A 115651-nucleotide genomic window follows, 5' to 3' on the forward strand; every position below is an offset into this window, starting at 1 on the left:
CATGTACCCCATATCCACTACAGCACTACTTATAACAGTCAAGGTATGGAAACAACATAAATGCCCTGACAAATGATTGCATGAAGAAGATGTTACATATATACATAATGGAATGCTACTCAGAGATTAAGATGAAATCTTGCCACTTGTGACATGAAGAGACCTAGAAGGTATTATAAGGGTAATATGTAAGATGAAGAAAGACAAATACCATATGACTTCCTTTTCCCTTCTCCGATGTTAATATTTTAAAAAATCAATGAAGAAACAAAACAAAAACAAACTGTTAGATACAGAAAATAAATTGGTGTTCACCATAAGCGAGAGGTGTTAGGATGTATGTGAAACAGATAAAAGGCATCATCAAGTGTATCACAATGGATGGAAACTAGTATTTTGGTGGTGATCATGATATAGTGTTTTTAGATATAGAATATAAAGCTGTATACATGAAACTTACACAAAGTTATAAACCAATGTCACCTCAATAAAATACCCAAGAACAATTTTTACTTAAACTATAACATTTGAAAGGTAATTTAATTTAACCTTTCTACTAAATGGATCCACTAGGATTTAAGTGAGTGTTCAAGTAAATAAAACAAGAAAAAATCACCAAGAAAAGCTGCCTTATTACGTTCCTCTAATGAAATGATTACACACTATCCATACATTCATGAGTTGATCGATCACACTTAAATGAACTTTTAAAGTGCATATCTTGGTTGTTACCATGCAGGAGATTAGCTGGGAATATTATTTCCCTGTCTCTAGAACAGTTTATATAGGTTATGTACTGAGAGAAGATAGTCACAGAAAGATTAAACTCATTGATGTGAAAGATGGAAAAGCTTAATGCTGAACCAACTTAATTTTCATTATAGTCTGGATATGCAGGGCCAAATATTCATGTTTTAGCCATTAATACTTTCAGCAAAATTACCCACTTGAGAAATTGCACATGCCTCAAGTTCATGTAACTTATCACACGAAAGTGTGAAAGCTAAATATTCTAATAGGACTCCCTATTCACATGTTTTAGGATTTCCCTTTTAAGATTCAAGAAACTTCGCTTTTTTAAATCCTAGGGAAAATGAAAAACGATGATTATGATGTGTTTGCTGGGTCTTCTCACATGCTATCTCATGTGATCAGGAGGGAGACAGTTCAAAATTTTCAAAAGGAAGTGGGGACTTGTTCGTCATGTGAGGCTGGAGGTAGGGTAGGGACTGGTTGGAAATTTGTGTGTTAGTGGGATAAAAAGTGTGATTTTAGCAACACACCCTAGGAGCTATGAGCTCCACTGTTTCCTTGTTCTCAGAAGAAAATGAAGCTCTGAACAGCAGACCAACCCATTTTTAAGTATTCTGACAGGACTAAACAATAAGCAGCATTGATCAACTGTCTCATGGGAGACCAAGACCATTATCCCAGATGTCTGTCCTGATTAAACTTCTAACTATTCGTTCGAGTCTAGGACAGAATTGAGAAGGAAGGCCTTCTCAGACATAACTGACACTGGACATCTTGCCAACCCTAGAGAGCAGGGGCTCAGATTTAACATGATTTAGAAAAATTAAGCAGAATTGCATTATCTTGCACTTAATGTAATTTTAATAAAATATAATTAATTTTAAAATCTTGACATGAGTGTCACAGAAGAAATATATCTGTCTCATTTGTTTGACTTTCTCAGTCCTATAAAGTCAGCACAAGCTTTCTCCTCAACAAAAATGTATTGTGTTCAAATAAGATCATTGCATTAAATTCAGCTGTTACCCAGGAGCTTTACTCCTATTAATATATTACCTACAACATAGCTGTTAAACAAATTTATATGAATTTGAGAAATACTGTGATCTAATATTAGTTAACAGATGTGGTCTATGTGAGAATTCTAAATTTAAGGCTAAGCACTAAGACTTGCCATGGGCTTACTAAACTTGAATATCAACATGGCACCTAGCAGTAGCTCGACAGCTCTGGTAGGCACCTCCCTTTATGAATCAGTCCGATCGATCTACAATGACCAAAACATGTGATAGGGGCAATTAAAACTTGTCAGGGACAAAACACTGTAGCACTGTAACATCTGATCTTTATCTTGTGGTAGGTTGAATAATTCTCCCTACTCCCAACCCCCAAAAATGTCCACATTCTAATCTCCAGAACCTATAAATGGTATCTTGTGTGACTGAAGGGAGCTTGCAGAAGTCAAGTTCAAAGATCTTGCTATATTATTATCCTGGATTTCCAGATGAGCTTGATGTAATAATAACTATCCCTAAAAAAGGGAGTTTTTTAGAATCAGAGAGAAGATTGGAGAGACTGCAACCATGAACCAAGGAACGTGAGCAGGCTCAGAAGCTGAGACAAGGAAAGAATGGCATTTCCACTAAAGCCTCCAGTCCTGCCAAACACCCTGATTTTATCCCAGTGAAGCAGATACCAGACTCCAGCCTCCAGAAATGTAAGGCTGCGGTAAATTTGGGTCATTTTAAGCCATAAGATTTATAGTAATTTATTATAACTGCAATAGGAAAGTAATTCATATCTTTTCTTTCCCATATTCATCCACAGTAATAAGTCAAGAGTTTATGGTGCTTAATGATTTACATTATGCTTTTACATAACTGGCCTAAGAGTTAAACTGCTCTAATATTGAGTTTAATTTCCCTATTCAGATAGTGGAATTCATGCATTTCAGGATTAGAGAGAGAGCAGAAATCCATCACAGTAATCATAATGAAAACACAGGCTATGACACATGTCCCCTAATGTAATTCTTACTACGGCACTGAAAGATCAGTGGTGGCTCCTCTATATTTTACAGAAGAGGAAAAAGGCAGCCTTCTGCACTGTCCCCAAGCTTTGCCTCTTCCAAGAAGCTTTACCTGAATTCCTCTCCTTCCTTGCTCTGGTTGGACTGGACAGTGTCAAAGAGGTTGTCACACTCCCAGCTTGTGACAGTAGCTAGTGCACCTGCTTGTTCACCATACCCAACCCCTCTCAAGTCTTGACATCAGAAACTATTCATCATTTCTCTCTACTCTAGAAAAGTGGATGGTACGTAAATGGAGTTCATAGATGTCTGATAAATATAAGGATTAAGTAAGTACAAAATTCCCCAAAGGATAAGGACTACCTTTGAAGGCTCATCCACCAGTCCAGGTATGATATTAAGGGTCATTAGCTGCTCCTACAAATTGGTAAAGACCCAGCCAATCTTCTCACTGAGGAACAAATCTGGGTGATTTACTTCAATTCAGGTATCAGACTGGAGATTTTAAAACATCAAGCTTCTCCAGTGGTTCTTACTTAATACTATGACTAAGTTCACAATTACGTAAATATATCTTCCTAAACTATCCCACAAAATCCTGTTTTTCCATCCTAAGAATACATACCATTATGAGATGAAGTGCCTACCCTGTTTTTTGTTGGGTTGTGGTTTTTTTTTGTTTGTTTGTTTGTTTTTTTGATAATTTACTTTGTTGATAATTTTTCTGGTCATTTAATTTTAGATTCAGGAAGAGGAAATTCGGCTGTTTTTCACAGTTCCACACGTTTCTGCTGAATCAAGCACAAGATAATGCTCCCAGTTCCACTCAGCTGAAACACATCACCTCAGTTACCATACGTTACTATTACAACAAAATGGGATCAGGGCCTCCCCTGGTGGCGCAGCGGTTGAGCGCTGGGCTGCAAGGCTGCCCATAGCCTCTGCAGTGCAGGTTCGTTCCCCGGCCACTGGCTAGGGTCCCACAAAAAAAAAAAAAAAATGGGAATCAGTCTTTCACCCAACAGTTTACCTAAAAGTCTCTCTTAGGCAAGTTTGACCTTTACATTATGAATTTCATTTTGCTGTAAGCTCTTACATTTATATTACTGCTTAACATGCACTCTTCACAGAAATCTGCCCTTACAATTTCCAACTGTATTTATTCATGCTGAGCATTCTGCTTAACTACTTGCCTAAAATGCAGTACAGTTGCCAGAAAAGTAATATTTCCTGTTATTTCAGAACTGTGAAGGTCAGACCAGTTTCATGTAAAGGAAAATGAAATGTTTTGTGTCTGTAGGGTGTGTAGAACAAATTCAAGGTTTGTTTTTTCTTTCTGTTGTTTATGGTAGAGTCTTCACCTGTACTCATTTTACTGTTTCCACCATTGCTCTCCCTTGTTCTCACCCCCATGCCTTTTCCACAGAGCAAGGTTATTTCTAAAGCTGCAGGAATTATGCAACATGCACAGCATTGGAAATTTAAGTTAAAAGCAACCTTTGTTACCAGAAAGCAAGAATTAAATTCATTAAATATCTTGGCAAAGTTCTTTTAATCAAGTAATGAATCCCTTGGATAAAGTAATTCATTTCATTCTCTGTGCTATTTTGAGGAGTCAGACCCCAAGGCTGCCTACTTTGAGGTTGGGTTCCTTTTATTTTTTATTTTTGTACATAATTTTATATTTATTGATTTCTGTTTTCTTTATATTTTATTTTTTATTTTTATTTATTTTTTTATAATAAATTTTATTTTTATATTCCCCATACAATTGCAACCCCCCCATTCTGACCCCAATCCCTCCCCTCCCGCCCCCACCCCCCAAAAATTGTCTCTGGTTCATAGTTTTTTGTTGATTTTGATTTTCACTTTCTTATATTCATTTTCCTGGTCCCTTATTTAAGTTTTCTAGATTCCTGCTATGAGTGGTTCCTTTTAGACTTACACACAATGGTGAGCAGCCTCGTCAAAGTGGCTGCTTTGCAATGGAGGATGACATAGCGCATATACACGTCATCTTACAATGGGCAGTGGCTACATGCTTGGGCTCTGGAGTCATGAAGACCTGAATTTGAAACTTAGTTCTACCAGTTATTTGCCATGTAAACGTAGGAATGTTGCCTAACCTCCTTTGTTCAGCATTCAACAAATTTAGTGCCCAGTGTTCTATTACTATTACTCCTTGCCTATGTAACTGCAACAAAAAACTTAACTGCAAACCCTGAAAATATTTTCTTCATTGAAAATGCAGTAGGTACTGAAATTAGGCCAAGAACACAATATGGCTGACAGTGGGAGAGGAAAATTCCTGTAGAGTTCCATAAAACCAGTCAGTGTGTCAAAGTTTGGGTTTGTATAGGATCATCAAAGCATAACTCAAGAACAGAGCAACCTTAAATGGGGTTGGGAAAAATGCCAATGTCAGGTGTGTTCATGCCTATGGTGAGACAAAGCAACAGGTAAAATCTTAGCAATATTTAAAGATGGGCATTTAGGTGGCTGTACAACAGCCCACTGGTCTACAGCAACACTGCAACAATTCAGTTATGATAGAGAAAAATAGGCAAAAGGAGGTGGAACTTTATCTAAATCCATGGGAATTTAACATAAATCACAGCTTATTACTTTCTAGTGTATCACCTTATTACTGATATATATATATATATATTATATATATATCTCATAGGTGAGAATGTTCTTTGAAACCTGATTCTAGTCCTAGAAGTGAATCAAAGCATTCATCCATTCAGCAGATACTTATCAAGGTCCCAGAATTTGATGGGTCTGGTCCAATCACACAATATAAACTGAAGTAGTAGGAAGGTGATTTAGTGGCAACCTGGACATCTTGGGCTTACCTTTGGTCTGTGGACAGTACAGCTAACTCCAGGTCTTATAACCGATGGATCTAGGACCACTAACGTCTTACCTTAGTCAGTATTGTCTCAGGAACCGAGACAGTGCAGTCACTCAGAGAACACAGTGGCTATTCCTGTGAGAATCAGAGCCGGAAATGACAAGGCACTACTTCTTTCAACTTCTTCACCCTTCAGGGAACTGCCAGTCATGCTCCCCTGGCACTTTTCCATGGCCTTCACAATGTGGTAATAAATTTTGACTCCACTGTTTCTGAGTTAGTGTCACGATGTCATTAACTGAGCATTTCCATTCTGGAGGTGACTGCTTCAGGTCAAAGGAATGACTTTCTCATGGTCATTGTGAAGGTGCCTACTTAGTATGGCAGAGCTTCGGCTCTCTTCTTTGAAGCAAACACTAAACTACGAGTAAATAAAAATCAGAAATATATGTGTCTATAGCCACAATGGTGAACCATAGTTTAAGAAATTTGCCAAGGACAGTGAATGAGCATTAGAAATGACAGAAAAAGCTAACTGGAGTCATAGGACTATGCAGATCCCTAGCATTAGTAAGAGGTCACCAAATGAGAAGTGAGAGCAACAACTCCTTCCTTGCACCTAAGATCTGGGTACTTGGCAAAGTGCACAGCTAGATGGTACTGACAGCCAGCTGGGGCAAAGGAGATGGAGCTGAGTAAGGGAAAACACACATTGAAAGCCCTACCTCACCTAGCAAGATAAACTCCATCAAAAGTTTTTAAAACCTGTAAATATACAATCTTTTGACTACCAACTCCAATTCTAGGAATCTGTCAAATTTATACACTTGTACTAATGCTAGCATTGATATGGAACTATTTCTAGGGTCTATTTTTAAAATTAAAAAAGCAAGGTATAAAACAATGTCTAGTATGGACATATATACATTATATATGCATGGCTATATAAACATATGCTTCCATGATAGACACACATATATAAAGCTTTATGTTATATAGTTCAAATGAAGGAAACATTATAGCTTCTACCACCACATTCTTGTGGTGTGTAGTGAGTGGACTATTTCCAACAGTGCAGCAGGGTTTAGGGACATCGCAGAAGGCTAACAATATACCTAGGTGTGGTCACTGCTGGGACCAGCTGACTTTCAGGAATGTGGTCATTGGAGGGAGGCATCTGCTGATCAGTTGTTATATGCAAGGGTGGGGCTGTCATTGATTTGCTCTCAGAAGGCTGGAGGGAGGCTGCTGGTGACTAGCTGCTCACTTTCAGTAGCACATCGGCTGGACAGATGCCATTGACTCATTTTCAATGCTAGTGAATTAGTTTGAAGTAATCTGAAATGAACAGTGGTTTGCTTGTTACAACTTTGGATCATGGCTTAAAAAGTCGCCTCTACCTTCTTGAATATGAAAAACAAGTTCTTTCAATTCTCAGAGTCCTGTTTTGGACTTCCCTCCATCTTTAGGGATTATTCAGATGTTTTGGGGGTAGGGGAAGAAATACATGGTTTTCAGCTGGTGTTGCCACTGAAGTGACTTAGACACCAATTATTATGGAAGAAAAATAGCTTAATAGCTAATTTTTTATAATCTATTATATATAAACTTAAAGACTAAATAAAATTAAAAATTTTTATAATTTGAAAAAAAGCTGAGCACAAAATAATCACGGTGAAATCTGTCTCTACTGATAAACCCAGATTTTAAAAGGATACATACAACAAGAACTGAAATAATTTTGCTTAGCAAATGAGTATGAGAAATGGTAAAATCTTTAACTCTTCCCCCCCCCACCACCACAACCATTAGCTGTGGATTTCTGAAACAAAAAAATGCTAAAGCCACAAAAAACGCTGGTTTATAAACCATGTATAGAACAAGACATAAGGAAAGGATTGAAGGACGACAAAGGATTGAGGGATGGCTTAGCTTCTTTCAAAATTTTCTTTTACTGTTTGTTTAATCAAGAATACTCTTCAACCTGGAAACTTAAGGAAAGAAAATGTCAAGACTGAAATAAAGCCACCACAGGAACATAAATTGAAAAAGAACAACTAATTCTCCAGACCTGAACAAATTTCATTCTCTCTAGAGACCTGTAAGCAGTGGATGAAAGAAGGCAAAAGCAGACATAAAACAAAATTTCTATTTTTAAGAAAAGAAACATGGATTATACAGCTGCAGATTGGTAGTGTGCATTCTAAGTAAGATAGATTGAATTAGTTAAAAGGTAATTTGAAATACTAGAAATAGAAATGGTGATCTTTGGGAGGGACAGGAATTCATTGTAAGTCATAAATTAAATCTAGTTCCTCTTTTTGGATGGGCTAATGAACACGGCTGGGCAAAGAAATGGACTAAATATTTCATCTGGATTTAAGCAAAGCATCTAGTTTATAGTTAATGATAGTCAAGCAGTGAAGGATTATAACATATTAGAGAGAACACCTAGTGTTATTGGTTCAATGGGTTGATTCTAATTTTAAGATTATAGTGGCTTAACAGAGGGTTTTGTGCTGACCCTCTGCTGTTTGTCATTTTTACCAGTAAAGGTATGAAATCAATGATTGGAATGTTACTATCACTGAGGCAAGATAACCATTCTATATTGTGGTAGAATTAGGATGCAAATATGTTTAGACATAGAAATGAGGGTAATGGTAAAAGCTACCACATATTGAGAATCATTGTAAATGTGATGGCTAACCCGCACAGCCATGTAGAAAAGAAGGCATTATGTCCAAGATGAGTGGAAGAAACTTATGTTAAGAAGTCAAATGACTTGTAACTGTTCTTACAAGTTAAGAATTTGAGAGTCAAATAAGATTTGTCTGATTATGGGCCTCTCTGGTGGCAAAAGGAGTTAGGCACAGCACTCTAAAGCCATCTGCAGCCTCTGCAGCAAGAGTTCGATTCCCCGGCTAGCCAGGGAGCTACCCACATGGTGCAGCAGACCTCTCCTGTCTCACTCACTGCTCCCCTCAGCAATGTAGTTCAATCTGCCTATTCTGTTTCCCACTGTGTCACTGGAGAATCCTCTCACCCTGCACTTGTGGCCTGTACCCCAGTTCTTGTATGCATAAATAAATAAATCTTTAAAAAAAAATTTATGATTCCAAAGTTCATGCTCTTTCTAAGACCACACACTGCTTAAATATCCAAATTCACAAAGGAGCCAGACTTCCCTCATTTGCTTTATTTCTAATTCCATTTTTTAACATTATCATAATTCTGTACATTACTTCAAAATGCCTCTTCCTTTTATAAAGGGATGAAAGTTTGTATTTTGGCAAGTTGTGTCATTCAATTAGGTTAAAAAAAAAAATCTACCTCAAACATTCAAATCCTTCCACCAAGGTCTAGAACAGAGGTCGGCAAACTATGGTACACAAATCAATGCAGGCCTCCTCCTGTTTGAAATATGTCCAGAAGCTGAGGATAGTATTTACAATTTAAAAGGTTGACCCTCCCATCCCCAAAAATCGAATATTCCATGACACATAAAAGTATAGGAAATTCAAATTTCAGTGTCCATAAATAAGATGTTACTAGAACTCAGCCACGTTTGTTCATTTACTTATTGTCTATGGCTGCTTTCATGCCACAAAGGCAGAGCTGAACAGCTGTGACAGAGACCATATGTGGTGCTCTCACTGCTTTGCACTGCTGCTCAACATACTACAAATCTCGGTGCAGTTTTAATCTGACAATATTTGAAGTGCCACACATATTGTCAGACAGACATTTTATTACTTTTTATTACTAATGCATATTAATACTGTAAAAAAAAAAGGTTTTAAGTGACCTTTTCGTGTTGCACTTTTAAGGCCCAGTGGAATGTGAATAATTTTGTTACACAATTACATGGCTAAGCATAGTGCCTATTATGCAATGATACTTTAGCTGTGCTAATAGAATAAAATTTACTTTGACATTAATAGGCTAAGCATTAATCATAATATCCCCAATTTACAGGAAAGCAAGTCAGAATCATAGGATAACTGAAAACAGGGTATCTCATCACCACAGAAATTATTCACACACAAAAAAATGAGAACAAGGGTGCAACCAAGTTAACTTTCCAAGTGGATTGTTAGCCAAGCAAAAAAAACTATTCACAAAGGCTGAGTTAAATTGTATTTGATTGCAACAACCAGGGTATCCAGAGAAACTTGTCTAAAACTACCAATTTTTTAGCAAGGATAGTTCCTTGATGACTTGAGAACACCAACACTCAACAAAAAAAAACAATGCAAAAGATATTAGAGTTTTCCTTAGATTTTGTTGAGTTTATATTACCAATACTGCCCAGTTGTTGTTTACTCGAGAAGTCCATGTGAGTAAAAAGTGACTCAAGAATTACCCTTTTTTGAATAGTCTCCATGGAATAACAAGAATGATTTTTTGAAAGAATCTGAGAAAAAAATAGTTTAGTAGAAACTGATACGGAATCTGCCAAGATGTGGTGTGACTGGTATAAATATGTGTAGAACAGGAAACGGTTTACAAATTGACGTCTGTGAAAATACATGATGTTTAAAGTTAATGACTATGCATATATCAGCAGGAATTCTGTATAAAATATTTGAATCTCTCAGTTATTGACTAGTAAAGTCAATAATGAATTTCATTCACTCTTGTGGTCCTAAACACAATTACTTACATCAAATGTTGTCAGAAATAGAAAGTGAATATCCTCACTTGCCCAACTATACTGGAGTTTAATATAGCAGTGAAGTTTCATTGCAATTTTTTAAGCTCAGGATCCAGTATAACATTTTCCTGAATGACAATCACACTTACCTACTATCAACAAACACTAAAGGACTTTGGAGATTAGCTTTTCCTCAGACTTGATGATGCTTCTTAATAAATTCAATTTAGAATTACAAGACGAAACACAATTGTATGTGAAACTTATACTGTATGTGAAACTTATACGGCAAGTCATTATGACAACTAATGTCATTTAAATCACAAATAATGTCAAGCTGCTTTACACACTTGCCATATTGTTAAGTTAAAACAAGAACTAAGATCACTATTTCCATACAAATTTGCAGTAGAAAACATTTTGCAAAAGTCTGCCAGCATACTTTTGGTTATCAATGCAAGTGCAAAGGAATTTTAGTATTTCACAATCTACTTACTTGTATAATTGAGAAGCACCCACCTAACCTTTAATAGGAAGTGATTAACCTCCAATATAATGATATGCCAAAAGGCAAATATTGAGAACATGACAGAATTCTATAAATACCTTCCAAATGATAAATATGCTCAATTAAAATCATACACTGGAGGATTGACAAAGTACATAGTAGAAGCTAGTTGTGTGAAGGCATTTGAAAGACAAAATATGTAAAATCACATTACAGAAAAGCACAATAGAAACATTTGCAAGAGATTTGCAAGATTTGCAAAAGATTTCAGTGCTTACCATATTAGCACTCAAGTGCTAACATGTATTTTGAATAAAAAACTAATGGAGGGCCTCCCTGATGGCACAAGGGGTTAAGCACTGCACTATGAAGCAATCCGCAGCCTCTGCAGCATGAGTTCGATCTCCGGCTGTCCAGGGAGAAACCCACATGGCACAGCAGACCTCTCCTGACCCGCCCACTGCCCCCCTCAGCAGTGTACTTTGGTCCGTCTGCCTATTGTTCTCCATTCTGTCTCTGGTGAATCCTCTCATCCCCTGCATCTCTGGCCTGTACCCCAGCTCTTGTATGTATAAATAAATAAATCTTAAAAAAAAAAAATGGAAATTTGTTTCCTTCTCGTTACATAAATGTACAAAAGCCCCAATTTTGCCTCTGGCCCATAAACCATAACCTTTACCAAAACATTTGCCAACCTCTACTCTAGAGTAGTGCAGGAGTTTCTTTTTCACATCTAAATAAAATCACAGTATATTAAACATCACCATGAACAGTACTTCTAACAAAATCGGTTTATATCCTGGCAATATTACCTGATAATACTTCTACATGTAGTCCTTTCTATGGTTATGATCCATGTACTCTTATGAAGTAAATTTCCTAAGAAAATAACAGGCAGGTCTGCATTACAACTGGACAGAGAAGAAAGTAGTAATCCTGAACGTCAGCAAAGCTTTATAATTTCATTTACTTCTACTCCAACAGAAAATTCAACTTTTTATTCATTAATCCAATTCTATCACCAAAACCTTGAATGCTAAACAAAAAACAAAAGCACTTCAAAAAGGTTACTTAGAAACTCCATTTTACTTGAGTTCAAAGCTTTTTCAAATGTACTCATACAAATACATGATTTCTTATAGTACCTTTAGATTTATAAAGTCTCAATATTAATAAGTTAGTAATATTTTCTGAGTACTGGATTTGCCTTTATGCTTTATTTTATCTGCTGCCCTTTGCTTTTGTTGAGGCTACTCATATAATAGAGTAGAAGTCTGAAGCTGTTGGGCATACACTTTATCATCATAAATGAAAAATCTCCCTAACAAAGAAAACAGGGTAGAAAGTGAAATAGATACACACAGATAGATTCCTAACTTTGCCCCAGGATCAAGGGTGTCCGAAGCCAGTCATATCAGCTAAATGTGTTAATGTTCACCCCTTTGGCTTCAGTTAGATTCCTATCACCTAAAATTCAAAGGGTGCTAAATACTGCAATTATGCAATCATTCAGATTAAACCTGTAGATTTTTCTAGAAAGGGCCTTCTAACCATTTTCTGTTTAGATTTTTCTATTGTTTCTAGATGCTGGTGTTAAAAGGACTCTTTGTTCTGGGCTTAGTCTACATTGCTCCACCTTATCTTGCTGTAGCATCTCTCAGAGAGAACCATTCAAACCACTGGGAAACCCCTTCAAGCATTTAGCACAAAAGTAAACCATAAGATACTATCACAGATCTCCATCTGTACTGATTTTGAAGTTGTTCTTTACAAATGGATTAAGAATGTCTCACTTCTGTGAAAATAACAATACAACTTCATTTTTAAAAAGTAATAAAATGATTGTTCATTTCTCTTAGTTTATTAGTGGTATTAGTTCTAATTAACTGATCTATTAGTTGCTCAGAGAACTATAAAAGATTTTTTTTTTTACCTTTGTTAAGACAGCTTAGCGTTTTCCAATAAAACTAACAACAAAAACAGAAAACAAAAGCATATTCCTTTAGCTCTGCTTCTCACATATACTAAACTAAGTGAATGAATTTGAAAAATTCCTACCTTAGCGAGTGACATAATTTTACCCATCATTAGAGGAAAGGGGAAAGAGCAAGTTTAAAAAAACTACCTTTATTTTTTATTTCTTTTTCAGTTACATACTTTTAAACAGGGATGTGTTTCAATATCCAGACATTCAGGCAACGTTGACTTCATTAGTGTCGACAGAACAGAAGCATAGAAATGCAAAACATTGTTGGCTTAACCTGAACATACCTGCATTACCTATTATTGACCAGTTTGTGTTGCCAAAAGACTTATTCCTTGGCATTAAAATGGAGCACTTAAAAATATTGCTAAAAAGCAAATGTCTACACACTGGTCTTTGCAGCAAATAAGGGTATTTATACTTTTAAAATATTTTAAGTCCATAATTGGATTAATATACACACCTTCTTATGTATAAGGAGTTCAGATCATATAAACACTGTACAGTGCAAAAAACCCTACTGAGAATAAAACTAAATAGGCTTATGATAAGAAATACAGATATCGCATGTATTTACAAACATCATAGACACACAAATTTGGTCAAATACTGTAAAGAAAGAAGTGGTTTCACATTATAATGGCCAAAACATCCATCTACCTTGCTCAAAGCAAACAAAAATAAAAACTCAGCTTGTAACTCCTGTAGTTTAAGACATGATGACAGTATACCAATAGATAGAATGGAAACTGTTGACCAAATTATACAGCAAATGAGCGCAAGTTTTTAAAATCAAGAACTGAAAAAGACCATTCAGGATCCAAAGTAACCGTGAAAAACAATGTCCTGATTTGCGGTATTCATATGGGTGCCGAATTAAAAAAAAAATGCAGTGAACTTTTGGCTAATAACAAAATAAATTACAAAGTACAATTAAATCCCTGTAAGTGGAATAATGAAGTCAAAATGTAAATTTATTTACTTTAATTACACATTTTAAATGTTACCTTGAGACAATAAAAATAAATAAGCATGTCCAGGGCACCCACTTAAAAGACAAAGAAGGGTCTGCATGGAAGGCATAAGTAACGAGTTTATACATGAAAGGTGTATATGAGATCTCAACAACAAAATTATCTTTCTAGCCAGTCTTTCTTTTAACACTTCTGGGAAATTCTGGCTAGCAGAATGTGACAGAAGTACGCCTGTGTTTGCACAGCTTAAAACAAAGCATACTGGAAAATTGGAATGGGTTTCCTTTTTGACAGAACCGTTACTTTGTTCATATGCAGGCACTTCGAAAGACTATGGAGGCAAAGCACCTAACCCATCCTCTCCAAAACAGTTTCCAATCATCAATCATCAAAATAATGCTAAAAAGTAGGAAGATTCTAAGAGAACCAGCCAAGTTGAATACAAGAAACTAATGGGCACAGAGGGCAATAGTGAACCCAGGTTTTATTGCTGGGGAGCAGGGAAGGGGTCCTTTTTTTCTTTTTTTTATCAAAGAGCAAATAATAAACAGACTTCATTGCATGGCACATCCAAAGTCTTCTGCTTCCAGGAGAATGTAATCATTCTGTGGTAGGTTTCAGTGGGATCTGCTAAGACTTCAACTTACACATTGCAATGAGATTCACATTTATGTCCTCTCCTTAGTGTATTTAAAAAAGAGAAAAGAAAAATTCCAACATATCTCATTCCTCAAAGTATTCATTTCTTGCTGTCTAACATACATTATTATCTGGAAGCATAAAGTTACATTATACAAATATTTTGCATTTTTAAAAATAAACACTTTTGCCACTGCGGCAACACTATACTTCACATGGGGTGTAACAAAAGCGGAGCTCTTATTTCCTCACCACTTGTGATTTGTTTTATCACGATCAACCATCTGCCAAACCCATAGCGCTTTTTCCTCAGTACCTCTGGGCAGCGATTGTACCATGATTTCACAGAGAGAATGTTAATATGATTCGTGAATAGCAGTACCATCATTAACACTAAAATCAATGCTGATGTCATACAAAAAATGAACTTATAACTTCGTTTAAATACCTGGGCAATTCTGCATTCTTTTTTGTAATCCATCAGGGAGAAAATTCCTATTTGAGTATGCTCTTACGGAAGTTATAAAAAACCAAATTGGCATATAACTGGCTGGCATTTGAGATACTGTACTGCTTTCTACAACAGGAGGAGAGCTTCTGAAAAATGTTCTATAGAACGTATTCATCAATACCACCTCATTGGTCCATTCCATTCACTGATGGGCAAAGTACTCATGTTTTGTCAAACTTTTAAAGCTTCCATCAAAGGTAAATTAGAAAAAAAAAATATGAATGTAAGACAACCACAAAATGAAGTATGAAAGTATGACATGTTTGTTTCTAATAGTGAGTCCTTGAAAATCTTTGTGGTCACTACAGAGATGATTTTAATCACAAGACAGCAGATGGACACATAAGTAACTCCACGTGATCTGTCCGCTTCCAGAGTCATTTGTGGCGCTGTATGGTTTTCCTTTTCCTTCGTTTGAAAAAACAGCAGCACCTGCAAGTGGAGAAAACACTCCTTTTATTATAAAAGCACTAAAATGTCGCAAAGTAAGGCTGAATTTATGATATTAAGAAGGAACAGGCTAGTGCAAGATAAACAGTGAACATGCCAGTGAAGCATTCATATTAGTGAAACTATGACAGAGTTATTACTATTTTGTCATCAACATGCCTTTTAGGAAGAGCAAAACATTCTATGCAATGTTAAAAGAAGCTACTTTTGCACCAAGTCTCTTTGAGAAGCTATGGAGCTCTGCATCCTAACTGACCCATCATATTTTATTTTAGATACTTAATCTCTGGTTGTGCCATGCTTTTTATAGTTGATCTCAGGCATTCTCTCCTTTCCTCCTGATAGTTAGGTATGATTGCTGGAGTAGCTGTTAAAAAAGTAATAGTGGTCCTAATAATGAGGATTTAATTTTCATCAAGAATTAGGTTGATTTGCAAAAAACAAAAAGAGAAATTCAAAATCTACTTCCCAACAAACAATTCCCATCATATCTACAAAATGGAAAAGAAAAAAATATTTGAGATAGGATAAGAATGTCAATTAACACTTTTTAATTCTTTGGGGGTTCAAGATCAATAAGCTTGTTATTTTTTACTCTAATTTTACCTTAATTAAAATAACATAAGCTTGACCACCTTTAACCCTTAAAGAATTAAAAAGTGTTAACTGATTATGCTCACCATTTCAAATAGCACAGTCAAGGTGATTCAGTTTTACAATTAAAACCTGATTCAGGATTGCCTGACTATGAAGTATATATAGATTTTATTCCCAGGGTGGAAAAAAAAGACTAGATATAGTCCAGTCCCTAAGAGAACTAGTTTTTCTTGCAGTGAATTTGCCCAGTAATGAGCAGATGCAATTTAGAGCAATGCTGAGGCTGGTATGAACTGAAAGTCAAATAAAAATTGCTGATGAGCAACACAACACACACATTCTAAAAGTTTGGCATCCCACCAAATAAAGGTTCAGCTTTTTCCCTTACACACTTAAAACAAAGTCAAGAATATCAAGATTATAAGCACCACGTGTAGAGAGGCACTGTTGGGTATTTTTTCCACTGAAGTCCAGTGTGTATGTATGCATGTAAATGTGGAAATCATATTATGTAACAGAAGTAAGACAAACTTATATACATGGTGATTCCATCAACAAAAAGCTATCGATTCAGAGCTTAGACATGTGACCTTATAGAGATGTCCCTGTAACTCTTATCAGTTCATCTTTATAAAAGGATATTAATTCAACATCTTCAAGCAAAGCATAATAGAAACCACATAGTTTTAACTATCTTACCTGGCAAAAAAAAAAATGGAAAATAAAGTCATTATTAGATATGTTTTATATCTTTTTTGAAATAAAAAGATTTATTTATTTATGCCTATAAGAAATGGGGTATAGGCTAGAGGTGCAGAGGGTGAGAGGATTCACTGCAAAGTGGGGAGCAGAACAGGTGTATCTACTGAAATACACTGCTGACGGGAGCAGCAGGAGAGACAGGAGAGGTCTGTTGTGCCTAGACCTAGGAAGAAAGTTATGAAATGTCCATATTGTAAAAAACGAAACACTTAAAAATTGTACTTAGGGAAAAAAGAAGACCAAGTATTTAGAAGATCAGATTTAGAAATAGACATATTCACTGTAAACTTAGTCATTGTTTAATATAAAGTTCTATTAATAATGATCACCATTCCTATTTTTTAATTAAAAAGTACAATTTCATAAAATTTTCTACTGAAAAGTTTTTTTTTAAGGTATATATATATATATATGTCTTCTGGAATGGAGATTTTAATGCAATTTGTTTTTGTGAACAAATTCCAGTCCCAGATTTCCACACTTGCATTAGCATTTCACTTTGTTCAATTTAGTATTCCAGTATCATTTTGCTGCTTTCAGTTCTGAGAGCTGAGTTCCCATTTCTTAGGTAATCTTTCCTTGATTTTTTATTTTGAATATAGAAAGCCACTCTAAATGTTAATGAGACTAAATAAGATTTTTAATGAATTATAATTATAGAGGCCTTTTAAATTCAAAGACAATCTAAAAAATCAAGTTTTTCAAAAATAAATCCCACTGACTAGAGTACATACTTTTAATAAATTTACCAAAGCTGTCATCATCTTAAACCTACTACCACCAGAGGGCAGCATTGGTTTATGTAATGTGAGCACATCCTGTTAGCGCAGAAACAAAAGTGCTCTCAATGATATACTTACAGCAAAAGGAAATATGTAACCTTGTAGATGATTTCTTAAAATAAGCGATTACCAAAACAATTAATTAGGTTTCTAACCAACTGTCTCCTGTCCCTGAACATAAAACACTGTTGTTCCCATACCATTACTGTCAAGTCACCTTTTCCGCCCCCTCTGACTACTTAGCACTATCTGAATGTATTTTATTTTTTTACTTATAATCTACATTTTAGTTTATGAATATAAACTTCATAAGGGGTGACCCACATACCACATGCACACGAGGCTGGAATTCATCTAATAGTTTAATAAATGAGGGCCACCCTGGTGTCTCAGACGGTTGAGCGCAGTACTGTGAAGCTGTCCGCAGCCTCTGCAGAGCCGGTTCGATCCCCACAGACCTCTCAGCAACCCACATGGTGCGGCAGACCTCTCCTGTCTCGCCCGCTGCTCCCCTCAGCAGTGTATTTCGGTCACTCTGCCTGTTCTGTTCCCTGCTCTATCTCTGGTGAATCCTCTCACCCTTCTGCACATCTGGCCTGTACCCCGGTTCTTGTATAAATAAAAAAAAAAAAAAAAAAAAGGAAAAAAAAAAATGATAGGCCTTATATATGCCACTAACTCCTAGCAAGAACGCAGCAAAAATTCTAAAGCTCGAGTTCTAGCCCACAGGCCACAATCCTTAGTAAACTAATAAAATGCAGATTTTAGTACCTGTGAAAGTTTTGTTGGAAAAAAAGGAGCATGTATCAGAATCTTTAAAAAATCTGACTCCCAAGAAGCACTGCTCTCTAGATGGTCATGTTCTCTCTCTAGGTCACATTCCTGCTTCTTCATGCCCAGTAAACCCTTGTCCTGGATGTGACAAGCTGAGCACTGGAGACACTGAGAACACACCATGAGTGCAGGTGATACATAAAGAGAGACAGTGCAATTTTAAAATAGTATAGTTGAAAGGGGAGTAAACATTCTCACAGACGATGTAAATATTTTTTTCCAACAGATTATCTAGTTTTAGAAAATTATCCATACCTTCAAAATTTTAAAATGTATTTTCTCTCCCTGCTGCTCAGCGGCTACATTTACATTACTTCACACCTCATTTGGGGTCTCTTCAAGTCTAGGCTACAGACAACCACTTTGGGGAAACTGATTAAGCTCACCAGGCATTTACATCGACATTAAATCAATCACCTGACATTAAATCAATATTTTACTTTTTCTTGGCTCTTTCTTGATCATCCCTTACGTAGTTCCTGAAAGCCAATATCCTCTCACACATCAGTGCTTCTGATGTGACCATTTGCTGGTGAGCCTAAAAGCTTTGAAACCACATCTCTCCTCTTAAAGTCTTTGGGAACAAATGCCAAGTCCTATTTTTGGTTAACTCTATGGTCATACAGGTAGTTACCATGACATGAATCAAAATCCAGAACCATGCAGAAAATGTACCTGGTAAGGGCCAAGCCTTTGCTAGTGAACGGCAGCACCATTTCCCCTGTACCTTTCTCTTTCATCTAGAATTTAGCTCGTCTTTCTGGGTCTTTGTCCTATGCTTCCTTCTCACAAAAAACCCATAGAAACAGAAGCAAGTTTCTTTGTCTGGACCTAAAGTTCTTATCTATTCCTTCCACTGGTTCATCTTTGGCACCTGTCTGACTCTATCCACTAGAAGACTCTAGAACCTAACCATTTCTATTTGACTTGGTGACTATAGAGAAAAAAATCTTTCATGACATATAACCTGTAAATCTGAGACAAATGATTTCCCCCTGAAAACTACTGCCTGAAATATAATTTCAAATCTCTAGATCTCCTGGTTTCTAGATGAACACGTGTGTAATTAAGCAAGCAGAATTCAAATGAGAAAAAAAGACCATCATAACTATTCCAATGAGGAATCTGCAGACCCAGCCTCCTCTCCAATGTCCTCCCATTCATCCACATACGCTGAGAGCCTTAGTTCTCAAATGACTTTCGAAATTTCCATGTTCTTTCATGCTGACTTCAGAACTTTCAACCTGTCTCCACCATTCCTGAGCCTTATAATTGACTTCCCAGCTCAATCACTCACCTCTCCAATCTGCCATTCAAACTACCATCATACAGACGGCCAAACCCTTTTCCTCTTAAGTCTCAGCAATGTTTCTCCATCGTCTAAATTCAACCAACAGGTTGGTTCCAACCTATTTCCATTATACGCTTGTCCTCTGTTAGGCTTCCACCCCAGGCAATCCATAGCATGGGAAGGAGGAAGAGAGGGAAAGGAAAGGAGGAAAACAGGCGAAAATCTATGTGCTGTTCCTATATCACACCACATGGTCTTTCACATCTATGTCTCTTCGGTCATGCGATTCCTTAAACCTAAAATCTGTTTAACCTCTCTCAGAAGACAGTTATACAGTCTTTATCACTATACAATAATGTTTATGCCTCTACCTGCCTCACTGACTGACCTCTTGAAGAAATATGCTTTACTTATCTTTATAGTTCCAGAGACTATCAAAGTCCTGAACATGTAGTAGAAATTAAATGAATGGCCCAAGATTGTCCTCTTAAAATATTTTCTAAGCAAGGGTTTAATTTCTAGACTACTTACCCCAAATATAAATTCTCTATCTAGCTTCAGAGAGAGAAACAATTTGTATTTTGTTAATGATTTTCTGCAATCTAATAAACCCCAGGAAATGATTTAAGCTGTCAATTAATTTTCCCCAGGCTCATGATTACACTGATTTTTGGCATAAAACACAAACTCACTACCCTGTACTGAAAAAGATAGGAGCATTCAGTCAGCTCTCTCAGTGCCCACTCATATTCACATACTCTATTCCCACATGGGGTACTCTTCAAACCTTCCCCATCCTTTCTTTGCATTGTCATCTAACCTCTCGTCTGACTCGCTCTGGCCAACTTTCTTGACTAGTCTTACTAACCTTTCAGAACTAGGGCAATGGTATCCTTATTGTGGATCACCCCTGCTGAAAGTTCAGAGTCCAGTCTCTGAACTCCAGTAATGCTATATTCCATCCCAATGTGCAAATTCTATCCCCTGTATTAGACCACTGAGTGCCCACCTTAGTTACTCCTTAGAAATTACCCTAGACACTTACTAAAAATACTGATAACCAGAACCCATGACAGATCAACTAAGTGTCGGTATATTTTTTTTAGATTCCTTGGGTGATTGTAATGTGAAGTCAAGGCAGAGAACTGCTGTGTAAATGGCACTGGTATACTTAAAATCTTCTCTAACAGAACATAAGGGTCTTGGCTTTTCCTCATAACAATCATATTACTGAACAATAAGTGTTCAATAAAAGTTGGAAAGGGAAAAGAGATGATTTCATACTACTTGAAAACTAAATAACTAAACAAAATTTTGTTCTCCTAAATTTCTGGAATGAAAAAAGTGCTAGCATTCATATCACTCGTGTTAAAATTTTTTTTTTCCTCAATGTAGTAAAAAGTAAGCAAATTCTCATGACTAATAAAGGAGACACTTTATACCCAGGGGAACAGAACATTTTCCACCATACAGGAATCAAAGAATTATCCTCGTGAGTTATTACTTCAGTAACGTGAAGACTCTACACTGTCCTCTGGACAATTCATTCTAACAGGGCAAGGTAAGAGGGAGCTCCACCAATGTCAGGTAAGAAGATAGAGAGGAAACTGGAAAGGCAATTCTGAAAGAGAATTCTAGCTACCCTTAATGCAGCAGAAGAGCAGCTAAGACGCAATGGAGAGAATGAAGTCATGTTCACACTTCCAATCACAGACCAACAAAGATGTGAAGAATGTAACAATGAACTAATAGGAATGTTAGAATAAATGTCAGAATAAAAGGAAAGACAAAATTTTATGTGTTAAAAAAAGAGTATCAGTTTTTTTAACTGGTGAAGTACTTAGGAAAGTTGTGGGGATTTTTGTATCCCAAATGGAGTAAAGCTTTTCTGCAGTCAGAACTGCTATCTGTTCATTTTTTTAATAACTGTTTTATTAAGATATATATTATTCATGAGTCATAAAATACACCCTTTTAAAGTAAAACTTTACTAGATTTACATATTTAAAGAGCTTTGTAAGTCAGCACCAGTATCTAGTCTCAAAACATTTTTGTCACCCCGTGAAGAAACCGCATCACCTACTATATCCATGCTCCTCCTCTGTCCTGCCCAAGACAATTACTAATCTATTTTTTTTTTTTTTTTTTTTTAAAAGATTTATTTATTTATTTATTTTTTTAATTTATTTATTTTTTTTTAAGATTTATTTATTTATTTATACAAGCACTGGGCACAGTCAGAAGCGCGGGAGGGTGAGAGAATTCACCAGAGCCAGAGCGGGGAGCAGAGCAGGCAGAAGGACAGAAATACACTGCTGAGGGGAGCAGCGGGCGGCAGGAGAGGTCTGCGCGCCATGTGGGACCCTCCTCCGGTGGCCGGGGAGCAGCCGGGGATCGAACCGGCACTGCAGAGTCTGCGGACAGCTTCGCAACCCAGCGCTCAACCGCTGCGCCACCGGGGAGGCCCTACTAATCTATTTTCTGTCTATATATTTGCTTAATCTGGACATTTCATTTAAATGGAATCATACAGTAGGTGGCTTTTACCTGGCTTCTTTCACTTACCATAATACATTCAATTTCATTTGTTAATATTGTCAACTAGTAGCCCATATTATGGCTGTAATTGATTATTTAGGCAATTCTTCAGTAATAATTTATTGAGATGCACTGTTTCAGGCACGAGGGTGATCTGAAGATGAAAAATCTCTTTTCAAGAAATTCAAGAGGTTTCAAAAAGTAGAAGACAAAGAAAATAACATATCAAAGGCAAACTTAAAGAACTAATGATATACAGGATTCAGAATGGAAAATGAGGTGAGAGACAGGCAGGGACAAGACTTAGAGAGGTATGACGGACACGGTGCTGCACCAGGAGACGGGGCGTGACACCCTAGGACACGGAGAATCTTTCATTCAGGAATAACCTTCCCACCACTTTCTTTTTTCTCCTCTTTCATCACCTACATCTCCTCTTTCATCATTTCAACTAAATTACTATGCCATTCTCCAAAGCTACCTCTATAAAGCATTCTTTGATCATCCTATCAATGAATAATCTGGTTTTTTCTTTACAAATTTTAACAGGGCTTCTTAAATACCTTTTTCATAGTATTTGTCATATCCTACTACAACTGAAATTTTTCCTGCTGGTGCTTAATCTTTTTAATGGTTCAAACAATATCAGGTATTTTTGAGATCCAAACAAGGTAACTGTTGAATGAATAACTAGGAAGATGTAACAGATTTAGTTGAAAGTAGGTCTACAAGCCATGTAATTAAAACAGCACGGTAGTGGAATAAAAACAGACACAAAGGCAAATGGAATTGAGAACCCAGAAATAAAACCATACATATATGGTCAACTAATCCATGACAAAGGAGCAAAGAATATGTACGGGAACAATGATAGTCTCTTCAATAAATAGTGCTGGGAAAACTGGACCACTACATGCTAAAGAATGAAACTAGACTACTACCTTAGACCATACACAAAAACCAACTCAAAATGAATAAAACTTGAATATAAGACCTGAAACCACAAAATATATAAAAGAAAATATAGGCAAAACATTCTATGACATACACCTCAGAAACATCTTTGAGGACTCATCTCCAGAAACAAGGAAAATGAAGGAAAAGATAAACAGCTGGGACTACATAAAACTAAATAGCTCTGTACAGCAAAAGAAAGTAACTAAAGCAAAGAGACACCCTACTGAATGGAAGAATATGTCTGTACTCCATATAATTGATAAGGAACTGATATCAAAGATCTACAGTGTTTATACAACTCAACAAAAACAAAGAAAGCAACTAAGTTAAAAAACAGGCAGATCTAAAAAGATACTTTTCCAAATAGGAAATGCAAATAGCCAACAGATATCTGAAAAAAAAAAAAAAAAGGTTCAACATCACTTATAATCAGGAAAATGCAAATCAAAACCGCAAGTAGATACCAACTCACACTGGTGAAAATGGTCTATATTAAAAAAAAACTGGAAACAACAAATGCAGGTGCGGATGTCAAGAAAAAAGAACCCTCTTACACTGCTGGTGGGAATGCAAACTGGTCCAATCACTATGGACATATAACCTAGTGATTCCACTTCTAGGAATCTAACCAAAGGACACAAAACATTAATTCAAAAGGAAACTTGCACTCCATATTTACTGCAGCACTATTTATAATAGCTAAGATATGGACACAACCTAAACAACCCAAAAACAGATACAGGGATCAAGAAGATGTGGTATGATATACACAATAGACTACTACTCAAGTGATCAAAAAAGATAACATTTGCAGCAACATGGATGGAGGTGGAAGGCATTATGCTACTGAAATAAATGAGAAAGAAAAAAAATACCCGATGGTTTCACTTAGAGATGGAACAGAGGAAAATCGAACGAAGGGTCAGGAAAAAGAAAAAAACTTGCAGGCACTACAGACCTGAGGGAAACAGCAGGAGAGGGATGAGATGGGGTGGCAAGAGGGGAGGGGAGAGCAAGGGACTATGGTGACAGTTCACAGGTGATATGGTGGTATGAAGGGAACTACACCTGAGGCGGAAATCAAATACTGTACAAACGTTAACAATGATGTCAGAAAATAAAAAATTAAAAAAAGTTTCTTCATCTTGCAACCATTTTGGAAATTATGTAGGGAAGCTTTTGATTATGAATAAATGTTCCAAAATTTACTATCTAATCCAAGTTTCTTTATTCACTCAAAGGATGACTCAAAATTTGTACTGAAACTGAGAGAATTTAAAATGCAGCATTTCCACAAAAGGCAAATGTTGAGAATAAATTTGTTCTTCTAAACAGGGACACAATGTTTTGTAAAATCTATATTAACAGAAGTTGCTTGAAAAAGAAAAATACCGGATGGTCTCACTCATAGCAGGAATTTAGAAAACCTAAATAAGGGACCAGGAAAAAAACCCAATTATAATACAGTAAAAATCAAAATCGACAGGCAACTATAAACCAGAGACACGCTACAGGGTGGGGGAGGAGGGAGTAGGATCAAAACAAGGGGGGGTGGGGGGTGGGAGCTGTATGGGGACTATAACCAAAATGAAAATGCATACATTGTGCAAAAACAAAAAATGATGTAAAAAATATATAAAATAAAAATATAAAAGAATTTTCCGTACTACACTACAGTTTATCATGAAACTTAGCAATGGATGACACATATTCACAGACAATGAATCAGTCAATGAAGCACTGTTTTAGTTATACCACTGGGGTGGGGCTGGGGGTCTGCTGTGTGTTTTTAATAACTACAAACAGGAAATAAGAAAGATTAAATTAAAAACTGTCTTTCTATGTAAAAGAGCAAATAAAGCATCTGCATTACAAAAGAAATGCACAAGCACAAGCAGGGTTGGTGTCTCATCTACGTGATTAACAAGTGTGCCCAAATCTAAGTCACTTAAAGCAAAAAAGTTGCAGCAGGCAAAAGAGCTCCTCCAAAAATTAATTGTCACTTTTCAGGGCTAATGTAAATGATATCAAGTACTTTTGAACAACTTTTACCAATTATAATTTCTATATTGAAGAGCTTGTTTTTTTAAAAATGCAGAATCTTTGAAATTACAGTCAATGGAGCTATTTCTGCCTGTCTACACTTAAAAACTCACCACATGTTCAACACTTTCTGGCAGCTATATACACACACAAAAAAAAATGAGATAGAGATAAGTAAAGAGAGAGACACACACACACAGAGAAAGAGAGAGAAAGAGATCATCAGCAACAGCACAAAATGAAATTATCACATTGTTTTTCATGCTTAATTTCTTCCAAGCATCATTATTATAATTTACACTCACAAAACACAAATTTGAAAAGGATATTAATGCATGCAGTATATATAAAACTTATAAATATTTATCCTTATTCTTACAGAAAAAATGAACATGTATGGTAATAATAACTTTCACGCATCAACTCTCTAAAAACAAAAAGCTAAAAATATAGAAATCTAAATAAGAATTTGGGCATAGTTCTTAAATGACTGTATTTATATTATTACCATAAATTTAGTGATTAAAATAATTAAACATATCATTTTCCATGCACCTATTTCTTGATTTAAAAATTCTTGAAGTAATTATACAAGACTATAAATCTCAATCATGCATAGTTTAAGAACAATAAGTTACTAAAAGAAGAAAATGAATGCGTACTTGGTTTCATCCATCACTTCTACTTCAGTAGGGGCTGTGATGGGTGCATTAGAACGTCCTGCAGTAGGGTCATCTGTGTTTAACTCTCCATTTGTAGAACTTACAACCTGCCAAAGAAAATAAAAATTACACATACACAAAGTAACAGGTGATAAGCATCATTAATGTTAAGTATTTAAATTAGAACATTATTATGCAGAACACAAAACAATTAGTATGTAGTTGTTCATAACTGAATACAGTAAGAAATCTAGCTTTCTGTTAAAGATAAGATCATCCAATATTTGTTTTAACTTCTTTTTCATTTTGAAATTTTTGTACTCTCTCACCTTCCCTCTGATTTTTAAAGCTAACTCCAAAACTTCTCTCTCCATGAGCTCCCTCTGGTGTGCCCATCGCCTTTGGCACCTTGCTACATCATGAATTACTTCACTTGCAAACCTCAATACTGCTCCTTCCAAAGGATTTTCATTTCAATCTGAAATTTCATTTCGATTCACTGAAGTGTCCAAGTGTTCACCCAATTGTTCAAGCCTCAAATTCAGGAGTCATTCTGACATTTCACATTTACTGAAACATCTAATTCATCACCCAATTTATATCACAAATCTCATCAGCATTCCCATGACTAGGACAGGACTTCAGTTCTGTAATAAGAGCAGAAACCTATAAGTGGTCTTTTGCTTGTACTTGTTCCCCACTCCCCATTAATGAATTGTCCACACAACAAGCATGTTATTCTTTTTAAGATGTAAATTAACTCAAGTGTTGACATCCTATTGCATTTACAATAAAGATCAATACTCTTTACCCTAATTTACAAAGCCCCAAAAGATCTGAACCTTGCCTTCTTCTCTGATTGCATACCACTTTTCCCTTTACTCACCAGCTTCCATCTGTTTGTCAAGCTCATTCCCACCTTAAGGCCTTTGCATTTATCTATTCTCATTGCCTAGAATTCTCTTTCTACTGGTAGGCTACTTCTTATCTTTCAGATTCTCAAGGAACATTTCTAAAACAGGCCCTTTCTTTCCCACAATCTAACACTTCCAGACATGCTTTCACAATATACTCTACTTTTAACTTGTTATTAGAAGAGTTACTTGCATTTATCTATGTTGATGTTTTTCCGTTTATTTCTTGATCCTCCATTATTGCAAGAACCCTGTGTTGTCCCCTTACTATACCTCTCCACTCTACCTAGCACAGAACAGGCACTCAATAAATACTTGAAGTAAATAAATGCATGCATGAATGAATGAAATCCTAAAATAATACAAAAAGAAAAACTGTTACAAAACTCCCAAACCACCTAAATTCTCTTGGTCCTAGAAAATGACCTTACTGTCTTATTACTCACATTCCCTAAACTTTATTCTTTAAAACAAATCTTAACTTACCACTTTTTTAACTAGATCACTGTTTTATTCTAAAGGGAACTCAGGGACAGCCAGATGGAAAAGCGGCACAGGGCAATGTATGGGGAAAGGGACAGAACTCCCTATGTCCCTAAAGGGACCACTCTTTGCCATCTCTGTACGTTCTCCCGAAATCTCCACGTGCTAGTCAAACTGCTAGCTTTCCAAACTCAGTCCTTTATGAGTTTTATGGAGGGTTGATGACACATTTTTTAACAGTTTTCCATTCACTTATTTTTTTAACATGTTCTTTTAGTTTTTATCATGGAAAATATCACACACAAACAAAGTAGATAGAATAGTATAATGAAACACCTCTGCCCCGTGATGATCAACCCTCTGTCATCCTGGTTTCATCAATACCTCATAATCTGTTCTCTGTTCCTAGATCAGAACTCTAAAAAAGAGTTCTTTTAAGGGCCTCCCCTGGTGGCACAGCGGTTGAGCGCTGGGCTGCGAAGCTGCCCGCAGCCTCTGCAGTGCCGGTTCAATCCCAGGCTCTCGGCGAGGGTCCCACGTCGCGACAGACCTCTCCTGCAGGCCGCTGCTCCCCTCAGCAGTGTATTTCAGTCAGTCTGCCTGTTCTGTTCCCCACTCTGGCTCTGATGAATTCTCTCACCCTCCCGCGCTTCTGGCTGTACCCAGTACTTGTATGTATGTATGTATGTATGTATGTATGTATGCATGCATGCATGTATGTATAAATAAATAAATAAATAGGGGACTCAGTATTAAAAAAAAAGAGTTCTTTTAAAAGTTACCAAAAATTTAAAAATTTCCAGAAAATATATTTGATGGTCTTTGCTCAGTCCTAATCTTCCTATAATTTTGTATCACTTGCCACAAACTAATGACTTTGGAGTAAGTGGGTCTAGATTGAAAACCTAATTCTATACTTAGCAGCTCTGTGACCCTAGCAGACCCTATGTGACCTTTTCTTGCTAAAGCTCAGTGTTCCCAACTACAGAATGAGAAACAGTAGTATCTATTTAACAAGGCAACATGAGGATGAAAAGAAATCGATATGTGAAGCACCATGACAGGCATATAGTAAGAGCGCAATACATGGTGGCCATCATTAGTACTCAGTCCTACCCACGATGGTGGTGTATACTACCAGCTACAAGGACAGACTCTGAGATTAACCACTCAATTAGTTAGACAATAACTAGCACACCTCACAGTGTTTCCAAAGGAAAGTAACTGGAAATCAATCAATATATCTGGCTTAATTCAAGCATTATTCAAGTTCAGCTTCCTCTAGCCTCCTGGAACAAGTACTAGAAATGGAAAGTGCATCTGTGCCTTTAGCTGAAAACAAACCTACTTTGATCATCTTGAGAAACCACCCAGGCAGACAGTTACCCCACTTAAGTGTGCCTCTGTGCTTCAGGGGCATGGGGCTTCCTGCTTTCTGCTAGTCTGTTAAGTTCTGTTATTTTCCCCCCTCTTATTTCTCCCTCTTTCTGAAAACATTTCAAAATAATTATTTAACATATATGGTTCTTTATTCTTAATTTTTAAATGTCCGTGCCCCTATGTGAATTGGAAAGGAGCTAGCGAACAGATCTCTTATCTTATACTACTGTATTCTCTACCACCTTTACCTAGCTGAGTGCCTCACACACAGCGGATAATCAAAAGAGCTCACTGAACAAATTCCATTGCTCTTCCCTCGACAAAATATTCAACTTTTTTTTTCCTTTGTTTTCTTCGATGGTCCTAGATAGTTGGAGGGACCCCCTCAAATTATAGACAGCTTTCTGAGTATGTCCTCCCTTACTTTAAGCAACAACTAAAAATTTAAAACCCACATACTCCAAATTTTCAGCAACAGAAACTGCGTGTGTATGCTTATTAAATAATTTGATTTATTTCAGTTCACACGCATACTAACATTAATGAACTTTATTTTTACTAAAATGTTTCAAATCCCATTCTACCTGGTTGACCAAAAACAATCTAGAAGGAAATAACATCTCCCTTTATGCAATTTGTTAATATAAACTTCTTGGGCTTTCCTTGTTTCCTAACCTTCTGAGTAAAAGCCAAAATCCCAGGGTTGTAATAGAATCAATGTAGTAAAGAGTTCTCCCATAAACATGGCCTACTTAACACCAGTGACTAGACAGTCTATCATCGCATTAAAACCAGTGGTCTTTTTGCAAGGGGTTTTACAAAGAAGAAACAAAGACATAATGTTGTAAGTAATGGGTTATTATATTCCTAGAAACCTAAATCAATAATCAATCACGTAAATGTATACAAACTATTTTGATAAGCCATAGTCTAAAGATGATTTATTTAGGTGACATTATTAGAATTAAATGAGCCAGAACATAAGAGTCTCTGAAATATGTATTCACCACTTTACTTCCTTAATACAAATGTATTTTAAAATGACAGATGCTTTGAGGTTTGACATTTCCAAAAGTCAGTTAGGTGTTTGAAAGGGGGTTTTACTGTTGTTTTCAAAGAAATTTTCTCCTATGGTCTCACTTTGATAAGGAACTTGGTGCAATTCTTATTTTAAATGGTTAAAAAAAAAAAATGGCAACCAGACTACAGTTTACTCTTAGTATTACCAGAGTTTAAGAAGAGAGTGTGGGAAAAGCCTGCAGCTAAGTGTGAGAGATATATCAGTGTCTGTCCAAACAAATGCCCAAAGAAATCATTCTCACAGACTTTTGAATATTAACAAAAGTAACACATGGTAATTTTGTAGTCAATAATTCGAAGGCCAATTAATATATATATTCAAATAGAATGAATTCACACAGATGAGTCATACTATTATCATCCTAATTTCTGTGTGAGTTTTTATAAGCATGTTTCCAAGGCCTCAATAGAGGCTAGATATATAAGCTAACCATAGCTCTATCAATATTAGAAATACTAAAACATTTTATTTATGCACTCAGCTTTTCCTGAAGGTCATCTATATGAGAGCACACCAATAAATGAGATACAGTTAAGTTTCCAGAGTTCACTGGATCTGTGCTAGGGTTCACATGTACAGTATGAAATCAACTTTCTTAAATAGTATAAAAACTGTAAGCTAGAGTTATCATTGCTATTCTTGATATCCCAGCTCCTGACCTGAAGATATTCCGACGGTCTCATTCACTTTCAACAAAGATAAACCAAAGTGGATTTTTAATCTGATTTTCACTTACAGACGCATTAAAAAGAGTGTTCTTTGAGTACCCCAGCTTTCTGAGGTATTATTGTAAATGTTACTGTAAAATAGATCAAAATAAACTTGTAATGCTGATTACCCGAATGACAAATGGAAAAAGGATGCACTAAAGGAGATGAGCAGGAAATTACTAGGTAAGACAGGAATGAAACTACTCTCTTTCCAAAGCTGCTCTTTTGCAGATTTCTGTGCCCCAGAAAACTATGACCAGAAAGATATGACTATGACAATTACTTAATTTTTTTCATATTAGTTCCTCTGTATTTTCAAAGATTTGATAGGGAAAACTGAAATTAATTACTTGAAATATTTTTAAAAAGTTAGCATTACCAATTAACATAGTAGGGAACTAAGATACGGCATCTATTATTTCTCTGACTTTTTTTTAAGGTAACATTGGTTTATGGCACTGTATATGACTCAGAAGTACAGACTCACACCTCTATAGATGTTCCCACACCACACCCACATCATCAAGGCACCCAGCGTTCTCCATCACAGTCCCCTGGACCCCTCCACACTCCTCTGACTTTTAACTTACCTTTGTTTTCTTACCATTTTAAGGCACATGTCTGATTTTAAGGCACATGTCTGATTATTCTTCTGTTATCATTAATTGTATTAATATTCTTAAATTGTAATGACTAAAAAAAACCTCAGGCTGCTTATTACAAAAATGAAAGCTGTTCTTTCCCTTTCATTAACTATGCCTCGCTGTGTAACACACCGCCCCATTTGTGATTCTGCCCTTTTCCCTCACACTGTGTCACATCATTCCTTAGACAAAGCCAAAGGATGCACAGTTACAGGAGATTTCAAAGCCATCAGGAGTTATCCCATAACAAGTAACAATAGTTTTTCAGTAGTGTCCTTAACACTTGTCTTCCTTCCTCTGTGTGCAATCACCTCTCAGCTTCATAGGATCAAGCTTTCAGTTAAAGCTCAGCTCAATGGAGTTGTGCCAGAGAATAAGGCACTGCGACAATGGAAAAGAGGTTACCACTATCTGCTGCTAGTGGTATGTTTTAAAAACTAAGTTAGGTTTTAAAGATGCTGTGAGAATCTATGTGGGAGCAAGCACCTTACCTGGGTTTAGCGGGTTAAAATCTCCTGAACGAGAGGTCTGTTTTTTCACATTTGAAAGTGAAGAATCAATAGGTTAGCAGTTGAAGAAGGGAGAAGGGGTCGAGAGAGGAATGTACCAGGAAGAGAGAACACGCTTAAGGTTGTGGAGCAGAGAGACATGAGGAACGTATAAAAATAAATATATTTCAATATAATTATTGAACTTATAAATAAAAATATAAAAATAATCCTGACTTGCAAGGCAGAAACAAATTAAGAGGAAAGTGTCTTTCCTCTCAGCCATCATACCCAACTAAAATCTACCTGTTAATTACCTTTTAAGTCCTTTCATTTCCTTCATCTCACTGCCTATCATTCGTCCTCAGGTATACTTTTGATAGCTGTGCTTCCACCTCAGACTTGTTTCCCTTCAATCTAATTTCTAGCAAAAACAATTTTCAGACAACACTAATCAAGTGAGTTTCCTACCAATTAAATTCTCTCCACCCAAAGGCTTCTCTCTACCCAATGTAATAACAAGACATGTCAGGACCTTTGTGATGTGCCTCCTCCTCCCTCTCAGTCACAGTTCTCAACACACACCTCCTTGCCTGAATTGTACTCAGTTCCTCGTGTCTCTCTGCTCCACAACCTTAAGCATGTTCTCTCTGCCTGGTACATTCCTCTCTCGACCCCTTCTACCTTCTTCAACTGCTAACTCCTATTGATTCTTCACTTTCAAATGTGAAAAAATAGACAACTCGTTCAGGAGATTTTAACCCACTAAACCCAGGTTAGGTGCTTCTTCCCACATAGAGTCTCAGAACATCTTGTATTTTTCTCCACTTATTACACACCGTTTATTAGCCTCCCCCAAAGACATAAAGTTCGATGGGGAAAGACACCATATCACTGTTATTTTTGCATTCATTCAAAAACCCCACACAATGCCTAGCGTCTGGTAGGTAGCACTATATATTTGTCAAAGAGTAAATGGTTAAGAAGTTGAAAGTCACTGGGCTGTTTCTCAGCCATGTTTAATACCAACAATTCTAGGGGGGATTTCCACTCAGGCCATGCCAAAACACACACAAGACAAGATAGATTCAAAATAAAATGTTTAGATACATGAATATTATTCTTAGTCTCATGAGTGGGAAAAGTTTATGAAACGTCTAAGGTATCCTTTTAGGTAGTGTATTAACATGATTTCACTAAAGGGAGAATAAAAGTAGGACACTTCCATTTGACAATGCTTTCTTTCAGCTGTGCCTCCACACTTCACTTCCCAGAGACAGGTGTAAATAAGTCAGTTTTCTTAATGTGCAAATGCAATAAATCATTATTCATTACTTTCTAAGACCTAACCTCTATTTTGAATATTAAAAAAAAATAAATTATATTATCACATAAAGCTCTGAGATTGAAATTATCATTAGTATCTCCACTTTACTGATGAAAAATTTAGGACACAGAATTTGAATCCAGATCTGACTCCAGAACTTATACTTTCAATCACAATGAAATCAACTTGTAACCTATATATCTGACTTGTAACAAACATAGTAATTCTGGAAAAATGAGAAATTTAGACTCTGCTATACATTTTCTATTAAAACCACATCTGAAATAACAATTATCTGCGAAACTTTCCGTAGGTGTAAATGCTAAGAGATTTCACCTTGTATATCAACTGGAAACAGCCTGGACTTCTTTGAATGCCAAATGAAAAGCAATTATCAATTCCATGAAAGAGTGTGAAGACAGATGAGGGTGAATGCCATGGCCCCAAAGTGGCCCCCTGTAAAGCTGATCCTGCTTGTGAATATCATAAATTTGTACCGTATTTAATTACCAGATTACCTATGTACTTATTATGGCAATGTATTTCCTGAGGAATTATTTAATGGTATTTCCTTAATATTTATTGAGGATCAATTTTTATTTGCCATATAAAATCTTCACATCTCCTGCAAAGTCAAGGATTCAAACTTGGTCCAACAGATACCTTAATGACCATTGCATAAAGTATCTCAAAGCAAATTCTTTTCCTAGTCAATATTAGTAAAAGGCTTTTTTCTCTCAATCTCTCCATTTCATCAGACAATGAGAATGATACACAATGGTTCCCTTCAGTCAAAATCAAATATGGTATTCAATTAGTGCCACAGTCATATTAGCTTAGACTTTACGCACATTTCTTTCCTCATAATTATTATTTTAAACTACAATTTCATTAGTTCAATTATATCAGTGTTATAACTTTTCAAATTTTGAAATTGGGTAGAATATAGATTATAAATGACTCAATATTTCAGGATGGGACAAGATTCAAGCATGATCATACTTAGGCTGTTAATAAATTTTCATGACTGTCAAAATAGCTTAACCTCCATCACACCAGGTCAGTTAATGTTAGAAAACTTATTCAGGAAGTCAAGGAAAATTGCATTTTACCTCTGTGTTACTAGAATTCTAGTAAGTAAAACCAATCATGTATCATTAGGAATGAAGATATATGTAGTCTTTATAGTCAACAGGCAGAAAAGTTTTAAGAGAAAACAACATACAAGCAAAGTTAAAACAGCTCTTAGAAAGTCTGTGAAAAAAATAAAAGAACAAAGAATTGAAGTAATGAGCCAATAAGCAAACTCATCCACCCTTTGATAGTCCAAAGAGATCCCATGAGCCACCTCTGAAAATCCCAGAGAGTAAGAGGTAACTAAGAAAATACATTTGTGGTAATGAAATAGAAATAGTAGAAAAGCTTTCTAATAGTGCCTTAGATGTTGTACATTTCCCTGAGAGATAAGCAAGGTACTTGCTATAAAAATACAAAATACTTAAAAAGATGTAAAGTATACAGATACATGTGTTGTGCAATTAAATACAATCTATTCAATTAAGTTTTCCAATAATATGGATTAGATTCATTAAGCAGTTTACAATGCAAACACTCTTGCTTTTGAGTCCCTCATCCTAGAATTTTATAGAACTATCTGAATACTTCTGTAAGACATTACAGAAATTTCCATAAACTACAGTGTTCTATAAAAATAATTAGCTATAAAATTTAAATTACCTCTAAAATGTAATGGTGAATAAAAATACAAGAATCTAAGATTTAGAACAAAATCTAGAGTACAGATTCAGTAAATTAAACACCACACACACACACACACACACACACACACACACACACACAGAGAAAAATGCTAATTTGGCCAAAAAAAAAAAAAAGGAAAATTGTTCATGAGAAACATGTGGTGGAAAAATTAAAAAACAGTGTAAGATATAAACTTGTAAGATTTTAAATTGAGATAACACTCATCATCTCAGCAACTTTAAACCAGCATTTAAATTACCTTACACTAACATTATAAAACAAAGACTCAGTAATCTTGTCCTATTTCTATAATACACATAAAAGATTAAATGTGGGAGGCGTAGGAGGGCAGAATACAGTAGCTATCTCTAAGTAGAAAAGGGGGAAAGGAAACAAAAAAAGGGACAGCATTAAATCTTTGTAAATACCCATAAAATTGAGGGAAATACGTTAAAAATTTTTTTCTTGAAATTAGTTTCTTTCTATACTTAATATATTCTGCATATAAAACAAAATATACCATTATAAAAATTAAGGCCATACTTATTGGACCTATTACTCAGAAATGCATTCTGAGTAGTAAAGATGAAAATTTAAATATCTACTTAGTTGACGTAAGTTTGAAGGAGGCAAAAAAACCACCAAAAGGCAAAGATATAAAAATGTTCTATTACTTAAAGCATTAAAAAATATGAGCCTATTACTGGAAAATCAAATTTAACACATATTTCAGGTAATACACTTTGCTTTTCTAACTTGTTGTATGACTTGCTTAATTAATTATTGTTGCAAACACTCGCAAAAATGAACATAGGCAAAATCTTAGTATCCCTGTTGGTCTTTCTAGACCATGTTAATTTTGGTTTTTTTGTTAAATACAAAGGAATAGAATTATGGAGAATTCAGCAGTAAGTTTTTCATTAAGATATGAATCATGCCATGAGTTCCAAAAAAGGGTTAGTTGTATAAATTTGGGAAATAATCACTCATGCAAAAATCAGAAAATACCTGTACCGAGCCACCATGTCTGTCTGCTGCAAGGTGAGCTCTCAAATGGTGGGGATTTGCCTGCTGGGAGTCCCAAGCTGCCCTGTGGTCTGCCGACTGCCATTTATTTAATGCATGTGGCATGCATGGAAGAAGAAAAACCCAATATGTTAAACATCTCATCCTCATAATATAGAAAACAAACGTATAAAAGGAATTTTAAATACCCTTACTATTCTGAATCACAGATGCAGTTATCTTTGTATATTGAAAGTGGAGATTTTAGTTAAACTGCTACAATTATGTAGTGACAAAATTTAAAAATAAAACTGTATCATAGAATTTTTAAAGTGAAAGGACTTTAGATATATCACAGATTTGCCCTGTAACTTTATTAATGACAAGTTAACAAAGAACTAGGAAGGTGAAAACAGAGTGCCCAAGAAAGCACTACAAATAATTGATGAAACTAATTTCTAATCAATGAAAAACAGTAGAGGTCCCGGACCACTGGTTTTCTTATGAGCAACTACCTGCAGCAAGAGGATAGTCCTCAAATAGCTGTACTTGGGATCCTAGAAAACTTTTCTCTTTCGCTAGTGCCCTGTTTCTGACTATGAGGATAACAGGAGAAACAGAAAAGTCATCAGAAGCGTGAGAAGGGCTATACAGAATACTATGAGGAAATGACAAACAAGACTTCGTTTGAGTGATAACCCTACACCCGTGAATCTCTGCTTCCTTGAGTTCTTCTTACCTACTTTAAATTAAAGAACCCACCTCCAAGAAATACGCTAGTAAGTCTTCATGTTTTTAGATGCCTTGATTATCTACACAGCAACAACCACAAATTAATGAGACCCTCCAAACAGAAATAGGAATAGTTGCTTAACAGGAGTCACTTTCCTAGGATTCAGAAAAATGTACATATCACGAGTAAAAAGAAAGGGGAGGAATACATTACTTCAATTTCTATTACATTTGGCTTTGCATTAGCTATTTTATATGTGTTTTCTTATTTGAGATAGGTAATATTCTCATTTCACCGTTGAAGACAGAGATGTTAAATACTTCCCTAAAAATCACAGAAGTAGCAAGTGATCTAACAGGGATTCCAACTCCAAGTGATAGCTCTTTACCACAATTCCATTTGTTCTAAACTCTTCAGTGCTCCTTTCTTTCTTACCATGAAGACAATCTGATAATGAAGCGCTAAGTATACTCATCTACAGGGAACCCAAGCATATCAATCAATGGCCAGAGCAGTAATTTGGGAGAAGGGATATTAAATTCAAATAGACATAATGATAGACATTCCATTGCGAATCCTCCTAAATTAAATAGGACAACATAAAACTACATATCCTGGAGCATTAAGTATGTCAACAAAATATTTATCTGAATTCTTATCTATTCATTAAACCCTCCAAATTCAGAACCAGAATTTAGCAGATTGGTAGCTTAAACAGAAATAAAACAGATAAAATCAAATCTAAACAGGCTAAAATTATGGCAATGATACTAAAATTAAGACAACTATCTAGGGCAACCGGCAATATTTGGGGGTCATTAACCTCTTCAAGAACACAGTAAAAGCTGCATACCCTCTTCTCAGAATAAACATTCACATGCACCCAAAACTTTTTATAAAATTTCAGGATCCACTATACTTCAGCCACTGACTTTAGATTACAAATTGTTTATCTGGGAACATTACAAAAGTTTCAGTCATTTAAAGAATTATCTTTTGCAATTGTGAACTATGAGTTTCTTATACAACTTAAAAGTGTTATTTCATAGATGTTCAAGAAATTTTTTCCAAATAGAAATTTTCTTTTTTGATGAAAGCCTACATATCCAGGTTTCAAATTCAACATATAAACTATCCTAAAAGATTTCCTTTAAAAAACTTTTAACTGCCTACATTTAGTGCAATCAGATTATCAAATAAAATATGGTTCATACTCTCATTGTAATATGGTTCATATTACAATATAGCTAGCAGGACAGGTCTGAAACATGTAGAAATTTTAAAAATATAAAATCAAAATCAACAAAAAACTATGAACCAGAGACACTTTTTGGGGGGGGGGGGGCGGGAGGGGAAGGATTGGGGTCAGAATGGGGCGTTTGCAATTGTATGGGGGAATATAAAAATAAAATTTAATATTAAAAAAAAAAAAAAAAAAGTAAAGAGCGTCAACACATAAAAAAAAAAAAATAAAGTATAATTTGATTCGACAGTATCAGGAGAGTTTCACTTATTACAATACTTAACAGCTCAAGAGAAGATTTTCAGAGAACATGAGTCACTCATCTTCCAATTATATTTGAGAAATTAACTCAACTCTGAGTGTGAACTTCTTTCAATATACAGCATCTTATCAGAGTACTAAAGCTATCAACCAGCTGTAATTTATATTTGAGGGAATTTATATATAAGACTCTTTATTGTCCTGATTTTTCTAGGTAAAATTCTGAAACTAATCTTTTCAAATTAGATGAACCTAAAAGCAAGATGTAGCTAAACAGCTCCAAAATGTAGCATTGTTCTATAATGATTTTTAGTAAGTGTGTTCTTTCCTTCAATTTTCATCTTTGATATAACCCTCACTTGAACTGACGGTATAAAAATTGTAAAAGTAAAAAAGATAAGACACTATCATTCTCCAAAAAGGGTTTTAACTAAAAATTTAAAGTACTGCTTAACTCAGGATGAAAGGAAAAAATTTTTATGTCAAAGGTAGTCTTAATAAAGCTTCTTTTTACAAGAAAGTAAAAAAAAAAAAAAAAAATTGTCAAAATGTCAACATTTTTCCAATACTTTACCCAGGAACCACAAATTCTTCACTGTCCCCAAGGGCATATGTGTCCTGAACCTGCTCTGCTCCAACTCTACCTACTGTCTGTTCTAAGCAAACTGAACTGCTAGGCCGCAAACAAATCTTACATTTTAAAACTTGTTCCACATTTTATACTGTTCACTCTCCCCCAAAGTGCCCTTAGTCCTTCATCTGCCTTTAAAAATTCCATCCATTCTTCTGCACATCTCAAAGGCCATATTCTCCATAAAATCTTTATAGATCTCCACATATTCCAAGATCCTCCATCCCACTTTATTATTATGTTCCATGAGACACAGCTTACTTTGCTTTATAAAGTAGTGTTTGTGTGTTCACTGTAATAATCATGACAATAGTTATACTAGCCATGAGACTTAACGTTTACAGAAACCTTATTATATGCTTTAGATTTTAGCATGCATTATTTCTATATTAAACATGAGAGAGATGTTTCAAGAGATTTTTCCAGGGTCAAGCCACATCCAGGTATGTCTGATTCCAGACACTAAGTGGGCTTTTAGTCACTTGGTACGAAAACATTTCTTATAGGTTATACAGTTTTCCTTACCTCTGCATTTCTGCAATGTTAAGAGTAGCTCTCAACTCACAGAAATTCAGTAAATAATTTACTGAACTAAACTACAGTTAGAAAGATCAACTGTCCCAACAGTTATTCCAACAGGGTACACAAATACTTCCATTCTAACAATATCAAATACTGCTCAAAGTTTATACTAATTATATCACTAATTAGGAATTTACAATTAAACATTTTTAATATTATCATAAGCTAACAGTAAACATGAGGGAAATAGTCTATCTATTAAAATATATGTGTTTTTCAATCCTTATTCTGTCTATGTATATCTGATCTTTTTTAATCTATCGAAGAAAATATATGTATTTCAATCCTTCAATATGTTTATACATATGTATGTGTATACTCACACACATTCATATACACCCACACAAAGGGTGTCATCTGTGCAAGGTAAAACACCAAACATATTTATAAACTCTAAGAAGGTAATAGAGAAGCAAATTAAGACATTTCATATCCTAGAGGGCAGCAAACCTGGTTTTTGGATTGTTGCATTTTATCTCTGTGTTGATGTGCTTCTCTGTTCGATGACAAAGCAGGATCTTGCTGAACTGCACCCACTGGAGTAGGCTACAATAAAATTAACAATTAACATTAGTATATAATATTTCAGAAATCTTATTTAAAATTACTGAGCTGCTTAGAAGAACAAAGGCAATAAAAAACAATGTTAAAGAGCTTAGGAAAAGATATTCTCAAAGGTTGCTAAAGCTAACAAACTTAAAGCAGAGAACAACTACTTTTTACTGTGTTTTCAAAATATTTGTCCACTTTGTCAACTATTGGTTTGTAGCAAAAAAAGACCTACTTGTCATTACTTTCACGTTACTATTTCAAATGAAAAAAAGAAAAGAAAGCATATCTGTTTATGTTGCTCATTAACAAAACTAATACATAATTGTAAAAAAATTATTAGTGAAGAGCAACCACCTCACAATTATAATCAAGACCTTCTTTGTAAGACATAACTTCAGTGGTTCTAAAAGCTAAATAAACATGCTCCAAGCAATAAATGCCAATTCCAAAAGATAACCTAAAACTACCAAAATAATTAAGACAATTTTAAAATTATGTTTTGAAAGATGGCAGAACTAATTTTTTAAATTTTTTTTTAATATTTTATTTTATATAATTCTTACATCATATTTCATTTTTACACAATGTATGCATTATCATTTTGGTTATATTCCCCATACAACTGCACCCCCCCTTATTTTGACCCTAGTCCTTCCTCTCCCCTTCCCTCCCCATCCCCCTGTGGTTTGTCTCTGGTTTATAGTTGCTTGTTGATTTTGATTTTTACTTTGTATTCATTAGTCTTTTTCCTGGTCCCTTATTTAGGTTTTCTAAATTCCTGCTTTGCGTGAGACCATCCAGTATTTTTCTTTTTCTTTCTGGCTTATTTCGCTGAGCATGATCCCTTCTAGCACCATCCATGTTGCTGCAAACTGCATGTGTTTATCTTTTTTTGATAGCTGAGTAACATTCCATCGTGTATATGTACATCTTCTTGATCCAGTCATCTATTTTTGGGCATTTGGGTTGTTTCCAAAGCTTAGCTATTGTAAATAGTGCTGCTATAAACATAGGGGTGCAGGTGCCCTTTGGAATTAATGTTTCTGTGTCCTTTGGGTAAATACCTAGGAGTGGAATTGCTGGATCCTATGGAAGCTCTATCTTTAGTAAGTCAAGAAATCTCCACACAGCTCTCCATAGTGGTTGGACCAGTTTGCACTCCCACCAGCAATGCAGGAGAGTTCCTTTTTCTCCACAACCTCGCCAATATTTGTTGCTGCTAGTTTTTTTAATAGGTGATGGTGGAACTAATTATAAAAACAAGCTAGCTGCTCTTTTTAATCACTAAAATATTATACAAAAAAGGTGTATCTCATATTAAAAAGTAGGAATGAAAGTTCAAACACTCAACATTCTAAAATAAGCAGAGTCCAAATACAAGGCTTTTGCAAAATTCACAGAAAAATTTTAGTGTTCTGCTACATGAAATATTTATAAAACAGAATAAAATGAACACCTTAAAAAGAATGTTTTGTTTTCAACTCTTTTCAGTTGAAGACTCTATACTGTGAAAAGAAGTACCACAACTAATCTTTTATTATATAACATAGAGTACTCACCAACTGTTTACCAATCCAGTCATATTCATAATCAAACATATATCCTTTTCGATCAAACAAATCAGTAAAAAGCTTTCTTAGGTAGTCATAGTCTGGTTTTTCAAAAAAATCCAGCCTTCTTACATAACGAAGGTATGTTGCCATTTCTTCTAGAAAAGAAATAAAAATATTCTATTTTCCTATATACACAATAATAGAGCTATTTAAATGTCTAAAAAGCACATATTGTAAGAACAAACAGAAATAGCATTTTATTACAATTTTAAAACTTTATTCATTTTATTACAATGAAATACAAGGGAGAAAGAAGGGAAGACAGGAGAAAAGGACAAAGATATTAAATAAAATGTTTAATATTAATAATTATAATTAATTGCATACTGTATATTAATATTTTGTTAATAAAATATTTAACAAATATTAAATAAAAGATTTTTGTTCCTTTTCATTAGGGAAGCCAAAAATTTTCATTTTTCAATAGAAATCTTGGGTAGTATGAGAGGTGAAATTAGCAATTCCACTGAATCAGCAAGTACCATATTCAACTCACAAATTTGAAAATTAATCAAAATATTGGTGGGAACTGATTAACATGAATGCATTTGCACTACCTTGCTGCAATTCCTTTAGAATAATTGAACTAAACTGATTGATACACAATTCACATCCCCAATCTTTGCTCTGACAATTATTCTAACCAACAGACCTAGCAAAATAAAGCTAACAGATCTATGAAATATAACACAGAAGTAAAGTTTAATTCTTCTCTTAATTTACAATTAACAATTATTTGACAATATACATCTCTACAATTTCCAACTGCATTAGAAAAACAGACATTTTTAAAAGGTCATACTTTCCAGAGGAAGAAGTCATAAAAATCAACTAGCAAAATGGTGAGCAATTAGAAAAACAGTTTTTCACTATCAGGGCAGAGAAAAGCTCTATAATAAAAGATGGTAGGTTACAGTCTAGCTGCTTTTCTGAGCCAATTCACTCATGACAACCAGTAAGAAAAGGATCATACACAGCCCACTGGGCAATGAAAATGATACCTGGTAACCTTCCTCATATGGTGACTCGCCCATTATTCCACTTCTCACAAATCACCAGGTTAATTTACTTTGGTACCCCAAGTTTCCTTGCAGAAATGTCTACAGGATTCTTAATAACATGTGTAAAGCCAGTACCCCCAGCTCTGAGAGCCTGGCCATCAAGGAGCATTCCCTGACTGGCAAACACAAAAAGTGGAACATCAGGTGTAAAAGCTGCGGTATCAGACACATTGAAGAGCTCCCTTCCTGCTGGGAGATGCTGGTACTCTGGAGAAGGCAGAGAAAGAGCAAGAAGGTAGCGCCCTCCAGAGGTCAGTGGAAAGGTTTACAGTCAGTCTGTAGACAAGTTTTTATTTAGATGTATTTCCCACAGGCTGCAGGTGTTGAAAATGAGCTAACAGAAAGACTGACTCCTGAGTCTATTACCTGAAGTTACGACCTAAAGGTGGTAGCTATTTAAGACCTCTTTCTCTTTCAGTTATAGTCCTGTGGGACTACAGGCATAAATCCCACTGGCCACCAGAGCCAGACAACACAGAGGCTCACATTAGCCAAAACTGTAGCCCCAGACAAGATTATAAGCTCTTTCAGGAAGATGCTGGCAAACAGAGAAAAAGTGCAAAGACTGCATTCATCAGCCTCTGCTCCTGAGAGCACCTCCACAGGCTTCCTGAAGTGTGCCAAAACAGAAGGCTGACCCTTCTGGAGAAGCAAACAGGCCTCTTTCTCAGAAAGTAGTATGTTTCAGTCTGCTATATCTATGCAGTGAACTGCAAGTAGTATTCTCTCAAAAACTGTATCTCTGTTAGTCCTGTGGGATCTGGGAATGCAAGCCCATGTGACCTCCAGAATAGGTGGTCATGGGGCTTTTCCTATGCATATACTGCTGATATTATTATAATAATGAGGCCACAATGTACAAGAGAACCTGTGAACACAAAAGTGAGATACCAACTCAGTCTTCTAGAATCTAGTTCAGTTCTCTTTTCACTTAACATTATTATACAATTCACAGCAAGGATTTTAATAATCAGCAACACATTCTATTTTTTATTTGATTTAGAATCTTAAGTAAATTTTTGTTGGCTTAATTTCAAAAAATATAAATAAAAGCAAAACTATTTTCATAAATTTTCTCAATATAAAAGTAGCCTAAAAGCAGAAAGGCCAGTAAGATTTTTACTGTATTTTGAAAACCACACTAAATCTGGTATCATCTCTCTCCTTTAACTTTGACAGAGACTCAAATAATTAACAATGTACATCAAAACCTTATAGTTAGTATTTCTTAGCAAATATTTTAACTTACTAAAAGTTGGGTCATATAAGAAAATACTACTTTAGCTGGTACTGATCAACACTACTAAATATGAAATTTTGTTCTGGTAACATCTTACCAAAAAATATACAAATTGCTGTGATATCTGTACATCAAATGCTGACATCTTTTAAACAGTATATTGAGATCATCCCTTAGAAGCATGAAAAAATGTATTTATAAACCAAAGCAATGGATATTAAAAGTTCTGATTTTCTGTGTACAGGCACACATACCAAGGTAGCATTATACATTACCTGGAAAATTTTCACATAACACTTCTATTGGTGTGGCTCGTTTTGTATCTCCAATTTTCTGATACCTCTCTTTTAATGTATCGGCCTAAAAGAAAGAAAATAATCTTGAGAGGAGAAAAAAATTTTAGAGTTAAATACTTGGAAGAAAGGTTCTTAAAAGATTAAGAGTTTACAAAAGTTGATAAAGAAAAGCAAAAACTATTACCTTTAAACCTTGCCAAGGAAGACTGCCTCTCAGAAAATACATGAACATATGACCTAAAGCTTCTAGGTCATCTCTTCTACTCTGTTCTGAAACAGAAGAGAAACATGAATATCACTTTCCTCTCCTTGTTAAAGATATAAGAATGGAGAACTGATTCATTATATATATAGTAATTCTTGACAGTTCAACAGAACTATGGCCTATGTGACAAAATCACATCCAGTTAAACTGCAATATTTTTACATTAACATTATCAAGCATCTTTAAAATATCACATTGTTTTTAAAAATACTTCTAGGGATTTAGTCCCCTCCTTAGATATCTACACATAGAAACAAGGCAAGGGGTGAGGGGTTTCATGGTGAAATAGTCACTGACCATCCTCCTTCTCTTCCTTTGGGAGAGTACAAGGGAAAGAACATGGTCTGGCAATCTAAATGACTTCCTTTTTAAAAAAAACAAACAGCAGCAGCCAGTCACTATGTTCTATATCTGTTTTAAAGACTAGGTATGTAACATTAAAGCTACAGAGTTTACAGTATCTAACTTCATTTAACCCTGTAGCTCCTAAACATATGAGCATAAAACTCCCATCCCATATCCTCTTGTTAAACACAATTAGTGTTTTGCATAATATACATTTTTATACACTTGTATTTGACACATCCCAACATTATAACTCCTCTACCACCACCAAAATATGCTACTAGAACAAATTGCCACTTTCAAGTTGTTATTTTAGTAACAAAATGTTATAGAGCACAGGAGTGAGTGACACAGACTAAGAGAGTAGGGTGGTACTTAAATAAATGTTTGTTGCTAAGTGAAATTTTTTTCAATTTTTTTTAATGAAATTAAACAAAAAATGCTGACTAATAGGAAAAAAAACTTATAATAAGAGGGCATTATTGTATAAGATCTTTTATCTAAAAAAATGGTAATAGCTCAAATAGCTCAATAGTGCTAAACACTTTTAAAAAACAAACTTTTCAAAGCATGCTCCAAAATAAGGAGAAAGTCAGAAGTGGTTTTAATTTTCACTATGCATGCTCATGCCTTTCTAAAATTGTTTTCTGTGACACTTGCTAGAGTTTAAATATATACATTTCTGCTATTATTTAACCAATAGCTATCCTCCCACCAGACAGCAAGTCACAAAAGGGCAGATGTCTTTTGGCTCCCTATCCCCAGAATCTCATGTAATGGCTACCACAGAGCAGGCATTCAACATATACTATTTGCATATATAAATGAATAGTTGAAAATATGTAATAACAGATATGTGTCCTTTTTTTAACAAGCTGAGGAAATTATCTAGAATAGAAATCAAATCATTAGTTAATCGGGATGTGAAGCTGGAGGACTGGAGAGGTCATTTCAATTTCTCATTTCATATACTCAAAAATGAAATATAATGGGAAATTTTTCCTTTTTTCTTGTATTTTATAACAACATAAACATATCTATTAAAATATGCTTTTAAAATAAAGTTCTTTTTAAAACTATTAATGAAAGTAGAAATGTGAATGGCAAAAATATCTATAATGCCTTTTACAACTTGATTAAAATTATAGTATTTCATTACATATTATATTATGGGAGTCTTAAGAATGAAATGCCATGCAAAGAAAAAATATTATTTCTGAAGTTGGCTGATAACCAGAATCAACTCTAAAATGTTTCAAAACCTAAGATGACTAGGCCTAATATTAGAGATTGACTATTTCTTCCTCCATTAAATTACTTTTGCACCACATTCAAACGTCAATTGAATATCTATATTCCTACCCATTTATCTATGTCTATAGGTAAATTTCAGAATCCTATATTCTTATCCATTTATCTATGTCTAAGACAACACCATCCAAAATAAGTAGAAAAAAAGATAAATGTGGAAAACATTGACAAGATTATCCTAAAATAGAAATGAAAGTCCAGATGGAGTTGCTAGTGAACGCTATTGAATGATAAAGAAGCAGTAACAATTCCACACACATGCAGGAAATAAGGGACCCCTCCCCAACTCTCATCAAACAAATAATCAAAGGATACATCTTCATTTTGACAAAAGATATATATAAAAAACCTACAATAAAAATGATTCTTAGGTGCCTAAAAGCACTCCTAAAATCAGGAACAAAATAAGAGTGCTCATCCTTACATTTTCTATTCAATGTTGACCATAAGTTCTCAGGGAAAAAAGGGAGGCAATAAAAAAATTAAAAGATTAAAAGAGATGAGATGATTCAAGTAAGTAAAGGGGGGGAAAGTTTTCAGAGAAAACTCAGTACATGTATTCTATTCCTAAAGAAGTTCTCTTGAGGGCCTCCTGGTGGCCTAGGGGTTAAGTCTCAGTGCTATCACCACTACTGCCTGAGTTCCATGCCCAGCCAGGGAGCTGACCCACATAAGGCGCAGCAGGCCTCTCTCCTGCCTCGCCCGCTGCTCCCTTCAGCAGTGTATTTAAGTAGATCCACCTGTCCTGCTCCCCACTCTGTCTCTGGTGAATCCTCACTCATTCACCCCTGCCCCACACACCTCTGGCCTACACCCTAGTTCTTCTACACAAAAATAAATAAAAATTCTTAAAAAAAGAAGTTCTCTTGAAATCTAGTTCAAATTTAGCTATAATCCCAGTAACTCTGATGATCAGGTTAAAATGTAGTGAAAGAAAAGTACAATGCTACCAAAAGCAGTGTTCTACACACAGTAACATAAAGTCAAAATTAGTTGAAAACAGAAAAATCGAATAAAAATACACTACTTCAAGACTTTCTATAAGCTACAGTAATCCAGACAATGTGGTATTACTGAAAGACTAGATAACAGATCAACAGACAGAATAGAGTTCAGAAATAGACTCATAAGCATCATTAACAGACCTTTGCCAAAGGAGTAAAGGCAATGCAATGCAACAAGATAAATCTTCAGAAAAGTGATACAGGAAGAACTAGACATCCAAGAAATAGACCTTATACCTTGCATACAAATTAACTAAAAATGTATCCCAGATGGTCTTCAGGAAATACACCTTAAATGAGACACAACTACAGTACTTTTCAGAATGGCTGAAAGTTCTAATAGTGACAGTATCAGAAGCTGGTGAGAACGTAGAACAACAGACACACTCATTATTGGTGGGAATGCAAAATGGTACTGACACTTTGGAGGACAAATGGGTGGTTACTTACAAAACTAAATATATTCAATATATGATCCAGCAGTCATACTCCTTGGTATTAACCTAAAGGAGCTGAAAACTTATGTCCACAAAAAGCCCTACACATGTGTATAGCAGCTTTATTCATAATGATCAAAACCTGAAAGCAACCAAAATGTTCTTCAGCAGGTAAATGGATAGAATGTGATACAATCTGACAATAGAATAAATGCAGCATTAAAAATAATGAATTATCAAGCCATGACAAAACATTAAAGAAACTTAAATGCACATTTCTCAGTGAAAGAAACCAATCCAAAAAAAGCTACATAGTATATGATTCCAATGATGTAACATCAGTAAAAGACAAAACTGTCTACGGAAGAATAAAAAGATCAATGGCCGCCAGGGCTTACACGAAGAGGGGGATAATTAGGTAATACACAGAGGATGCTTAGGCAAGGGAAACTACTCTGTATGATTCTATAATGGAGGCTACATGGCATTATGTGATAATGATGTGTCACTGTAGATTCATAGTTATAACAAATGTGCTCCTTTGGTAAGGGATATTGATGGGATGGACAATGCATGTGAGGGGTATAAAGGAAATGTCTATCTTATTTCTACTTTTCCTGTGAATTTGAAACTGCTCTAAAAATATCATCTATTTTAAAAAATACACTGCTAGTTAAACAGCATTACCTCTAAATTTACTCAGGTAAATATTTTAAAAGTTTCCAACTTACTTTGAAAGCCTGAAACATCAAGAAAATACCAGTTATGTTCACCATACTTTAAGGAAGCAATGAACTGTGCAATACATTTTTAAACTGTTAAAAAGCTGTTCGGGAAGCTCAAAGAGCACGCTTCAAGAACATGGTCAATCGGGGCCTCCCTGGTGGCACAAGGGGTTAAGCACTGCACTATGAAGCAATCCGCAGCCTCTGCAGCATGAGTTTCATCCCCAGCCGGCTGGCCAGAGAGCAACCCACATGGCGCAGCAGACCTCTCCTGACTCGCCCGCTGCTCCCCTCAGCAGTGTACTTTGGCCAATCTGCCTGTTCTGTTCCCCGCTCTGTTTCTGGTGAATCCTCTCACCCCACCCCCTGCATCTCTGGCCTGTACCCCAGCTCTTGTATGCATTAATAAATAAATCTTTAAAAAAAAAAGAACATGGTCAATTAGCCTAGAAATTATATGAATCAAAAAAAAAAAAAAAGAAATTATATGAATCACATCACAGTATAACACTGAAAGAAGGCACTTTGGTAACACTAAATTTTTGTAATTCTTTTTTCTCCTATTCAGAAAACTTACTGTTAAAGGTTTAAAATATCATACTCCTATGGAACACAAGTTTTGTTGTTTTTTTTTTAACACTTAGAAGCAACTGGCAACTAATTCCTTGACTCCTAGTCTTTATTCAGTCAATAAAGTTATTGAATAATAACTTTAAAATAAAAAAAACAACTATTTCCAGAGCACTTGTCAGAGAAAAATAGTATTTAATTATAAAAGACTTCAATAACTTATAAGAGGTGTTTCAAAGGAAGAGTACAAAATGAAGCTCAAAGGAGTTGACAAAAAGTCTTCAAAAATTAAAGACACTTGAACAATTAAAAATAATTCAATATGACTAAGGAAAAGAAATTTCCCAATAAAGTAGAACAAGGAAATTCACATCTGTCACACACAGTTTTAAGATTTCAACTAGACCAGTGAAACTTAAGCAGGTATAAGAAAGGTATACAAATGACTTACCACATCTACTTTCTAAACAGAAATCACCTAGTTGTAAGATCAATAAATGCATGCCACAGGAATACAGATGCTAAATTGTACAATGTGATTTTATACTACTTTATATATTGCTTACATTAGAAACACCTTTTTCCTTTTTAAATCTGATATGGTGTAGTTCCCACAAAGGAAAAGTACTCATGAATCTGTACAATATTCCTCTTACCCAATTCTCTATTTTGAAAAGTTCCAGTGAGGAAAAAGTCCTTGAATATGACAGAGAGAGAGGGAGAGAAAGAGGGAGAGACAGGTAGACAGACAGACAGACACACAAAGAGCAAGCAAGCAAAGAGGCTTTAAAAGAGTTCACTAAGGTCTAGGCAAAGCAGGGAAGGAAGACATTACAAAATTATATATACACAAATTAAAATCACCGCTAAAAGGTCACATTTTCACTGTTCTTTTTCTTTTTTATCTCTTCCTGACTCACAAAACCAAATGCTCTAAATTCAAAATATCACTAAATACTCCATGTTCACAGCTATCTTAAACTCATCAAATAACTTAACTCAAACTCACATTACTTTAGCTTACTCTTTTTTTTTTTTTAAATAGGAACACATGAAGTCTGGCAAACAAACTTTCTCTCTGCTAATATCACCCAATAATCCCAAGTTCTATATTAAAATGGAAGCAGGGCTTTTATGAATTGGAAAAAGTAGGAACTAATACTCTTTTGTTGTCTGCAATACTTGCCAAAGAAATAATTTGGTTTCTCCCCAAAAGAAGAGTGAAAAGAGATTATTGCAACAGTTAAACACCATTTCCCAAAGTCTTGAGATTTTTCCTGAAAGCTCTGAATATTTTCCTAAAAAGGACAAACACAGAAGACTCATTCTGCCACTTCTACAAATAGGAAGTTGTTACGTTTACCATTGTTCAAAGACAGAACAGTAGGTCATAAGGAAGTTGTGACTTCATTTCTTGTAATAAAATGGTGGTGAACTTTTGTTAGTTGTTATAAAATAGTCTATTAACTGCCGTGAAATGAAAATTTGTCAGACATGATCATATAAATACAGATATGCCTGGTTTCAATGAAAGACACAATCCTGAAAGATGTATTTCTTTTTCTTTTTTTTGAAAGATGTATTTCTACCAAATCATATTTTAGATGAGAAAGTTTGCTACTGAAATATTACCTGAATACAAGTTGTGTTTTATAATTTTGGATGTTTGAAACTTACTTTTCTTAAAGAAAGGAAAATGTACATTTTTCAGGGACTTAAGACAAATGAAAAGACAAAAACACCACAAGCCTGCATGAAGGAGGCTGTTGGAAGAGATGTCAAGTGCTATTTAATTCTAAGTGAGAGGAGGAAGAACACAACAGCATGTAACTTTGGAAAGAATGGTAAGAGAAGAAGCTTAAGACCTGGTTTGAAGGTTGGGTTAGAAGACTTCTAATATTCTGTACAAATTTGTGATTGCATATTATAAGATACTTTTGAGCAGGTTTACATTCTTCTCCTACTCTCCCTTTAGCGTGAGATGTTATAAAATAGAATCTACAAGCAGAAAATTAAATTTGATTTCCTTTCATATGGAAACTACCCATGACTTAAGAATAAACTAGCAAATGTAACTTAGAACTGATTTTAGAAAGACACAAAGTAATTCAATGGAAGAGAATAAGATATAACAAAAGAACCTCAAGCTCTATCTCACAGCACAAAAAAAAATTAATTCTAGAAAGTAGAAAACATAAAACATCTTATTACATGGAGATAAAGATCTCTTAGTATACAAAAAGTAGAAACCCTAAAGGAAAAAGTAGATAATTAGATTATATAAACTTTTACAACTTTTCCTTATCAACTGATGCCATTAAGAAAATGACAAGGCAAGAAACAAACTAGAGAAAATTTTCAGAGCATATATATGACACTACCCAAATATACAACTATCTCCAGACTATACGGAATTCCTAAAAATCAACAAATGCACACTACACAAAACAAGGTAACTAAAACAAGGTAAATAAATACATTAAACCGTGCTTAAAATCTTTAATCACACCAAAAAAAGTCTCACTACAGTGCCACTAACTGACTGATCAAAGTTTGGTTTCTATATACTGTTGTCCATTTAAAGGACCCAAGAGTTCTTGGAAAAAGGTCAGTGGCCAAATCAGACAAACTACAAGAAGAACCTGGAAAAACTTGCTGCACAGGTTCTCTAAGAATCATGAGAAGATACCAAAAGGGCAGTCAGCATGGAGGTAAATCCAAGACCACTTTAGCATCAAAATAAATAATGACAACAATATATTATAATACCTTCAATAAGAATCTATGAGTTCACACTGATATAAGAAAATAAACAGGGAAGAAGGGAAAGTTCTGGCTTACGTAAGACTATCAACTATTAAATACATGCAGGATGATGGAGACAAACAAATCATCAATGGATACTAAATCTAGTGGGCAAAAATGTGATAAAGAGCAGCATATTCAATTTCAAAAATCTACTTATAAAATACTTTTTTAAATACAAATGTAAAATAAGAAACTTTCAAGTGGAGAAACTTTTAGTAGACACTATCTAAAGGAAGTGATAAAAGCTATTCCAGACACAATGCACTAGAAATCTATCATGCCTATATTTATGGAAAAAATGCATACAAATATAATCATTAAGAGCTATCACACAGGGGCCTTCCAGATGGCCTGGGTTAAGTCTCAGCACACCACTACTGCCTGAGTTTGAACCCCGGCCAGGGACCTGACCCACATATGCCACAGCAGACCTCTCCTGTCTCACCCGCTGCTCCCCTCAGCAGTGTATTTCAATAAGTCCTCCTGTTCTGCTCCCCGCTCTATTTCTGGTGATTCCTCTCACCCCCTGTACCTCTGGCCTACACCCCAATTCTTCTAGAAAAAAAAAAAGATACCCAAATTGAGGACACTCTACAAAATAGCCTGTAGCCCAAAAAAAAAAAAAAAAAAAAGTTAAGAAACTATATAAAAATGAAGACAAGTAGCTGTTACAGAAGAAAAGAAACTGAAGAGATAAGACAAGTAATTGTGTGACCCAAGGGGAAAGGGGACAGAGAGATAACAAAAGAACCTCAAGCTCTATCTCACAGCACACAAAAAAATTAATAGGGGGAGTAGGAGTCCTCTGAAGTTAATATTTTACTCTTCTTTCAAATAAGGATCCCCTTAAAAAGGTTAAATAATTTGCCCAAAGTCATATCAGTAATACACAGTAAACAGTACCTCTAAGCATTAAACTGACTAGTCAATTGCTATCTCCCTGGCTAGCTATATAAGAAAGACAAAGGCGGCTTCAAACATCTGAAAACACAGTAATTAGATAAACTTAAGTGTACTCGCACACTCCTTTTTTTTTTGGGGGGTGGGATTTTGAAGGTAATTTTATTCAATTATATTAGATCTTTTTTCAATTTTGGAACTAATCAGGAATTAGGTACAAAGTAATCATTTACATAATTATTTTTATTTCTTTTTCTGACATTTTTCAGTTAAGGTTTACAACACTGTATGTTATTCAGAAATACATGATCCACCTTTTCAGGTATATGTTACCATACCACACCCACCACCAATATACTCATATAAATTAAATGATGACCCCAGCCCTATCAAAGTTGGACATATCAAGTTATCACGTAAAAAAATACATATATAGTAAATGTAAGAATATCTGTTATTCATTTACTGTAAAACAAGTTACTTTGAGTTTGATTAAATATAAACCATAGTAAGTTCAAGTCTGTTATGACCAAAGAAAATTACAAAAGTAACTGTAACCTGCAGAAACAATAAATAAAAACTCACAAAGCTAGCCTAGTTTCTGAATTCAAATTCCCGTACTTATATAAAGTACACACATACCTTTTCCTAAATGTGTGTTTATGCTCATGTATCTTGCTGTTCCTGTAAGGCTCTTGTGTTCTCTGTATGGTATGTGTTTCTTTGTCTCTGGATCAATATATTCCTTTGCCAAACCAAAATCTATAATATGAATAACTTGCTGGGTTTTGTTTCCTGGTCTTCCTATTAAAAAGTTCTCAGGTTTTACATCTCTGTATATCAAGTTCTTTGAATGGACATATTCCATACGGGAGATCTTGATTAAAAAAAAAAAAAAAATGACAAATTCATTGTTAGGCTTTGACTAGCATAAAAAAGCATGATAGCAACAAGATAGAATTTTCACAATGAAAACACAAAAATTTAGGAATTGTTTCAATTCTTTAAAAGTAGTATGATAAATGCTAAGTCTATAGCTTCTCTACTGTATATTCAATTATTATTTTAAAATCTTCATTTTTATTATTATGGCCTCTTATAAATGAAAGTGTTTGAATTTCATGAACTCCTTTCATTTAATCAGTAACCCTGGCTCATTCAACACTTTCAGATGACTCTAACTTATAAAATTAACAAGGCTTATTATATTAAATGTTAATCTTGCTTGAATTAGCAAGATTCAAAATTTTGAACCCAAGTGTCAACACACATACTGATAAAGTTGCAGTTTATTCTTTCTTATCAGTTCAATAATCAAGGAGCTTTTACAATTATATCAAAGAAACAGAATCTAAAGTGTAAAATAGAAAACATTCCATAAAACTTGTCTAGCTTTTTCTTTTTTATAACTTCTTTGTTTACTTTTTCTGTATGTGTCCAAAAAATTGAAAAAGCACTTGAAACTAAACAACCTTTAAATCCAACTCTATAATAAAATAGTACATTTTCATTAACTGTTTTATACATTCTTAAATAATGTCCATTGTACAAATCACAACAGAACACTACAAAATAATAAAATTGCTTCATTTCATGGCTGTCAGCTAATGTAACATAGAGTCATTCAGGCCAATATAGTTTGTGAAAAATTTTTGGATCATATATAATTTATAATATATAACAATTTGCATGACTTTTAATTAGTGATACAAGCATTTTCCAGATCATAAAACACTCTCATACACATTTTTTAATGGCTATAAATTATTTTCTGGCTATTAATAATTTAACCAACTAACCCTGCTATTTCTACACATTTGGATTTTTTCCCACTTGTTAAATTATAAACATCCTTGCACAAAAAGCTTTACGTACATCTGAATATTTCCACAGAATTTGCAGAATTAATGAGTCAGTATATAAAAACATTAAGACTTCTGCCACCCACATTCCTATTGGTATTTACTTCAACACTGTCCTAAAAATCATCCTCTAGTTTCCCTTTAGTTTCCTGTAGTTTAAATAATTTATAACACTCTCTCATTAGTTTATTTCTTCTTTTTCTAGGCTATTAAAATTTATTACCAAGATTAAGAACTGTGTTTCTGAGGGTTTTCTTTCTAAGTATTCATCTTCTACATGACAAGGATGTGGAAACAACTTAATTCTCAAACTAAACATTCTGATCTTAGAGTTAGAAAGATACCAATTCTTTCAGACAAATAAAACAAACTTGATTCAGTTTTTAAGTTACATGAATATGAAAAAGACAATGATACTAAAAGTAGGAACATTTTTATTAGGCTGAATGCTCTGTAAGATCATGTAAAACTTGAAACCTTTGATATAAATTTGTGTCCAAACAAACCATGAAATTTTTCAATTTCAAAGCATCCTGGTTTTACTTACCAACTGGATAGCTATCATGAGAACTGTTTTAAGGGAAAATGTTCTGTCACATAAGTCAAACAAGTCTTCCAAACTAGGTCCCAGCAGTTCCAGCACCATAGCGTTGTATTTACCACAAGGGCCAAAATAGTAAACTTGAGGTATACCATCTGGGGGTAAGGAAAAAGAATTTTAATAATATCATCATGTTACATACCAAACTTTTCATCTGAGAAAAATCAATGTTTTTTTTTAATTTTGCAGTTTCAGTAATTTTTTCCCTTTTTGCCATATATACAATAAATTTTTCCTGATCCAACCCTCCCGCCCTATACCTTCTCGCTAATGTCCACAGGACAGTCTGGTTACCCCTGTACTGCATTCTATACACTGCTTCACTGGTGGTCTCCATCACGCCAGCACAGAGAAGAATTGGGCATGTGAACCTTACCTTTCTGTGGCCTAGAGATACACCTGGCGCACAGGAAAGATTACACTTCTATTGAACAAAGGAGCCACTGCTCTCTTTAATAAACCGGTGGTATGCATATTGCCAAGATCACTGTACAACCTTCATATGCAAAGGTGCACAAACCCTATACCATCTCTCCTTTAAATGTAATCAAGATATCCAGATATTACTTGCAGAATTATTTTATGTTACGGGCCAATGGTGATATCATTGAGGTCCCATCAGTGGCCTTACATTAATCCAAAGGAAAACTGTTCAAGTGGATGGGCCTAACCTAAACAGGGATCCCTTTATAATAAGTCTAGAGGGACTCCCTGGTGCCACAGGGGGTTAAGTCTCAGCACTATCAAGCTATCAGCAGCCACTGCAGCACAAGTCCGATGCCCAGTCAGGAAGGAGACGCACAAGGCACAGCAAACCTCTCCTGTTTCACCCACTGCTCCCCTCAGCAGTGTATTTTAGTCAATCATCCTGTTCTGCTCCCCACTCTGTCTCTGGTGAATCCTCTCCCCCCCTGCACCTCTGGCCTGTACCCCAGCTCTTGTATGCATAAATAAATAAATCTTTAAAAAAAAAAAACATTAAAAAGTCTAGAAATCAGGGATATTTGAAGTCTTTAAAAATGCAAACTATGTTGTGGAGAGAAACACATGCCAGAGAATGGTGCTCAGGCCTACTGCCATGAGGAAGTGAACTGTGGAGATAACCAGTACGCCTGGAAGTGAAGAAGAGCACTCTAAGCCTCAGATAAGACTACACGCCAGGGAGACTCCTTGATTTCAGCTTGTCAAGACCTTCAGCAAAGAACCCAGATAAGTCATGCCTGGACTCCTGACCCACAGAAATTGGGAGATATAAATTCTCTTTTCTATGCCACTTATTACTAAAAAATGCATTATTCAATAATACCAAATAATATAAACTCCCAATATAAAGTCTAAATGCAAAGACGTCATCACTGTACTATTAGAACCGACTCCTAACAGACATATAATAGGTGATCAATTTACCTTAATATTACATTTACCTATTTATTTATCATGAGGAAATGAATTTTTTCTCTCTTTAAAGTCTTAGTTTTACTTCCAGGTGATTTTTTTTAACATAATTTTAGAAGGGAAAATAATCTTTCTAAAATAAATAAAGTCTTTATATTCCTTTTATAGGAGTTTGAAGACCATAATTTCCTTTTTGTTGTTTATTCTCTAAGTTCTCAGTCTGGCTTAGTATTAACCATTCGACTTTCAAGTAGACTTCAGTTTGCTTATCTACAGTATCAGGAGTTTGGACAAGACCAGTTATTCTCAAAAATAAGTATGATTCAGACAGTAGAATATCTGGAGACAGGCAGGGAAGATAATATAATTATGCCAGGGGTAGGGAAAAGGAGACAAATTCAAACTGCATACATGGTTCCCTCCCCAGAAACAGTTTTTCATATACCCACAAGAATGTATGTCAGCACACCCACCCCAACACAGACACGCATATATCACCTTGCCACTGGGATTCACTAATTTAGTGTGAACCACTCTTAGCAAAATATGTCATTCCAACTCCCACATGTTGAAAGCAGGGAAAAAATGTTTCAGTGACAGTGGATGAGACACTCACTAAAGTTTATTTCAACATTGAAGTACTGCTTTTACTTTGGAGTATGTATCAAAAGCCTGAAGCTACAGTGAAGATTTATCAACAACTCTCAATTAGTATACTTCTAGAATTATCACTACAACTTTCTTCCACTCTATATCACTGTTAATTTTTATACTTTTAATTCACTAATCTCTAACAACTCATTTCCACTCTTTTTAGCTTGTTACTTCTGACCTGCAGGGTTCAAGGAAACCAGAGCATCAAACTTGTTAGAACTATATAAAAAATATAAAACAGGATCTGAGACCCTCAGTGAAAGGACGGCCAAAGGGCGTTTTTACTTCTTTCTTAGTCATCTATTTTCAAATAGTTGAAGTTGTTATGAAATGATATATGAATAAGGTGGCAATATATTTTGGCTTATTAAACAACTTATTTTTTGAATGTTTTGAAAGGTTTCCAAAAAATGGAAAAACATTAAAAAACTGTCACTGTGTTAACTAATTTGACAAGCGCTTAAGAGTGAATAGGACACTATGATGAAGGATGATCTAATCCAAGAAAGCAAGTTGGGTTAACATTAAACAAACCACCAGTGTAATTTCACCATAATAACAAAATAAATGCAAAAAGAACTTTTAAGTTACTAAATAATAGTTACTAAAAACACATTTGACACAGTTTTGAGCAAATATGGAACAAAAGGTAACTTCCTCCATCTGGTAAAAACCATCTAAGAAAATCTTGTAGCTCACATCATTCTAAAGTGGAAAATTGAATGTTTTCCACTTAGGACTGAGAACAAGACAAAGATGTCCGCTTTCACCTTTTCTAGTCACAGAAGTGGAATCAAGGGAAAAAAAGAAAAAAGCATTCTCAAAAATGTACAGTCTGTTACTTTAAGAGAAACTAACTACTTGTTTCTATTGTAACAAATAATAAAACTCAATTTTCAAGTAAATTTGAGAATTTTTAAAAAATGTCTATCTACCAGGTGACCTTGGTAACTGTAACTATGAATGACTTAAACATCCATCAAACCTAAACTAATTAGCCAAATTATGTCATACCCATTCTTTGAAGTATAACACAGGCTTTAACTACTTTTGGAGATAAATTTTCAAATACAAATTATTAATGTTAACTTCTCATAATTCTGAACATTAACTTTAAATTATTTAACTTTGCTATTTATAAAACCAGAGACTATTTTTAAAATAATACACTCTTTAAAAATATTTTATTTTTTACATCATTGTTTTTTTTTGGGGGGGTAAAGATTTATTTATTTATGCATACAAGAGCTGGGGTACAGGTCAGAGATGCGTGGGGTGAGAGAACTCACCAGAGACAGAGTGGGGGACAGAACAAGCAGACTAGCTGAAATACACTGCTGAGGGGAGCAGCAGGCGAGACAGGAGAGGTCTGCTGTGCCATGTGGGTTGCTCCCTGGCCAGGTGGGGACCCAACTTGTATTGCAGAGGCTGTGGGTTGCTTCATAGTGCTGTGCTTAACCCCTTGTGCCACCAGGGAGGCCCTCATTGTTCATTATTAAACAATATTTGCTTCCCCCCCGCCCATCCCCGGGGTCAGGTGTAGTCCCCATAGAATTTCCTTCCCCAAGGCACCCGTGCAACCATCACCACTGTCCCCTGTGCTCCTCCTCTCCCTTGCAGGATGTCTCTGATTTATCATTGTCTGTTTTTGCATTGTTGAGTTTTGTACTGTTATTATTTTTCACACTGATGTCTTATTTTGTTCCCCTACATTCCTGCTATAAGTGAAACCATTGATATAAAATAATACACTTTTAATAAGTCATTAAACATGGGCCTCCCCTGGTGGCGCAGTGGTTGAGCGCTGGGCTGCGAAGCTGCCCGCAGCCTCCGCAGCACCAGTTCAATCCCCGGCCGCCGGCGAGGGTCCTACATGGTACGCAGACCTCTCCTGTCTCGCCCACTGCTCCCCTCAGCAGTGTATTTCAGTCAGTCTGCCTGCTCTGTTCCCCGCTCTGGCTCTGGTGAATTCTCTTACCCTCCCGCACTTCTGACTGTACCCAGTGCTTGTATAAATAAATAAATCTAAAAAAAAGGTCATTAAACATACATGTGAAGAAAAAAGATACTGGGAGAAAAAAAACAGAAAGAACAGAAAATAATGGAAGCAATGGTGATTTCTACTTCCACTTTCACATATTTTCCCAATTATTATGAAGAACACATGCTATTTTCACAATCAGAAATAAAATAGATTATTTTATAAAATTCTTCTGGAACCATAAAGAAAAACTTAAATTGAAAAAAGATTAAGGCCACATTTATTTAATTCACCTATTAACTGTACTTGAGCCAGTATTTCTCAAACACTCTGCCTAATATTTAAAGTTATATAACCTTACCTCTACTCGTAACTATTAACTTCCATGATAGGAATAAAGCAAAGTATACTATCAGATTCTGTCTACACTTTTTATACAAGTTTGGCTTCCTCTCCGTTCTGAACATATCTTCCAAACATTCTCAACTTATCTCCCTAAGGAAAGGAAGGTCCACTTTAAAGCCCAGATTTATTATGATTCACTTAGCTTGAACTCTGCTAAGGCAGCATTCAAAATTTTCTACCCTACTTCTGCAATCCAAGTTGACAACTTCCAGGTCTCTTCTTCTCAAACTATCCCCATTAAGCATGATCAAAATTTGTAATTATTCACACAAAAATTCTCAGTTAAGGAAAGATATGTGTAAGTAAATCTGCTCTGCTACATTTCATATAAGCAAGCCGACTCGCTGTTGGGAGAATCACTGTGTACCTAATATGCAGAGTCAATCAAACTCTGTACAGGGTATCTTTAGGTTTCTAAAATAACACCATGAAAAAATCAGTAAAGGAACAAAGGGAACAGCTTTAATTTTCCTTTTATTTCCTTACTTTAACAGCTGCAGTGTATCTCAAAATTATGTAGCTCTACTTATACAAAATGGCAAAATTCCATAAACAGCATCATATTTCAATGAGTAAATTAAACATTTAGTCAAATTATTTGAATGAAAATACCTCAGTTTTATCATTCATCATAATTTTACCCTAAAGTATGACTCATCACAGATCTTTGGCAGTAAAAAAGATCTAACTCTGACTCTTTGAGATAAATATCGTTTTATGACAGACAATTATAAATCAGAGACATCCTGCAGAGGAGGAGGGAGAGGGATCAGAGGGAGGGAGGGAGGAGCACAGGGGACTGAGGTGATGGTGCACAGGTACACTGGTGAAGGAAACTCTATCGGGACTACTGAGGTGGGGGGAACAAACATTGTTTGAAAATGAACAATGATGTAAAAAATATATTAAAAAATAAATAAATTTTTAAAATATTGTTTCATGAGTCAATGCATATAGAAACTTCTTAAATTACTATCAATAATTTTAATGCAAATTTTATGTCACTAGTATACAGAATCAACAGCTATAAATTTAAAGAGAAATCAAGAATATAAAGCAAGTACTGTGAAAGCTAAGAGTTTCATTTTCCAGGACAAGTCTGGACAGTTTTCTAAGACTAAGCAAACAAATTAAAGTGTTAAGAGTTAGGTAAAGCTACGGGGGGCAAACAGGGACGGTGGAGTAGCCTAAACCAAAACTAAACAGAACCACAGTAGCATACATCTGGTAGTTTAAACCACAGAAGATTTTTGCAAGTGGGAAAGGTGGCAGAAAACAGGAAAGAGTGTTAAGTTACTAGCTGTGTCTCTTGATCAAAGTATTTGGCTACTGAATTGCATGAATGCCATCCAAACATGAGCAAAAGCAAGCCTTTGTATTTGTTCTTATACCCAGTGCATTTTCAACTATAAACTTATACTCCACCCAATTCTAATTGTTTTAAAATTATTTTTAAGGTTACTATAAAAAGCCAGCTATTGTGAATTCATGAAAGTTAGCTCTGATAATTTGCAGCAACAATAATTTTCAGAGATGCTTATTAACATTCTAAATTTTCAAATCAAGTATATTTTTACCCAAGAAAATCTTAAGAGCACCAAGAATACAGAATTCACGTATTATTTGAAAACACAATTTCACTCTTACTCTTCCAAAATTAATTTTATGAAACATTTCATTTTATATTTCAGTCTTCCCCCTTTATGTGACAAAAAATTAATTTAAGTCATGAAACAACTATTGGAAGTCTGGCATTTTGTACCAGGTCAGGTTCCTTATAGACGGATAATAGTTAACCATATCATTAAAAGAATAATATCATGTCTTTCCCTTTTCAAGTTCAGACTTGTTTACTTAAATTTAAACAGAAGGAATCAGAACAAAAGTACTACACACTTTTTGGGAATTTAAACTCTACATATCTAGTTAAGAAAACTTGCAATCTTGCTTAGAAATACTCAGTACAGAGTTATCACCTACACTATGTTCTTTTCCAACGAAGTTTTGCTTTAAGGCATTCTTAACTTTTAGCACAAATACTTAAACTCCTAGCTCAGCAGTTCTCAACATGTGATCTGGAGACACTTAGGGCCAGAGGTGAGTGGTCCATGACACACAGAGGTCATTGACATCAAAATTATTTTTATAGTAACACTCAGGTGTTATTTTCGTTTTCACTCTCCTTCTCTCACAAGTGAGTAAGTCAAGTTTTCCAGAGGCCATCTAATACATGATGTTGTAATTGATTGAATATGGGAGAGAGGAGATTCTGGCTACTTTCTATTAATCCAGAGATAAAAGACATTTGTAAATTATGTGTAACAAGGCCACTTTCCTCTTTTTTTTTTTTTTTTGAAAAATATACTTAGCTGTTATTTTAAATTTTACTGTTGTTATTTTTAAATGAATTAACATAGCAATTAATTGTTTTATTTATTTTTTTTTTTTGCAATTAATTGTTTTAATTCCAATAGCTCTAATACATAGCAAAATCCATCTGGAAGTCTCAAAGTTTTAAAAATAAAAGGACCCTGACACCCAAAGTTTGAAAACTGCTGTCCAAGCTCAGTAGTAAGCTCTGATATGAGTAAAACGGAGCAATGAGTTCTTGATTTGATAACAGTCCTTCCATTAAACTACCTCAACAATCACACTTAGTAGTGAAACATTTAAAACTACTCTGAATTTCAAAGAACATTAAAAAATAACATCACCTACAAAATAACATCATCATAACCTATGAGTTATTGTTCATAGTATACTGAAGATAACATGAATGCTGAATCAATACTATGTGAAATTAGATACTTATATTGAATATAAATTATGTTGCATATCACACATGATATATTTTCATTATTGTTATTCATTGATCTAAATAATTAAGAAAAAATGGATGCTAACATTCTAACCCCAACTACAATCTGCCAAAAATTTTCTTCTCACAATGTACTACTTTATATTTTTTAATGAATTCTCACTCTTTTTTTCTCCATTGATGAGACAGTCTTGCCCATTGTTTGATTATATTTAAATACCTTAACTATGAAATTTCTTTTTATGGCTTTACTTACTGTTTTCTTACTACTACAGAGGGAATTACAAAATTGATGCTGTATTTTAGAAAATTAAATCCCTCACCACCATTTATTTAGTCATACTCTATTTAAAAGTATGGTTTGTTTTTAATATCCCTATGTGATTAATCATTGAAAACACTATAATTAGTAACCACACTATCCTACTACCTATACCATATAAACCAAGCTGAAACCTGTGCGTTAACCCTTCTTTCTTGTAGTGATAATGTTGAGCAGTTTTTAAAATATGCATTCTCCAAAAATGACAACTTCAACAGAAAAACCTCGTACATTTCTATCTGCTATAACAATCACATATTCACAAATAAATGGACAAATATGTAGCAATGCATAACATAGAAATTTCCATACAAAGTGTCATCTATAAAGAATTAGAAATATTACATGTAGTTAAGATGTGTTCTAAAAGCAATTAAGCTAAAACAAAAAAAGAACTTTTTATGAATCACAGACAGTTTTCAACGGCCTTGAAAAGAACACAGAAACTTAGGCATCTATAAATCAGAGCAAAACACTTAAAAAACCTGAATTTTTTAATAGGGCACAAACGTAAAAATAACAGAGTCGGTACTGAAAGAAAAAGCTTTTTTAACAGTCATTAGATGATACAAACTAAAGGGATAGATTTAGAAATAAGCATTGCTGCTATCATCAAAATATTGTTTAAGAACTACAGTTGAAAATGTCAAGCCACTCACTTGAGAAATAGTAGACTTAGCATATGCATGGTCTCAAAGATTATATTTAGTATCATTTCTATGAAGGTTTGCCAAGAATAATGTATAACAGAAAAAAAAAAGATTTTACTTCCTTTGATAAGCAAAAATTCACAAGAAAAAAAAAAGGTTATTTTACTTTCTATGATCAAGCTATCAGGTGACCAGGAAATTACAAGGAATAATCAACTGCTAAGTATGTAGTCTCTTCAAATTGTCTAATATCAAGGAAAAAATATAAAGCAATACTACTCAGAATCACAGATCTTCAAAAAAATTTACCCATACATTTCAAAATATGTTCCATGCATTTTAATGACGGATCAACAACTCAACTAAACATTTTTAAAGTAAATTGTTGAGGATGAAGCTATATTAATAATTAGAACCAATGATTCCCTGGAAAGCAATTATTTTTAAATGGGTGGGATAAACTGTATAGTCCAGATAATTTAAACTATCTAAGTATTTTCTTGGGTAATAATTTCCATTAATTTAAAAAATTCTCATCACTGATTTTTTTCCTTTTATTTCTAATTTCTAAAATGAAAAATTAAATGTACTTGGGAGGATAATATGAATAAAATTATTTTTTTAATTTGTACCACTGTCAAAATTCAATAATGTAACAATTTTGTATATTAAAACATCAATTCACTTCTAATGAAAGAAAACAGTGTTTTTCTAATTTAAGAATTTATCATTTCACAGACTCTAGATATCTGGATGTAAAATTGAGGTTACTGGAGAGGGTGTGGGAAGTAAAGGGGGGAAAGGACCCAATGGATTAGGATGAAGAACTATAGGTCCTGTGGTAATGTGTGATGTTGTAACATACATCTGAAGCGGTATGAACCTATACCTCTTAATCATATACAGTGTTGTAAACCAATGTTACCTTAACAACAAAAATAATTTGTTTCAACCCTTTGTATACAAATATCACTCTACTCAACTTTGCCGATAAAAAGATGAATATTTAATTTCACTGCCTTCAAAGAAGTTGAGATAAAGTACAAGTGACAAACACATGCAAATATGTTATGATAAAAGAAAAATAAAGATAGATTCAAAATTATTCCAGGTTGCAAAAGAAGTTTCACTGAAGAAAAAGAGATGTCAGTAAATGTATTGTAAAAGAGTTAACATTTAGTTTGGCCCGAAGTAAGAAGAAATTCATTGAGAAACAAAGACATCCCAAAGATAATGGAGGCATACAGAGTGATTAAAATCTATTCAAAGGAAAGTAAGTTTAGTGCAATTAAAAAATGTATCAAGGCCTCCCTGGTGGCGCAGAGGGGTTGAGCGCCCGCTATGAAGCTGTCCTCAGCCTCTGCAGCACAGGTTCGATTCCAGCTGACCAGGGAGAAACCCACATGGCATGGCAGACATCTCCTGGCTCACCCACTGCTCCCCTCAGCAGTGTCTTCGGTCCGTCTGCCTGTTATGCTCTCCACTCTGGCTCTGGTGAATTCTCTCACCCTCCCGCACTTCTGACTGTACCCAGTGCTTGTATGTATGTATGTATAAATAAATAAGTAAATAAATAAATGATTTTTTTTTTAAATAGCTCAGAGAAAGAAATCAAAGGAGACTAACATTTTCAGCTTGAAAGGGTATTTCCCCAGTATAATAAGTAAATTCAGAAGAGCAAGCAGATTTTTTTTGAAGAAAATTATTGGAAAAGAAACTAGCAGGCTGAATTCCAGGAATACAGAATTTCTGATACCAACAGGCACATACACATATAACCAGATTTTAAGAATGGAGTCAGGAGATAAGGAATTGGAAGTTATTCTTATACAGATAGTAATTTCATTTTTTTCCCTCCTTACTATGACTGGATCATAAAGATGATCAGGATCATAAAAACAAAAGCCACATGCTAAAAACAGAAGCTGAAATCTAGAGACAGACCAATCCTTTATTGTTGAGTAGTTATATCAACCCTACAATGGCCACCTCAAAATCCACTGTTTATTTTTCTTTACCTGACACCCTTTACTTGTCTAAGCTACTGCTGTCATGATTTTTGTTACTTATAGCCAAAGCCACTCCTACCAATGCAGTGTTTAACAGTTTTTGCCCTTGTTCCTCATGTCATTTTCTGTACTCACTGCTGAGAGATCTCATCCTATTCCTTTCAAGATCTGGACACAGTGATGGTGTTATATACAGGTCCTTGCCTTGAATTTCCAGCATATGGGCCAACAAACTTAGCTTTTTAGGGCCTTCTATCACTAGCTAGACTTTAATATATATGGTCTCACAAAAAATTAATTTTAATTCCCCATCCTTTAAATCTCACTTGACAGTGATAATTTTGATAAATCCTGGTGACCTTTCTGTATCAGACTTAAATGTGCGTTATAAAAAGTCAATAGCTCAATGATGCACAACTGAAACTTATATAATGTTAAAATTCAATGTTACTGGAATAAAAAAATTTAAATGTCTGTAATAATAAACATTAAAACAAAATTTCAAATTTACTGTCCTCATAATGGCTACTCATTTGGAAAGCATGCTCTTAGGGAAAAAAGAATGCAATAATATATTAAGAAATGGACAGTCTACCATCTATAATATAAACTTTTACTTATAAAAAGATACATGGAAAAAAATCCCAGTTTATTAAATCTGAGGAAATGAAGTATCCTAGGTTGTACAGCTGTACATGTAAAATCACTACCCTTAGTAGAAGAAAAATGAACGGGAAAAGGAGAGCTGTGAGAAGAGGCTCAACCATAAAGGAAATAGAGTATACAATAGGAAGTGTTCTCAGTTTTTCCCAGTAGCACAAAAATATCCATTCTCATTTAAATTTAGAGTCTATGTAAAATTACACTTCTTATTAGTTTCCTAGCATATAATAATTACTACACATCTGTGGTTGATAACTACAAGAATTCAGTTTCTCACAGTTTCGGAAGCCAGATACTTGAAATCAGTTTCACAAGGCTAATCGAGATACTGGCATAGGCCCACTCCCTCTAGAAGTTGTTATGAAGAATCCCAGAAGCCTCTTCCAGGTTCCTGTGGCTGCCTGGATTCCTTGGTTTATGACTATATCACTCCGATTTCTACCTCTATTCACTCTGCCTTCTCTTCTGTGTATACAAAACGTTCCTCCACTCCTCTTTTACAAAAACACTTGTGACTGCATTTAGGGTTCATCTGAATAATCAAGAATAATCTTCCCATCTCAAGATCCTTAACCTAGTCATATCTGCAAAGTTTGCCATAAGGAAACATTTACAGATTACAGAGAATATAACATAATATAAATATTTTGAAGGCATTTTTCAGATTACCACAATGTCATAAATCATTCCAATAGTTATTCTCTAAAAGGCTAAGAATATGGAAGTTATATGCACATTACAGTCTCAAATTATATTGTTTCACAATGTTCTCTACTCATATTAGCAGCAACACAAGAAACCCCCAAAATACATTTAAAATCAAAAGGGAACATAGATTCTAGTAAGAAAATATCTAGTATGTATAGCCTTAAGAAATCAATCTTTTCAACCACATTAAAATTCTACTCCTTAAAACTAGAGTGGTATTAGTAACAATCCATTCTATTCCAAATTTTAAATCAATATAAGATTTTTACCTCCAGATCCTAACTGCTTGTAGAATCTGTATTCCAAATGCAGCTGTGGTGCTCTGGATTTCATGGGCTCCTGATTTAAAAAACAACATAGTTTCAGTTATTAAAGAAATCACTAGCCTCCAATTCCAAATGTTATAAATATTGCTGTCAACTCTCATATAATGCAATATTTTACTAGGCATCTTTATTTCCCTGTTAGATCCATATAAAAATCAACTTCATGTTCAATGTAAAATAAACTGATAGCATAGATGTACATAAGGTTAAAAGGCTATTACATCAGGCATTGGGTAAATCTATACTTTCATTCTTAGACCCTAAAGACATTCAAACATTCATGACTAGGGAAGTGGTGGCCCTTACTCTGTTTCTCCTATTGCCAAGAATTCACAGTTGAACTGAACATTTCTGGTGCAAAGATACTATATTAAAGTCAAGTCATAGAAAAACAAGAAGGAACAAAGATGGAGATAGGTAAAATTTGATAGTAGCAACAGTGTCTTTTTAAAAGTTTTTTTTTTCTCTCTTATAATAAAATATACAGTTCCTAAGTATTAGGTCCATGAATTTTGTTAACTGGGTGTCATTAGCACCTAGAAAAATCTTTAGCACATTTCCATCATTCCTCCTTCAGAAGAAATAACTTTTTCACTTCTATTACCTGTGGATTCCTTTTGTCTGTTATTGGTGTTCACCTAAATCATATTTTACAGCAAACAGTATAAGTTTGATATGTCTGTGTGGTCTTTTCTCACACAACATGTTGAAATGTATATATATGCACACACACACAACATAAAGAGAAGCAAGACATTTTAGATATTTAAAGCAAATAACAAATGTGTGAAAATATCCTCAGCAAACAGAAAACTATAAAAGAGTAAGATAGTTGAACAAGATCCAACTATGCAACAGAATATGTAGACAGAACCAACAGAACTTCAAAAATTTTTTGAATTTACAATAACCACAATTTGACACTCAGTTTACCAGCAGATTAACATAACATGAAAAGAGAATAAGGAAACTGGGAATAAAGTAAGTCTACCAAAGTAGAAAATTACATACAGTACATCTATATAAACTCTACAGAATGTATTATGAAGGAAGAAAAGTGAAAATACAAAAGATTACAGATCTGGACAATACTATGAGAAGATCAAATACACAGAATTTTAAGAGAAAAAGAGAAAAGTTAACAAAGGCAGCAACTGAAGAAATAATTGCCATGAATATTTAAGAATTGGTGAAGGGTAACAAACCACAGATTCAAGAGGAATAGGAATCCCAAAGTATAAATAAAACGAAATTTATATCAAGAGAAGTAATGAAATTATGACCAGGACAAAAACTTCAGATAAGAAATGAGTGAACTTCTACTGTAACAATTATAAAAAAAGAAGATTATTAGAAAAGAAAATTATGAGTTTACTTCTTGAGAAGGCAGGACATAAGTACAGACACTAAAAGTAAAGATATTGGCATAGGCCCACTCCCTCTAGAAGTTGTTATGAAGAATTCCAGAGGCCTTTCCAGGTTCTTGTGGCTGCCTGGATTCCTTGGCTTATGAGTATATCACTCCAATTTCCACCTCTATTTACTTTGCCTTCTCGTCTGTGTATACAAAATGTTCCTCCACCTCTCATTTACAAAAACACTTGTGACTGCATTTGGGGTTCATTTGAATAATCAAGAATAATCTCCCCATCTCAAGATCCTTAACCTAGTCATATCTGCAAAGTTTGCCGTAAGGAAACATTTACAGATTACAGAGAATATAACATAATATAATATAAATGTTAACAAAGGCAGCAACTGAAGAAATAACCACAATTTAACACTCAGTTTATCATATCTCTCTATATATAGTTATAGATACATACACACAGACACATTTTTACACACACACACACACACACACACACACACGGTACTTAAAGCAGTGCCTTCCACATGTGCTATACTATCTATGTAAGTCTTCATCTAAAAGCATATAAGTATATAAAAGCACATGAACAGATAATGCAGCAAAAGATGCTCACTTAAGCAATCACAAGTGAATTTAAATACATAACTTATTCAGTCACCAATATCCCCAAGGTAAAAATAGAAACCCAGATGTAACTTAGTTCAGTCAGTTCAACTTGACTCCAGTAATAAAATTTTATGATGCCACCATATAAAAAAAGCTACCTCACCATGACATTTTTATTATTCCTAAAGAATACATTATTATATAAGTGCAAATAACAAGATATAGAATGATGGCTGACAAGAAATTAACAAATTATCCTGAAACAAATTATCAACCTGAATTAGGGTAACAATATACAGAAAACTGAGGAGGAGGGAACTAAATTAGTCAGTGAAACCTGCTCTCTGAATACCACTATAATGCCTTCATTTAGACCAAACTCGAAAAATCAGACAGCACTGAAGGGATACAAACTTAAGATTTTCAAGTGATTACTATTATGGCAGGTTCTGAACAAATTTTTTTATCTGTAATAAACAGATACTATATATGGATATTTTACATTTATTTTATAGACATACAAAGATTTAGTAAACTAAGTTTATGTCAAAAAACACAATTTAGTAAACAACAGTTTATGTGAATATTTCTTTGTCCTTGCAATATAATTTTTGGATGACTTTGAGGCAACCTCAAAACATTGAGATATAGAGAGAAAAGTATTTCCAGTTCCTCCAAAGAACACCAAATAACCACCTTTATTAATATGTAGTGCTGATTCTTGTGCTTTAACCCTTTGCACTCCGAACCATTCCAGACATTGGCTACCAATGTCCCCTGAGAAGGGACAGCAGAGTGCAAAGGTTTAAAAAGGGGCAAACCAGAGTAAAGGAAGAATATTCAAAAAACAAAGGGGGGGAAGAGGGAAGTAGGAGAAGGAAATTAGCAGATAGTGAAATGGCATTAAGATAAACTAAAAATAATCATATATATGTATATACATAAGAAGGCTGAAAGATGATAAAGTAATTGTTTACTAAAGCATCAATGGGATCAATCTGGCATGCACAGGGTAAACTAATTCTAAATCTAAATGACTAAAGCAGGTAAGGGGAAGGTCAGTCTAGATCAGTGGCTCCTGTTTTGACACAATGGTTGACTTGCTTAAAAATAACAGCTAAATATCATTCACATGCTTCCCTGAGCAGAGCTGTGCCACATCAAAAACAAAGAATACAGGTGCTGTCACACTACTGTTCTTGTATTTCACCCCACTCCTAATATCTAAAGGTATAGCTCGTAGACCACTAGCTTAGAACATGGGGGAAAAGAACTACAAAGAAATGAAAGGCAGCAGTGTTCTAACACTATGCAGTCCCTGCATCCCAAATCTCTTTATTGCCATTCATATAAACCAATGCCATTTTCCTGATTTCATGCTTATGAGGGAATCTTGTCATTTTAACTAATGTACATCAGACTACAGGAAGAAAAAAATATTTATACTGATTTGTGCACTCTGGATCTATAGTAGTAAAATACTTCATTACAAATTTGAAATTAACTCTTTGCAAAAAAGGTAATAGTTTAATGAATGAATTGATCACTGTCAATAATGGTACCACCTCTGATTAACAGTGACAACCTTAATGAGGTGAACTAACCAGATTTTCTGTCATAAGGTCAAGAATCAGATTAAAACCAAAGGTGAACTAACCTAGGTAAATGCCAGTCCAAGCCACATGGCAGCCAGCAGTCTCTTCTGGGGCACCACAATCCCAGCATATTTCCCAGTAAAACCTGGTCTACATTCACAAAGATACTTAAAATTATATAGTACCGATTTCCATCGCATTTCAAAAGATTTTCTATTTCCTCCTACTTGCTTCTTCCTCTAACAGTTCTCCTTATTAGTCTCACATTATCCTAATACAGATTATTCTGAAAACACAAAATTGAGAAAAGCACACAAACTGGGAAAACCAAATCATGCTTAATCTCTGAGAAGTCTGGTGGCAAACTAAACAGAAAAGGTGTGCCAGGAAAATATCATGTCCTTTTTCCATCTTCTTTTTTTTTTTTAGACATGTTAAAAGAACAGGTTTACTAGGAAAAGAGAAAGAAACAGAGAGGCACCTGTATAGCCACAGGCAGGCAGGAGAGCTGCCAATAAAGTTGTATCTTAAAAAATTCCCAGATCTCAACCCTTGCAAATGAAAGAGCTGCCTTACAGCAGTTGTACCACACACTAAGGACATCACAATAGTCCGTAGGAGTTTGCTTTTCATGTTACCCACCACACACTTCAAATATTTCTGATACCTGGAGGTATCAGAATGATACCTGGAGGTCAAGCAATAACCAGCTTTTACCATATCAAAAATATCAATAAGGAAAAATGTTTTCAAAGCTATCTGGAGATATATTCTCAAAAAATTCAACCTTGACTACTAAGGATACATTATCCACATGCTTAAATCAGGAAATAAAATTTTACTTTCTAATTCTTAAATAATGAAAAATAGTGCCAAAATTGAAAAATTCTATTCTATAATGTTGCCAATGTAAAGAGACTGAATTTGTGCGGCATGGGAAGAGACAGACATCCTCTACAGTATCATATATTTAAGGGGTAGGATAATGCCAAGAGCATAATACAAAAGATCAGCTATATATATATATATATATATATATATATATATATATATATATATCATTTCCCAAAAAAGTGTTCATTATAAATGATATGAAAACAAAAAATATAAGTTAATCATTAAAGAAAAAATAAACATAAATAAGATACGTGAACTTACCAGTTTAATTGCCACATATTCATTTGTATATAAATTTTTCCCTTGGAAAAAAAAAGAAAACAGGTGAGATTCTATAGTTATTATTTAAAGATACATTACATTTAAAAAGTACATATACATTTTAAAAAATGCAGATTTTTACTTCCAACTACTTTAGCAAAAACCCACAATTATAAGGAAATATTTTAAATCAACACAATGTATTTAGTATTTCATCTAGCTTCAGAGCAGAAAGTAATATTTATAAATACTAGCCCATTTATAAAAGTGGAAAGACTTTTACTTATTTAGGAAATAATCAATTGTAAAACACCTGCTTAACTAAATTTCAAAACCAGAACTCCTACATAAAAACAGGAACACAAAATCTGCTCCCAAGCACAAATTCATTTTAAATTCTTCATTATTATAATACGTAATTTTATTAGGGTACATACTAACTATACTTAATATAGCAAATACACAGAAAAAATGAAATATATTAAAAATAAAAAATTAATTTTCTCTCATAAATTAGTTTGAGGGTAAAAGGTTTTTACGATGTCACCCTAGACTTATAAGTTAAATAAAACTACAAGGTAAGAGAAACATTTACTGCCAATATCTGGACACCTTTTGGAGCACAAGAATGAAAAACAATAGTATGATCAGATTTTAAACAAATTCTATTACATTTCAATATTATTAACGTCTACATATTCAAAAAAAACTACCAGATAGAATAGATAAATGGGAAACCAGGGTACAGTTAATATATTGATGATATTATCAATATGTGAAGAATTCAAATGAATTACAGTAATATTTGGCAATGAAAAATAATTTAGAAATTACAACAGATCAGCATCTGCAGCCCACATAAAGTACTATGAAGAATTTTGAAAGCTGTGAAGTATATGAAAACAATTTGTTACACAAATTATGAGTTTCTTTACAAGTATATTAAGGAATTTTTAAAAAGAAACATAACAATATGTGACTCGGTATTTTTTCACTAAGCAAGAATTATTTTCATGAGAAAAAGAGATTTTTTTTAACTATGAAAGTAATTGGCCCTGAACACAGAACATCCCAATCATGAACTTTCACATATGATTTTACAACAAAATATCCCTAGCTTCCTTTTATACAGCAGCTCATGAATGGCAGTAAAACTTCTAAACAAAATTCCAATCTTGGCTATGTTGCCACCTTTGCATGGCAGTGCTTGTTCAAGCAACTATACTAGTTTTCTGAATTAGTGGAGAAAAACATTAATGCTAATCGAAATAGTATGTCTCACAAACCCTTTACAGTTACTATCACAAGATGGAACCCAAAAGAAGAACCAAAAATGGCAGCCATAAAGCTATATGCAGGCATTTTGGAGCCCATAAATACTTTCAAAATACTAGAAAAAAATGGTTAGCCAATTATTTCATCATTTAGCTATGCCATCATAAACATTTTCAAGAATGCTTTTTGTATGAAACCTTAGCCTTCTGTGTGCTTACAGAGAATAATATAATAAACAGTAAGACGTTGAATCTTGAGAAATTAGTGCCTAACAAAGGGACAAATATGTTTGAGTTGGTAGATGAAATCTGTATTTCATCAAGAATTTACATTTTTTCATAAGTATATTGTATATGATATTCACAAATACATAAAAAATTCACAGGACAATAAGCTAGGTTAACTACGCATTCCATAGAACCCATATGTACCAAATACTAATTAAAGTACTGGTTTTGTCAGCTTTATATGGTTAAATGTCTATTTTTAAGTCACAACAGAAAGCACTAAATCCTAAAAGCATCAAGCCTCTTGCATATTACAGAATTTGCTGAACTCTCTGGACTATATTTATAAAAATGAACAATGATTAAACAATACTATCAATACATTTTCTGTCACTGAGCATTAAGTATATTTCCTCACATAGTCGGCTTTTAATGTTTTGCTTTGCTCATAAATAAATGACACACAAAGATGTGACTGCTCACATAATAGGAGAGAAGAGGAATGAGAGTGTGTAGAGAAAATCTAGTAAAGTGAAAACTTCACATAGGCTGGTTCCAGTTACTCACGTTTAAAACCAATAGATATTTCCAATAGAGCTCTGTGTCACACTGAGCCTGAAAAATGTTTTACCAACTTTGTGGTGTTTTCAGTAGTAATGATCATTAAAAAATTATGTTTTACAGAATACATACTTATATAGATATATCCATATCATACATACACACGTAAGCTTATAGCAGGAACAGCTAGGTACACACCCAATAACCCACTCTCCCCTTTGTGTGACAACAGAACACCCCATTTCTTAAATGACTGCCCAGCTAGAAACTACATTTTCAGCTTCCCATTCAGTTTGACATAGTCATGTGATCAAATTCTGTATAGTTGACATGAGGTAAGTGACTCCCCACTTCAAAAAGGAATGTGTGATGTCCTGGCCCTTTTTTTCTTATTGGCCGGAAGATAGCAACAACTTGAGTAATCACTAATGGAGCCCTTTACTCTATCAAAGAATTGATAAATCCCAGGTGGAGCAGTCTTTCCCTAACCAGAAAGGTTTTTAAAATGTGAAACCTAATAAAAAGAAAAGTTTATATATATATATAAAATGTAACCCTGTGTCTTATCTAGCTATGTCTGGTCTGACTCAGTACAACTCAGTACAAGAAGAGGATGGACAATGAACGGACATACTAAAAGACTGATCTTATTCCCATTCCTATTTATTCACAGACTGCAAAAGAAATGCATATTTTATTGCTTTTTCAGCACAGAGCATATATGGTGTCAATATATAGTACATATGCTGCTTTATATTGTCCTGGTCATGAGACAGCAATAGATACATGCAGTATGCATTTATATAATACATCTACATGGCTGATTCATATACATTTAAATAAATATACATATGATTGCAATTTAAATTTTAAAAAAGAAACAAGTATCTTGATATCATCTTTTAAAGACCAGAAATTTGTTGTCTTGTGAAATATGCAGGCATAGTGTTGGTCCTTTACATTATCATGTAAATTAAATCTTCATATTAATCTAGGAAGGGAAAATAATCTCAATTTTAAATTGAGAAATTTGAGGTCCTAACCTAAGTGGTTAAAAATGGCTTACGGCTTCCATAACATCAGGGATGGTATTTCTGTTTTTCCAATGTATTACCAGTGCCTAATCATGCTTCACCTATAACAGGCATGCAATAAAGGGTGAATGGATTGATGAATGGTGCTCAGAGCTACACAAGTAAATAATCTAGTTTTTCTGTCTCCAAAATCACAAATAATTTAAGATTTTCAAAATAACTAACTCAACATTCTTCCAAAAATTAAATGTAAAACATTCACCCTTTCAAATACTTGAGGCCCTACATGCAAACAACCTGCCAGTCACAAATCACATTGCAGCTATGCACAAACTTTGTCACTGCCTTTTATTGGCTTGCTTCAGTCCAACATTTAATGCACACTACACCAAACAATAATAAAATTAAGGAGTAACTACAAATTAGGGCGCTTTATAAGATGAAAAGGACAAGCAGCTGAGTAGATAAACATAGAATTGAATTTACTTCTTAACAATGAAGTTGGATCTAATGAAAACTGTGGAACCAATTTTTCCTTTTTCACTTCTACAGTTTCCACTTTGAGAAATAGTACTGACCCGAGCTCTCAAGGTAACCTTAATACTGACTCCCATATAACCATGCAGTGCACCTTCTTGTTTCGTTCCAATGAAGAAAGTCACACTTCAATAGTACCAGGAGTTAAAAATCTCAATTTTGTTCCTGAGTCTGTCATTAAATTATGCTGTGACATTTGGCAGGGAACCTGCCCTCACTAAGTATTAACTATTTTAAAAATAGTATTAGGAGATTTAATTACACCAATGTTTCTCAAACTTATCTGATTGTAAGAATAAGGTGAGTTTGTACTTTGTGTCCCTTGTTGAGAATACAGATTCCTGAACCCCCACCCAGTGGGGAAGATTTGAATAAATCCCAACAATGTAAATTTCACTGACTTTTACATAGTTTCAGGATATTGCATTCATTTTAAGCCATACAAATCCACCAAAAAGGATTAGTTACTAAATGTGTTAAAAGCAGAAAAAACAGCCTAAATATAATTCCTAAAGACTACACTAAAAAGGCTTTCCTGGCACTTATTTCAGCCTGCTGGGACTTTTTAATCTACTTTCTTTTACCCCATATTCTGCATGGTTAATCTCAAGTAAATGGCCATTTCAATAACAGAGAATTCCTTACAAATGAAAAACACAAGGGTATATGAAATTTCTATAATCTGAATTCTTTAAAATTACCATAACAAAAAAACTAAATTATTTTCATTAGAAAGTATCTTTATTTAAAAAAAAAGTTTCCAACATAATAGAAGAAACACAATACTCTTACCTAATCGTAATTCTCCAAAATTGCCACATCCAATTTTTTTTCCAACTCTAAAGTTAGGTCCAACCATTAAAACTCCAGAGGATGAAGACCCAGTTCCACGAGTACTGTGTCCTGACCGACCACTAGGCCGTGCCATTCTATCATCTGATTTGTCTTTGTCTTTCTTTTTATTATCCATATCAAGTTTGCGGTACTCCACTTTGAATTCTTTAATCAAGACAAGCACACTGAAATAGGGTACTGTGAAAACAGGTACATCACTAGGTAACTGTACCAAGTGGGCAATGTTAACATTCAAATTGCAGAAGGTAGTCAATTTGACTGGCGCGTGTTCATCCCATTCGTAAAATTTTTCTCAGTTGTTTTTTCAGCAAAACATGTCTTCAGAATTATCTTTTCAATGATGTGAGATGACACTGACAGAGAGCTAGAACATTAAGAAAAGAAAATCAGTCAACCAAAAGAATTTAAAACATGTTGGGAAATTAATGACATCAAAAGTTTAGGCAATGTATTATTGCTATTTGTAAATACCCACTGAAATCAAATCACAATAGATTTTGAATTAACCATTACCCTTTCCTGCCTATCCCCAAAAGATGACAAAAACAGACAAATGAGGATTTATTGAGCTCTTTAAGCAAAAGTAACAAAAACATATTGAGTGTTTCATAAGCCAATATATATCCACCAAAACATCCAATTTAAAATCATTTCACTTTTTAAAAATACTCAAACAATTCCAGTAAGTCCTTAGAAGATTTCCAATTTAAAAGCAGAAAAAGAATATATTTTATTAATAAATAAAAGGTAGTAATAAAAGTATCTTCTACATATTCACATACTTAATAATTTTCAATGTTTACAAAGATACATTCGTATTTGAACTTCATTTATTATCCACTAACTACATATGGGAAGGGGCTCTGAAATGATAATATAAAGAACATTCTTGCCAACCATCAAGCAAAACAATTAGTCTTATGTAACATTGTGGAATGGTCCTTAAAATATAAATGTAGTTTCACAATGTTAAGAAATGAGAGCAGGCATCAACCTTATGAGATAAAGGGAAAAAAGACTTTCAGTTTTCTAATATACAAATGAAAGTACTAAGGCACAAAAAAATTTTCAAAACTTTTGGTGAAGTCAGCCGCATTTAGCTTCTCTAGGAATTTTACCCATCAAACATGCTTCAATTTTGTGGTAAACCTGCAAAATTAAATAATCCTCTGAACATACTGAATGGATTCCTATTCTTTGTAATTAAAGCTGCTTTGACTTCAATATCATAAATTTCTTATTCCTTGAAATTTCTCAAATTGTTGATTATATAATGTAATCCTAACAAGGGTTGAAACAAATAGCACTTTGTGATTAATTTTCCAAAACTCCACATATGCATTTATTTCCAATACCCATCCTATTTATCATTAAATTGTTAATAATTTATCAATAACGGCCATACTCTTATTCTGCTTATCAACTTGTAACTACCTGTTTGGGATATATAAAATTGAATGAGACCTCTGTTTCCAGCATAACCAAGTAACCGATACCAAACTACCCTTCCTACTATAAATAACTATAAAACTGAACAAAACATATGAAGCACCTGTTTACAAGCATTGTATAATGTGTAGACACTGATCCTTGATCTCTGAAAAAAGAAAAAGACCTAAGTTGAACTCTACCTTTAGCCAAGCTCTCTGGCTAGGGACAATTTTCTAGCTACAGATCAGTGTGGGACTACTGAAGCAAGTACAATTTGTGGGACATGGTATAGAAGGTGAGGTAGAAGCAGTATTGGAAGTAGGAACTGTTAGGGGAGATGGCTAGGCTACATGTGCTGAGAGGATATTCTGAAATACCTACCAGACAATGGCTACTTTGGGAGACAATGGCTACTATGGAATTAGTGAAAAATGGACAAACTAAAGGCCACAAATAACAAGATGAACCCCAGAAATTCAGCTGAAATGCCACAAGTACCTGGACTCAAGAGTAAGACAATACCCTACCGTAAGGACTACTCTAGACTAGCTCAACAAAAGTTGAAAACCAAACCTAGATAAGAATAAGAATAGCTCAGTTGAATTAACTGCATCCCAGAATGAAATGTAGCAAATTTTAAAAAGAGAAAAAAAATTTCCACAATGTTCAATTCATACCATCCAGCATATGGTTGTAAGTTACCAGAAAAGCAAATAAGCAGTAAATGTGACTAACAGTTAAAAAAAATAAAGATGTCAACAGAAACAGACTCCAAAATAGCCCTACACTGAAATTAGAAAAATAGAACATTAAAGCTACTAAAAAGTTATTAAAGTCCTGTTAGTTTGGGAAAAAAGGCAGAAAAAAATATATGAAGAAATGACTAAAAATCGCCTAAGTTTGGTTAAAAAAAAAAAATCAACCTACAAATTGAAGAAACTCAGCAATTCCCATAAGGGATAAACAGACAAAATTAAATTTAAGTATACCACAGTCCAAAGAACTAACAAAGCAAAAATAAAGGAAAAATCATGACAGCAGACAGAGAAAAACTATGTAACATATAAACTGCTCTTAAAATAAAAAAAGGAGGCTCAGAAGAAAATGAGAGACTATTTTCAAAACAATGAAAGACAGGAAAAAGAAAAAAACCTTCAAGCCAAAATTCTACAACCAGTAAAGTTTTTCTTTAAAACTGAAAGTGAAAGAAAGCCATTTTCAGATGAGGGAAAGCTGCGAATTAGTCATCAACAAATGATTCACACAGAAATGTGAAACTTCAAAAAGAAATTAAGAGTGCTGGAATTCAGAAATGCATGGGGATTGATTCCCTTAAAAGATGTTAGTGTTTAAAGTACAAATAATTTCTTAGTGCCATTTATAACATGTATGGAAGCAAATTATACGGAAAAATGACAGAGAAGAATTAGTAAATACAATTAAGCTATTTTATTAACTCTCAAGTAGCTAATGACAGGGCTTAGTACTAAAAATGCATGATTTCATACTTGAAATAAATTCACCAAATTAGCAAAAAAGGTATGTCAATAGAGAAGAAAATGCATTTGCTGAAATCCAAGCCATTAATGATTGATTTAACCCTCTCAGTAATCCAAAAGTGTAGAACTGTTTCAACCAAATAAAATGAATTTTAAAAGAAAACCTACATTAACATCACACTTAATGGCAAAACATTAAACTTATCAACCAGTCTGGGAAAAAAACAAGTATGCCAGCTATTATATTTTCTAGTCAACACTGTACTGAAGAACTAGCTTGTGCAATAAGGCATGAAAAGATGCAAAAGGCATGAAAACGAAAGAAAAAAGGGTATGACTGCTGTTCATAGACATGATTGTGTGTACAGAAAATCCTACTGGGTTATGTCATCAAGAAAGTAACACAGGCCATTGGCAACTTTCGTACCCAAAGAAGGTGGTCAACCAACAGATAGCCACAGAGAAAACATAACTGAAAAAATTCCTGAACTCAAGGATAAGGTTCACGCATTCTCTTACCACAGAGACCAAGGACCAAATTAAAAGCACAGAGCAGGGGCTAAACTCAGATCATATTGCCCCTGCCCTCCGCTCCCTGAGGTCAGCACTGCACCACATCCAGGTGTTTCTTCCAGTGGGAAAATGAAAGCTCAAGCTCCCCAGCATTGTAGGGCCTTTCCCAAGAGGTTCCTTTGGGTCTCAACTCACAGGAATCACTAGGGCAGTCTTCTGGGAACCACAAAGAAACAGGATATCTCAGCAAACTAGCAACAAATAAGGAAGTTGAATCAGTAACCAAAGACGTCCCAATAAAAAAGCCCCAGGCATAAAGAACAACTAGAACTCTCAGACATTGCTAGTGAGAGTATCAAATACTTTGGGAAAAAGTGTGATAATTTATTATAAAGTAAAATACTCACTTACAAGCTATCGATACCACTTATTTAAGCAAGAGAAATGAAAACATGTTTATAGACTTTTTAAAGCAATGTTTATAGCAGCCATATTCATAATAGCCAAAAACTGAAAACAATCCAAATGTCTATAAACAGAAATGATAAGCTGATACATTCATGCAGTGAAATACAATTCAGTAATAAAAAGTAAAGAAATTCTGATACATGCAACAATATAGACCAATCTCTCACTTCATTGAGTGAAACAAGTTATACACAAGTGAGAATATATGATTTTCGTTAAATGAAGTTTTGGAATGAGTTATTGCTTCAGGAGGTGGGAAATTTCATAAATTATATGAGGGTAGTTTCTAAGGAAGGGAAAAGTTCTGTATCTTGATAAAGAAGGAATTACATCGGTGTAAATATTTTCCTAAACTCATCGAGCTACACTTAAAATGTATGTATTGTATGTAAATTGAATTTAAAAATGTGATTTTCAGAGTTAATCTACAACCCCCCCAAAAGTAATGTTATATTAGATGTGCATGTTTCCCCCACTATAACATTATCATAAAACTTAACTGAATGGGCCTCCCTGGTAGTGTGGGGGTTAAAGACACAGCGCAATCAGGCTATTGCCAGCCACTGCAGCACGATTTCGATCCCTGGCCAAGGAGATGACCCACAGGCTCAGCAGACCTCTCCTGCCATGCTCGCTGCTCCCCTCAGCAATGTTGTTTCTGTCAGTCTGCCTGTTCGGTTACCCGCTCTGTCTCTGGTGAATCCTCTCACCCCACACACACACCACCTCCGGCCTACACCCCAGTTCTTGTATGCATAAATAAATAAATAAATTTTTAAAAAAAACTTATCTGAAAATGCTAATTTTTTAAAAGTTAATGTACATCATTATTTTACTTTAGAAGGTCTTTTTAAAATGGGTCTTCTTTATCTACTTTGAAAGAAGTATTTTTCCTTTTAGCTCTTTGTTTATGATTACCCAAATATCCAAAATACATTCTACATGTAATAAGAATTCACATAATGTAGAAATACCCACTGGTGTTTATCTCTAATTTCTAATCTCATATGCCAAATTGAGAGGTAACCATCACCTTCAATTTGGTGCACATGCTCCAGATTTATGCTGTAATGTCTGTGTTTGCAGTAGTATTTGTAGATCTGCTTTATATAAGAGATTTGCATGAAGTCTCTGAAAAACCCAAACTGCCCCATAAGGCCAGTTACTTCCTTGAGCTCCCAAAAGAATTCCTGGCTCCAATCCTCTACAAATAAGTTTTATATAATATGAAATAAACTTCTTTCAAAGTAAGTCCCAATCTTTGTAACCTGCTGCAATGTACCAGTTCTCCCCGTTATTTGGGATCTTTGTGATCTGCTTCTAGACCTCGTTGATGTTTCTCCTTGTCTATGTACTAGAAAAAGCATAGGATTAGAAAAAGAAGTGTTGAAATCCCAATGTAATTACCAAATAGTTGTGACTCTTGGACCAGGCTTAATCTGCCTAAGATTATTTTAACAATAATTAAAACAGGAGAATTAGACAAGGAGATTTCTAAGGATATTCTTATACTATGCACCATTTTAACTGCTTGCAGTATTTGAAGACAATGACTCTTATTATATGTAACTTTGTGATTTCCAAACTGAACACACTGCTTGGCACACAGGAGAGTCAACAGATGCTGATAAATTCTCTGTAGCTGTAAAGTATGAGTCCAACCTAGACCTCCCTGCATCCTAGCTACATAGCACCAGATCCCTTAACACTGGAATCTTGGGCCTCCCTGGTGGCGCAGCGGTTGAGTGCAGGGTTGCGAAGTTGGCCTCAGCCTCTGCAGCGCTGGTTCGATCCCTGGCTGCTCCCCGGCCACCACAGGAGGGTCCCACATGGCGCGCAGACCTCTCCTGCCGCCCGCTGCTCCCCTCAGCAGTGTACTTCGGTCCTTCTGCCTGCTCTGCTCCCCGCTCTGGCTCTGGTGAATTCTCTTACCCTCCCACGCTTCTGACTGTACCCAGTGCTTGTATAAATAAATAAGTAAATCTTAAAAAAAAAAAAAAATCATTTAAAAAAAAAACACTGGAATCTTCATTCACCTGAAGCTCATCGCTGAACCTCACATAATGCCAATCACTATGCTCCAGTGTTCCTAAACAAGAACCTCCTGGATGACATGGCATTTCTTGCCTGAATTATCCTTTCAATAATGTCTGCATTTCTCCCTCTGTACTGAAGCATCTCAACACCAAAGCAAAACCTGTTCTGAAAATCACATATATTCTTTTAACTATAGCTATTATCAATAGACCAGGAGGTTACAGATTCAAATTCCCAAATAAGTGACGCAAGTAACATAAATAAGTGAATCAAGCAAAATGTAAGACAACAAGAAATACTAGAGGCTCCGGCAAACTGAAAGCCATAGCTTTTAAATAACCCCATTTAAAATGGGAGCTACTGTAACTCAACTATAAATAACTGTTGGCATTCGGGAATACTAAATATTCTAATTTTTCAAGAAAAATCAGAAACTGCTAAGCACTTATGGTGTTAAGTACTTTGAATAGATTAATTCTTTAATTCTCACAATTGGAAGGTATTATTACAACCCGTATTTTTGCCAATAAGGAAATTTTGAAAAATTATACATTTGACCAGGACCACATATTGCTACCAAGGAGTCGAATCCCTGAGTTCATATTCTTTATTTTCAATGTTGTGCTGGCTAATTCTCTGATGTTCCAAAGTCTGGTCTGTGCCTTTCTATTTGGATCTTCAGCATCTGTCTGCTCCCTCTAGCCAACCTGCACTAAAAGTATCTACAACACCTCAATGTTGCCAGATACTAATTTGAATCAGTCTGTGGGAGGGGAAAAAGGGAAACCTGCAGTCAACACACCCCATTCATGTACACAGGAGTATGAGACTTCATGTAGAAAATGATATATATACCACACATGTACACTATGAAGCAAAACACAACACACATAGCAGAAGAAACTGATCATTAACCTACAATGTGTTTTCTTATTATGATATACTCTGGATAGACATTATTCCAAAGAATATACACGAATGGTCAACGGATCCACGTAAAGGCACTCACATCACTAATCATCACTGGAATGCAAATCAAAACTACAATTACACAGCACTTTATAACGGTATGATGGTTATTAGCAAAAAAACCAAGAGATAACAAATGGTATGGGTATGAGAAAAGGGAACCCTGTGCCCTGTTGGTGGGAATGCAAACTGGTATAGCCTTTGTGTAAGACACTGTGGCGGTTCATCAAAAAATTAAAAAGAGCTACCATATGATCCAGCAATTCTACCTCTGGTTCTAAGTCAGAAGAAAATGAAATCAGTACCATGAAGAAATGTATGCACTGCCATGTTTATTGCAGCATTAGTCACAATAGCTAAGATACAGAAACCACCTAAGTCTCATGAACAAATGAAGATAAAGAAAACATGCTATAATAAAATAATCAATGAATTATTATTTAGTCGCTACAAAGGAAGAGATCTGGGGCCTCCCTGGTGGCGCAGGAGTTAAACATAGCACTATTAAGCTATTACAAGCCACTGCAGCACAAGTGATCCCCGGGCAGCCAGGGGGCAACCCACCTGGAGCAGCAGACTTCTGTCTGGCCCGCTGCTCCCCTCAGCAGTGTATTTCGTCAGTTTGCCTATTCTGTTCCCCACTCTGTCTCTGGTGAATCCTCTCACCCTCCCGCACATCTGGCCTGCACCCTGGCTCTTGTATAAACAAAATAAATCTTTTTTTAAAAAAAGAATATTTCAAATGATTAAGTAATAAAGTACTAATCCTCTAAAATTTAGTTTTGCTTTGCTTTCGTTTGTTCTGAATGAAAATAAAGTCCACAATACTGGCAAAAGTTGTGAAGTTCTTAACATGAAATCCATGCACCTCCAAGTTTTTTCTAAAGAGAGAATTCCTACCTTTCAACAGATGTCAAAATATAATCCCTCTCCCTCAAAAAAAGAACCACTAAAACATTCATTACTATTTTCTGCCTGAATTTCTTTGTAAGCATATTCTTAGAAACAGTCTGTCCTAAAAATTAAGTAACATCCATACTTTATTTAAAAGTCAATGTTTCCTTCAGAAACACAGGTTTCAAAGGACTAAGATTTTTAAGAAAGAAAAAATGTAGATAAGTAAAATAATGTTAAAAATAAAACTATGTAATACCAACATACTGAATTTGTACCCTGCAGTTCACTAACTACACTTAAATTCATTTTTCTGCTTTCTAGTGATGAAAGAAAACCAGAAAAGAGTGCGTACAAGATTCAGAGTGTCCATTAAAAGTTACACCAGTTGCTAAAAAACTCCAAAGATAATTCTAGTATTGTATTATACCTACATAGGTAGTCATTAGTAGTAACTGAAAATTTCTGCTTTTAAATTAAAAAAAACTACAAGAAAAATAATGGAAAAATACAACTTAAAAAATCAGGCATTCATAGACATAAAGACTATCAAAAGAAAAATGTTTCATAAAACTATGCACAAATTAAAATTTCTTACTGCACAAATAACTATTTGCAGGGTGTAAGGAGAGTTTTTAAATTTTTCTGATATAAAAATTTAACTAAAACCTTAAGTCTTCTACAACCAAAAAGAATGGGTATGCATTTATATACATAAAGTTACCTACGAATGAATAAGTGGTTCTAAAATATTTACCAATTACATTTGATTTTAAAATTAGCCTCTCCACATAAACTTATTTAAATATCTATATTTTTAAAAAATCTATATTAAAATTATTCTCTCCACATAAACTTATTTAAATATCTATATTTAAAATAAGACAGAATTCATTGAAAGGATGCTTTTTAAAAATTATCCTCAAGAATAAATGAACAGGAACAAGCAGTTACTTTGCTTTCATAAACAATAACAATCTTGATATAGTAACATCCACTAATAGAGATATAAATGAGCTTCTAAATACGGAAAACATTATACATAATCTGATTATAATAGGAGTAGAAATGTAGGTCCCTTGTATACTTGTAATTTAATGACCACTGATGAATCTTCAAAACATAAATAGAAAACCAAATTCTCTAATCTTCATGTCCCAATAATTTAGGAATGACAGAGCCAACCTGCCATGTTAAGGTTGCAACTAGACAAAACAATGTATGTTCTACTTCATAAAAACCACCCACAGTTAGCTAAAAATTCCAAGTAAACAAAACAAAAAAAATAGTTACAAGTTTTTAAATGATTAATGTAGAACTGTACCATTTACTTCCAATATTAAATATTAAAAATTTCTATAGGCATCATTTTATATTTTGCATCTTATTCAATGTTCTTTGCAAATGCAAAATTACAAGGAATGGAAATTTTAAAATTAATTATTTTCGTAATACTTGTCACAACAGTGATTTCTTACTGCTGTGTTATCTTAAATAAAAAGCCTATATTTATAGTATATGAAACAACCCCATTCTAGTGTTTCAATTGCCTTATTCAGTTTCTATAAAAATTACATGCCTCTGGCTTCTCCAAAATTTAAATGAGTAAGGATATTTGTGATGTGATGGCTAGCCGTTACATCACATGTTCCTATTAGCAGCAAGTGTCCCAGTTACTGGTTTCTGGCATGAGTTCAACTGTGGTTGTCTAAGAAAAGATTAAACACTTATTTTTAAACTCTAAATCATTAACTGTAATGTCAAAAACGGAGATCAATTTCTCTAATTACATACTACAGAAACTTATTTTGTCTTAGAAATATTTAGTAACTATCATCTACAACACCAAGCTTTTTTCCTTTATTTTTTTTAATTTATATCTTTTACATCATTGTGTAGTCCCATAAAATTCCCACCACCAATTCACCCGTGAACCATTACGATAGACCCTTGTGCTTTTCTCTCCCTTGTTGTTTTTTAAGATTTATTTACTTATACATACAAGAGCTGGAGTACAGGCCATAGATGCAGGGGGTGAGAGGATTCAGCAGAGACAGAGCGGGGAACAGAACAGTCAGACTGTGTGAAATACACTGCTGAGGGGCGCAGCAGCGGGCCAGACAGGAGAGGTCTGCTGTGCCATGTGGGTTTCTCTCTGGCCAGCTAGGGATCGAACTCATATTTCATAGTGCAGTGCTTAACACCTTGCCCTTGCACCACCAGGAAGGCCCTCTCTCTCTCTTGTTTTGATCCCTTTTCCTCTCCTTCCCTCACAGAATGTCTCTGATTTATGGTTGCCTGCTAATTTTGTTCTTGTTGCTGTTGCTATTATTATTAAATTTTTTCCTGATCCCTTATTTGGTTCCCCTATACTTCTCCTATAACACAACACTTTTGAAAATGATTTCAGTGATGTCCCTTCTCCATTATTACTAACATCGAGGAAATTCTAAGGTTTTAAAATTACCACCAGTTCCATTTGAGCAGGGTTCTTTAATGGAAGTCTGGGTCACAATGTAAAATATATTTCCGTGGTTTATGGTCAAAAATATTTCTAAATTTGAGGGGGCCTACCTGGTGGTGCAAGGAGTTAAGTCTCAGCACTATGAAGCTATGTGCAATCACTGCAGCACGAGTTCGATTCCCGGCCAGGGAGCAAACCCACTTGGCGCAGCAGACCTCTCCTGATTTGCCCACTGCTCTCCAGCAGTGTATTTCAGGCGATCCACCTGTTCTGCTGCTGGTGAATCCTCTCACACACACAACCCCATCTCTGACCTACACCCCAGCTCGTTTGCATAAGCAAATAAAATAAATCTTTAAAAAAATTTCTAAATTAGAAAGCCACTGTAATAACATATAGCATGGACTATTAAAACATAGTATATTATAGTAAATTGTAACTATATTTTTAAATAAGGAACCATTAAAAGGTGAATTTCCTTCGCAACCATAAATATCACTGAAAGTCAAATTAAAATAATTTTCCAATTATCCATGTCTATTCTTTAGTAACTAGGATATGATGACTGCTTCAAAAGTCCTCAAAAATGGCTTTTGTGCCTCCTCTTTACAATTTCAGAAGCCAATCTACATTTCTAATGGCAATATCCTTTCATCAGTGCTAATGAGTCTCAATAGTTAGATTAGGAGGGAATGTTTGATTTGAAGATGTCCAGTCACCTAAGCGTTTATTACATGTTTACAAGAAAAGTGTAAGTTCCCCTCATCTCCAATCCCTTTAAGCATGATGAGAATTTTAAAAATCAAGCAGAGGTCATAAAAATTTGTATTTCTAAAGAGCTGTAAACCAATGCCTCTGAATATACACTGTGCCATAAAACAAAGTCAGTTCAATTATTTAAAAAAGATAGCCCATTTATTAATTTGATGTCCTCAAAGGCAGAATATTTTATTCAACTCCATGTCCCAATTCCTTACTATAACACAAAGCACACAGCAGGCACTGGTAAAATTCTGAAAATTGAATGAACAATAGAATTATCTCTTAGACATTTGGGGAAGTTAATTTATATGATCATTTTTTTTTTTTCAAAGTGAGGAGTAAAGAAAAAAATTTTGACAGGAAGGCAATTTCATAGCTTTCTGAGAGATACAAGAAGGATTGGGATAACACTTCACAAATCAAAGGTCATGTATATACTGTTATTTCAGCTTCCCAAAACACAGGTATGAGTCAGATGTGGAAAAAATTAATAGAGGTCACAAAATGCATATTTTGTTCACTAAATAAAAGACCCTAAACTCCACTTTAATTTTAAAATAATTCTAATTAATTTACACTAGAAATCAAAATTAAAATAAAAAATTTGAGCTAATGAGTCAAAATATGGCAGAATACAACCTTGCCCACCTCAATAAACTCATAGATATCTATGCCTATGAGTAAAAGGCAGTCTAGTGTTATCAAAGATGACAAATGTGAAAGGTTTATTGAAGAGTATTACTGTTTGGAAATTGTAATTACAAAACCATTAAGTCAATTCTCACCACAGAAAAGAATTAATAGTATATCTGACAGTGAAACAACTACAAATAATGAAGTTAAGTTCTGCAAAATTCTAGAAATCAAAGTGTAACAGATTATAGAAACAATCTGAAAATACAAGCACTTCTTCCAGAGGTTAATATTTCCTTCTGCCCTATCTGAACCAAGAGAATTTTTCCCCAAAGCCCCACAGCCTGAAAACTGAGACACAGAAATGACCACCTTAAGCAACACCAAAGTTAAGGCTTTCGTTATGGAGATCAGTGTTGTACCTGAGCAAGAAAGGAAAGTTTGAGAGCATACTGAAGACTGTGTTCACTGAACAGTTAGGTTTCCCTAAATCACTATCTGACAGGTCCACCGCAATAAAAATATCATAAATGTTCAGAATTAATGTTATTGTCATGATATTGCTAGTGTGCAATCAAACTAATGAATTAGTAAAAAGTAATTCAATATAGCAAATTTAAATTATAGGAACAGCTTATTAGAATTCTCCTCCACTGCTAGCAGACATGCAAAGTGGTACAGCTGCTTCAGAAAACAATTTGGCAGTTCCTTATATAGATATACTTGCATATAACCTAACAATTCCAGTCCTAGAAATTTATCCAAGAGAAAAATTTACATACACACACAAACAAAAACTAGACACTAGTGCTTCTACTGGTGAATAAATACATTGAGATTCATCCACATATTGGAAAACTGCAGCAGCAAAAAAAGAAAAACAAACTACTGAAACACTACAACATAGATGAGTATATCAAAGGCATTCTACAAAGTAAAAGAAGCTAGGGTCAAAAAGGTGCACATCCCATGATTCTAGTTACATGATATTCTGAGAAAATCAAAATTATATGAATAGAGAGCTGATCATTGGTTTCCAGTAGCTGAGAATGGGAGAAGAGGTTGACTATAAAGGGGACATAAAGAAATATCTGGAGGTAATGTAATGCCTTTGAATCTTGATCAAGAAAGAAATGAATTTTAGAGAGTGGAAATTTAAAAATGGGAAAATATAAATATCTTACAACAAAATTAAAAATAACTGAAATACTTGAAACTAAATTTTTAAACTATATTTTCTTGCTAGCTCTAAATGCATTTCAATGATGTCAACTTTTGCCATTGAACAAAATCTTTCTATAATGCATTCCTCTACTTTTAAGCTTAAGTCAGATACTTTTGTTTATTATCTTATTTAAATTGGAGCCAATTTATTTGTTTGAGATTTGTTTCATACAACTGCAATGATGCAAATTAAACTGGCTGGGTTGAGCACGGTGCCTCAGGAGGCATTTAATCAAGGCTCTTCCATGTTAAAATTCTCTCTAGTAAAATAGATTAATCCATTCATTCAACAAATAAGTATAATGTACAAAACACAGGAAATACAAATAGCAAACAAGACAATCACAATGCCACAGTTTAAACAAGCAATAATATATGCACTGTAACAGAATTACAGTACTTTACTATAATTGAAGTATATAACCTAACCATGTAAGTCCTAAATCTTCCATTAGGATTTATACTTTAAAGTACCAGGTATCTTGGTGAATTGGAAAACAGCTTAAAAGGTGTGCAACCACAGTGCTCACCATCCCATTACCCTTCGGTGTTTAAATATAGAAGGAAAGCAAAGGTCACACACACCGAACATAATTTCTGCAAAAGCAATACAATAATTGCCCCCCTACAGCAAGGTCCTCTCTAGGGAAATACCAGAATATACACATTTATGTCTGTCATCTTTTCAGGAAGACATATTCTGAGACACAAAGTACCATTAATTATGAGCATCTCTTGTTGAGGAATATTATTTTAAAGGGGAGAAGAGATGGGAAGTAATAAAGGGGCGGGAGGTTAAGGGGACCAAAACAGATATACAGACCGTGGCAGCAAAACTTGAAAAACAAACTAAGGAAGTTTAAGGAAACAAAAACAGGCATGGAAGTCAAGATATGTAAAAGAGGGCTGCCAGCAGGTGCTCCGGCATGAAGATCTCATATGCAGAGATAAAATTATACAACCTCTAGTACCATACTCAAGTCACCAGAAACACTTTCCATCTCAAGTATCCTGCTTACACAATGCGTCTGGGACCACAGTGGACCCACAGGAACAGGGCTAATAAATTTGTCAAAAAAACAGAAAAGCTTTCAACAAGTGTGAAAGAAACAGACCAAAATTAAATGCCCCTTGGCATGTATATATTTACAAGGGAAAAAAACGGTGTTTCCCAGCATTTGACTACAACTCATCTCAAAGAAGTAAGAGGCTGAGTGCTTTCTATCAAGAAACAAGGACAGATGCCAATTAATACCTATCCGCAGTTCCTTTTCCAAAGTTCTTTCAATCACACATGTGTTGGAATTCAGAATCTTGGGAGATTTTTGACAGTGTATATACACCACGTATTTTGTAACACCCCTAGAGAAGGTTGGGACGGCACAGAGAAGTCTGAGAGAGAATGCCATAACCAAACAGTTAATATTTCTACAGTGAAGTCTACAAATACATGAAATAAAAACAACAGCTCACCACAGGTTTTGTGAAAAATTCAACTTGTGCCAAACATACCCCAAAAAAGGCATGTGTTTTAGAGCATTTTGGATGTTATAATTTAGGGAATGAGGGGCCTATAAAACAGTAACCTCTTTATCATGTGCAGATTTTATTGTGGTATATTGAGGTGAACTCAAAGTAAATCTAAAAGCCTGTCACAAGTTCGTACATAATATGTCCTCTAAGATATTCAGCTTGGGGGGACAAGGGAATTTGCAGTAGAGAAATTTTACCCTTGAAATTTATACAACCACCAAATCTAATTCTGCCACCATGCAGACTATATTCATTGAGTAGAACTCAACAAATTTAACTCATTACAAAATGATGTGCTCCCATTTTGTGCCAAGGGAAATGTAACTGGTAAGGGTATTCCTGATCCAGGAACATGCATCAAATGAGTCACAATAAAGGACCGTGGTTTGTCATCAAGGTAAGATATAATAACCATAAAACCCTATTACTATCATGTATTTATTTATACATTTACTTACTACAGACTACCGGGACAATATACTGTACATGCAATATACTACAAATGAAATAAACTATTTCCACTGAGAATATACTAATATACTAAGTAACTATCAAGGCCTCTATGTCCGTACGTTTAAAGAAAAGTACAACTCGACGATACTGCAAATATGACAAATATGACCTAAGTCACTTCCTTAACCTAGCCTTCTGGAAATTATTTTCTATGCATTTCTTCTATCTCATCTTCTTATCACAATCCCTGATGAAAAAGAATTTGAAGTAGAAGGAAGTCATTTTTTAAAAAAAAGCTGAAAGATGTATATAGAAGGAGAAATCAGTCATTTTCAACTCTGCAGCAGAGTGGAGTCATCTGTAGAAATCCTAAAATATACCAATGCCCTAGCCCCATCTCAAGATTCAAAAATAAATGAGCATGGGAAGAATCTCAGTATCTGTCAATTTTTAATCTCCCTAGGAAATGTTAATGTGAAATCAAGACCGAGAAACACTGGTAGAAGCTAGTTTTGCCACAAATACTTTCATCTGTTAGTAAGTGATGATACTCCCAGAGCATCATCAAGAACTACCTTTAAAATTGTGTTCTCTCATTTACTCTGACACGAAAAACACTTACTAGTTCTCAGTTGGAAAGCGGTAAGTACATACGGTAAAGTACACTTCAGCTTATTTGACAATCTCATTACCAATGCCAAGAATTTTACTTATTAATAAGTCTTCAAAATACCACCTCATTACTAAGATATTTAGATAAATAGCAGAAGATGCGATTAATACACTCTATTCATTCTAGTTATCAACTTTCAAAAGATTACCAGAGTATGCTCAAAAAATCATTTTAAGTAGCTGGTAACACCTTGATATTTTATTAACTACACTTTCAGAATCTTAACTATACCAAGAAATATTAGCTACAACATAGCCTGATACTCATATGGATAGAAAAAGAACTCAGTAAATAACCTATCAGTTTTTTAAAATAAAAACTGACATTACAAGATTCCCTATCTTTAACATTTACACTTTTTTGTTCATTTTGTTTCCACATCCCTGGGGAAATTTCTCATTTATAAAAGGAGAAAATAAAATAAGCTACAAGTACATGCTTCTACAAATACTAGTTTTATAAAAATGTCACCAACAACTGATATCTACTAGTTTCACCTCCAAAACAATACTAGGCTATTTTTGGCATGCTAAATTAGGGTTTTATTTAAATGCCTGTAGTCATATATTTGTATACCGTAAGATTCGTGGAATGCCAATAATTTTCTCTCTTCTCTCCTTATTAAATTACCTACTTACTTTGCCGGCCATTTGAAAGTATTCACTCCTAGAATATAAAATATTTCATGGAAAGAAAAAAGAAACATGACATAGACTGGGTGTTAAGAAAAAAGAAAAAAAACATTTTCACTTCCCTTTTTACTAAAGGAAGTTCTGACTATAACCTTTACCGTATTTTATCATAATCTAATCCCACTGCAAAGTATATTACCTAAAGTCAAAACCAGTTTTAAAAAACCACAATTACAAAATATTCAAAAGCCTACTGCTTTTATAAAGCACACTTCTACCGTAATTTATCACATGGCCAATTTCAACTTAAAAATTCAAAGTAAGTAATTTCATTAAATGCAATTTTAAAAATAAAGACAACTATAAACAAGCAAAACATTTAGGTAATAAATAATGAAAGCAGAATTGTATGTTAAAATCTGAGTTGATAAAAAGCATATCACCCCAGGATTCTAAGACTGTCTTTAAAAAAAAATATATTACTGTTGTTTCTCATGATAAGATACCATGCAGACAAATCTGCAAATCCAAAGACTACAAAGTAATGTAAAAAGTATAAAAACAAATCATCCCAAACCTTACCATTTATAAATGTCATTCCAAGGATGAAATTGGAATTATCCTTATAAGGGATGGTTGGATTTTATTTTGTATATTTCTAACAATAACTGCAAGAATTACAACAATTAATTTTGCATATTTGTTCTTTATCCAGGCCTATGTATGTCACCCGTGTGTGTGTGTGTGTGTGTGTGTATATACAAATACAATGAAGGCAGAAAAATGTTTACAATAACAGTTTTCTTAAATTCTTCTGTTTCTGCATTTTCATTTAATCTAAGACCAGGTGTGAGTTACTTGCTGTGAGAACAGTGGTGGTAGCTGCTGTTGTTGACTGCTTAAGGGAAGATGAACATCAAAAGATCTGTCTGTTTGCTTCTTTTACTTTTTTTGGCTTGTTTTTTTTTGGGGGGGTAACTTTTTAAATTTTATTTTATATAATTCTTACAACGTTTTTCATTTTTGCACAATGTATGCATTTTCGCTTTGGTTATATTTTCCGTACAATACCCACTCCCCTTATTTTGGCCCTAATCCCTCCTTTCCTCCCTCCCCCACCCCCGTCCCATTAGTGTGTCTCTGGTTTATGGTTGCTTGTTGATTTTGATTTTTTCTTTATTATAATTAGTCTTTTTCCTGGTCCCTTATTTAGGTTTTCTAAATTCCTGCTATGAGTGAGATCATCCGATATTTTTCTTTTTCTTTCTGGTTTATTTCGCTGAGCATGATCCCTTCCAGCTCTATCCATGTTGCTGCAAATGGCATGAGTTTATCTTTTTTGACTGCTGAGTAATAATCCATTGTGTATATATACCACATCTTCTTGATCCAGTCATCTATTTTTGGGCATTAGGGTTGTTTCCATAGCTTAGCTATTGTAAATAGTGCTGCCATAAACATAGGGGTGCAGGTGCCCTTTGGGTAAATACCTAGGAGTGGAATTGCTGGATCATATGGAAGCTCTATGTTTAGTAAGTTAAGGAATCTCCAGACAGCTTTCCATAGTGGTTGGACTAGTCTGCACTCCCACCAGCAGTGCAGGAGAGTTCCTTTTTCTCCGCATCCTCACCAACATTAGTTGTTGCTAGTTCTTTTAATATGTGCCATTCTCACTTGTGTAAGATGGCAGTTTCCTTTGTGGGCCAGTTCTGTAAATCAGTCAGCTAGCTGCCTTTAGTACAGGTATTGGTGTTCTCAAACTTCCAGAGGTTTTTTTAAAAAAGTAAAAGAAGCATTGTAGGGAAATGCAAATCAAAACTACAATGCTTCTTTTACTTTTTTAAAAAAACCTCTGGCAGTTTGAGAACACCAATAGCTGTACCAAAGGCAGCTAGCTGACTGATTTACAGAACTGGCCCACAAAGGAAACTGCAAAACAGACAAAATGTTTTCAGGGCCTCCCACCTCTTGGGCAGAATCGGCACTATATGAGCAATCTGGTTGTGAAGGTCCTACTAACAAGGTGTATGATTTGCGCATTTCACTCAAACTTCCTATGAATCATTTCAATTTTAAATTTCTGTGATTCTCCCTGCCTCTCTATTCCCCCACCATCCTTTTGCTCCACTCAAAATATGTGAACACGATCTTTTCCTTCTATCTCACTGGGTGTCTATGACTCAAAATAAATTCTTTGACAAATCCCTATTTCCTCAATGAACTTATTCTCTAGGTATGAGAAACAAAGAAATCTGATGAGATCAAAAGTATAAGCAATTTTGAACAAGGAGAGAAAGCAGTAACTCAAAAATTTTAAAATACATTTAGAGGTACCACCATTTAAGGGTAAAATAGCATTATGATCTGGGGGGGAAATCATATATCTGATTTTACTGACCCAAAGTTACTAAGAAAACTAGCAATGTTTTAACTCCCAAAATATTATACCTGAGCATATTTAAGCAACATGGAAGCAGCTTTCTAATTTTTCATCCATCACATTTAAAGATTAACTTAAAGTTCAAAGTACATTTATATGCATTATTTATTTTCACTCTCTAAACAAGTAAATGTAATCGTCACTATTGATCGCCTCTAGAACACTCATTTCTCCTCCATAGTCTTCCTTCCCACAATTTTTTAAATATTTCCTCCACCATGAAACAGAGAAATGTGAATCCTTCACCAAATGCAGGGGATATATCCTGATTCATTTGTCTTCACTGGGTAGGAGGTATATGACCTAATTCTGATCAATAAAACATGAAGCTTGCTAGGCTTATGCAAAAGATTTCCAGGACGAGTGTCTAGATATAATCTTACTAGCAGGCTGAGGATGAATCCAACTCACAGAGAACAGAGCCAAAAAATCTGAGAGGCAAAGCTCTGGAGAATCAGCACTACCTCCTTATTTCTGAGTTCCATTTCAGTAGCTAAGTAGTGTGCACCAAGAGCAATAGTTTATCCCAACTTAGATCTCCTCCTCCTGAACCTGAAAGCTCTCCTTTCTACTTGGGCTTAGGAAGGCAAGTCAGACGGGCACTATGAGCTGTCAGACCAACACGCTTTGCTCCAAGCTCTAGTCATCGTGGTACAAGGTATGGCATTTCCTCTTCAAACGGGCAATTTCTTCTAGCATTTCACCCCAGCAGTCCCTACTCAATTTGAGGAGACAAGGAAATGAGACTCATCTCCAATCCTGACACCATATACAAGTCTAAATGTAGCATATATAACCAGATCAGGGATCATATGAGGAAATGTTTGAGAACCATAAATTGATCACATGACAAGATAATCAAACAATTCACCGTAAAGTGTAAATAAACTATAGTTTCAAGAATACTAGAATTCAATTCCTTTTTAAAAGAGGATGCTGTTAAATAAATCTCTAAGAGAAATCATAAACTACATGATATTTGAAAAGCAGATGCCCTCTTCAAAATACTGTTATTAATCAGCAGATCTTAAGTTAAAAAGGATAATTATAATAAAAATCTATATACCTTAAACCTTTTATTGCTACTACAACATAAAAGTGTACGTCACAAGACAATTTCTTTTTAAAGATTTATTTATTCATTTACACAAGAACCGGGGTACAGGCCAGATGCACAGGAGAGTGAGAGGATTCACCAGAGACAGAGTGGGGAACAGAACAGGCAGATTGAGGAAATACACTGCTGAGGGGAGCAGCAGGCAAGACAGAAGAGGTCTTCCCTGCCACGTGGGACCCCCACCAGTCGGCTGGGATGGAACCCATGCTGCAGAGGCTGCGGACAGTCTCACAGCATGGCGCTCAACCGCCTGTGCCACCAGGGGAGGTCCTCTAGACAATTTTTTTAAGGCAAGGGTCTTAAGCGCCTTTCTTCAAGTATGGGTCTACTGACTGGAATTCTATTCAATCTTTCTTGCAAAAACCAGAACTATAGTACACCACCTATAGTTTCCATTTTCTGTTTCTTAAACATAGAAACAACTCACTAACACCTGACTTAATCTTACTGTACAATGTTTTCAGATTTTTAAGGGTATTTTCCCCTTCACCACTTAGTTATTTCACCCATATCTATTTCAACTATAATTGATTTTTCTTTTCTATGAAAAACAGGCTATTCATCTATTTTCAAAGTAGCATTGGTTCTAATATTAACACCTTTTTGCCTTCACGGTTCACTGAATAATGGTTCATTAAATGATGCAATTACAACATTAAATACAACTGCCATTAACAATTTGTTGGGTACAATTTGTTGGGTACAAACATTAATGATTCTTGGTAAGCACAAAATAACTGGTGGAAATAAAAGTGCCTACCATGTGCCAGGTATCACACCTTTATATGAATTTTCTCAATCTTGATGAATACTATAAAGGCAGAGTAACTCCTACCTGTTGTTATTGTTGCAAGTGCATCTACCACTACAGAAAATAACTCAATACAAAATCAGCTAAGTAAAAGTAATCGATCTGAATATGGCTGTAAATTGGACATTAACTCATTAAAGAAAAACACATTAGAAATTGCTTAAGCAGGGCCTTCCTGGTGACGCAAGGGGTTAAGCGTCAGCCTATGAAGCTATCTGCAGCCACTGTAGCATGAGTTTGATCCCTGGCCAGGGAGGTGACCTGCATGGTGAAGCAGACCTCTCCTGTCTCGCACGTTGCTCCCCTCAGCAGTGTATTTCAGTCAATCTGTCTGTTGTGTTCCCCAATCTGTCTCTGGTGAATCCTCTCACCCTCAGAACCTCTGGCCTATACTCCAGCTCTTATATGCATAAATAAGTACGTCTTTTAAAAAAAAGAGAGAGAGAGAAATTGTTCAAGCAAAAGAGTATGAGATTTTTACTTAATTCCACTGAAAGCTATAAAAATACAAATGTGATTTAGTTATATATGGACATAATTTAGCTACAGATTGTCTTTAAATTACAACTATATAGGACCTTAATAACAAAGAAAATGACCAAAAGTGAGTCTTCTCTCTCAAATACATTAACAATTCAAGTTCAGTGTCAGTAATTCTTTCTCACAACTAAGATGATGGGCAGAGAGTGGCAGGAGAGAACAGAGCCACTCAGTATGGTCTGCAAACAAATCACTATGCAAGTTCCTTAGGTGCCTAAGAGGAGGAAACCTAAGCACTTGGTTTCTAAATCTCAGCTTTGAGAAGGAAACTAGAAAAAATATGGTTAACAGCAAAATATTCCCACATATCTTTCTTGCTCCATATATTTTGAGTTCAGAGGCTCTCCCAAGAAACTGCACATTTTTCGATAACTTGATTTCTATACATAAAGAATCCCGTACGGTTCTGGCCTACAGATTGGCACAAAAATGATGTACTGAGGTAATTTAAGTTACTAAAAACCATTCTATCTGCTCCTACAGAATCCCTGCAATTAAAGAAACACAGATACCGCCAAACCACCATATCCAAAGAAATCACATGTTGAAGAACCAACATCCAGATATATTACTGGCAACTCCAATCAATACCACTAAGTGCCAACTGCTTGAAAAGGAAAGGAAGATAAAAGAGCCGAAAAGACAGATCATAGGTGATTTAAGACTTTGAACTCGGAAAAACCTGATTTAAAATATGAACTCTACTACTTCTAAGATTTATCTTCAACAGGTAGCTTAAACTCTAAAAGGCTGTTTCCTACTTACAAAAATGGGGCGATACCACCTAACTCACAGAGCCGTCTGAACAGTATCATTTATACTAATAAGCACTTGAATAAATTATTATAAATATTGCTATTGGAAGGTTTAATGTAACACAAATTCAGTTATAGTGTAAGTCCTTTTTAACAGTGAGGAAAACATTTAATAAAAAGCACCAAACTTTCCTGTAACATGATTTGACAAGCTTTAAAAAAACTGGTGTGGTGACAGGGCTATCTTTCTAAGCACTACTTTGATAATGATTAAGTTTGGGGTTATTTTAGGGTCATCTGATAGTCAAGATGACTAAAAACCATATACATATTTATTTGTGGAATTGTGTTTCTCATTTTATCACCCCACTACTACAGTCAATGCTCTTTATGTACAGATTCCTTACATTTCACTTTACCCACAGTGAATCTCACCTTCAAATGTATGAAGACTAATATAACTACCTAATTGACCTGCAATATTTGGTCACTATTTCAGCACTCCCTCTATTTGGTTTGCTGTATCTTTTTAGAAAGCTCTTTAAAACTAAATAACCACCTGTTCCAATTAACTACACAGGAATAATCTTCTATTACCAACATGGCAGGGATTATAGGATGGATCAGAGGGGTCACTGAAAAAGAAGAGCTTCTCATTTCTCCCATTAAGGAGAGCTTCCCATTTCTTCCTGAGTCACAATTTTACAATCTGGATTTACTTCACATAAAACCAATTATCAGACTGCCTGACACACCCATATACAAATGCAAATAAAGAAGAATAAAAAAGTCATGTATGAACTGTTTCGAATTTACATACTTTCCTGCCTTCTTCCATTAGCATGAATGATAACAAATTAACTGTTCTGTTATAGTTTACTGAAACATTAATATCCATATTTGCCTCCCTATCAGCATAGAATCTATACACACTTGGACCTTCATACCTCCAAATGACTCATTTTTAAACACAAGACATTCTGGACTTCCAAGACCTAATCTCCACCTACATTCACTGCTTCCTTTCCCACAAAGACCTCCTGGCACAGCAGCCTTATGCCCAGCTCTACAGGTCCCATTATAGTCAGCCAAAATGCCTGTGCTCAGGCTGTTCTCTTCACCTAGAAAACTACCAGCCCTCCAACCCCTATTATACCTTTAAAATATTTAAAGGCCTAAATGGAATGTTATCAGCTCTACATTGGTTCTTAATTCCCCAGTCAAAACACACACACACACACACACACACACACACACACACACACACACACACACACACACACACACACCATGATTCCAAGCACCTCTAATAAAGCACACAGGACTCTTGTGTTGCAATTATTTCAGTGCTTGTCTCCTTCTCCCTTGAAGGCACCCACAGGGTCTCATTCATCTTCATATTCTACCCATTCTTCCATCCTGACATCTCAAGATCCCTTGTACACAGTAAAGGTTTGAACGACTATTCCTTGATTCAAATAAATGACTTTCATGTGTGAAAGACTGCGTTAATAGTCAATGCTTACAAATTAAATTATGAAAATGTCAATATACACAATACATAAATTTTAACTTGATGAATGGCCAATGAGCACAACTATTGTAAAGATAATTATTTTCCAAGATCCCTAAATGAAGTCTCAAATATATCAACATTAACTTTTTGTGGTCCCCAAATCTCATAAGAACTTATACCTGACGCAGATCCCAAAATGCAAATTCCCCCAAAACAAGCGTCTATACAGTCAGTTAAGAATCTATGTCAAAATCATAGAATACATTTGATAACATCTTTCTTTCATTTGCCCATAAAGATAATTTTCACCTTCTGTGCAACTATAAAGGCCAGTGTATACAAAATATAAAAATAATTTATCTTAGGTCAGCACAGAGCTGGAGCAAAGTTTGGAAATAATTCTAAAATACACTAAACACGTCTGCTCCCCCCCCCTCAAAAAAAAAACTATTGAAAATATTACAAATCAGATGTGATTTTGGGTAGAAAATGTTTTCTTAAACTGCGTGACATCTTCCTAATACTAAATTATGCTTACACTATTTTTTGTGATTATTTTTCTTCTACAATTTATTTAACGGGCAAACACACATTTTCCAAAACCATGTGTATAGGCCTTTAAAAATTAACTCTTTAAAAATATTTGAAAGTATTCTAACTTAAACGTCATCCACATCCTAAGAACGGACTGCAAAGGCAAAACAAATAATACTGATTGCTTTTCTTAACTTACTAAATAAAATTTCAATCGGCTTTTTATTTGCAATTAAAGGAGCTGCTCCAACAAAAGGTTAAAAAGGGGTCACTCACAGACCAGCTTTGGTGCTCCTGACACCCGAGTGAAAACGAATTCGCACGGGGTAGCAACAGTAGCCATCTCCCACAGACTCTCCCTCTGCCACCCAGCAACTTTTCCTCCTTCCCTGGGAGCACCGGAGTGATCACAACACAGGCCTAAGTACCCCCATCCCACGAGCACACCCTATCATCACCTCGCAGGGAAAAAAAAAATGTGGGGGGCCGTGGACCAGAGAACCAACGCATCGGTGTCCCTGCCCCTGCATGTGGGATAAACAAACCAACCAGCCCCGAAACAGTTGCCAGATGAGTAATTGTGCTCCCCCCCCCGACTAAAGCCCCGGTTAAGTTTCGCGTTAAGTCAAAGCTCTCCTCGGTAACCCCTTGCCCCCTCACCGCACCCCAAACAAACCACCCAACGGGAAGTTTTTCCTGAAATGAACGCCGGCCCCTGTCACCTCTTCCCAGCCGACCTGCCTCCCTCCCTGCAGCCCCAAACCCCCACTCCGAAGGGAATACTCAGGACACCCCTCGGAGCGCCGGGGACCGCACTCCCGACCTCAAAACCCCTCCCCACAGCACCCCGCCTCTCCCCAGCTCGCCCACGTCCCCCGCGCGCCCCTCGCGCCGCCCCACTCGGGCAACTTCAGCCGCAGCCGGGCCCGCCGCTCGGGCCCCTCCCCGCCCGCCCAGCCCCCGGCGCCCTCAGCCCCGGGCCGCGGCCGCCTCCCGCCCGCCCGCCCGCCCGCGCGGCCCGCCCCGGCGCCCGGCCGCCCCCCGCGAGGCCCGGGGCCGCCCCCCGCCCCCAGCCCGGGACCCCGGCCCACGCAGCCCCGCCCGGGGGGCAGGGAGCCGCGGCCGAGCCCAGACGGCCGCCGGGCCGGGCCAGCCGCCGCGGACAGGGCTTTACCTCAGAGGCGCGGCCGCGAGCGGCGGGGTCGGTCCGGGGGCGGGCGGCGCCCCCAGCTCCGTCAGTCAGCGCGACGCGCGCAGCGGCGGCTCATCACACCCGCGGCGGCCGGAGGAGGAGAGCGCGCCGCGCAGGGGGGCGCGAGCGAGGCAGGGGGGGGAGCGGCGAGCGAGGGAGCGAACGCAGCTCGGCTCGGACGCGGCCGCCGGCGCCTCCTACCGCCGCCTCTGGCCGCCGAGTCGCCGCCCGAGCCGCCGCTGTGGCCACCGCTGCCGCCGGGAATGAATGCACGGCGTCGCCTCGCTTATCCGGAGGTCAAACATCCTTCTGCCTCGGGCATCTGGAGCGGCGCCGGACCCGGAAGTGAACACAGGGAAAAAAAATAAAAAAGGAAAGCGTCCCTCGGCGGCGGCGGCCCCGGCGGCCCGCATCAGCGAAAAGAGCCGAGCGGAGCCGAAGCTGGCCCCGGCCGCCGCGGATTGGTTGACGCGGCGACCGGAAGGAAGGGGGCGCGCTCATTGGCCGCCGAGGACTATAAAAGGCAGGCCACGCCTTCTTCCGCGCCTCCGCGCAAGCGGAGCGTGAGCGAGGCGGTGCGGGATTTGTGGATACGGGGATGTTCCTCAGGGTGAGGCCCTGGCAGGAGAGGCTTGGTGGGGGCTGTGGAGAGAACTGGAAGGAAAGCCCTCCTGCTGCTGGAGTGCTGCTGAGAAGTGCGTGGTTTGAGCGAGCAGTGAATTGAAGGGCGCCATGGTGCCAAGCCAGGGTGCCCCGGCTTCCTGGGGCTTTCCTAGTTGTGCACACAGTAGCCCTCGGGGTGCCACATAATTTCAGGGCCCTGCCTATGGGGGTGAGCTCTCTAGATACGCATGCACACGCGTGCACACGCATGCACGCCCGCACGCCCGCACACCGTTTTGTAACCTCAGTGCTATGTCAGGGAGTCACCTGTTCAGAGGTTGGCACACCTTTGCCTCTGCTGTCTGTGGAGGACTCCGTTTGTGAGCTCAGGTAATGCCCAGAACTGTATAAAGTGGTCGTTATTAGCTCAGGTTTTCAAAGAAGCATCCTGAACTGCCGAGAGACTAAACGTCGCTCAAGCCACGAAGTTGTAGAGCACAAGCTGGTTACCAGGGTTTTCTGTCTCCACTTTCCTGTCCTATAGAGCAAAGACAAATTACACTCTTCTCCTCTGTAAATTGGTTAACTGGGGTGAAGGGGCTTCCCTCTGGGAGACTTCTGTGTAAATCGATCCACCACGAAAACACTAGAGGATTCAAACTATAATTTCTTTAAATTTTATTCTTAATATTTCTTATGGGTAAAGAGCTTTCAAAAGAAAAAGTCATACCCTGACACTGTTTCAGTCACTTAGGGAGCATTTTTATAAAAATTGAACACTGTCAATAAGTTTATCTCTCCCCCCAACTCCAAAGGAAAGGCCCCAAAGAAACCAATGCGCTTTAAAATAATCCACGATTTTAGTCTTTCTCGCTCCCTACCTTACAACACTGATGGGTAGGGTTAATGTATAACTTTTAGAGGAGTAGTACGTAAGGAAAGAGACCATTCTTGTTTTGAGTTTGTTTTTTGGTTTTTTTTTTGCTTTTGTTTTTTTGTTTTGTTTTGTTTTGTTTGTAATACAACGGTGCTATTTTTTTTTAAACCCCTGTCCTAACCATTTTTTCTAAACTGGAAGTCAAGAAGTGACAGGTATCACAAATCTTAGAAGATTTGTATTAATAAGAACGTTGCTTCTGTGTTTGCCATGCTATCATCGTTTAGACTCATGCTCAGACCTGGAAATCATGTCAAATGATATATACCTGATCTATCCCGTCTGATCTATCCCAAGACCCAATGCTAGAAAAGAAACAATGACAATCCCGTCTCATTGAATGAAAATGTCTGCAGTACAGGGAACTCGAAATACTGTCCACAACAGCCAGCAAACTATTTTAAACTCTCTAAAAGCTCATGTTAGATAAAGAACAACTCCAACCCATCCCTCAAAGTTGTGGTGATTCAGAAATGCAAATGTATAAATAGATGATCAAATTTTATTTCGAAAGAGGTGTAGGTGGCAATAACTGTTTACATTTTTAAACACTTAAGCAAAAAAAAAAAAATCATTGTTAAACTTTGGCCTAGAAGGTCATATAGATTAAAATTGGCAAGTAACCTAGGGAGGCAGAATTTTTTATATTCTACTGACATGTAAGAAAAAAATGGTAATATGAAAACAGGTTACTTACAGAAGGAAAAATCAAACTACAAGCATCTCCACCAAAACCATTTTGTAACATAAGGACTCTACATAAGCAGATAAATCATAGTTTTTTCCTGCTTTATTGTATACCAAATGCAATTTAATTTTTTGTGTCCACCCATGATTCCAAGTATAGTCAATCAGATATGTTTTCTTTTTATTTTTCATTATGTTTTCCAAAGTTGTGACTCATGTTGTTTTATTAACCAGAACTTTATTACTCTTATTTGTATCTCTATAAGTAAATATTTATTCCAATGTGTAAGCACACAACCTGTAAAGATTACTATGAAAAACATGATAAAAGAATTACCAAAGCTTCCTATAAAATATATTTTTTTATATTTCTATATTTTCTATATATTTCTATAAAAATGAGGGATGAAAAGTTAGTTAAAAATGACTTGAAGAGAGGGCCTCCCCGGTGGCGCAGCGGTTGAGTGCTGGGTTGCGAAGCTGCCCGCAGCCTCAGCGGCGCCGGTTCAATCCCCGGCTGCTCCCCGGCCACCAGAGGAGGGTCCCACATGGTGCGCAGACCTCTCCTGCTGCCCGCTGCTCCCCTCAGCAGTGTACTTCGGTCCTTCTGCTTGCTCTGTTACCCACTCTGGCTCTGGTGAATTCTCTCACCCTCCCGCGCTTCTGACTGTACCCAGTGCATGTATAAACAAAACAAATAAAATAAATAAAACATGCCTCTATTAAAAAAAAAAAATGACTTGAAGAGAGAAGGGGATAGGGTGCTTTTATTTCATAGCTGACAGTGTAACTGCCCCATTATCCCTTATATAATTTGATTCTTCTGTTAGTACTGCTCTTCCTCCCACCCCTCTGCAGGTTTTGCTGCTACCCAGCACCCTCCTGCCCCATAGACACACAAAAGCACAAAGTGGAGAGTATAGGACTCAGCTTTTGAATTTCCATTTGAATCCTCACTGCTTGCAGAAAAGGGAAACTGGCCAACTCTACTTCCCACAAAGTATACCTACCATTCTCTCTTCACCAGAGCATGGTAGCTCTTGAAAAGAAAAAAAATGATAAATGCAAGTTTAAAGTGTGGCATGAAGGATTAATGTCCCTAACATGAAAATTTTTGCTTTGGTAATTTTCTCCCCAATTCTTTGTTTGTACTATTAAAAGACACTGTAAAGTCAAACTACTTTTATACAAATTAATCAAGAAATCCACCCCAAATACAAATAAGCACCAAAGATTAATCCAACACCTTACTTTTGTTAGTACAGTGTATCAACTTTGTGGAGCTGAGTTTAATACAGTCAGATACTTTCCAACTAACAATGTAATAATCAGCACTTATACTAACTCAGTTTATATTACATGTGGATATGATTCTGACAACTCTACAAAGTAATATGGCAGCTATTATTTTTTCACTGTTAGGAATGAGGTTAATTGACTTCCCCATTATATTGAGATATGATAACCTATTAATATAAGATGCAAAATTAAAATTGTGAGATTAGTATTTTACAAAGTAGGGACTCCCTGGTGGCATAGGCGGTTGAACGCCGCACTGTGAAGCTGTCCTCGGCCTCTGTAGTGTGGATTCGATCCCGGCCGGCCAGCCAGCGAGAATCCCACATGGCAAAGCAGACCTCTCCTGTCTCGCCCACTGCTCCCCTCAGCAGTGTATTTCGTCAGTCTGCCTGTTCTGTTCCCCGCTCTGGCTCTGGTGAATATTCTCACCCTCCCGTGCATCTGGTCTGTACCCTGGCTCTTGTATAAATAAATAAATCTTTTTAAAAAGTATATATTTTACAAAGCAGCCATCACCAATCAACCAAAAAAATGCCATTTGGAAAGGCCTAACAATGGAGCAGAATGAATAGTACAAAAGATTTTTTTTTTTGTTCTGGATTTTCATGAGTTTTAAAAAAACATGTCAGTGTAAACCTCTGTCTATCATGTTAACTTCATTAGATCTATTGTCAATCATGGATTCATTTGTTGTTAAGTTTTTTTCATATCTTTGTTGCTTGCAAACAAATATTTCTTAAAAAAAATAATTCTAGCCTACAGTAATTCTTTCCAGATGGTAGCTACCTATTCTTGTAATTTTTCCTAGATAAAGTAGCAAATCCATTTCTGATCAAAATGTGAAATAAAACTGTTCTAACCCATTAACAAAAAAAAAGAAATACTTACAAAATCTTTTCAAAATCAAATGAGAAAATGTTTGTTTTCTTGTTCCACAAATTTTTTTTTTTTAATTGTAGTGCTAGCTGTACCATGGTGATTCACTGGCTGATCTGGGATAAAGCCTGAGGCATCACCAAACTGTACTTTTTTTTCCTTTTCACTTTTTTTTCATTTTTTCATTAATAATTTCAAAATCATTTCATTTTCCTTTTCACTATCCTTTTTTAGGAACATTGGAATTCCAGGCTGGAACTCAGTCCTCCTTCCTTTTGGGGTCATTTAAGGTAAACTACCTTATAAAATGATATAATTAACAGAAAGTAAATGTTCAAGCAGAGACAGCAAATACCCAAAATGAGACACATAACAATAGTCAGAGCCTGAGACCAGGGCAACATATTTTACTAGCACCAGGAAAATAACCTCTTCCCCAGTTAAGACAACAGTCCAAGGGAGGGACCAGCAGTCCAGGGGAGGGAGCAAGCCAGTTACACAAAGCAGGTAGATGAGGTTTAGAGAAAGCTGTCACTTAGCAACCTTCCCTTCAAATTGTGACATGAGTATGATAGAAGAATAAGTTTAAGTATTTTATAAATGGAAATTTCTGAGAGAGATCATTATTTTTTATAATCTTTATAATATATAATAAATCTTTACAATAATAATTTTATGATGATAATCCAGTAATATTTAATAAAATTACCAACATGTTGGCGTTCTAGTGAGATAGTGAGACTTACCTTCGTGGTTTTTAGAGGCCAGCTGCCTTCTCCCTGTGTGTTTATATGGCTTTTGCCATGCTACATGCATGTGAGGTCTTCTCTTCCCATCATCTCTTTCTCTTCTTCTCTCTTTTTTTTTAAAGATTTATTTATTTATGCATACAAGAACTGGGGTACAGGCCAGAAGTGAGGGAGCCTGAGAGGACCCACCAGAGACAGAGTGGGGAGCAGAACAGGCAGACTGACTGAAATACACTGCTGAGGGGAGCAGCAGGCGAGACAGGAGAGTTCTGCTGGGCCATGTGAGTAGCTCCCTGGTAGGCCAGGAATTGAATTCATGCTGCAGAGGCTGCAGACAGCTGCAAAGTGCTGAGCTTAACCCCCTGCGCCACCAGGGAAGCCCTCTTCTTCTCCCTTTTTAAAAGAGCAGAATCTCACCCACAGTGGAGAGGACATATACTTTTTCCCCTAATCCCAGTACTAGCTAGACCCTAGGTCCCTTTTTAACATCTTGCTCTTAAAGAGTATCTCAACCTACTAAGCATCTTCAACTGTCATCCACTGACTAAGCTTATTAGATTAACATATCCTGTACAGGACTACATTAGTGCCAAAGCTTGTCGAAGCCATGTCTGAACTTCATTTGCCCTTTGGACAGTGAGCAGGGGCAGCATCGGTGTCTAATTATGTTTCTTTAGTCTGTGTCATGTTTGGTCACGCACAGTCTTAACTTCATCCCTCTCCTCACCAACCAGTACTGCTAAATTCCTGACATGTCTTCATCCTCCCACCTGTACCTATTAATAGTATTGATGCTACATCTGAGTGAACAAGATCACTGTGTCAACCAAGGTTAATATTGATGCATGAGGATACCTTAGTTACACTCCTCACTTCCATTTAGTTCTCATTCTACTGTTCCTATAATTAGGATTATACCAATTTTTGGTTTCCTTCTATTTTCATTCCTTGTACAATTCAAGTAGTGTGAACTTCAGTTGACTCATCTGTAATATGAGTCAGTAATACCTACATCATATCATTATCAGGAAGATTAAATGTGATGATACATCTGTAATGCACTTATCACAGTGTCTGGCATATACTAAGCACTAAATATATGTTTGTTTTGACATATGACCCCTAGGAACCTGCATTTTCTAATCCAACATGAATCAAAACCTCAAGTTAAAAATACCAGTTCCCACGCTTTCCCTAGCTGTAAAAGTCCAGAGTTTATGGAAATAGATTTATGGTCCTAAGGCAAAACAGTATTTAAGTTTGTGCCAGACTCTATTTTTCTTGATTTTACCAAGGATATTTGGACAGTTACAGTATATTGGCTGTCCAGCAGCTGTGCATGTTACCTGATAGCACTCAGATTTTGTTTTGATGAATTTTATCGAACCTGTTATACTCCGTGATGAGGGATTCTGTCTTCCTATATGTGTATGAGGTGGGAGAGAAGTAAAGGGGCATATTGCCTAAACAATATCAATTGGATGCTCCCTCCTTAGATGTGAATTTCAAGCAGAAAGATATAGAATCGAAAACAGTTGGAATGGTCCTCCATCCCAAAAGCAGTCCCTGGCCATACAGTTCCAGTCATCTGACGGTGGCAATGACCCTTCTTCCCAGGCTTTGGAATACTTGGGATTCTGCCCAGACCAGGTATCATCGAGTGTGTCTCACTGGGTGTTCACTGCAAGTGACCAGAGTTGTTAGCAGGCTTTCATTCTTTGGCTCAGCTCACCACTGTGTCTCCTACCTGTGTGGCCTGTGTGACCTGGCTCTGTCAGCAGGAACATTTCCTTATGTAACCTTGGCTCTGCATCCACAGGAACATTGGCATTTCAAGCTGGAGTTCAGTCTCACTTCGTTTCTTGGTCTTTGCCCTAATGTAATCTCAAATATAATCTCTATCTCATTGTTACTGGCAAGGTGCCTGGGTTCAGGCTTGTATTCTCCTTTTTGACAAAGCTGGCCACACCTGCCAAAGCTTTGCATTTCAGCTGCCTGGAGACACCAGGAATAATTCTGTTATCTCTAGTTACTACAACTACTTGAGTACTGAGCGATGGGGAGCCCTTGTTTTCGCAAGCTACTTGGTCAACCTAGTCCTGGTCTTGGGCTATTAAAAAGAATACAGTTGTCAAGTATCTGGGCAATAAGACAAAGTTGCAGCCCTCAGTTTCCTCCTCGTACTTTGAACCAGACATTAAGCTCTCATTTGAAATTCATCAGTGGTGTTACACAGACTCTCTACAGAGCATGGTTGCATGGTTGCAAAAAGGAAAATGAAAGCTGACTTTAGAGTTCATTTCCTTGATACCAAAAAAATCCATTATATGTGATTGTTATAATAAATGCTAATTTAGTAGGCTGAAAAAGCATGTAAAGACAGTAGTTTAAAAATAGTCTAAAAACAAATAGTCACTGACAGATATTAGCATGATGTTTAACAGGGAAAGAACAATGATTTTATCCTGCATGTGTAGTCAGAGAATTTTTGACCATGTATCGTTAATGAGATCTAATGGAAAACATTTGCAAAAACAGGTTTGTTTTTTGTTTTTCACTTTCCAGTATCCACATTGTTAGTGGTAGTAGTAATATCATTTTTCTGAGACGTTATATGTGTCAATGTGGGATAAAGCACAGTGAGTAATTATGCTGGAGCCTAATCCTCCCATCTCTGATATTAATATAGATGAAAAAGGAGACTGACTGAACAACCCATAATCCCAAACTGAGATAAGAAAAATCATCGTGAAGAGGTATTTATATGGATATTTTTACCTCAGACCACTGAAAAGTCCCAGAAACAAGCCCAACTCAGGTGCTGTGTGTACTGTTAACCCCATACCACAAATAGCAGAGCCTTTGCAAAAAAAGAGAAACAAAATGTCACTGTATTAGTGTCCTGTTGTTGGCATAACACATTATCATAAACAAAGTGACTTAAAACAATCCCAATGTATTACCTTATTGGTCTAGAGATTGGAAGTCCAAAGTGTTCTCACTGAGCTAAAGTTGAGATATTGGCAGGACTGTATTCCTTCTGGAGGCGTTGAGGGGAATTCATTTCCTTTTGTTTCCCAGCCTCTAGAGGTGTCTTGCATTCCATATCTCATCTCTTTGTTCACCATCATGTCACTCCAAATTCTGCTTCCACCATTATGTCTCCTCTAACCCAGTTATATTCACTTCTGTGAATGCATTCAGTTCACTAAGGGTAACTGTCTCAGAATCTTTAAATTAATGTTAATGTAAAGGTCCTTTTGTTTCGTCAGATAATACATTCACAGGTTCTAAGTATTAGAATGTGGACATCTTAGTCTGCCTGCCACAGTTATAAGTCAAACGGAGTTTGGTTTTTTGTTTTCTTTCAAAGGTCAAGTCTAACCCTAGTTGCTGAGATTGGGACCCAATGTTTACAAATGTGACTCTTAGAATAATTTTATCAGTATCAACTACAAGCCTTGCATAATAGTGAATGAGATAAGTGAAAGTAACTACTATTGAGTGCCTAACTACAGAGTTCTTGGGAACTTTCTAGAAAGTTCTTTTTATTATCAGATAGATATCATTTTTTCCTTTTCATAGAAGTGAAAACTAAAACTGGGAAAGATTTTAAGCAAAATGTTTGGGTCACTTGGCTAATAAATGGCAGAACTAGGATTTGAATACAAGTGTGTCGGACCCCAAAGGCCATGTATTTATGCTGCTTTTCAGGATGTGATAGGAGAGGCAAATAAAGAGACCTGGCACATACTATCAAACAGAAGGATTACTTACTACTATACCCCTCCCTGACATGGAACCTGTTTAAGCAAAATAAGAAAGAGAAAGAAGGAAAGGATGTAGGGGGGAGTACAAGGAGGGAGGAAGAAAAGGAAGGGGAAGAGGGACTTAAGTAGTCACATATACCAAAATGAATTAGAGCTACTGCAAATCTATGTGTATGGAAAAGGGTTGGAGAAGGGGTCCTCCCCTGATGGTGCAGTGGTTGAGCGCTGGGCTATGAAGCTGCCCACAGCCTCTGCAGCACCAGTTCGATCCCTGGCCACCGGGTGGGGGTCCCACATGGTGCGCAGACCTCTCCTGCCGTGCCCGCTACTCCCCTCAGCAGTGTACTTCATCAGTCTGCCTGTTCTGTTCCCCGCTCTGGCTCTGGTGAATTCTCTCACCCTCCCACGCTTCTGACTGTACACAGTGCTTGTATAAATAAATAAATGAATCTTAAAAAGAAAGGGGGGGGGGTTGGAGAAGGACAAGCTGAAGGAAAACCATAAGATCTTTTTATAAGCACAGCTTCAAGGATTGAAATACTCAGAGGAACAGCATCAAAGAATTACTTCGGTCTGTAGTCAGAAACTTCTAGATCAGCTCTTTTTCCAAATGTCAAGTCCCAAAGAATGAGAGGTTCTTTAAACCAGAGAAGCAGTATATAATTAGCTTGGTGGGATGGATGGGTGGGTAGGTAGGTGAATGGATGGATACCTTTGAGACACTTACATAAATAATTATTTTTAGTAAACATCAACTCTTAGCTGCTTACAATTCCATATGCCAGTTTTAACTCTTCAACTGTTGGTCCTTGAGGACTCAATAGGAAGGTGCATTGTTTGGCATTAGTGTGCATTCTAACATGTCCTCATTAGACCTGGCTTTGATAAAAGGGTATCAGTCTTGTTAGTAGGTCTGCCATTAATTAGCAAGAGTGGTTATGGCTTGAGAGTGTAACTTTAAACTGCCTTGTCATATTATACTTAACAAAAATTCACTTTAAAATATATACTTGCAGGACTTTCAAAAAATATGTCGTCCAATTTCTACAGATAGTCTCACATTTATCCCAGAATTTAGTCAGATATATTTAGCCTACATTATTTTATATCTTCCCACTGCCCCCAAAACACACCTTCTTAGTCTTGCTTTCCCAAACTGTTCCTTTCTGCTATGACACAGCTTATACTGAGAGATATTATAAGAGACAGCCCCATGAAACTCATTCTAATAACTACAGTAGGAATACATTTCAAAGATGACATTTACTCCATCACATCATATCTTCTACATGAGAACCCAAAGAACAAATTTCTTTGATTTAAAAGGAAGAGCTGTACTTCTTTCAAACAGCTTTTCATCTTACAGATGTTATAGATTACTTCACTATTATATTTACTTCTGGTACTGATTTCTAGGACGTCTTGAACCAACTTTGTACCTGATTTCTCGGTGGATCATATACCTATGACATGCACATTGGTGAACCACCTCTGGTATAATCTGGTTTTATTCTTAATTTCCTCCTTTCATATTATTGTATTATAAGTATTTTCATAAACTGTATTGATTGCTTTGTTTATCAAACAGCATAGAAAATATGTGACCAAAATTAAGTTTCTGTTTGTCTGGTTCTTTAGCACATTCTGTGAAAATTGATAGGGTTTTTTTTCCCCCTCAGATTTGCAGAGTAGTACATTTGGGTTAGTCTGACCTAAATGTAGCACTCCTGAATTTCATACTGGGGTTTCCTGAAGGGCACCTCCAGGAGAAATGCATTCATCCTCTGGAGCTGCCAAAACTGAGGTGCTGGGAAATCTACATAAGTGCTAGTCAAGAGAAATGTGTTATTAAATTCAGATAATTTTCTCAGAGAAAATGAGCAGTGTTTTAAAATACAAGACTAAATTCAAAACAAGCAATGGCCAAGCAGCCACTTGCCTACTTATGAAGGTGCTTTCCACATTTCTGTATGCAAGGTGCACTCCATTTCTGTATTGCTCCAAAATGTGTAGTATTAATAAATGTGTAATAATAGGAACTTGTTTACTTAGCAATCATTAATGATTTACCCAAGTGATATGAACTGGAGTCACTAGTAATTGATAAAAATTGCAAGTACAAACTGTCAGTTAATTACATGTTGAATAAATATCATAATAGCAGCAATGAACATTTATTGAGTGCCTTCTGTCTACCTGGTGCATACCTTAGCTAATGATTTCATAACTCCACTCAGTAGCAACTTTTGTTAAGTCCATTTTATAAGTAAATATAAAAGAAAGTCACTGGGGATTTGAGTAGGTATTTGATAAACCTGATTTACATCTGAAGAAGATCTGTTGGACTGAACTGAAGGTATTAAATTATTAGGGTAGTCAGTGAGGAGGTTATTATAAGACAGCAAGTACAACATGGTGGCTAGAAACCAAGACATGAAAATGCAGGGGCTGTGAGGTGTTAGATTCAGAATGTATTTTACTCAGTGTGTGTGTGGGGGGGGGGTGTTATGGCACAGCATTTTTCATTTGCAAAACCAGAAGTTTCTCAGTAGGCAAAATGAAGGTTGTCAAATATCAAAAGATCAAGATTTCAAGTCCCTCTGTCATTTCAAACCATGCTGAGGGTGAAGTCACCCTTTTTTTCTGAAGATTGGTTGCTACCCACCTAGGCTCCCACAAAGGGTTGTGATTTTCTTGCAGAAGAGTAGAAGAAAACTACCACTTCCTATAGATTCTGCTCCTTGTTGCTAAAAGCCACGTCAGTCACCCTTAAAGCAGATCATTATTCCCTCTGTCTTAAGAGTCACAGGGACAAGATGGTAGAGAACCAAAACTTGGAAATAAATGAATGTGCCAAAAATAACTATCTTTTTACTTTTCCCTTCTCTGCATCTTGTTTCACTTAATAGTAAGTTTTCATATGTTAGGTAAGTAAAGTCAGAGATTGTAATAACCTTAAAGACATGAGGTAAAAATGTGAGCATGAGGTAAACAATGTGAGCACGAGCTGAAATCTTTGTCAGGGCTCAGGCATAAGGAATGAATTTGTTGCGGGTTAACAAATCCCTGTTTCTGAAAAAAAAAAAAAAAAAAGTGTTTCAAAATAACCTAATATGGTGTAGATGTTCCAGTCCCACCAGAGTTTTAATTCTTATCCTCTTCGTCTTGCCTCAAACATATTTTCTACCTTTATGATCTCTTGAATGTGGTCTCACTAATAAGAGTTTCCCATATGTCTCTGTGCTGTCTGCACGTAGATTATATGTTTTATGTATTCTCTAATGTGGTCTGAGACTGCCACCGAACTACTGGGCCAGCCTGAGCAAGACCCACGATGGGGCAGGTCAGTCATAAGGTGTCACTCTAAATTTGTAGCAGTCTGAATTGTAAATGTAAGTATGTATATATGTGTGTGTAAAATGTATTCTTAGGTAACATATGTTTGTAATGTGTTATAGAGTTTATATTACGTATAAATATGTAATTTTCTGTGTTATCCATCCATCACTACCACCAGATTTATATCTTAAGTGTTCTGAAACTAATTATACTTTAACCACACTTCTGGAGCCTGAGTTTATTCCAAGACCACTCTGTTTCAAACACACACACACACACACACACACACACACAACACTTTCAATGACATTCTCTCTACGTTGACTCATTAACAAACAAATTCAACCATCTTTATCTCCAAAAACCTGCTGGATCCGTGTCCTATTCAATTTATTTTTGTTGATCTCTGGTGAAGTGAATGGATTTTTTTCACCTTTAATTCCAGCTCTTTTTCAAACTGTACACTGCCAGATCACTATGAAACAGATCTTGAAAAATCTTGAAAAATCTCGTATGTTCTCAGATTAGATTATGGGAGCAAAGCACAGGAAACGAAAGATATCTCTATCTTTGCAAGTTAAAGATCTGAGTGTTCTGAAACTAATTCCAGTTTAGCCATACTTCTAGAAACTGAGCTAATTCCAAGATCACTCTGTTTCAAATCATCTTCACCATGAGTGTCTGCATTAGAACAAAATCCCTAGGATACTTCCTCTTTGACCACTGTAGCCACCTTTCTTGTTCCCCAACCAACTCACCACAATTAACAGAAACCATACAATTATCTGGAATGATATGAATTGCTCCAGTAACCCTTGAACAAAGTTAGCTCTCTACATAGCTTCAAGGTTAGCAGTAAGAGCAGCTTCCTACCATTACTACTTTCTAGACATCATCTTCTCTATCTGATCCGCCAAACCTTATCCTTTTAAAAAAAAATCCCTTTATTAAATTGCTAAGTTAGAAATACCAGAAAGGTTTCTATTTTCTTGGGCACTGCCTGACAGAGGTCTAAAGCAGTGCCTGAAATGAATACAACTCCCTGGGGCTAAATTAACATTCAAAATTGACTTTTTAAAAAATCATCTGCTTTTGCATAGCCCTTATTTTGATAGTGTAATTTCTCCTCAGCAATTCACTATGTGGTTACCTGGTACCATCATTGTTTTCCCTGGTTGCTAAGGACAACTTCACCCATTATTGGAATAGCAGTTCATGTTCTATACCCTTCTCAAACCAGATTTCCCAATCCAAATTGTCTTAGCCTTATGCCCAATTTAGTGCACCTGTCCTTCTGAAACACCATATATTGGAAGATGTTTTGAAATTAGAAATATGGAGCGTGTTTATTAGTTGTACCATAGTGTGTAACCTTGGACAAGATACTAAACCCATTTAGCCTCAATTACCATAGCTGAAAAGGAGAAGAATAATAAAACTTTTTTTCTAGAATATTGTAAAGATCAAATGATACTAACCATTATGAATTTATTGTATTTGTGGCAAACTAGTTAAGAAGTTATTTTTTAAGTAGGTGGAACCATCTTCAGTTCCTCCTCTCAAAATCACCAGTATAAATGGTATTTTGGTAAATGTTTAACAAATGCCTCTCTGAGGAGGGCAGGGGAATCATGATTCCTAGAATTTGCTTCTTTCCATGTTATAAATACTCCCATTATGACGAATTTCAAGCTACCAGTGTGACATCAACCTTATTACAAAGTTCCTCATTATTTAAGAATTTACTGTTGAACACAGCACTTTTTCTACCTGCATTATTACAGTAATAAAATATTTCTTATTAATATATGTTCTAGAAAAAAAAATAGATTTTGTTCCTTTACTCTTTATCAGTTCAGGATCACAAAATACTCCTTCCTATAATAATGTCCCTTTTCCTATAAGCAAAAATAAAAAAAATAAAGTCCTTGTTTAATTTTCCTACTAGTAAAATTGTTCTCTGATGTCCAGGATACCATTTAATTCTAATTTAACTAGCTCTCAAGAGTGTAAAGGCTGTGGAGTATATGTTGGAAAGATTTACAGGTAATACAAATATTTAAAGTCAGAATAGTAATAGAATTACAATGCCTGTAAAATTAGTACCAAATACAAAATATCTAATATTAATATGTATTTTTAAAATATTAACAAAGATTTCTGTGTTTGGGATATTAATGCATTTACTTTGTCTTTCCTCGGCTGACAGTTCTCTTATGGTTGATGTTAGAACAAGATCGTCACCATGGAGAGATTGTATTGGCAACATGCCCATCGCGCCAATGCCTACATGCTTCTGAGAATTGATCTGGTTTCCACTGACTCTTGGAGGTGGGAGTGCCAAGGGAATTCTGGCTGACTCAGACCATTTCCAAATTGAAGGGCTTTTAGGCGGGTAATTTCTGATCTGCTTATTGGTTTGAATTAACTCCACTGCATTCTTATACATTAATTTGTTATTGTTGTTTTAAGATCCTTACTGCTACCTC

General features: G+C 35.6%; 1 protein-coding gene across 9 annotated transcripts; it reads right to left on the reverse strand.

The window, feature by feature from the left end:
* Positions 1-14218: 14218 nt before the first annotated feature.
* Positions 14219-101257, reverse strand: CSNK1G3 (casein kinase 1 gamma 3). 9 transcript variants are annotated; one of them, XM_037509440.2, is made up of 14 exons: positions 100885-101257; positions 75750-76176; positions 71324-71364; positions 66536-66605; positions 54608-54756; positions 52841-53075; positions 44018-44103; positions 43813-43897; positions 41183-41331; positions 39522-39617; positions 35625-35720; positions 25829-25935; positions 25280-25303; positions 14219-15344 (listed from the first exon to the last, which is right to left on the reverse strand). In XM_037509440.2, the coding sequence occupies exons 2-14, from the start codon at positions 75925-75927 to the stop codon at positions 15290-15292; spliced, it is 1371 nt and encodes a 456-aa protein (XP_037365337.1). In that variant the 5' UTR covers positions 75928-76176; positions 100885-101257; the 3' UTR covers positions 14219-15289. The 9 variants fall into 9 exon arrangements, with proteins under 9 accessions (XP_037365337.1, XP_037365338.1, XP_037365339.1 ...); XM_037509441.2 differs by having other exon boundaries at positions 101104-101234; XM_037509442.2 differs by having other exon boundaries at positions 41183-41328; positions 100885-100927.
* Between the last annotated feature and the right edge of the window lie 14394 nt (positions 101258-115651).

Source organism: Talpa occidentalis, unplaced genomic scaffold (assembly GCF_014898055.3).
Source record: "Talpa occidentalis isolate TD23 unplaced genomic scaffold, MPIMG_talOcc4v2.1 talOcc4.13, whole genome shotgun sequence".
Lineage (NCBI taxonomy): Eukaryota > Metazoa > Chordata > Mammalia > Eulipotyphla > Talpidae > Talpa > Talpa occidentalis.

Coding starts and splice junctions, on each gene's coding strand:
- CSNK1G3 (XM_037509440.2), bottom strand. CDS start 75,927: ATGGATAATAAAAAGAAAGACAAAGACAAATCAGATGATAGAATGGCA. Junction 35,721..39,521: donor TGCAACAATCCAAAAACCAG/GTTTGCTGCCCT, acceptor AATAAATGGCAG/TCGGCAGACCACAGGGCAGC. Junction 25,304..25,828: donor GAAGTGATGGATGAAACCAA/GTACGCATTCAT, acceptor GTGTGTATATAG/CTGCCAGAAAGTGTTGAACA.